Source organism: Monodelphis domestica, chromosome 7, assembly GCF_027887165.1.
Source record: "Monodelphis domestica isolate mMonDom1 chromosome 7, mMonDom1.pri, whole genome shotgun sequence".
Taxonomy (NCBI): Eukaryota; Metazoa; Chordata; class Mammalia; order Didelphimorphia; family Didelphidae; genus Monodelphis; species Monodelphis domestica.
Genome location: NC_077233.1, coordinates 215344480 through 215488658, shown reverse-complemented (window position 1 = coordinate 215488658; position 144179 = coordinate 215344480).

Genomic DNA, 144179 nt, shown 5'->3' with positions numbered 1-144179 from the left:
AAAAGAACTTGAAGCATCCAATAGAAGGGCAGACAAGGCTGAAAAGCAAAACCAGTCCCTAACGACCAGAATTAAGCAACTCGAAGAAAGCGAGATGATAAAACAGCAAGAATCAATAAAGCAAACCCCCAAAATTAATGAATTAGAAGAAAACATAAAATATCTCACTGAGAAGGTCACAGATCTCAAAAACAGAGGGAGATGAGAAAATCTTTGAATTATCGGTCTCCCAGAAAAACCAGAGATAAACAATAAACTCGATATTATTCTACAGGAGATTATAAAAGAAAATTGCCCTCACGTTCTGGAGCAAGGGGGCAAAATAGAAATAGAAAGGATTCATAGAACACCTTCTATACTAAATCCCCAAAAGACAACCCCTAGGAATGTAATTGCCAAATTCAAGAGCTTCCAAGAAAAGGAGAAAATCCTACAAGAAGCCAAGAAGAGGAGCTTCAGATATAAGGGGGCTCCCATAAGGATCACACACGACTTAGCGGCTAACACACTAAGAGACCACAAAGCATGGAACACGATATTTAGAAAGGCAAGAGAGCTGGGTCTCCAACCAAGAATCAACTACCCAGCAAAACTGACTATATACTTCCAGGGGAAAGTATGGGCATTCAACAAAATAGAAGATTTCCAAGCATTTGCTAAGAAAAGACCAGAGCTCTGTGGAAAGTTCGATATCCAAGCACAGAAAGCAAGAGAAACATGAAAAGGTAAATATGAAAGAAAGGGAAAAGGAGATAAATCTTATCTTTTTCTTTAAGTCAAACTCTCTTCTATAAGGACTACATTTACATCAAATTATATATATTAATATGTGGGGAAAATGTTTTGTGTAACTCTCATAAATTGTAGCATCATAAGAGTAGTTAGAAGAAACATGCATAGGGAAAGATTGGGGCATTAAGAAGATTTGGGGAAAGTGAGGGCAAAGAAAGGAAAAGGGAGGGGGGAACCATCGATAATACTAAGATTAACTTCAAGAAATGGGGGGGACTCAATAGAATAATCTTTCCCATATAAAGATACACATGTGAAGGGGAGGGGAAGAACTCTCATATGAGAAGGAGAGGAAGAGAGCGTGAAGTGGAATTACTTAAACCTTACTCTCAGTGAAAGCAAATCTGAGAGGGAAGAACATCTAGATCCAGTGGGATCCTGAATTCTATTTTATACATTAGGGCAAGAAAGAAAGGAAAATTAAGGAGGGGGAGTGGGGAGGGAGTATAAAAAGGGAGGGAAGGAGAGGGGGAGGGGAAGGGAGCATAAAAAGGGAGGGGCTAGAAAGGGAAGCATCTCAAGGGAGGGGACTAGGGGGACTGACCTAAAGTAAATCACTGGTTCAAAAGGAGAAAGCTAAAGAAGAAAGGTCAGAACTAGGGGAAGATATCAAAATGCCAGCGAATCCACAAATGACAATCATAACTTTGAACGTGAATGGGATGAACTCACCCATAAAACGTAGACAAATAGCAGATTGGATTAGAACCCAAAACCCTACCATATGTTGTCTTCAAGAAACACATATGAGACGAGTTGACACTCACAAGGTTAGAATTAAAGGTTGGAGTAAGACCTTTTGGGCCTCAACCGATAGAAAGAAGGCAGGAGTTGCAATCATGATATCTGACAAAGCCAAAGCACAAATAGACCTGATCAAAAGGGATAGGGAAGGTAAATATATTCTGCTAAAAGGGAGTATAGACAATGAGGAAATATCACTAATCAATATGTATGCACCAAATGGTATAGCATCCAAATGTTTAATAGAGAAACTAGGAGAATTGAAGGAGGAAATAGACAGTAAAACCATATTAGTGGGAGACTTGAACCAACCACTATCAAATTTAGATAAATCAAACCAAAAAATAAACAAGAAAGAGGTAAAAGAGGTGAATGAAATCTTAGAAAAATTAGAGTTAATAGACATATGGAGAAAAATAAATAGGGACAAAAAAGAATACACCTTCTTTTCAGTACCACATGGCACATTCACAAAAATAGATCATACACTAGGTCATAGAAACATGGCACTCAAATGCAGAAAAGCAGAAATAATAACTGCAGCCTTTTCAGATCACAAGGCAATAAAAATATTGATCAGCAAGGGTACATGGAGACCCAAATCAAAAATTAATTGGAAATTAAATAACATGATACTCCAAAATAGGTTAGTTAGAGAAGAAATCATAGAAACAATTAACAATTTCGTTGAAGAAAATGACAATGGCGAAACATCCTTTCAAACCTTATGGGATGCAGCCAAGGCAGTACTAAGAGGAAAATTCATATCCCTGAGTGCATATATTAACAAATTAGGGAGGGCAGAGATCAATGAATTGGAAATGCAAATGAAAAAACTTGAGAATGAACAAATTAAAAACCCCCAGAAGAAAACCATACTAGAGATCCTAAAAATTAAGGGAGAAATTAATAAAATCAAAAGTGACAGAACTATTAAGCTAATAAACAAGACTAGAAGCTGGTACTTTGAAAAAACAGACAAAATAGACAAAGTACTGGTTAATCTAATTAAAAAAAGGAAAGAAGAAAGGCAAATTAATAGCATCAAGGATGAAAAGGGGAACCTCACCTCCAATGAAGAGGAAATTAAGGCAATCATTAAAAACTACTTTGCCCAACTATATGGCAATAAATATACCAACCTAGGTGATATGGATGAATATTTACAAAAATATAAATTGCCTAGACTAACAGAAGAAGAAATAGTTTTCTTAAATAACCCCATATCAGAAAAAGAAATCCAACAGGCCATCAAAGAACTTCCTAAGGAAAAATCCCCAGGGCCTGATGGATTCACCAGTGAATTCTATCAAACATTCAGAGAACAGTTAATCCCAATACTATACAAACTATTTGACATAATAAGCAAAGAGGGACTTCTACCAAACTCCTTTTATGACACAAACATGGTACTGATTTCAAAACCAGGCAGGTCAAAAACAGAGAAAGAAAACTATAGGCCAATCTCCCTAATGAATATAGATGCAAAAATCTTAAATAGGATACTAGCAAAAAGACTCCAGCAAGTGATCAGAAGGGTCATCCACCATGATCAAGTAGGATTTATACCAGGGATGCAGGGCTGGTTCAACATTAGGAAAACTATCCACATAATTGACCACATCAACAAGCAAACCAACAAGAACCACATGATTATCTCAATAGACGCAGAAAAAGCCTTTGATAAAATACAACACCCATTCCTACTAAAAACACTAGAAAGCATAGGAATAGAAGGATCATTCCTAAAAATAATAAACAGTATATATCTAAAACCATCAGCTAATATCATCTGCAATGGGGATAAACTAAATCCATTCCCATTAAGATCAGGAGTGAAACAAGGATGCCCATTATCACCTCTATTATTTGACATTGTACTAGAAACACTAACAGTAGCAATTAGAGAAGAAAAAGAAATTGAAGGCATCAAAATAGGCAAGGAGGAGACCAAATTATCGCTTTTTGCAGATGACATGATGGTCTACTTAAAGAATCCTAGAGATTCAACCAAAAAGCTAATCGAAATAATCAACAACTTTAGCAAAGTTGCAGGATACAAAATAAACCCACATAAGTCATCAGCATTTCTATATATGTCCCACACAGCTCAGCAGCAAGAACTAGAAAGAGAAATCCCATTCAAAATCACCTTAGACAAAATAAAATACCTAGGAATCTATCTCCTGAGACAAACACAGGAACTATATGAACACAACTACAAAACACTCTCCACACAACTAAAACTAGACTTGAGCAATTGGAAAAACATTAACTGCTCATGGGTAGGACGAGCCAATATAATAAAAATGACCATCCTACCCACACTCATCTATCTATTTAGTGCCATACCCATGGAACTTCCAAAAATTTTTTTTACTGATTTAGAAAAAAACATAACAAAGTTCATTTGGAAGAACAAAAGATCAAGGATATCCAGGGAAATAATGAAAAAAAATACAAAGGAAGGGGGTCTTGCAGTCCCAGATCTCAGACTATATTATAAAGCAGCGGTCATCAAAACAATTTGGTACTGGCTAAGAGACAGAAAGGAGGATCAGTGGAATAGACTGGGGGCAAGCAACCTCAGCAAGACAGTATATGACAAACCCAAAGATTCCAGCTTTTGGGACAAAAATTCACTATTTCATAAAAACTGCTGGGAAAATTGGAGGACAGTGTAGGAAAGATTAAGCTTAGATCAACACCTCGCACCCTACACCAAGATAAATTCAAAATGGGTGAATGACTTGAACATAAAGAAGGAAACTATAAGAAAATTAGGCGAACACAGAATAGTATACATGTCAGACCTTTGGGAAGGGAAATACTTCAAAACCAAGCAAGACTTAGAAAGAGTTACAAAATGCAAAATAAATAATCTGGATTACATCAAATTAAAAAGTTTTTGTACAAACAAAACCAATGTAACCAAAATCAGAAGGGTAGCAACAAATTGGGAAACAATCTTCATAAAAACCTCTGACAAAGGTTTAATTACTCAAATTTATAAAGAACTAAATCAATTGTACAAAAAAATCAAGCCATTCTCCAATTGACAAATGGGCAAGGGACATGAACAGGCAGTTTGCAGCCAAAGAAATCAAAACTATTAATAAGCACATGAAAAAGTGCTCTACATCTCTTATAATCAGAGAGATGCAAATCAAAACAACTCTGAGGTATCACCTCACACCTAGCAGATTGGCAAACATGACAGCTATGGAAAGTAATGAATGCTGGAGGGGATGTGGCAAAGTGGGGACATTAATTCATTGCTGGTGGAGTTGTGAATTGATCCAACCATTCTGGAGGGCAATTTGGAACTATGCCCAAAGGGCGATAAAAGAATGTCTGCCCTTTGATCCAGCCATAGCACTGCTGGGTCTGTACCCCAAAGAGAAAATGGACAAAAAGACTTGTACAAAAATATTCATAGCTGTGCTCTTTGTGGTGGCCAAAAATTGGAAAATGAGGGGATGCCCTTCAATTGGAGAATGGCTGAACAAATTGTGGTATATGTTGGTGATGGAATACTATTGTGCCAAAAGGAATAATAAAGTGGAGGAATTCCATGGAGACTGGAACAACCTCCAGGAAGTGATGCAGAGCGAAAGGAGCAGAACCAGGAAAACATTGTACACAGAGACTGATACATTGTGGTACAATCGAAGGTGATGGACTTCTCCATTAGTATCAATGCTATGCCCCTGCAGGGATCTAAAAAATACTACCCACAAGCAGAGGATAAACTGTGGGAGTAAAAACACCAATGAAAAGCAACTGCTTGACTACAGGGTTGGAGGAGATAAGACTGAGGAGAGACTCTAAATGAACACTATATTGCAAATTCCAACAACAGGGAAATGGGTTCGAGTCAAGAACACACGTGATAACCAGTGGAATCATGCGTGGGCTATGGGAGAGGGAAAGGCAGGGGGGGGAGGGGAGGAAAAGAAAATGATCTTTGTTTCCAGTGAATAATGTATGAAAACGACCAAATAAAATAATGTTTAAAAATTAAAAAAAAAATTATGATGTGGTGGAAAAACTGCTGGACTTGGAAACAGAAGATCTAAGATCAGAGCTTTAGAACTGGAAGGAATCTCAGAGGCTATTGAATCTAATGACTTCATTTTACAGATGAGTAAATTGAGGCAAAGCGAGATGAAGAGATCTGCCCAACATCAACTTGGTTTATATATGACAGAGGAGGTCTTCTGACCCCAAAGCACTGGTGCTCTAACTACTCTGGGTTTGGATCTAGACTCTATCTGATACTTATTACCTGTTTGATCAAGACAAGTCTCTTCCTCTCTGTGGGTTTCATTGAGTTTATTCCTTAAAATAAGTTATAATTGGACTAGATTAATGATGTCAAACTTAGAAATGGGGGCACCTACATTCTACATAGAGATCCCTGTGGGCTGTGTATTGATTTAGAAAATTGAACAGGTTTGCATGTTTCTTTTTTTTAATATAATGACTACATCAACATATTAAAATCAGATAGGAAGTATATTTTAATCTCGTTTGGGCAGCACTTGGGAGTGTTGTGGGTCCCATGTGTCTGATACTTTTAGACTGGATGATCCCTAAAGAGTTTCCCAGGTCCAAATTTGAAGACCCTATGACTTGATTGACCCTCTTAAAGGTCCTTGAGATGAAGGGGTATGTGGACTTGCTAAAGCAAGTGTTCTTAGCCTGGGTCCATGAACTTAAAATTTTTTTGATAATTTTATTTCAACAAAATTAGTTCCCTTCATGCTTATATATTTTCTGAATTCATTATATGATTCTTAAAAATTTTATTCATTAGAAAAGATTATTCTCAGAAGAGGTCTGTAAGCTTCACCAGCCTGATCAAGGAATCCATGACACAAAACAAGTTAAGAATTTCTAAGAATTCTAATTTTTATTACTATATTAAGGTCATAGTAAGGCCCTTTCTGTGTGCTTTTAAAAAAAGATTAGATCTGCTTCTTTATTCAGAATCCTGATAACCATAAATGTAATATTTTGTCTCAAACAGAAAGGTTAATTGCTGTTAATATTATTTCTTTCCTATCATCCTCATAGGTTTGTTCCAGTGTCAATATTAAGTGCCAGTGTCATTTCTCCAATATTCTAACAATATTCTAATGGATCTATTATCTCATTGTTAAGATGAAAATTCTCTAGAGACTACGTATCAATTTTTAATTATTTATTAAATGGTGACAAGTGGATCAGAGAAAGAGAAAACATGGCTGGTCTCACACCTTCTTCTTAGCTAACTTGAGCTCATAATCTAGCATCTCTGTTCACTCCCACTACTTGGCCAGAAAAATCTGTGAGCTTCATTGATCCATAACTTATATCCCCAATGACATTACTTTTTCTGGGTCTCCCTGATTAGACAGACTTGACCTCAGGAGTCACAGGGGACAAGAGACAAATATTGGTTCTAAGGCAAAAGAGCAGTATGGCATGGGTCTCCCTTATACAGATAAGCCTTTGGCCTTATTCTTAATCCAATCAAAGGGTGGGGGTGAGATTGAAATGAATTTTCTAATTTAAAATAAAACTTTCCTTTTAAAAAGGAAAGAGGGGTAGAGATAAATGTTAAATTCTCATCCTCTTAATGTGGATATTCCTTCAAGTAATTCAGGTCATGATCTATCAGTTTCTTCTGTTCATTCTGTAGAACTTTTGTCCATGTCTTTCCATAAAGTCAATACAGGGAAGTCCACTCAATGTTCTGGTGAACTTTTCTTGAATTCTTCATCTATTTTGTAGATACCAATAAAGCATGGAACCTTCCATTAGTTGCTATGTGAAAGGCTTATATATATATATATTTTTCTGGTTATATATTTCTTATTTCCATTCCTCCTCCTACATTATTTCTTACTTATACTGCCTTGAAGACAGCCTATGCTTACAATGCACCTCTCTATTGCCCTTTAGTTGATAATTAATTTCAAATCTTCTCAGACCATAGAATTCCATGGTGTAAGGTCATGCCACATTCCAATTATTTTACATTTTATTATTATTTTTACTTGTATCTGTGATTTCATTGGGATATGGAACTCTAGATGAGGAAACTTAACAACACAAATTTATAATGCATGGGGTACACACTATATTCCAGTGTGACTCAGATTGAAATCTAATTGAGAAAAATTTGACAAAATAAAAATACAAAAAAATAATGATGGTATCAGTATGTAATGTTCTAAGTCAATATACAGTGTTTTGGTAGTATTTAAAGACTGCTGTTTCTGAAAATTTTGATAATACTGATTTACAGTCTTAAAGAATTGACTATTAATAGGAAAAATGTCTTACATACATGATCACACATGTAAAATATATATGAGATTGCTTATTTTCTTGGGAGAGGGAGAGAGAGAAATTAAGACTCAAAATTCTTTTTTAAATGTTGGAAACTTTTTACATGTAATTGGGAAAAATTAAAACTAAAAATATTTACCTTGAGGGTACTGAGAAGTTCAATGACTTGTCTGGGATCACATAGCTAGATTGTGTCTTTCTCAAACCCCTCTTAATTCCAGTGCTTTCCCTCTATTAATTATTTCCTATTTTTCCTGTATGTAGCTTTATTTGTATATATTTGTTTGCCTGTTGTCTTTTCCATTAGATTGTAAACTCCTTGAGGGCAGGGACTATTGTTTGCCTCTCTTTGACTCCTCAGCACTTAGTCCAGTGCCTGGCACATAGTAGCTGCTTAATCAATATTTACTGATTGAATGCTTTGCCAGAAGTAAGACTTCAGCCCAGGTCTTCCTAACATGGAAGCCATCTCTTGATTTGCTCAGCAACATTGTCTAGAACCAGAAGAATATTGTTTTTAAAAATGGACTGATATTTTAGGGAGAAGTTTATTGTCATTAGAAGCACAGAATAATTTCCCAAAGACAATCAATCTCATGTGCCCTCTTCCTTCTATTCAATTCTGGACATAGCTTATCATCCATTTGCAAACCCTATCATAGCTAAATATGTAGATGGATGAGCTCTTTAGTTCATCTGTTCAACTAGGTGTCATAATCTGGGCAAAAGGTATTTTTCATCCATTTACTTTTTCCTGTGTGGATTTTGGTTATGAATTATTATTATATTCATATATCTTCAGGAGAATCAGACTCAGATATTCAGCTCTTTTTTATTTATTCTGCTTTACTGATTAAACAAACATTTAGGTTCCAGTCATGTGTAAAGCACCATATTTGTCATTGTAGATATAAACACTGAAATTAAATGGATCTGGCCCTTGAGGGAGCTTTCAGTGTGACAGGAGGGAAAAGGCCAATGTAAAAATATATATAGTACAAAGAAGAATATGGTAGGGTCACAGAAAAGATCTCAGAGGCTCTAAGAAAATTTGAGGTGTGAGCGACAACTTTTGGCTGGGAGTATCAGGGAAGGTTTCATGAAGAAAGTGGCAATTCACCTGGGTCTTGAAGAAAGAGGTCTTTTGAAGGCAAGGATAGGGAGGGAAATGTTTTCTAGAAATGGGGGAAGACCTTGTAAATGTATGATTATAGGGCACATTAAGTTCCACTTTGGTTGGAATATAAGTATATGAATAGAAATATGTGAAATAAGGCTGGAAAGATATACTGGAACCTGACTGTGGAGATACTAAAAATGTCAGGCTATAGATTTTGTATATAATTCTTTAAGTCGGGACCCTGGCCGACTCTGGCCCAGAGACTATCCTTATATGGCCAGGTGAGCTAAGAATTTTTTTTTTACATTTCAAAGTAAAATAATATTTTATTTAAAAATACAAAAACAAGAATTAGTTGATTGAGACCCAGGCTCTCAATGTGGCTTCAGATACTTCCTAGCTGTGTGACCCTGGGCAAGTCACTTAATTTTTATTGCTATTCCTTACTGCTCTTCTGCCGTAGAATCAATATATGATATTAATATAAGACAGGAAGTAAGATTTAAAAATAAAATTAAAATCCACCCCTACTCCCAGGCTATAGTTTGTCAACCCCTATGTAAGCAATTGGGAGTCACTGAAGGTTTTGGAGATGAGGGTTGAGTGTTACTTGTTCAGACACATGCATTGGGAAGATTTTGGCAGCTTGTAAAAAGATGATCAGAGTGTATAGTTAGGAGGCTATATAATAGCCCAAACAAAAGATGATAAGCACCTGAAGTAGAGTGGTGATGGTAAAAGTGGAGGGGGAAATGCCAGTATAAGGGATACTGTGTCCAGAGAAAGAACTGTGAAGGGTTGTCTTCCACATCAATGTAGCTTTGGTTTGGGGTTATATATGACTTTGCTCTTACAACAATGATCCACCAACATGGGAGTATGTTTTGCATAACAATAAAAATGAGAAAATAAAAAAATAAAAATAAATTTTAAAAAGGAGATAAAATCCTTTGGACTTCACTGACTGGAAATGGTTGGGGAAGCAGGAGGAGCCTTCGTGGAGAGTGACAGCTGATTCCACAGTTTTGAGCCTAAATGTTTGGGATGATGATAATGCCATCAGTGGAAACAGGGAAATTAGAAGGAAGAGCAAGCTTTTTGGAGAAGCTGGATTAAGGCATCCACGCTGGGTTTGAGGTGCGGCAAGATATGCAGAAGGTATCCATTGAGCATTTAAGGACGTGGAACTGGAATTCAGGGATTGTAGGTTCATAGGATCATAGGCATAGAGCTGAAAGGGTGCTTCATTTTACAAATGAGATATCCGAGACAAAGAGAGATTAAGTGACTTTCCTAAAATCAAATAGCCAGTGAGTGGCGGGCATGAACTCAATTTTTCTGACTCGAGACAGGGCTTTATTCACTGCACTATACAGATTCCAAGAATCTCTCCGGGGGAGAGAGTCATAATTAAAATGGTCACAGGCTCATCGAGGATCTAATCTCCGTCTCCCTCTATCCTTTGGTGGCTTTGAATTTTCCCAGTCATCCACACCTAGTCCTAGGTGTGAAAAATACCTAAGTAACCCCTGCAGGGCTGGGAACTCCAAAGCATGAGTGGAAAATTGGATTTCAGTCCTAGCCATCAAGGGATGCTCAAAATACTTTAACTTATGCAGGCCAACCTAGCCTTGGTGGGCAGAGAATTGTTGCATGGAATTATAGCATATTCTTTGTATTAGAACCTTTTTCTGAGGTGGCACGACTGGTAAGCCACTTTGGTCAGGCTCACAGCTAGCCCTCCAGGTAGCCGTCTTAGAGTCTTCCAGAGGGTGGGATATGGCAGGGAAATAGCCCATCACTGATTTGTGGGCTTGGTCTATTTTCAGCTACTCCTTCAGTTTCTCGACCTTACAAGCAGAAATAAAATGTGCATTATGGGTAGCTGCCTGCCTAATGTAGTTCTTGTCCTTTATAAAGCACAGCCAAGGAACAACTTGTGTGCTCTTCATACTAATCGTGAGGATTGAATCTCATGCTGACACCTCCCTCTCGGTTTGCCCTCTTCCCTCCCCTTGCTTCCTGGATAATCAGTCTGTGGGGCCATCAACGCATAAATATGCTGCCGTACAGATTGCTGCCCTGGTGGGAGAAGAGCTGTGCTTTCTGATGATGGGGGTCATGCAGACCTATCCCACGGCACCATGCCGGGTGAGAGCTGCCTCACTCCATGCACACGCAGAAAGGTGTGTTTGTATTTGCTGCCGAATATGGAAATTCAATAAAAAGAAAGTTAATTTAAAAAGAACAGGCTGTTTGCCTGGGGGCAACAAAATGGAACTGCTTATTGGGAGACTGCCTTTACGATGCGAGGGGATTATCGCTTTCCCCCCTTTTCATCGGAAAGAGAATGCGCTAGTTTTAGGGTCTGGGTATGGCTGATTCCTAGGACAGGGTAGGTGCCATAAAAGCATCACCACCTATCCCCTCCAGTCAAAAGCGGCTTTCCATTTAGCAAGAAGGTTTGAACTGGAAAAGAGATACATTAAGAAGTGATTATTCAGATTAGAGAAGAATTCTTCAGAGGATTCCTTACTGGGTTCCTTTGAATAAGTCAGTGCCTTTGGACTCACCATCTCCCATGTGTGAAATGTACTCTTTCCTTATATCCACCTCTTGAACCCCTATTTTTCTTTAAAGCACAACACAAATACTATCTTCAATGTAAGTCTTTTCCTCACCTCCCCCTTCTAGAGACTAGTGGACCGTCATCCCAAAATTAGCTCATATTTTCACACCCTCTCAGGCACTCCCCCAACTTGAACTCACCCTGCTCTGTTAAGGTCCCAAAGAATTGACTACTATGTCAGGTTCTGAGGGATATCCTATGACTTCCTAATCCTAATACTATAACTCACAAGCCCCCACCAGTGTGCTTCTAACAAATCCTATAGATGTGATTAGCTGTTAGGAAAGGCATTTTTAAAGATTGCTTAGTAAGAATAGTAACTGCAAAACATCCTTCAAGAAACCTGGAGATCACTTTTACACAAATACACAGCATCCTTGAGAAAAGTGGACTTAATCTGAGTACAATGCCTGAGAGGCACAATATATGTCCAAGGCTCCTCACTTTTCCTATGTTCTTTCTCCCCCCCCCCCTCTCCCCCCTTACCTTTCATTTTTGAATCAATACTTTGTATTGGTTCCAAGGCAGAAGATTGGTAAGGGCTGGGCAATGGGGTTTAAGTGACTTGCCCAGGATCACACAGCTAGGAAATGTCTGAGGTCAAATTTGAACCCAGGACCTCACATCTATAGGTCTGGTTCTCCATCCAGTGAGCTATCCAGCTGCCCCCTCCCCCCCCCCCCATGTTCTTTATTTCTTTATAGCCTACAAGGAAGCTTACCTTTGAGTGCATCTGGTGGGGGAGTGGGAAATGAAGGGATTACCTGCTGAGTGCATTGCTCATTTCATTTCCTTGGGGTTGCTTATTTCAACTATGAATGTGTATGGGCACATAAAATCTACTGTCTCCCCTATACTTATTTGTGTACATATTGTTTCCCAAGTTCTTTCTGGGCAGAGAGTAATTTTTTTCTTTGCATTCTCAGGGTTTAACATAGACCCAGACACATAATAGGGGCTTAATAAATGCATAATGATTAATTGGTATGTTTACATGATCATTTGCAGATAGAACAAACCATCTCTTTTTTTCCTTGTGCCATGAGGGTGGAGTAAGGAGATGGAGAGGGAGACAGAAAAATATGAAGCTCAATATATATTAATAAATAATGAATCAATCATAATTTATTGATTTATAATACACCAAAAACTATTTGTTGACTTATAATAAACCAATAACTATGTATTAATTTATGAGTCAATAAATCTTTATTATAAATCAATATTCATTTATTATTTATTATAATTCTCTCTATTAATTTATTATAAATCAACAACTATTAAATTATAAACCAACAACTGTTTGTTATCATATATAACTATTGATTTATTATAATCAATAACTTAATTTATTATAAATCAGTCTCTTTATTAATTTATTATACATACATAACTATGAGTTAATTGCCTACCATGTGCCAACACTGTGCTAGACAAAGGGGGATACAAAGGCAAAAAAAAAAATAGTTCCTGCTTGAGTTTATATTCCATTGACAAAGGCCTTAGTTTTCAAAACCAATTGAAGATTAATTAAGAATGAAGATGAAAACTTGAAATTGTGGCTGTATCAATGGCAAAGTAGAATTCATTTCACTGAGAGTCTACAGATATATATGCCGTTGTTTTTTGTTGTTGTTGTTTTTTCTGGGACACATTTGCATTTAAGGCTAGGTATGCCTGTCAATATTAAATAACATCAATAATAACTGATTTGATCCAAGCAGTCCAAAGGCTGCTTTGTATGCATGCCGGACCAGCTCAGAGAGTGGGTCTATCAGTCCAGCCCCCTTCCCCTCCCTCCACCCCCAGCTCTCCTCACCTGAGCCCTGACCTCACCTCCTCTCCACACAGAGGTCGCTAACCTTTCTGAGTACAATGCTCATCTCTCTCTCTCTCGCCTTGGCAGCTCCGTTCCATTTGGGCCGAGCCACGGAGAAGGGGGAGATTTATTTACAAGGAATGAAAAGGTTTGCATTTCTAATGGGCTGGGAAACATTAAGCGGATGCCATCTTCACTCCTGCCTGCCAGGGATGTGAGTGAGACAGATGGTAAAACTGTGACCAGCTTTTGAAGCTAAAACAAACGACCACCCAAATCCTGTAAAGGCACCAGCAGACGCACTCCCTGGGGGGTCCTAAAGCTAACAGTGCTTTGGTTTATGGCTTTATTTGAACCTGGCTTTGTCCAGCAAGATGTTTCCGAACGGCCTTGAAATATGGGAGTACATTCCTTGAACACTTGTAATTTAGTTCCAATTGCTACTTACTGGTGGAACACTGCACATGAAAATAAACAAGATTCATACTTATTTTCAAGCGTGTTGCAATATGAGCAAAATTAACTTTGGTAAATAAGACCCCACTGAAAAGCGTGAGTTTGCAGAAACCACTCTGTAGACTGAAAACTAATTCGAAGACTGAAAGGACCCAGTAATCAAGACAAGAATAGCAATTTTCGAGATTTTAATACGGCGGGCGCAGAAGAGGGGGCGGCGGGGAGGGAGCGCTCTCCCAGGAGTACAATACAATGCAATGTAATTTATTTTTCTATAGCATCTTTCACACAGAAGTTTAACAAAATGCTTCACAGCTAATTACGGCTTTTCTGTGCAAACACAAGAGAGCGACTGGTTCACCATTCATCATTCAGATAGGATCAGCCGACATGGAAGGGCAGGAGCCGGCGGATTCGCCGGGGCAGAGGTTCCGTGGGCTTCGGGGGGAACTGTTTGATGGTTTCATTAGACAGGTAGGTAACAGGCTAGAGTAGGGGAAAGGGAAGAGCAGTCAGAGCGAATCTGGAGATTACTCAGGAATTTGAGCATCAACAGTGATTAGATAGAGCAGAGTTCCCCAGAGAGAATTAGGAAAACATGAATCAGGCATCTAATTAGCATAGGGAATTAATTACAGTCATGCTTGGGGAGGTGTGGGGATCGGGGCAATTCCTTTAGGGGGAGATTTTATATTAAATTCTGAATTAAACAAGAAGTGAATGGTTAGTGGGATTAATAGACTCCAGAATCTGGCTGAAGAGAAGATAGGCAGCTGAAGAAGTCTTCCTGTTGAGCCACGGAGCAGAATTAGAAGAATTATAAGGAGAGGAGAGGGGAAAAAAAATTGGAAAAGAGGAGAGATCAAATTGGTATTAGATAGAGCTGAAGTTTTGAAGGAAAAGGAAGGTGGGGCTACCTTTTTATCTATTTTTTTTACCCATTTGCCAAAATTAAAGAACTGAGTCGAGTGGGAGGCAAGACTCAAATCCGAGGTTCCGGACAATAGGGGAAAATGCAAAATTGAAAAAGAGGAAGAGAGATTGAGCTGAGAGAGTTTCAGTTGACAACATTCTCATTACATTTCAGTAGGTTATATAGTCAGGAAAATGGTGGTTGGAGTATGAACAACTTCCAAGATGAATTTAAGAGATTTGAGAAACTAATGACAAATTACTTGTTTTTAAAAGCCTTTACTTTCTATCTTAGAATTGATATCTTGGTTCCAAGTTAGAACAGCAGTGTGGGTTAGGCGATTGGGGGTAAGTGACTTGCTCAGGGTCACACAGCTAGGAGGTGTCTGAGGCTAGATTTGAACCCAGAACCTCCCATTTCCAGACTTTGTGCTCTATCTACATACATTCATGCATAAATCATAATTTTAAATAATATGTAATTACATGCACAAATAACATTTAAAAAACTGAGTTTCAAATTCCCTCCCTCCTCCTGATGAGATGATACACAATCTGATGTAGATTTTACATCTGCAATCAGCATACATAATAATTTGGCAAGGATTTATTAAGAGCTAACTGACACAGTAGATAGAGTGTTGGTCTTGGGAGTCTAACACTTGACCTGAATTTGAAGTCCATATTTGTTAAGTTTTTTACTAGGTGTCAAGAAATGTGCTAAATGCTGAGGATATAAAAAAATAAATTTAATTTAATTTTTAAAAAAGCTAAGAAACCTCCCTAGCCCCAAAGGGCTCACATTCTTAATCTCCTCCAATCTCATTTCTCCTCTGTAAAATGGTATAGTAGAATTTACCTTTTTTTGAGTTATTATGGGGATCAAATGATTTATAACATTGGTAAAGGGCTTTGTAAACCTTAAAGTTCTATATAAATGCTAACTTTTTAAGAGCTTAATGTGTTCCCAGCCCCATTTGACTTGACGATCACATCAGCTCCCCAAAATTCAATGGTCATCTCTATGGAGACAATTCTCAGCTCTTCTTGTCCAACACCAACCTCTTGTCATGTTTTCAATGACTTTTAAAAATAACCCTTTTAAAAACAACTTTTTAATAATAATAACTTTAATAACTTATTTTATAATAATAAAATATAATAAAATAAATATTATAATAATAAAATAACTTATTTTATAATAACTTTAATATCTTTTAAAAATAATCCTTACTTTTTGTCTTAGACTCAAGTATTGATTCTAGGGCAGAAGAAGAGGGATAAGGGCTAGGTTAAGTGATTTGCCCACAGTCACACATCTAGGAAATATTTGATATCAGATTTGAATTCAGGTCCTCCTGACTCCAAATTTGTCACTCCAACTTCTATGCTACCTAACTACCTATTCTAATGACTTTTTAGACTTCTAGACCCAGCTATCCCATATCTTAAACTCAAGATCTAAAACTGACATGAAGGAACTTATATTCTATTAGTAGGAGACAATATATAGAAAGATGATGTATGGAATGAAGGGGACGAGAGAGATGAGAACAGTCTGGGGAAATAGGAGGAGAAAGAAAAGCACTAATAACTGAGGGGAGGAATTTGGGAAGATTTCACAGAAAAGATAGAACCTAAACTGGACCTTGTAGTGAGAAAAGAAATTTATAAGCACAGTTGAGAAGGAATCACATCTCCTTATCCAACTGACCTTAAATCTCACAATTCTCTCTGTTTACTGGACATCTTGAACTGGATGTACCACAGACACCTTTAACATGTCTAAATGCGAATTCATTATCTTTCCTCCAAAACCTTCTCTTCTTCCTAACTCCTCTATTCTTCCTGGGGACACTAGAATCTTTCTGGTCAAGCAGACTAGCCACTTAGGTGTTTTTCTCAACTTTCTAATCTCATTGAGTGCTCCCCACTATTGCCAACAAGTTACCTTCATAATATCTCTCGATATCCATTTCTCAACTATAATACTACCACTTTCCTGATTTAGGTTCTTAATACCTCGTGCCTCAACTGTTTAAACAATTAATTAATTAATTTGTTACCTTAAAATTCCTAGTTATCTCTCACCACCCCTTCCCTTCCCATACTAGAGGAAGCAATATTTAACAAGAAGACGTATCTATATATGCAACTATGTCCTGCTATGCTTCTATTATATCCGTTCTTTCTCTGGAGGTTGACACAAGCAAGTCATTTTTCAAAAATACTTCTGTTGCTATATATAGTGTTCTCTTGGTTCTTTCTGCTAATTTCATTTTCCTGTACATCTTTCCATGTTAAAAAAAATTAACCTGTTCCTTGTTTCTTATAGTGCTGTAGTATTCCAACACAATTACATGCTACGTGTTCAGTCATTCTCCAATGGACAGGCATCCCCTCCATCTCCAGTTCTTTGCTACGACAAAGAGAGCTGATATAAATATTTGGGACCCTATGGGTTCTTTTCCTCTTTCCCCAGAGCATCTTAGGAAGTAACCTAATAGTGGTAGGTTAAAAGACATACACAGTTTTAGAACTCTTTGAGCATAATTCCTTGATACAATATTATTTTATTTTAATTTTTTCCCTATAATCTAAATTGTCTACCATCTGAAGGTGAGAGAAGAAGGAAGGAGGGAGAGAATTTGGATTGCAGAATATCTGTGAACAAATGTTAAAAATTGTTTCTACATGTAATTGCAGGAAAATACAACACAATATTACTGAGAAAAAAAATTGTTTTGCTCTAAAACCTGCAGCAGACTCTTTGAGCATAATTCCAGATTGCTCTCCAAAATGGTTAGATCAGTTTGCAGTTCTACCAACAGCGTATTAGAGTATGGACTGTTGCAATAGCCTGCTGGTCTCTAACACAAGACTCTCCCCCCGCAGACTGTGAGATCATTGTGAGCTGGGCTTGTCTTTTGCCTTTCTTTAGATACTCAACTCTTGGTATAGTGCCTGGCATATAGTAGGTGTTTAATAAATGTTTATTTACTGACAAAATGTGTTCCAGGCACTAAACTCTGAGGATACCCTGAAAAATGAAAAATGGTACCTGCCCACAAGAAGCTTATGTTGTTCTGGACCCACATAGGGTTTCCTGATATCTGTAAATATGAGATAATTTGAGGAGGGAGTTAGACTGTTACACTCTTCTAGGTAATGAGCACTTGAATGTGTTTTAAAACTATGTGTAAGTATATGCACGCACATATATATATATTCACACACAAATGTACACATGTATGTATATATGTACATGATGAATCTTTGTATGTATAGATGTATAGTCACATGTATATTCACATATATTTATTCTATATGTGCAAAATCTAAATTACATTGCATTTATATGTGAATAGATAAGATATTCATTCTAGTAGAATATAAGCTCTGTGTGGACAGTTATTATTGTAAACCATTACCTTGCATTTTATTTTATTTTTTAAATTAAATTTAATTTTTTAAACCCATACCTTCCTTCTTAGAATCAATATTAAGTATTGGTTCCAAGACAGAAGGGCGGTAAGGGCTAGGCAATGGAGGTTAAGTGACTTGTCCAGGGTCACATAACTAGGAAGTGTCTGAGGCCAAATTTGAACCTAGGACCTCCTGTCTCTAGGTCTGACTCTCAATCCACTGAGCTACCCAACTGCCCCCTCCCTTCCATGTTAGAATCTATACTATGTATTGGTTCTAAGGCAGAAAAACAGTAAGGGCTAGGTAATTGGAATTTAGTGACTTGCCCGGGGTCACCCAACTAGGATGTGTCTGAGACCAGATCTGAACCCTGGATTTACTTCTCCAGTCCTGGATCTCAATCCACTAAGCTACCTGCCTGCCTCCAGTTATTATTTTTATTTTTTGTATTGGTATCGCCAGTCATCAAAACAATACTCCACACATAATAATTAATTTGTTAATGTTTGTTGAATTGAATTGAATTATATCAACAAAACTGAAATAGATTGATGCAAAACAATGGATAAACCAGTTATTTTGTCCCCATTCACAAAAGATTGAGGATACTCATCTACAAAAGGAACTTGTTCTGATTAGCTAATGAAAAGAAATGATTTTTTGTTGATCCATAGCCAGGAGGACTTGAGACAAAAATCTTGACTTATAATAGCAGAAAATACTATATTAACATAAAGAATTACAATTATACCGATGTTATGCCAGAAACCAAAGATGAGACCCAGTAGAACGCAAGCCAGTTGAGACCAAGAACTGGTTTTTCTCTCTGTCTTTGTTACCTCAGTGCCTGATATAGAATATGTGTTTAAGAAAAGCTCATTGAATTTGATTCAATTACCCAAGAGGTGAAGAAGGAAGCTTTCAGCATTATTGGGTTACTTTGCCATTTGAAAGCCACCTTCTGACGAAATGGCCAGAGAGACTAAAGTAAAAAAAAAAATTTAAGAGTGAAGGTCAGAACTCAGATCACATCCTGGTGACAATGCTTTCCTCCTTCATAAAGACAAGAATTACGACGCCCTTTTCCCTGGTGTGCTCAGATGATGGCCATAGAAGAGAGACCATTTTTACTATTTTCTTCTTATAGAGGGACAATAATAAACCCAAATACATGTTTAAAAAAAGAACTTTATCTTTTGAGACCATAAGTTTGGATGCTGGACTCAGAAAAGAGCTTACGACTTGACTTTTTTTGCAACAACTAGAGATATTCCAACTTTGGGGGGAATTTGGTGTTGTGACTGCAAAATGCCCAGACTAGAAACAAGGACATTGTGCACTTAGAATTAGTTGTGATATATTAACAAGGCAAGAAAGTGAGAAGCACTAGAAGATAATGACAGAGCTTTCTGCAGGGCTCCTTATTTGCTGAGTTTAGTCCAGAATGACAGGGTTGCCTAGAGGCTATGCAGCAAGCATTCCGAGAGAGTTTCAGGAGGGAATCTTGCTTTTATATTTTGCTGAGTTGAAGAGTGTCATTTTTCATTCTGCTCTTTTAGAGGCTCATGTCTGTGCCTGATCGTTGGCCTTAGCTGTCCTTTTCTTGGTGAAAGGTAATGGAATTTTGGATTGCAGTAGCCATGAGGTTTAGCAACCTGAAGTTTAGTATTTGGCCCATAGAAATGATCATGAGTTTATCTGCAGTGTGTGTGTGTGTGTGTGTGTGTGTGTGTGTGTGTGTGTGATAAGATGGGTTTATGCAGTAAGAGATGACCATTTTGATAATAAAATGGAAAATCACTACTTATGGGACACTGGGCAAATCATTTAGCATCTCTAGGTCTCCGTTTTCTCATCAGGAAAATGAGGGTGTTAGATCAGAGGCAAGAGTCCCAATGATTCAAAAACTAGATTAAAATGTTATTAGGAGGGTAGGTAGGTAACTCAGTAGATGGAGAGTCTTAGGTTCAAATCTGGCTTCAGACACTTCCTAGTTGTGTGTCCCTGGGCAAGTCATTTAACTCCCATTGCCTAGCCTTTCCTCTCCTCTGCCTTAGAATCAATACACAGTATTACCTCTAAGAAGAATCTAAAAAAAAGTAATTGAGAAATATTTAACAAAATAAATAAAAATAAAATAGGACACAGATAATGGCAATAACTGTTTGTTTGTTTTTTTTGAGTCAAATGTGCCCTCAGTGCCTTCTGTACAATTTAGCGACTCTCCTTCTAGTTGAGTTTGGCACCAGTGCTTTAGATGCCCTATAAATTCCCTTCTAGCTCTAAACCTATGATCCCATGATGCAGTGTAGTAGTTATTTTGTCCAGTTATTTTCAATTATGCCTGACTCTTTGTGATCTCATTCGAAGTTTTCTTGGCAGAGATACTGGGTTGGTCACTTCCTTCTCCAGTTCATTTGACAGATGAGGAAACTGAGGCAAACAGGGTTGAGAGACTTACCCAGAGACATGAAGCTAATAAGTGTCTGAAGCCAGATTTAAACTTGGGAAGTTCTGATGAGTCTTTCTGACTCCAGATCCAGGACTCTCTCTACTGTACCACTTATCAAACACTTAAATGGGAGGAGCCAGATAGGTTCTCATCTCATTTCTGGAATCAATGACATGATCTCAGCTAGACTGCTTTTAGTCTCTAAATTGCAATTTCCTCAGGTACAAAATTAGGGGGAGAAAGGAACACTTTTTAAGGCCCTTCTCTGGTTTATTTGCCAGGCAGACCTGGACAACACCTTTCTCATTGCTAACAAGGAGATAAAATTTTCTTGGAGGTTAGGAAAAATAAGGGGGAGCTGGAATGATTCTTGTCCAACTCCCATCCTCCTCTATCCTATTTATACTATTTTCCCCTTCTTCCAAACCCCAGATCATCTTCCCGTTATCTTTTTTTTAAACCTTTACCTTCCTTCTTAGAATCAATACTGTGAATAAAGACCAAGGACTGGTCAAAGAAAGAGTAAGTATGCTTTTGTGACCCTTTGGCCATGGTTCCAAATGCTCTCCAGAATTGTTGAGTCAGTTCATAGAACACCAACAGTACAGTAATGTTCCAGTTTTCCCATATCCTATCCAATATTTACCATTTTCCTTTTTTGTTTGTGTGAGGAGGACCTCAGAGCTGTTTTACTTTTTATTTCTTTAATTAAAAGTGATTTTTATATAATTTTTTCATTTCCTCATCTGAGAAATGCCTATTCATATCTTTTGACCACTTATCAACTGGGTAATCACTTATATTCTTATAAATTTTAAAAAGTGCTCTGTATATTTGAGAAGTGAGGCCTTTGTAGAGACACTTACTATATATATTTTTGCAGTTTGTTGTTTCCCTTCTAATTTTGGTTGCATTTGTTTTCTTTGTGCAAAACTTAAAAAAAATTTTTTTAAACCCTTACCTTCCGTCTTGGAGTCAATACTGTGTATTGGCTCCAAGGCAGAAGAGTGGTAAGGGCTAGGCAATGGGGGTCAAGTGACTTTCCCAGGGTCACACAGCTGGGAAGTGTCTAAGGCCAGATTTGAACCAAGGACCTCCCATCTCTAGGCCTGGCTCTTAATCCACTGAGCCACCCAGCTGCCCCCCCCCTTTTTTATTTTAATGTGGTAAAAGTTAACTATTTTACATCTAAAAAAAATGCTGTGTATTGGGTTCAAGGCAGAAGAGGGGTAAGGACTAGGCAATGGGGGTTAAGTGACTTGCCCAGGGTCACACAGCTAGGGAGTACCTGATGCCAATTTTGAACCCAGGACCTCCCATCTCTAGACCTGGGTCTCCATCTACTGAGCCACCCAGCTGTCCCTTCCCATTATCTTTTCACACAGGACAAAAAAATAAAAGCACGAAAGAAATCCAAATTTGGAGAGAGAATGGAAAGATCTTTGGAAGGTAATTTGCAGAATTGACTGATATGTTTCCTTTTTTACATAACAGATCCTTCTCAGCAAACACACAAATGAGCCTGCTTGGTCCGGTGGGAACTATGCTGGATTTGAAATCAAGGTACCTCTATGACCTTGGACAAATCACTCAGCCTCTCTTGGCCTTAGTATCCTCAACTGAGATGATTGGAGGTACACACTGTAAACCTCAAAATTTCTTAGACTTATAAATGTTGGAAATTTCACCATTGGGAAATTTCATACTTGAAAAATTTCCTATTGATAGTGGGTCTTGGCTATTGGAATGTGAACCCCATTGGCATGGGAGGTTCCTCCTCCTCCCTTCTTAAGATTACTTTAGGACAGAAACCTTTTGCTGAACAATGGAAAGGACTTTGACCTGTGCTTAAGCATAGAACAGGAATTTCTTTGAGTCATGATTGATTTTAGAATTGATACAATGGAGATACTTGGAATCAATCTCCACCCTACTCACTCCTAACAGGATTGAGGAAGGGCTGCAGCCTAGATCAAAATTTAATTACTCCAATCTCTACCCTACTCAGGTTAACAGGATTTAAGAAGGGCTGTAGCAAAGGATCAAAGATTTAATTATTTGAAAATATGACCTTCAACAGACATGTGCAAAGCCAGAGACCTCTGGGCGGTCCTGGGTTAAGCTAGAGCCTCCATTGGCACAGGGAAATTGATGGACGGTGATTGGTAGATGTGAGAACTGAGGGGAGGCAACTTGGATGGTTTCCTTAAAGAGAGAGGGGTCTGAAGACTAAAGGGGGGGTTTTAGGAGTTGGTCGGAGTGGTTGCAGTGGGCTCTGAGAAGCTTGCTCTGAAGGAAGCTGAAGGTGGGGGCTCTGAGACTGTTTCTCCATTTTTGTCATGTGAGTAATAGGGACTGATCTCCTTTCTTTGCCCCAGCTATCTAAGGGCTTGGGCCTTTTGGCCCAGCCTAAACAGAAGGGGTATTTAAGCCCTATTCCCTTCTCTCCCCTTTCTCTCTACCTCTATCTCTCTATCTCTAATTCTTTTCTTCCTCTTGTTTGTAATTAAAACTCCATAAAAGGTTGATGGCTGACTTGAGTTTCATTTAGGAATTACATAGCTGAATTCCTTGGCGACCTTAAATTAATATATATCAGTCTTTTAAAAGTGATTTCCTTGTCACAACACACATACACACACACACACACACACACACACACACACACACACACACACACACACTGGACTGTCATCAGAAAGGAAGAATGTTCCATTTAACACTAGCAGTAAAGAATGAAAACCAAGTGCAGTAATTGAGCCATTCTGTTGCCTTTCCATGTTGACTTTATCTACATTGTTGTCATTACTGTGCCTATTGTTCTTTTGGCTCTACTTTCCTCCTCCTGCATTATTTCTTAGCAAGTCTAGGGAAAAAACTGTGGTGTGGCTTTTGTCCAATGGGAAGAAATGCAAGTCCTCCAGAAAAGGATGGGACGCCCGCATTTCTGTGTCCGCCTCCTGGCTTAGGCCCTGGACCACTGCTAACAGCACGTGCCTCCCCCTAGCCCAGGGGACAAGCCTCCTTTCATCCCAGATGCTTCGTCAAGAAATTGCTCTTGGAGGAGGCCCTGGCCAGACCACCTGGAGGCAGGTGCCTCTCCTTGCTCCAAATGTTCTGCCAATGGTACACAAAACCTGCAGGCCCACTTAATGGCAATGATGGATGGTTTTCTCTGCTGGGGGAAAGTGCTCTGGTCATGCACTGCTGATGTGTTAGGAAAGAATTTACTGCATAACATTTACTTTTCAGCAGGATGCTGGGAACAGAAGGGCATGTGAGGCGTGGGGTGTTTTGTCTCACTGTCAGATGGATTTTAGCTTGACCTGCCATTCAGTCCTTGGATGCAGAGGAAACACTGGTGGGGGGAGTGGAGGGAAGTTCAGGGCCGTCGCTCTTCCTCCCCTTTGATTCAGCAACTGTGTTCAAACCTGGAACTGGGGAAAGAGAAAGACTTTACCTGGCTCAATTATGATCAGAGCCCTCAAGTGAGAGCAAGTCTCTTTCCTTCCCCAAAAGGGCAATTTTTTTTCTTTGTCATGGCGAGCTAGCATCTAGGTATGAAAAAAGAAAAGAAATGGGTAATTGATACATTGTGCAATTGAACTCTCCTGGGTCTCTTGCCGAGGCAATGAGATACAGGGCTTGATTCACGCAGGAATTCTGAATAGTGTTCCTGGCCCCTTCCAGCTGGCTTACAGAAAAATAAGCATTTATTTCCATGCTCAGAGAACTAAATGGCAACTTAGCCACCCCTCTGAAAATATCGCCACTTATAGTCTTGCTCCCCCCTGACCTTTTCCCATCTCATGCTTATTAGCCTTCCCAATTTCCAGACTACAGTCGTCTTCTCACTGCTTCTTCCACAAAAACAGTGACAAAAAGGCACAAGCAAGATGCAGGTGAAAGAGAAGAGAGAAGGTCCGAGGATGTGTATTTTTTAAAAAAATTAATGAAGGGGGCGGCTGGGTGCCCAGAGGCCTAGAGACCGGATGTCCTGGGTCCAAATCTAACTCTTCCTAGCTGTGTGACCCAAGCCACTTGACCCTTATTGCCTGGTTCTTACCGCTCTTCTGCCCAAGAACTGATTCTAAGACAGAAGGTAAGGGCTTTTTAAAAAATGATGAATGGGGGCAGCTGGGTAGCTCAGTGGATTGAGAGCCAGGCCTAGAGACAGGAGGTCCTAGGTTCAAATCTGGCCTCAGACACTTCCCAGCTGTGTGACCCTGGGAAAGTCACTTGACCCCCATTGCCTAGCCCTTACCACTCTTCTGCCTTGGAGCCAATACACAGTAATTTTAAAAAAGTAAAAAATAAAAAAATAAAAAATGATGAAGATATTTTGTTTTGGTAAAACAGATACCTCCTAACACCCCTAGAGACTTCCTTACAATGTCTAAAGAACAAAACAGTAATAGAGGTGATGGGAGAGAAGAATTAGAAATAACAGGAATAAAAGGATCTAGAATTCTTTTCTTATTTGTCTCTTTAGAAAATGAAAGAAATACTAAAGTTATAGATCACGTAGAGATAATCTGGTTCATTGTCCTAATTTTAGAACTATGGAAAATGAGGCCCAGAGAATTTTTTTGCCTAATTAAGCCACCAAGTTAGTATGGGCAATAGTTTTTCTTGGTAACTTGATCTATGTCTGAAATACTGTTGTTCTATAAGAAATGACAAGCCAGCTGTTCAGCTAGGTAGCTCAGTGGTTAGAAAGCCAGGCCTAAAGATGGGAGGCCTTAAATATTTCTTAGCTGTATGACTCTGGGCAAGTCACTTAACCCCCATTGCCTAGTCCTTACTGCTCTTCTGCCTTGGAACCAATACATAGTATTGACTCTAAGACAGAAGGTAAAGGTTAAAAAAAAAGAAATGACAAGCAGGATGATTTCATAAAAATATGGAGACTTACATGAACTGATGCAAAGTGAAGTGAGTAGAACCAGAAAAACATTGTAGATAGGGCTAGCAATATTTCTTGATGAACAGCTATGAATGACTTACTTATTCTTGGCAATGCAGTGATCCAAGACAATCCTAGAGACTCATGAAAAATGTCATCTGCCCTCTAAGAAAGAAATGATGGAGTCTGAACACAGGATGAAAAATATATTTTGTTTTCTTTTCTTCTCCTTTTCAAAATCTGAGATCTTTTCTACACAATGACTAATATGGGAAAATGTTTTGCATGATTGCACATGTAATATCTATAACAGACTGCTTCTTATCTCAGGTAATGGGGAGAGCAGGGAGGGAGGGAGGATCAGAAGAAGGGAGAGCATTTAGAATTCAAAACTTTAAAAATGTTTTTAAAATAAATTAATTAAAAGTAAAATTTAAAAAATTTAAAAAATGAAGAAAAATGCTAAAAATTGTTTTTACATGTAATAGGGGAAAAAATACATAAAAAAGAACAAATGACCTAGGGCCATAATTAGTTGCCAGCAATAAGCAGGCAATTGTTACAGTTAAAAGAGTGGTTGCCTTATACTGTGACCGCAAAAATATGGTTTCTAGACAGTGTCTTGATTTTATATTGAAAATAAAGTGGTCACCATGGGAAAAATTCCCAAATATGAAATAACCAAGTCAGTTGGGTTTTATGGAGATTTTAATTAATACAAATAAAGGAATTAAGGAAAGGGAGAGAGATTAAGAGGAAATAGCTTTAAGAGAGACCAGTCAGTCTTTAATCCACTCACCACAAGATTTGTCCCAAGCAAGATTCTAGTGTTCAGAGAGACCCAGCTACTCCAACTAGTCCGAGCTACAACTCAGCTACCAAAGCTGAATTCCCTTTCAGCCACAGAGAGACCAGCCTCCAATTCAGCTCCATAGCTGAATTAAGTTCGGAGGCCTTTCTGACCTCCTTTTAAAAAGAATTTTCTCCTATGTCACCTCCCCTAAGTTTTCACATCTACCAGTCACAGTAGACATTTTTCACAGGACTGACCATTCTTAATTCACACCTGAGTAGACAAAAAATTTTTGAGTAATTCACACCTGAGTAGACTAAAACCTCACACCTCTTGCTAAGCTTGCTTGAACTTTTAGTGAATAATTTGACCTTCATAGGTACTTAGTACCTTTTTGTATTAGATCCAAAATAGACCCAGCTTAAGGGTTTTAGCTTCACTTTAAGTATGGGTTAAGTACTTTTCACTGTTCAGTAAGGAGTTTACAACTTTATCTTCCCCTAAGGTATGCCTAAGTATGGGTGGAATAATTTTAAAGTTCTTACATACATTCCTGACTAAGTACCCTTCATTGAAAAATAAGGGGACAGCAGCCTTAACCAAAAATGTTCTAAAGTAGAGTCTGAGAATTTTTAAGATTCACAAGTCTGAGAAATTTTAAGATTCACACAATCCTGGGAAAAGACCTTGTGCCTAGCATTTGAGGAAAAGATCCAGAGGCAGAATAACAGAGGCAGAATCATAGAATCTCAAAAGCTAGAAGGGTTTTCAGAGTTCATTCAGTCTACCTACTCCCTAAAACATGAAGGTGATCATCCAGGCTCCCCTTGAAGAGTTTCAGTGATGCAGACCTTCTCTTCCTAGCTAGAGAGGTCCTTCTATTTATGCAGGAAATGGAATTGAAATCTATTTTGTTATTGCTTTCATTGAACACTTGGTTCTTCCTTCTGGGCCAAGCACAATAAGTCTAATCTGTTCTCTATGACCTTCAAAACTTAGAGGGAAAAAGATCACATCTTCCTTAAATTTTTACTTCTTCCCTTTAGACACCCCAGTCCTTTTTTTCAAGCCTTTTATGGCCTAGTTTGCAGCCTTTATCATCTACCCAATGCCCATCAGTGCCTCTGTCTGGACTTACTGAAGATTTTCTTTGCTATTCTGCCTCAGGCCAGAACCTATGAGTGAGTCAATTATTCCCTGGATGAAGCTTCCATGCTTGATTACATGAACTATCCATCCTGTGGATTATAAAATGATAGAATGATAGATTTAGAAGGAACCTTTGAGGATGTCTAGTCCAAATCATTTTAGAGTTGAGGAAATTGAAGCCAAGAGAGGCTAGGTTGCTTGCCCAACACAGGGAGTGACAGAGGTAAAATTTGAACCTAAGTCCTCTGACTCTAATTCACCAAGCTGTAATCCACAGTCAAGTTTAAATCTTCCACCACCTTGCATTGTTTATTAGATACTTAGAGAAAACCCACCTTGTTTAAGATTGCTCTAAAATAAAGATATTTTTTCTCCTATTACATTATTGGTATGTGATCAATAAAAAAACAAATTTCCACATTGGCCATGTCCTAGAAATATTTGTTTCTGCATTCTGCATCCATCACTTCTTTATCAGATGGCAGATAGCATGTAAAGCAAAGATAATTTTTAAATGCTTACCTTCTGTCTTAGAACCAATACTGAGTATCAATGATTAGGGCTAGACAATTGAGATTAGGTGACTTGCCCAGGGTCACCCAGCTAGGAAATGTCTGAGGCCAAATCTGAACCCAGGACCTCACCTGTCCAGGCCTGGTACTTTAGCTACCCCCAAAGCAAAGATAATTAAATCTGCTGAAAAGATTTACCAGGCATGCCAAAGACAAACGTAAGCTATTATTTGGATGTGTTGCTGTTTTTTGTTGGCCCAGATCACAGTTCCTATTCATTGACTGAGAGAGAAGAGAACTTGGAAATGGAAGTTCCTTGAGGACAGTGACCATTTAATTTTTTAATTTTAATTTCTTGCTGTGCTCAATGTTTAATACAGTGCCTTCCACACAATATTCATTTAATAAATACATGTTGAGTAAAAGAATGAAGGGATGTTCTTGCTTTTGAGAGATAATATTCTTTTTCACTCTAATTGGGGGCAATTTAGACAATTATGACCTTTCTGCTGCTCATTAAATTAACTTGTGGGATGGACAATCTTTCTTAACTATCTGAAATCTCTCTTTATTAGTACATGCAAATAAATCACAGGTTTCCTGTGGAGTCCTCAGTCATGGAGAATCCCAGCACTGATCAATGACAATATTTGTTTGATTGAATTTCATCTTCATTCAGGGCAAGGGTAAAGATAATAAAATATCTGAGTAAAGAGGACAAGGGTGATGTTGGAGCTTAAGAATCTTCTACTACTGAAGGAAGAAGGGGGTGGGGAAGCCTCACCCACAGGGCCCTGAGGAAGTTAGCCCACATGAGACTAACTCTGGGGTGCATTTCCTGCATGAGTTTTTCACTCTGTGCAATCTGTGTGTGAACATCAGCTCACTGGTCCAAAGATGCTGGAACAGGAATCTATAAGACTGACAATCCAGCTACTGTAAATGCTGTAAATGTCAGATGCAAACACACAGAAAAAGCACACACCCATGTGCAACCGCATCCACACCCATCATATTCTGGCTCATTTTAGACATACATGTCATGGGAAAAGAAGGGATATTGTTGCAAATGAGAAAGAAGTTGAATCAAAGATTTTTCATGCTGGGTGTCTAACTGAATTTTTTTTTACATCAACTCAAAGACAAATTTCTATGGGTTTAAAAAATACTATTATAGAGCTTATATTATCTCCCTGTTGGGACAGGGAACATTCCTTTTTTTAATATTCTTGAGGTTTAGCAAAAGAAACTTCACTTTTGGAATGTGATAAGGGTTTTAAAAGAGGTTGATTTAATTGCAAAGATATGAGGTGAGTCTTAAAAGATGTGAATATTAATTTAAAGCAAATGTGTATTGGGAAAATGTTAAAAGGTAGCATGATATTAATTTTTATGAAAAATCAATTGATTTAATCCTCATACATTTTTCTTCCTCCTTTCGGCTTCTGCATTCTATTTAAATTTTAGAGACTGGCCTTCACAGACCAGCTTCTTCTCTTGTTTAGGAATGGCATAAATTTTTGACATCACAATTATTTCTCTGGCAATACATTGTGATTTCATGCATATAGGATTATGATTTCACTGAAGCAAGAGAAGCACCCCGTTAGAAATTTGATGCTATTCATTATAATCACAAATTGATTTATGTTATCTTTCAGAAAAAGCTAAGGTATCATACCCCTTGCAAAAAGAATGTGTCCATTAGTGACGACTATGAAACAGAAATACTTGGTTTTGAATATTGGGCAGAACTCAGGAGATCACAGTCTCTAAGAGGCAGAATATTTTGGAAGTCAGAAACTAATGGAGAAAGTTGATTAATTGCCTTTTGGTTGCAACCATTCCCTCAAAGTAAGAAGCATATGATCACCTTTCATTCATTCTATCCAGCCTACCATGGGCACAATGAGCTACAGGTATCATTTTGGTATTTGGAGATGAATTTAGAGAATTGCCATGGTGCCCACTGTCTGAAGACTTGCTAGTTCTACCTCAGGAAAGGTCATCAAGCAAAGGGTAGAGGACCATTTGGACCTGTTTTTGTAGGGATTCTTTTGCAAATGTGGGTTGAGCTAAATGACTGCTGAGGACCCTTTCAACTCTAAAATTCTTTAATTCCATAACTTTGGTAAGCACAAACCTTAATAGCTTAATTCCAATTTTTGTGAAATAGATGACCGGCAAAGTTCTTTCAGATAATGCAATGACACAACTATAAAGAGAGAAAGGGGGAGGGAGGACTCAGACATGAGGTTCCATTCCATTTGCAACCAATTTAAATCTCTCCATGGAAAGAACAAGAAGGACTGCAATGAGGCCATTAAAATAATCCAGTGTGAGAGAACAGTGATGCATCTGATAGAGTCATCTTTCCTTTTTCTAATTTGAGAAATAAGAGTTGATAATGAACCCTTGTTAGGGAACTAATATAGGATGAAAATGGGACAAGTGAGTGTCAAGAATAACACCCAGATTCCATAGTGAAGGTACAAAGTCCAGTCAAAGTAAATTAATTTCTAAGAGACCTGGTGATGGATTAGAGATGATAATTCCCAATTAGTGAAAGCTCAGCCTGGTTTTTGTTTAATGTCAGAGAGTTAAGAGGTATTCAGGCAGATGGCTGTTAGAGACTCAGAATCGCTCTGTCTAACCTCATTAGAAGAATATCAGGGAAACACCAGAGATGCTTTTATGTTTTCAACAAAAAGGAGGTGGTGAAATCTGTGTCTCAATCAACAGCCCAAGGAGAGAAAGATGTAATGAAAAGCACAAAGGGGCTATGATATTCCCCAGGGACCACTGATACTTTCAGAACAAGAACAAAAATGTGTTCAATAAAAAAATGAACAGGAAAATCATGTCTTTAATCAAGCGAATGCCCAATAATATAAGGTGATTAATCAAAACCAAATCAAACCAAAGAATCACTGTTTTGTCATCCAAAGATTATGAGATGTTCTTAGCAGGGCCATCCATTAGATTGACTTTGTAATATGTAAGCTAGTTAGTATGATTTGAGGATACCAAGCTGACTACTTTGGGGTGCTACCTAACACCCCAGAATGGCTGCTATGTCAAGTGCCTGAAATTTTACCATTAGAAACACATTCCTTTACACCTAAGAGGTTTTCCCTCTTCATGAATCAATCAATGAACAAATATTTATTAAGCATCTTCAATGTGCCAAGAGCTGTGCTAAGTTAATATAAGCTCAAAGAATAAAACAATTCTTACTCACAAAGGATTTACATTCTTATGGGGAGATAAGATGTATTTATGTACATAAGCATATATGTATATATGTATAAAAAGTACATATAAATTTATACAAAATATGAGGTGAATAAATACAAATATGTGCAAAAAAGCTAAAGATTGGATAGTGTCCCCTATCCAATTTCAGATATACCTCGAAAGAATAACACTTTAGTGAAAGTTAGTTGAGAGTTAAAAGAGAACAAGGCACGTTGAGGATGAGAAATAGGTTAGATGGGCTTCTAGAGAGTGAGATATGAAGAGGAGGGAGAGAGACAAAGAAAAGATAAGTAGTAAAACTTCAGAAAAATTTTCCCTATTTCACATTTTTTTTTGTTCAGGCTAAACCAGGAGATGGTAGCGGCATAATTTAGTAGACAGAGCGATGTACTGGGAATCAAAAGACCTGAGTTTGAGTATTACCTCAGATCCTTGCAAGCTATGTGAGCTTGAGCAAGTCGCTTTGTCATCATATTGAACACAATTCTCTCATCTGTAAAATGGGGATAATATTTCTACTACTTGTTCTCAGGGCTGTTGTTAAGAAAGGATTCTTCATAACAGAGCTACTATTATTTGTCAGCCATTGGATGAATCTTTGTCCAATAATTAATTAATACAAAACTAATATCCAACACTTGAGGGTTAGCTTATAGTCCATAATGACAATGAGGTGCTTTGTGATGATACTTTGGTTGTATTACAATATCCTGGGGCTTATTTTCTAGTTAGTAGCTGTCTGACTACCAATCCATTCATTCAAAACATGTGCTAGGTTCAGAAGAAGAGAAGTTACTTGTGATAGTGGTAGAGGGTGAGTCTTAAGGAGTATTCTGATTCTCCCTCCGCAGCTAGTGAGTTGGGAGTATGAGCAAATGTGCAGCACTACTAGAGAAGGTAGACAGGGATGCAATTTCACCAGGTAATATACTAAATCTTCCCCTCTCCTACCCCAGTATATCCTCTGCCTCTCCTTTTCCATTCCTCTTAAAAATTCTCAAAACATAACAGAATCACTCCCAGACCCTCTGCCTAATGAAACTCTTTCAATGACCCCTGATGATCACAGTGTTCTGAGAAGATGCATATATCATCTCCTTATTTTAGAATGGAAGCACTTTATCCTTGTTTTATCTTTTGTGATTGCTTGCTTATGTTTACCTTTTTAAATGTTGCTCTACGTTCCTGTTTGTATTTCAAATTTTCTACTCATTTATGGTTTTTTTTTCCATCAAGAAGTCATCAATTTCTTTAAAGATCTCTCCCCTCCCCACTCCCAAGCACTATACTCAGTTTTGCTGGGTAGGCTATTCTTGATGCTAATCCTAGATCTTTTTCCTTCTGGCATGTGGTATTATAGGTTCTCTGGTTCTTTAGAGAAATGGCTGCTAAATCTTGGGAAATATTGACTGTGACTCTTTAGTACTTAAATTCTTTCTGTCTGGCTTCTTGCAATATGTGTGTGTGTATGTGTGTATGTATGTATGTATGTATGTATATATATATATATATATAATACTTGGGAGTTCTGGTTTCTGACTATGATGTTCCTGGGAGTTTTAATTTTGGTGTTTCATTCAGGATGACTGGATTTTTTCTAATTCTGCTTTCTTTTATCACTCTCATTTCTTTTCCCATTTTTTTTGTTCTAGTAATCTCACTTGATTTTTAAAAAATCATTTTTAGCTGGTTTTAAAATTCTTGATTCATTTCTTCCAGAAATTCTGGTTGGATTTATGCCCAACCCATGTCTTATTTTGAGATTTTGTCTGTAGATATTTTGGGGTCATTCTTTGGGTTTGTATCTTTGACATCCTTGTCACCAAAATAGCTCTTTATGGAGAAATTCTTTTTTATCTTTGCTCATCCTTCCAGCCTACTGCTCGATGTTGGATTTTAAAATAGTGTGGGTCTTAGCGTAATTTTCAGGGTGAGGAGGGGAAGAGGGAGAGATATCTTGGCTGAGCATTTGCACTTTTGGATATTTATGCTGCTTTCTTGTGGTTATTGAATATTATGTTGTTCCAGAAAAACAGGGACCAGTAAGCTGTCACTTTTCCCAAAATGATCCAGGGCAGAGTTTGATTACAGACTTCCTTCCTGGTTCAAGCTCAGCAAGTTCTTTATCTTGGTTTCGGTCTGAACAATACTCCTGTGTGCCTGGCTCTGGTTGGAAGTTTTAGGAGACTGCTACTAGACTCAACTGTGATCAGTCATCTAAAAATTCTTTGGTTTTAAGATGATAGAACTACATGCTCTCCTTTCATCTGGCATTTCTCCTCAGGTTCATTCCTCTTGCTTGGAGGTTGGAATGGAGACACTATTCTGTTCTTGGGGTCAGAGCATTCAGCCGTTGCTGGACTCTAAATGTGCTTCTTTCTTGGTGCACTATCCTGGATCTCCTTACCTGGGAATGCCACCCCTGGGCACAGATCCCCTTCTCAGTTCACACTGGATCTGTGGGTGCCAAACCTATTGGTTGGTATCTTTTCCTGCACTTTGCATAGGTTACCCTAATTGCACAGTCTCTGCCTGTGTGCCAGAAGTGTGATCCTGGGCAGATCCTGTCCCTAGCATCTGCAGACCTCCTTGTCTATCTCCCTGTGCTGACCCACACTGGACAAATGATTCACTTTGACTTTTCTGGATTTCCCTTTTAGGATTCTGTCTAGTGCATTTTCTGGTTCTTTTTGGAAGAGTTTTTGTTTTGTTTTGGAGGAATCTGGTTATACTTCTTCCTACCACTCAGCAATATTTCCTGCACTACTTCTCACTTTGGAAATATTCTTTCCCTTTGAAACATCATGTTTGATTATCTGGTCCCTCTCAGAACCTCCAACTTAAGTTATATAAATGTCATCTATTTATGATTATTATTGCTGTATTAATATCTCCATGAGAGAAATAGGTCATAATTAGTCCCATTTTATAGGTGTGAGATTAAATAATTTGGGGAGACATAATGGAGCAATTCATGGAGGCAAAACAGGAATCAAGGTGTTCTACTTCAGAGTTTCACTCCCTAGACCAGTGATTCTCAAAATGTGATTTGCAAACCTTTTGCGTCATAGGATCCTAGAATCATAGTATTAAGAAAGGATTTTAATTATCAGTTGGTCAAAACTTGTCATTCAACAGATGAGGAAATTGAGGTTAGGTAAGTATTTTCTAGCTGTCCTATAGGCCAATCTTTCCTGGAATTAATATTTGGCATCAGAATAAGGAATAGACTTGTGATTTCACTGAGACTCCTGGGAAGGGTACTTCCTCCAACAATGTATGCTGATGACTGTTCTACAAATTATAGTCTTAATGAGTTACCTACAGTACTGAGAGAGTATGTGATTTTCCAGGAGTCACACAGCCAGTATATATTAGAAATGCAATTTGAACTCAGACCTCCCTAGATCCAAGACTGGTTCTAAGGGAATTTCTTTATGATTAGAGGAGTTGTTTTGTTGTTTAATAAAGAGGTTCCCTGTCCCACTCCATTAAATTTTCACTGCCTTGTTTATATTCTGGTCATCTCTTTCCATTTCCCAGAGCAGAGATCAGATCTGGAGGACCTAATTTCTTTCAACTCTAGAACTCCTCCCTTGAGATCCATGCTGTTGTGACAGATGAAAGCCTCCCATGGCACAATATATCTAGTTGATCCATCCATGTTTAACTTCACATATAGCCATTTGTTCTGTTATCCCATGGATCTGTCGCTCTTCTCCCTTTCTAGTTCTGGACCCATGATTAAATTGATATTGTCACAGATACTGAAAAAAAAAATGTGTTAGTTACACTCCATGTCTGTTCTCTCCTTGTGGCTTCCTAAAAAAATATCCTTCTCTGATTACCATTTCTCTATGTGTTGTTGTCCCTTTCTTAAAAGGTAAAATAAGCTCCCAGAAGGCAGAACCTCTTTGCTTTTTGTGTTCATATGCCCACAGCTTAGCATAACACGGCATATGATAAACAGAGTAAATCTAATAATTACATAATAAAATCCAAATATAGTAAATGTCTTATAAGTACTTTTAACTCTCTCATTCTCTCACCTTGTCTCTCCTTTAAAGGGCTTTGCCTTGGGCAAGGGAAAGATGGTAATTTCCTGAGATGTTCCCTCTTCTCAGTTGGAGAAGTATATATTGGGAAGATCTTTTCCCTTAAAAGAATACAATACTTTAAACTTTCCCACACTATGATAAATTTTCTACCCTTTGGTAATTCACCAAACAAACTTTGTCCCATCCACATTGTGACATTTTTGGAATTGTTGGTTGGGGCCTGGTTATAAAGGTCTTTGAATGAAAATTGAGGAATTTGTACTCTTAATTTAATCCATAGCAGATTATAGAAACTTTGTTTGCTTCCTTAAAGCTATTTCTTAAACCAAAAAAAAACAACTTCTAAAAATTCAAAAAGGGCAAATTACACCAAACATCACTGGATAACTGATTGGTTGTCTTCTGGTGGTAGTTGGTCTTTTGTTTGCTTTTATTAAGAGGACACACTTCCCTTTTCTTCAGAAAGCTTAAAGAAAATCCACTAAGGAGAAGTCAAAGATGGAAACTGGAAAATGCTAATGGACTGTGAAAAAAAAATATACTTATTTTAGTATTTTAGTTTCATTTTCTTTTTGTTTTTATCTCTTGGAAACTGGGTTACCTTATCTTCTTTGGACTGGAAGTGGGGTGGCCTCTCACAGACCTGATCTCAATGCTAATCTGGGAAGCTTTAATATGTTCAACTTTTCTGACCTGGGCTATTTTGCCTCTCCTCACTTTAACCTGGTGGTCCTCCTCTCTTGGCCACTTGCTTTTATTGGAACTAGACTTAGTTCTACTTTAGCCCTACTACGGGTCAGAACTCTTGAAGTCAAACAAATCCGAGAGAGAGAGAGAGAGAGAGAGAGAGAGAGAGAGAGAGAGAGAGAGAGAGAGAGAGAGACAGACAGACAGACAGACAGACAGACAGACAGACAGACAGAGACAGAGACAGAGACAGAGACAGAGACAGAGACAGAGAGACAGAGACAGAGAGAAGAAAGACAGAAAAAGAAAGAAAGGAGGAAGCAAGGAAGGAAGGAAGGAAAGAAGGAAGGAAGGAAGGAAAGGAAAAGCAAGAGAAAGAAACAAAGAAATAGAGAGAGGAAGAAAGAGAGAGAAAGGGTGGGAAAAAAGAAAGGAGAACATACAAAGAAAATCAAAATATTGTTTTTTTAAGTTGAATCTCCCAACAATTCAATAAAAGTGTCCCAGATTTTAAATTGGATTAATTTATTCTAATATTTGAACATAGGATTATCAGCCCTTTTCCAGTTATTCTCTCTTTTCCATACAGTACCTGCTGAGAGTCAGAGCTTCAGTAATTCAGCCTCCCTTACCTTCAGCCTCTTGAGGATATATGGCAACATAAAATTGAAATAAAAGTAGCACAGGATTTTTAAAAAGGAGAATTCAAAACTTATTTCTCTCTTAGCCCTGAGACCTAACTTGGGGAACTAGATTATAGATGCTGTTTATGTGTCAGGTATCCTATAAATATTTCAACTTCAAGGATCTATGATATCTGAGAAGGAAGCAGATGCTTGTGCTCTGAGGAATGATGATGGAGATCTACAGGTACCATCCAGAGAGTGACAGAGACAGAGAGAGAAAGAGATAATTCATAGGAAGGAGTAATGAGTGGGTGGGAGTGGTTGGCGACTCCTTACCTAGTGGTGCTGATACCTAACATTAATAACTGAGAAGTCTTTGTCTTCCTAAGCCATTTATCTAAGACCTTATGGAGACCCTTTCAAAACTCTTCAGACCCATTGACTACTGCCTGCTTCTGATCATTAAATAGATACAAATGATCTTAACAGGAAGAACCTAAAATGCAATAAAGTTTATAATGATTCAAAAAAAGATTTGTAAAGATTTTTGACCTTTGAGTCACAGGTGCTGTTTTCATCATTGATGCTGATCTAAGGAAAGAGCTTCAGAAGAGTAAGATTATTTGGGGAAGTCAACATGCTTTTTAAGGACATGGTGTCTTATAATGGGTTTGGGATTTCTGGAGTAGATGTTCCTTTAAATTTCTTTGTGTTGCCTGTGACAAAGAAAAAATAATGTTCATACCAAATTATAGGTTAATAGGTTCAAATCTGCCAGAAATAATTGTATTTATCTTATCATTAATTTCTAATGTTCAATCTTTTCTTCCTTAGAGAAAGAGATGTCCAAAAAGAGATAGTCCTCTATGGCTTCCAACACGACTCTCTTCCCCAAGACAAATCTAGGTCACATTTATAGGAATCTTGAACAAGGAAAATACATATGTTTAAATATAGTCTGGATTAATATTCAAGAATAGCTGAGTAACCAAGTCACTGTCTTATTCCTTCTAGAACATTCCCCTTAAAAATCAATTGATCTTTTTCTAAAAGCCTAGACTTAAATGTAAATTGGATAGGGTGCTTCCTTTTCGGTGGTTAGAGGATTCTTCCCTAAAGAGGGGAAAGCAATAAATTATCTAAACAAGAGTTAAATTTAGTTATCACCCTTTAATCATTTCTCTAAGAAAGTCCTTGGCTCTTGTTCTACCTACTTCCTTAAAAGGAAGAGTATGGAAAGGGTTGTAGGCTAAAGGGATATTATTTTTTAATACTGCTAGAAAAAATAAAAAAGAGATTTTAAAAATATATTTCCACAATTGCTTCTTGTCACAGCTCCTTGGTCTTAGGTACCAATTACTCTCCCTTGGTTTAGACTTTTTTCATACTCTCTAAGGAGTATTGCATTGAAAAGCACATCTCTGAAGGCTCTCACTGTTATTTTGGTCATAATATGAATTTCCTCTTTATATGTGTATTTCATACCTTTCTTCATCCCATTAGGGCAAAGGGAAACCACATGATTCAAGTTCCACAAACAGCTCTGGATTTTGCTTAATTCTTTATGGTAAATATGTAGCTCAGAGTCATTATTAAAATTAGTTTTGCATATGTCTATGGCACACAGGGCCATGATGTCACTGAGAGAGAAATGGTAGGTCCTTTCCAAACATCTCGTTCCAAGGGAGTTATACTCTCTAGATCATAGCTTTAGAGTTAGAAGCAACTTTAGAGGTCATATAACCCAGTCCTCTAATTTGTTTTTTGTTTTGTCTGGATGATTCCCAAAGCTTGGTTCCATTAGAATCAATCCTCTAACTTCTGAAGGGTAACAACAACAATAATAATAACTAAGATTTATATAAAGCTTACTATGTGCCAGGTACTTTACAATTATTATTTCATTTGATATTTTCAACAACTTTGGGAGGTAAATGCTAGTATTATCCCTATTTTACAGATGAGGAAACTGAGGCAAATAGATTAAATGACTTACCCAGAGCGATACAACTAGGATGTATCTGATGACAGATTTGAACTCAGTTCTTCCTGACTCCAAGCCCAGCACTGTATCTTCTGTGTCACCTGGACTTTGTTGCTTGTCTTCAGTTGTCATTTTGGTTGTCACTCTCTGTAACTTTCTATGATCAATACAAAGTTTGCTATTGATTTCCTTAAAATGTATTATTTCTAAAGTTCCTTCTATTGTCAAGTTGACAATAAGGTACAACATATAAAGTATGTGTGTGTATGAGTGAATTTAATTTTTCATTCATAATTTTGGTACTCGCTAATGTGACTCTAAGTCATATAGGCTCTTTTAGCCTCAGTTTCTCCATCTGTAAATGAAGGAATTAGAATGTATGGTCTCTAATGTCCCTTATGTCTATTCTTGCCATCTAAGATCTTGTAACCATTACTGAAAAGGACAGACTCTTGGCTAGGGATACAATTCACCAAAGAAAGGCTAATAAAATGCTATATATCTGGAGTCTTGAAAATCTAATCAAAAAGGCTTTAAACTGAAAAGGGAGAGAGACAGAAAAATATCTATCAAGTTAGCTGCCATAGAGAAAAATTACTCTATAACATCAGTGGAAGAAGAATAGCAGTGGAGACTCCCAGAAATTGACTGGAGGCACAATCCAGGAAAAGAGACAGCAACAAAACCCTATGGTCTCATATCTATACACAAATAAACAAAGTTTGGTGGCAAGAAATTAGAACTGTATGGTCAGAGGCAGCTAGATAGCATAGTGAATAAAGCACATGGCCTTGAGTAGGCAGGATCTGAATTCAAATATGACTTCAGATGCTTTCTAGTTGTATGACCCTGGGCAAGTTCCTTAACCCAGATTACCTAGTCCTTGATACTCTTCTGCTTTAGAATTGATACTAAGGCAGAAGGAAGGAAGGAAGGAAGGAAGGAAGGAAGGAAGGAAGGAAGGAAGGAAGGAAGGAAGGAAGGAAGGAAGGAAGGAAGGAAGAAGAAAGGAAGGAAGGAAGGAAGGAAGGAGGGATGGAAGGAAGGAGGGATGGAAGGATGAAGGAAAGAAAGAAAGAAAGAAAGAAAGAAAGAAAGAAAGAAAGAAAGAAAGAAAGAAAGAAAGAAAGAAAGAAAGAAAGAAAGAAAGGAAGGAAGGAAGGAAGGAAGGAAGGAAGGAAGGAAGGAAGGAAGGAAGGAAGGAAGGAGGGATGGAAGGATGAAGGAAAGAAAGAAAGAAAGAAAGAAAGAAAGAAAGAAAGAAAGAAAGAAAGAAAGAAAGAAAGAAAGAAAGGAAGGAAGGAAGGAAGGAAGGAAGGAAGGAAGGAAGGAAGGAAGGAAGGAAGGAAGGAAGGAAGGAAGGAAGGAAGGAAAAAGAAAAAGAGAGAGGGGGAGAGGGAGGGAGGAAGAAAGAAACAAAGAAAAAAGAAGGAAAGAAAGAAAAAGAAAAAGAGGGAGGGAGGAGAGAGAGAGAGAGAGAGAGAGAGAGAGAGAGAGAGAGAGAGAGAGAGAGAGAGAGAAGGAGAGAGAGAGAGAGAGAGAGAGAGAGAAGGAGAGAGAAACAAAGAAACAAAGAAGGAAAGAAAGGAAGAAAGAACTGATCTAGTTGTTAGATCTAGTGATTGCTTTACTTCTGAGGAAGTGAATTTGACCTCAAAGGTATCATTGTGATTTGGGATGATGAGAACCATGACTGGAATATAGACCCAGAAATATATGCCTTATTCAAAAACAATAGGCAAAAAGAAGTGGGTAGTGGTGTCTATTAAGAAGATATATAAGGAACAGCTAAGCAGCTCAGTGGATAGAGAGCCAGAAGGAAAGTAAAGAAGCATTTAATGACCTCTTCAACAATGAGGTGCTGAATTATGGACACGGGGATAAACTTGCAGCCAGCCTTGTCCTTTTCCTTACTGCTACCCCCTCTAGACTCCTGGGTGTGCCACTCTCTTTGCCATTGTTGCCTTTGACCTTCTGGGCCTTTCCATCTTCTCTATAATGGAATCTCCTTACGTGTATAGTTCCTTCCCATTGGAATGTAAGATCCCTGAAAACAGATTTCTTGCTTTTCTTTTTGTATATCATGCTTTTGGTACCCAGAAAGCCCTTAATAAATACTTCATTAATTCATTAAATCATTAAGGCAACCCAAAAAAATCATGAGCTGCTCTGATTTTATCAGAGATAGTTCCAGCAGATGTCCAGATAATTACAATCCCCCATCACTCCTATATCATGCCTTCATGCCAGGCATATGACATTTCCAGAATTCCTCATCTATTTCCTTCTCTCCATGCAGACAGTAGTATACTTCACTGACAATATGTCTTCTCTTTTCTGCCTCATTGATCTTTGTCCAAATGCTCTATAGCAGGTTTTCTCCTGTTTTTTTTTAGTTTCCTCACATTTTCTTTTTTTTAACCTGTGTGGTTGAATTAGTTTAAAGAATTCTCAGATGAGGAAACTCCCTCTATCAATGCAGGTCAGTCAGTCAACAAGCATTTGTTGAGTCTGTACTACATGCTAGGCACTGCGCTAAACCCTGAGGATATAAAGAAAGCCCAAAGACAATCCAGGCCCTCCAGTGACCCAGTCTAATGAGGGAGACAACATGCAAACAAATTATATACACGGTATATATCAGCACCAGCTCTCTATCCACTGTCATGAGAGCTTCTCTATATCTTCATTTTTAAACCCTTACCTTCTGTTTTAGAATCAGTACTATGTATAAGTTCTAAGATAGAAGAGCAGTAAAGACTGGGCAATGGGGGTTAAGTGACTTGCCCAAGGTCATGTATCTAAGGCCAGATTTGAACCCAGGACCTCCTGTCTCTAGGTCTGGATCTCTATTCACTGAGCTACTTAGCTTCCCGTTCTATATCTTCTTAACAGACACCCACTTCCTTTTGCCTATTGCTTTTGAATAAGGCATATATTTCTGAGTCTATATTCCAGCTATGGTTCCCATCATCCCAAGTCACAATGATACCTTTGAGGTCAAATTCACTTCCTCAGATGTAAAGTAATCTCTAGATCTGACAGATGAGGAGGAAGAGTGCTCACAGCAGAGGATGAAGTAGCTGCCATGATGTTGCCATTGACTGAGACTGCTAAGAATTGTGATTCAGGTCTGGGCTAAACCTTCTGCTCCTGCCATCACTGAAGTCATTCCCCAGCTCTAGTTGGAAGGAGGACTGGCTGATGCCATTCCCCTCAGTGGCTATCCTGAAGAAACCTTCAGACTTCCAAAATATGGAGAGAACAGTGGGAACTGCTCTCCTGGGTATGATTCCTTCTCATCAAAGAGGAACTAGTATTGAGAAGAAAATAATGAAAGTGTTGGGAGTGATCACTATCTTAGAATTAAATAAAGAATGAGAAAAAAGTCAGGTGTCATCTGACATATAGCTTAGAGTATTGAAGAGCAGATTTCAAAGTATTCAGAGAAAGAATAGTAGAAGTCCATAGCCTAAAATTCTACAAAAGAAGTCAGTTTAAGAGATCATAGATAAAAGAAAAGGGCTTAGGTGTACAAAAATATTTATAGCAGTTCTCTTTGTGATGGCAAAAAAAATGGAAACTGATGATTTCATCAGTTTCCAATTTTTGTCCATCAGTTGGAGAATGGCCATATAGAAATATTATTATGCCATAAGAAATGGTAAACAGGATAATTTCAGAAAAACTTGGAAAGGCTTGTATGAACTGATGCAAAGTGAAGTGAGTGAGCAGAACCAGGAGAACTTTGTATGCAGTAACAGAAATATTGTTCAATGTTCAACTATGGAGGATTAAACTACTATCCACAGTGTAAGGATCTAAGACAATACCAAAAACCTTATGATGAAGAATGCTATCCACAGTCATAGAGGGAATTGTCAGAGTATGAATGCAGATTGAACCTTATGAATTCTTGCTTTATTTCCTTCATGAGTTCTTTCTCACATGTATGTCGTGTCTTCTTTCATGACATGAGGAATAACCTATATCAGATTGCATATTACTAGGTAGGGAGAAGGGGAAGGAGGGAGAAATCATTTAAATTGCAAAAGGTCAGAAAGCAATTGTTAAAAAAAGTTGTTTCTACATGTAGTTGAAAAGAAAATAATAGAAAGTGGGAAAAGACAAATTATTAAAAAAAAAACCCACAGCATTGTCCTTTAAGCAGGAGCATGAAAGAATGGGCTCAAAATCATGTATATGAAGGTCAATGTCTTTTCCTGCCTATGCATCCCCAGTTCCTCCAACCAATTTTCATATAGCATGATTTCAAGGCCCTTCTCCAACCTAGTTGCCCTCCTCTTAATACCCTCCAGTTCCTTAAAGTCCTTCCTCAAATGTCACACCTAGAACAGAATGTGATTCCTCAGATATGAGCTTAATCAAGAGAGTACAGTGAGAACATCACCTCCATATTACTGGAAGTTCTGCCTATCTGAATGCAACCCTGGATCAGGGTAGCTTTTTTGGCTGTCATGTCAATATTCACTCAAATTCCACTAAACTTCTCCAGAGCTTTTGACTGAGTTTCTAGTTAGCAGGTGTTCAATAGAATGGAATATCCTTTTGTAGGGGAGAAATTGAGGCTCAGAAAGGCTGAATCAATCACTCTTGGTCTACAATGAGGCTGATAAAGAGGCAAAGTGCTGGTAAAGGGTTTGGATGTAAGACCAGATCTGTAAATCTGTTTCCTTTCCTCACAGAGTATTTATTTCCAGTAGTACACCTAGTGAGCCAAATTAAGTTTAGGACTCCATTACTTGCCAATGCCCCATTTCTTTGTGCTGCATGGAAAATCAGTAGAATTGTATCATATTAAAAAAATAATAGAAGTGTAACTTGGAAAAAATAAAACAAGCTGGAAAACGTCCAGACACATCTATTTTGTCAGCTTTAACATTACAAAGAGAATTAATCAAAGCATTTAAGAGACATCTACAGGCCTTTCTCCTATGGGTTTTTCCACTATGAGCATTCCTTATCTTTAAAGAATCTCATAACTGGAGCAATTCAGTACCTTATTGGACATAATTTATCCTTCTCTAATTTATTAGATTATGTCTATAGACTGCTGTTCTTATTTTAACAAAAAGGGTTTTAAACAAATAGAACTAAATGTAGATTTAATTTATTTCACCAGGCAAAGAATTCTCAAGAAAATCAATTTTCATTTACACAGGTATTCTGCCAGCCAGGAACCCCCATTATTACACTCCTGTTCCTTCTACAACCAAGTTTATGTGACATATGGCATCATTTCTCCTTCATGATTCTATTACTTGAAGAAAAATATGTTGAAAGAACATTAAAGGGCTAACTGAAACTGACAAAAGTTAAGAAATGCCAAGGGAAGGGTGACACTGTCTTTAACTCACTCTGGTGAATGGGACACTTTTTCAGTGGGAGGGAATCAAGGTATGTGTCAGTTTTCATTTCCCAGTCCCCAAATTTTATAAATTTATAAAAGATATTTAATGTCACCTAAATGCAAAGATGGTTTTCAGCAATTACAGATCTAATAATGTATTTTTCACTCCCCCCTCCCCCAATTCTCACCTCATGTAGAACAGTGTATCTGGGATACTCACTAAAAAGGCATGAAGAGATTTGGGGTTTTGGTTTTAAAAGATTACTCTATTACAAAAATGAATAATATGGAAGTAGGATTTGACTGATAGCATATGTATAACCCAGAAAAGAAAAGAAAAGAAAAATAAATAAAGAAATAAAAAAGGCGTGAAGGCAAGTAGATCTTAAGTCTGGAATTTCTAATTTAGTACTCTACATTTTTCTGATGGATAGAAACATGGACTCATGAAGTTCTTGAATTAGAAAGAACCTTAGAGATTATTTAATCCAAACTTTCATTTTATAGAGGATTAAAATGATAAATATAAACAGGGAAGATGAATTGTTTAAGGTTACAGATAGAGTTGCAAAGCTGGGACTAGAAACTCCGGCCCCTTTTCACTCTAATTCTATCAATCACTTTCAGCAACAAAATGAAGAACTATATCTCCCTTCATCTGGAATGAGGTAGAGAGGGAAGGGACAGTAACCAACAATAGTTTCAAGATAATAGGACATGTTTTGGTTTTTAGTTTCCATTTTTCCTTGGAGCTACATTCTTAGGAGACTATGCATGAGTTTTTAGCTTCCAGAACTTCTAAGCACAAGAAGGTTTTGAAAGATATTGGAGAAATCTAGTGGAGAATAAGATAAAAATTTAGGGAAAAAATAAGAATTATTTTGAGAAATGGAGAAAAGGGTAGCTATGACCAGAGTTTGGCCATTCTGTTCAGACCTTGATGGTTGATGATGATGGCAAAAGTCATGGCCTAAGGTTTTAGTGATCATTTAGTTCCTGTAAAAAGAAACCACATTCTCAAGATTGCCTGTACATTTCTGTGATTATTCAGGTATCATCCCAAGAGTGACTGGTTTGTCCTTCCTGCCTTGTCAAAGAGGTAGAATAGTGAATTAAATACAAAGAACTGAAAAAGAACTGTTAATTGAGGCTAAATAAGTTATTGTGATGGAATACTAATGCACTTTAAGAAATGATGAGCAGTTTAATTTTTTAAAAAACATGGACAAACCAACAGGAAATGATTGAGCAAAATGAGCAGAACCAAGAGAGCATTCTATATAGCAAATGAAATCTCATTTGAAGCCTAACTTGTATATGTCTTTCTCCAAAGAAAATAACCTAATAAATAGAAAAAAGCAAAACATATCTTTAAATATACATACACATTTTGGGGTCAAATGATGCCTTCATTAGTGTGGGGAGGGGAGGGAGAGAGGGAGATGCCCGGAGATTTTAATATAACAAATAAACAAAAAGTTTTAAAAATGTCAGTCTAGACTAGCATTTCCAAGAGACATATGGAGGGGATGGCAGCCATTTGGGAGCAGGTGCCAACAGATTTAATATCTGATTTAACTGATACTGCTTTGTTATTCTGTTTTGTTAGATGTTTTTGCTTTGAATTCGTGGTCATTGGTTGGATCTAATAAAAGAAGCAACAATGGGAACTGGTGGGCTTTGGGTTTGAATAGGCAATTATTCCAAAGTACTATTGACCTGGGTGTAACTGAATGGGAGCCACAAAGAGTAGACCCTGGGTGGTACATAATAATAAAATAACTCATCTTTGTATAGTAATTTAAAGCTTGCAAAGCACTTCCCTTACCGTGGCCCAGTGAGAAAGATAATGTAGAGGGCATGACCAGAAGAATTCTGAAATGCACATCTTACTATCTCAATTTTGTACATACTGAAATTGAAGGTTAGGGAGGGAAGTGACTTCCCCAGGGTTATAGAGCTTGTTGTTGTTTAGTCCTTTTAATTGTGCCCAACTCTTTGGGACACCATTTGTTCTTTCCTTGGCAAAGATACTGGAATGGTTTGCAGTCTCCTTTTCTGGTTCATTTGACAGATGAGGAAACTGAGGCCAACTGGGTTAAATGACTTGCCTAGGATCACACAGCTGATTGTCTAAGGGTGAATTTGAACTCAGGTCTTCTTGACTCCAGGTCCAGCATTCTATCCACTGCACCAACTAATTGTCTCACATTATAGAGCTAGTAAGTATAAAAATTAGGACTCGAACCCAAGTATCCTAGTTTCCAGCTCAGTAACTTCCTCACTACAGAAGACTAATTTAAATAATGAAAATTTGTTCTATCCTGACTTCATTTTCTATCATTTATATCTAGCACATATATCTAGATCTGTATCTGTCATATCATATGATGCCTTTCTATCATTTCACACTATTTATTTCCTGTGTTATGCTCAATGTCACTTCCCTTTCCTGTACCCCTCCTACCTTAGTAAGTTGCAATGGCTCTCTAATGCCTTTAGGATAATATATTAAATCTTCGGATATTCAAAGTCCTGCCCTCACCTTTCCAGTCTTCTTACAATTTACTCCATTACAGAAATTCTTTAGTCCAGTGACACTGGCCTCCTAGGGGCTCCTCACACAAGACAGTCCATCTCTAGGCTCTGGACATTTTCACTGACCATCCCCTGTGCCTGGAACAATTTTACCCTCCTCGTCTCCACTGCCTGCTTCCTCTGGCTTCCTTTTAGTCCAGCTAAAATTCTGCCTTCCATAGAAAGTCTTTCCTGACTCACCTTTATGCTAGTGCCTTCCCTCTGTTGATTATTTCTACTTTATCCATTATATAGCTTTTTGTATATATTCCTTTGCATTGTGTCCCTCCCATTAGACTGTGAAATTCTTGTAAGGGGAGACTTTATTTTGTCTTTCTTTGTAATCTCAGTGGCTTGTATAATAACTGGCACATAGTAGGTGCTTAATGAATGTTTATTGATTGACTGACTGCCTAACTAGGGTAAAATGTGCAGGGCATTTCTTAAGGGAACTGACATCACTTTCAGTCTTTGAGTAGCTTAGAAGCAACAGAGTTTAGTACTTAATAATGGTTCATTAAACTAGGGAACTACCAGATGGGGAATGGAATTAGTCCATCTTGTAGTCCACCTCTTACCTGCTTTTGATTTCCTCATGATCTTCCCAGCAGCAGCAGCAGCCTTGTGCTAGTGTATTTATCAAGGAGTGGTGTCCCGCTCTCCCTCTCCCTCTCCCTCTCCCTCTCCCTCTCCCTCTCCCTCTCCCTCTCCCTCTCCCTCTCCCTCTCCCTCTCTCCCTCTCTTTCTCTCTCTCTCTCTCTCTCTCTCTCTCTCTCTCTCTCTCTCTCTCTCTCTCTCTCTCTCCCTCTCCCTCTCCCTCTCCCTCTCCCTCTCCCTCTCTCCCTCTCTCTCTCTCTCTCTCTCTCTCTCTCCTCTCTCTCTCCTCTCTTCTTCTGTTCTCTCTTTACACACACACACACACACACACAATTTGGTTGCACTTTTTTGAGTTCTTGTGGATCTCATTTTGGAAGCTTAGCAATGTTCTGGGTCTTGATGTCCTCTGCAAATAATGTCATAATGTCCTCTGCAAATAAGAGTAACTGAAGGAACAATATTAATTCAGATGAATGGCTTCTTGCTCTGCAATAATGATGGTAATAATACTTCTGTATAAACCCCTTGACATAGGTACATCTGGTCAACTAGGTGATGAAGTGTATAGAACACTGGTTCTGGAGTCAAGAAGACCTGAGTTCCTGTCAAGCCTCAAATACCTATTAGTTATGTGTCCCTAGACAAGTCACTTAACTTCTATTTGCCTCAGTTTCTTCATTGGTAAAGTGAAGATAATAATAGCACTCGATTCTCAGAGTTGTTGTGAAGTTCAAGTGAAATAACTTTTTTAAGTGTTTTGCTAACTTTAAAGTGTTATGTATTGGTTATTATCATCATCATTGTTATTATTTCTCCATTCATTCAAATTGCAGCTCATTCTTGCAGTCTTATTCTATGAACTTCTTGCCTCTGGGTTTTTTAGTTTGTTTGATTTTTTTTGTGACTCTTCCACAGAGGTTTGAAGGACCCTCTATAGCAGTTCGTCCAGCAGTTGCTATATAATTTTTCTTTGTGGGGTATAACTTGAGAAGGAGGAAGGAGCCTGAGGAAGATGAGCGATAAATAAAGACTCAAAGACAAGTTAATTAATTGATATGGGGAGCGGCGCTGGCCCCTGATGATATTTTCCTTAGAAAATTAATTAAAGGAAAATATGAGAAATAAGAGAACACATGGAAGTAAGAATTCCTAGATTGAAAGCACATGGCCAAGAGTGGTGTGGTGCTGGGAAAGATAAAGAGAGATAGAAGGAAGAGCTCCAAGGTTGCAGGAATCAAGAGGAAGAGCAGGGCCCCTCACTCATATTTATTGAGATGTGGATTGGGAGGTCTTCAATGAATATGTAACAAAGCATAGTTGATTGACATTGGTTGCAATGATAATGACGACAACCTAGAGGCCTGGGTAAATCAAACACCCCCCCCTCCCCCACTTTTTTTTTGCAATGGCTCCTCACCTTTGCTCTGAACAAAGGCAGCATGGCCAAGTCAAGAGCCTAGCTCAGGAATCATACACTGACTATCAAGAGGCCTGGTAATACAATATTATTACATCAATCATACTTTCATGCCTGGTATGTTACACCCTCATAGACAACATCCTTTATGATATTTCTCACAAATAAGCAGAACCAGGAAAACATTATACATAGTAACTGCAATATTGTGGAATGATCAAATCTGACAGATTTAGCTATTATCGGCAATACAATGATCCAGGACAATTCTGAGGGACTTAGGACATAGAATGCCATCCACCTCCAGAGAAAGAACTGCTGGAGTAGAAATGTGGATGAAAACATAGGATTTATCATCTGTTTATTTGAGTATATATTTTGGGATTTTTGGTTCTTTAAGATTATTTGCTTACAAAAATGAATAATATGGACATATGTTTTGGGTGATAATACATATATAATCCAGATTGAATTAATTGATTGTTGGCTCTGGGAGGGGAGAAAGAAGAGGGGAAGGAGACAATATAGATCATATAACTCTGGAAAACTTATGTGGAAATTCGTTATTAAAAATATACTGTTTATCACACATGAAGCATTATTGATAACTGAGAAGAATAGGCCCTAGCTGACAGAGTTATTCTACTGATTGATCTGCTGTGTACCCAACAAATTTCTGTGTAGCCAATAAATGACTTGATTGGCTACATTTAGGGTTAGGAAATACAAGGTTAGCAAGCTATTGTGTTTGCAAATTTCATCTAATCCAGGGGTGTCAATTTAACAAAAGCTTTATTAATCATAGAGTCCTTGTGGCTGGTAAGGGGAATCTCAATCCAGACTACCCAGTGATTGTCTCCTTCCTAATCAGTCCCTTAGAAACTGCCCAGCAATCAAAATCAAATATAAGGGCAGAGATCTATGAAATCAGGGTTTTTGATCGAGGTACCAGCTACCTGTATGCCTGAATTCCATTGTGTACCCATGGATCTGAAGGGCAGGGGAGCCACATGTTTTTATACACCTGTGAATAATCAACAGTCTTCCTCGTGAACCTTTGAGTCCTTAGGATCCTTTCTGGTATCTAAACACACTAATTTACTCATGGGATAGATTTCTTAAGCTTACCATTCTCCTCTCCTTTGCTCTTTGGGTCATTTACAATTGGGATTTTTCAAGGGATTGTATGCCATAATTTGTCATTTTATAACATCACCCATATAAGAATGGTTTTAGAGGGAAGCATTTTAGCAGCATTCTCCATGCTTAGGAGCTTAGGAACCATTGGAAATTCTGAATGATTTCTTAAATATAGTCTGACAAAATCCCTTTCTCTTCCATTCTAAAGCTACCTCTCCAAGATATACCAAAAGACTTGCTTGATGGGTAGCTTTGTCCAACTCCACAATGTAATCTGGACAATTTCTTTATTCATTTTGTTTTTCTTGTGTGAATGGTATAAGCTATCTGGCTTATAAAGTCTGTGGTCTTGATGCAATCAACACAATGCTATCTGCAAACAGTAGTATTTGTAGAACTACTCTGTCGATAAGGAATCTTCTCAATTTGGACTTTGTATCTTGTGACACTGGAAAATCCCTCTGGTTTGCCAATTAGCTTCCTTAAAATTATCCCATTAGAAAGGTGGTGAAAGTATTATTATCACCATTTTATAGATGAGGAAACAAAGGTACAGCAAATTGAAATAATTAGCCTAAAGTCACATAGGTGGAATGTGAAAAGTAGTTTGAACTTGAATCCTGGTTCCTCTTACTAACGGCCAACTATTCTCTCCATTTGTAATACAAAAAATCAGTCCTTTCACAGAGGTCGATGAATTGGGCATGCAAATTAAAAAACTAGAAAGTGAACAAATTAAAACTCCTCAGATGAAGACTAAATTAGAAATCCTAAAAAATCAAAGGAGAAATTAATAAAATTGAAAGTCAAAGAACTATTGATTTAATAAATAAGACTAGAAGCTGGTATTTTGAAAAAACAAATAAAATTAACAAAGTACTAGTCAGTCTAATTAAAAAAAGGAAAGAAAAAAACCAAATTGACAGTATCCAAGATGAAAAGGGAGACCTCACCTCTAATGAAAAGGAAATCAAGGCAATCATTAAAAAACTACTATGCCCAATTATATGGCAAAAAATATGGCAATCTAAGTTATATGGATGAATACTTACAAAAATATAAATTGCCTAGACTAAAAGGAGAAATAAATTACCTAAACAACCCCATATCAGAAAAAGAAATTGAACAAGCCATCAAAGAACTCCCTAAGAAAAATTCCCCAGGTCCAGACGGATTCACAAATGAATTCTATCAAATATTCAAAGAACAGCTAACCCCAATACTATACAAACTATTTGACAGAATAAGCCAAGAAGGGGTTCTACCAAAATTCTTTTTATGACACAAACATGGTACTGATCCCAAAGCCAGGCAGGTTAAAAACAGAGAAAGAAAACTATAGGCCAATCTCCCTAATGAATATAGATAACAAAAATCTTAAATAGGATACTAGCAAAAAGACTCCAGCAAGTCATCACAAGGGTCATCCACTATGACCAGGCAGGATTCATACCAGGAATGCAAGGATGGTTCAATATTAGGAAAACCATCCACATAATTGACCATATAAACAAGCAAACCGACAAAAATCACATGATTATCTCGATAGATGCAGAAAAAGCCTTTGACAAAATACAACACCCATTCCTATTGAAAACACTAGAAAGTATAGGAATAGAAGGGCCTTTCCTAAAAATAATAAACAGTATATACCTAAAACCCTCAGCAAACATCATCTGTAATGGGAAAAAACTCAAAGCCTTCCCAATAAGATCAGGAGTCAAACAAAGATGCCCATTATCACCTTTATTATTTAATATTGTACTAGAAACACTATCAGTAGCAATTAAAGAAAAAAAAGAAATTGAAGGTATTAAAATTGGCAATGAGGAGACCAAGCTGTCACTCTTTGCGGATGATATGATGATTTACTTAAAGAATCCTAGGGAATCAACCAAAAAGCTAATCGAAATAATCAACAACTTTAGCAAAGTTGCAGGATACAAAATAGACCCACAGAAGTCATCAGCATTTCTATAAATTTCCAACACAGTTCAGCAGCAAGAATTAGAAAGAGAAATTCCATTTAAAGTCACCTGAGACAATATAAAATACTTAGGAATCTATCTGCCAAGACAAACGCAGGAACTATATGAACACAACTACAAAACACTCTCCACACAATTAAAACTAGATCTAAACAACTGGAAAAACATTGATTGCTCATGGGTGGGACGAGCTAACATAATAAAAATGACCATCCTACCCAAACTTATCTATCTATTTAGTGCCATACCCATTGAACTACCAAAAAACTATTTTACTGAATTAGAGAAAACCATAACAAAGTTCATTTAGAAGAACAAAGAATCAAGGATATTCAGGGAAATAATGAAAAAAATACAAAGGAAGATGGCTTTGCAGTCCCAGATCTCAAACTATATTACAAAGCAGTGGTCATCAAAACAATTTTGTACTGGCTAAGAGACAGAAAGGAGGATCAGTGGAATAGACTTGGGGTAAGTGACCTCAGCAAGACAGTCTATGACAAACCCAAAGACCCCAGCTTTTGGGACAAAAATCCCCTATTTGATAAAAACTGCTGGGAAAATTGGAAGACAGTGTGGGAGAGATTAGGTTTGGATCAACACCTCACACCCTACACCAAGATAAACTCAGAATGGGTTAATGACTTGAATATAAAGAAGGAAACCATAAGTAAATTAGGTGAACACAGAATAGTACACATGTCAGACCTTTGGGAAGGGAAAGATTTTAAAACCAAGCAAGACTTAGAAAGAGTCACAAAATGCAAAATAAATAATTGTGACTACATCAAATTAAAAAGGTTTTGTACAAACAAAACCAATGTAACTAAAATTAGAAGGGAAGCAACAAATTGGGAAACAATCTTCATAACAAAAACCTCTGACAAAGGTCTAATTACTCAAATTTATAAAGAGCTAAACCAGTTGTACAAAAAATCAAGCCATTCTCCAATTGAAAAATGGGCAAGGGACATGAATAGGCAATTTTCAGTTAAAGAAATCAAAACTATTAATAAGCACATGAAAAAGTGTTCTACATCTCTTATAATCAGAGAGATGCAAATCAAAACAACTCTGAGGTATCACCTCACACCTAGCAGATTGGTCAACATGACAGCAAAGGAAAGTAATGAATGCTGGAGGGGATGTGGCAAAGTAGGGACATTAATGCATTGCTGGTGGAGTTGTGAATTGACCCAACCATTCTGGAGGGCAATTTGGAACTATGACCAAAGGGCGATAAAATACTGTCTGCCCTTTGATCCAGAGGTTTGTACCCCAAAGAAATAATAAGGAAAAAGACTTGTACAAGAATATTCATAGCTGCACTCTTTGTGGTGGCCAAAAATTGGAAAATGAGGGGATGCCCTTCAATTGGAGAATGGCTAAACAAATTGTGGTATATGTAGGAATACTATTGTGCTAAAAGGAATAATAAAGTGGAGGAATTCCATGGAGACTGTAACAACCTCCAGGAAGTGATGCAGAGTGAGAGGAGCAGAACCAAGAGAACATTGTACACAGAGACTGACACATTGTGGTACAAGAGAACGTAATGGACTTCTCCATTAATGGCTTTACAATGTCCCTGAAAAATCTGCAGCGATCTACGAGAAAAAACAAACAAACTATCCTCAAGCAGAGGACAAACTGAGGGAGTAAAAACACCAAGGAAAAGCACCTGCTTGACTACAGAGGTTGAGGGGATATGATTAAGGAGAGATGCTAAATGAGCACCCTAATGCAAATACCAACAAGGAAATGGGTTCAGAGCAAGGACACATGTGATACCTAGGCGAATTGTGCGTGGGCTAGGGAAGGGGGGGGGGGAGGAAAAGAAAATGATCTGTTTCCAATGAATAATGTATGAAAATGACCAAATAAAATAATGTTTTAAAAACTAAAAAAAAAAATCAGTCCTTTCATTTTTCATTTCCATATGGAGAAAATCTTTGAGGATTTATTCAGAGCCATGATTCATTGATTCTATTTATACATAAGACTTTTTCAACTTTGGATTCTGACTTAAATTGTGTACTTGTCCTTATTTTCTTTTAATGGAATAGCTATTTAGTAGATTATATTATTTCTTCAGAATAGAAAGCAATGAGCAATTGTAGCAAAAGCCTGAGTCAGGCCCCTCTCTAGTTCATGATAACATCCACTTTCCATGTCACTCCAAACAATTTGTATTTTTTTTTTGTGCCTCGATTTCTCTCTTTCAAAAATGAAGGTAGTAACTTAGCTTTGCAAAAGTCCTTGACCTTCTTGGATGGAAGGTAAATGCAAAGTGTGGTTGTAATTATGAGATATTAATCTCTCTAGATAAGGAAGCCAAGCAGGATACTATATAGTCTGTATGCACACCAATGGGTTTTCCCCCCTTAAGTTTCTACTGAAAACTATTCACAAAGGTATAATAACTACCAGCCCTATGACTCCATAAAAGATAACAAGAAGACGATAGAGCAAGGAACACGAGCAAGGCAACATAAATAAAATTGGTTAATAAATCCATCTATAGCCCTTCACCAAATGCTGAAGTTAAATTTCATTTCAGGATGCTTTGCATAATAAGAGTTACAAGGAAAGGCTGCCTCTGAGAGCTACTGAACTTGAAATTACCACCAAATATTTCTGCTTTCAGTGGCTTATGAGGAATGACTTTTTGAACTCCAGTTGGGGAACATAGCAACTTTTACCGGCTTCAAATGGATTTTAACTAATTATTTGCTTTTGCAAGGTCCCCCATTTCATTTTAATGTGGCTGTAAAGTACCTGGAGATTGCCCGGTGTGATAAAATGCTATAAAAGTTTAAGTTGGTAGCTACAATATTGAGTTGACTGATGAATAAACCAAAGCTTGGTGTGTGGGATTAGTTTGGCTCCCTCCTTCCCATAATCCTCTGCTGAGAATGCCCTTGTATAACAAGTGATCTGTTGTATCCTGCTGAATCTAAAAAGGGGGTGGGGGAGAAAAGTTTTGTGCAAATAGCAAATAACAAATGCTGGTAAATTATAGCATTATAATTTCATTGAAGCGTTTTTTGATAATATGAACCCCAAGAGAGCAGTTGAAGTGTTCTGTGCAATCAGCAGACTGCAAATAGGAGTTGGAAACCCTCGAATTCCAATCAGTTCCTTTTTATTGCATAGAATACCTGGGGCCAAAGTCTCCGATGCCTCCTGCCCCCCCCCCCTTACTTCCTTCTCTTTCCCACCTGCGATCAGAGCCAGTACGGGCAGGATGCTCGAGGACACCGAGCTTTCCTTTCATGGTACTCTCTTCATCCCCTCCATCCCTGGATCCAAGAAGAAGAACACTGGCTTCACTCCTACATCTTCTAACCTGGGATGCTGTTGAAGATAATTGCTTTCCATCCTGCCCAGTGCTTCCTGTGATTCAAGCTCTTAATATCAACTTAGAATGCGAGTGCTGTGGGTTGTATTCATTTACTTTATTTTATTGTGTATACCAAGAGCTGAAGCCTTGGTATATGAACTCAATAGATACATTTATGCAAAACAGCATGCCAATTAATTTGTATTCTGGACCAAAATTCCCAACAGTGTTTAAAAGCAAGGTTGTGGCACAGATCATCCTGAACTGTTCCCAAGCCACCTTCCTGTTTCCTTCCCCTGAAATTCTATCCATTTCATCCTTAGCTACTGTCTATTTAAGAGATTCAAAGATTATCAGACAGTATTGACTCTTTTCATTCATATCTTTTTCAAAGTACTTCAGTGGACTTCACTAGTACTTGAGTATTTATCAGACTTTGTTATCATAGCAGCCTGGCTTGAAGTCAAGAAGGCTCATTTTTCTGGGTTCAAATCTAGCCTCAGACACTTATTCATTGGGTGATCCTGGGCAAGTTACTTAACTTTGTTTGCCTTAGTTTCCTCACCTGTAAAAATGCTCTGGAGAAGGAAATGGCAAACGACATCAGTAACTTTACCAAGAAAACCCCAAATTGGGTCATGAAGATTCCCAAAGAGTGAGGCACGACTCAACGACAACAAAGAATATATAAAAATTTAAATACATGTATAGATAAAACCTTATCTTCTGTCTTAGAATCAATGTGGCATACTGGTTCCAAGGCAGAAGAGAGGAAAGGGCTAGGAAGTGTCTCATGTCCCAGACCAGATTTGATCTGTAGATTTGGCTCTTGGTCCACTGAACTACCTACTGCCCCCAACAACTTCTCTAATAATGACACTGTCATATAGAAACAAGAATTTCTTTTTTAAATTTTTATTTAATTGATTAAGAAAAATTTTGCATGATTACAAGATTTATGTTCTTTCTCTCCCTTCTTCCCATCTCCCTCCTGTAGCCAATGCACAAATGTATTATTTAGAATGTGTGCCCTGAACTATATTCTAAATAATACAACTGGGAGAAACAAGAATTTCTAGCTAAGAACACCATTGTATAAGTCACTTCCAGCTTCCTTATCTGTAAAAATGAGAGCAATGCACTAGAGAGAATCTAAGGTTCCTTCCAGTTTTAAACCTATATATGATGGGGCAGCTAGATAGCCCAGTGGATAGAGGACCAGGCCTGGAATTGGGAGGTCCTGAGTTCAAATTTGACCTCAGATACTTCCTAGCTGGGTGACCCTGGTTAAGTCACTGAACCTCAGTTGCCTAGCCCTGACCACTCTTCTGTCTTAGAATTGGTTCTAAGAAAGAGGGTAAGGGTTTAAAAGGGAGGAAATGTATATATGATATGGAAAGCAGTGATGATGACAATAATGAATGAAGGTGATGCTGATAGAAGGGCAATGTAATATAGTGAATAGTGAATAAAGAGTTGTCTTTAGAGTTCAGAAGACCTGGGTTCTAGTCCTGACTCTGAAACAAGCTGACTATCTGATCCTGGGTAAGTCACTTAATTTTTCAGTGCCAATTCTTTAATATTATAAGTTGCAGGGATAAGCACTTGGAATAGGAATTTCCTCACAGACAGCTCCCTCTGCCAATGAAATCATAGGTCCAAACTAATAATGGCAATCAATGATAACAATAATAATAACAACAATAACAATAATAATGCATCATTTAGAAGATAAGAGCTGGCCTTTGAATCAAGAAGACTTGGGGTTGAATCTTGCCTCTGGCACACAGTGGCTGTTTTTCCATTGGTAAGCCATTTACCTTCTTGGTGCACAAGACTATTCTCTGAGATGATTAAACTACAGTATGTGGGTTGGAGGAAATTTCCACTTTGGGAGATCCCTACAGTGATGGAATCGTTGTTGTTCAGTCACTTCAGTCATATTTAACTCTTCATAACCCTATTTGGAATTTTCTTGACAAATATAATAGAGTGGTTTGCCATTTCCTTCTCCAGCTCATTTGACAGATGAGGAAACTGAGGCAAAAGGGTGAAATAACTTCCTCAGGGTCACACAGGTGTTATGTGTCCCAGGTCAAGATTTGAACTTAGGCTTTCCTGACTCCACACCTAGTATTCTATTCACATAGGTGCCTATAGGTCTAGGCAAAAAAAATAAAAATAAAAACTATGATACTAATAATAACTGACATATTGTGCTTTGATATTTGTAAAGCATTTTGTTTACTTCATGTCACTAGATCCTCTCAACAATCCTATAAAGTAGTTCTTATAGGAATTAATCTACCTATTTTACAGATAAGAAAATTGAGATGCAGAAAGATTAGGTTGACTTGTCCATGGTCACAGAACTGCCAGAAAGCAGAATTTGAACCCAAATGTTTCCAGACATGGAAGTATAGAATTTTATCAACTGTCTCTCCTAGATGGATATTCAGAGGTTAGAAGTTAATTGTCCTAATCTCCTTTTCAGTGACCTTCACCTAACAATTTAGAGAAGGGCCAACATACACTGAGAGATTTGGGTTCACTGCTTTAGAGATGGGAAAACATCAAGTGTTATCCCAGGTAATAGGTGCCCCCAAGTGGCTTTGTTTTTGTTTTCTTCTTCCCTGACTAATAAGAAGTCTTCTCTATTTACTATGCCACATTGGCTTCTCTATCATCACTTATCATCATCACCACTACTGTCATATCATGTTATATGTACTTTTAAAGCTAGAAGAAAACTTCAAGGTCTTTCTAGTCCAATACCCTTATTTTTACAGATAGGGAAACTGTGATTCATGTAAGTTAAGTGACTTGAACAAGGTCATGAAAGTAGGTGTAGTGGAAAGGGGTAGCTGAGCATGGTAAAAAGATATCTGGAGGGACTTCTGGTCAAGATGGCAGCTTAGAGAAAGCTAAAGTTCAGAGCTCCAGAAGCCCTTCCTTACCGATCTCAAATTGAATGCTCCTAGGGCACCGGAATTCAAAACAAACAACAGAATAGACCCCAGGAACACTCCTCCTGGACCTGGATCAAAAGGTATGGCCCCCTAAAAGTCAGAACCCAAGATCACTCAGATCTAAGGGGTAGGCAAAAGGAAGGTCCCAGGACCCATCCCCCCAACCCAGAGTGCTGAATCCGAAGCAGCAGCAGGAACCTCAGGGCAGGCAAAAGGGCCTTGGGAGCCGGCTATTCTGAAGACCGCATCCTAAAAACAATCTGACCCAGTCAAGAGGGCACCCAGACAGCAGGGAAACAGAGAGAGACGGGGGGAGCCTGTAGCCCCCTGACCAGATCCTCCCATCTGAGTCTCACCGAAGGTACCTGCCTCAGGGCATACTCAGTCTGAGGTTAATCCTATCACCAGCCCTTGGAGCTCCAGGAAGCCATGGCCCCTCCCCCTCAGAGTGCAGGCTCCTCTGGCCAGCAAAGGCATAGAAATACATCTGAGAGTGTCAAGCCAGGCACAGAGCATAGAAGTAAGGCAACAAAGAAGCATTGGAAGGGAACTGAGGAGGGTAGTAACACCGAAACACCTAAACACCAGCAATTCCTGGCTTCCTGGGGAAGACAGACAATTTGCCTGGGGCTAAAGCCACTGAACACCAGACAGATAACAGAAGAGCCAGCCCCCCTCACACAGATAGAGATGGCAAACAGCACAGAAGCAAAAAAGCCTCAAAACAACAGGAAAAACAAGAAGGGGGCAACTTTGGACACATTTTATGGAGCAAAAATACAAAATACAGAGGAGATAGAAGAGGAAACACAAGCAAATGCACTGAAACCTTCCAAAGGAAATGGAAACTCTCCACAAACTTTTGAAGAATTTGAATCAAAAATGATCAAAAAGATGGAAGCCTTCTGGCAGGAAAAGTGGGAATTAATGCAAAAGAATTTCACGCAACTACAAAACTGATTTGACCAAACTGAAAAGGAAAACCAGGCTTTAAAGGTCAGAATTAGGCAACTGGAAGACAACGAGCAGGTAAAAGAGCAAGAATCAATAAAGAAAAGGCAAAAGATCAAGAAAATAGAAGAGAACATAAAATATCTCACTGACAAGGTGACAGACTTAGAAAATAGAGGAAGAAGAGATAATTTAAGAATAATTGGACTACCAGAAAATCCAGAAATAAACAGCAAACTCGACATCGTAATACAAGATATAATCATAGAAAATTGCCCAGAAATGCTAGAACAAGGGGGCAATACAGCCACTGAAAGAGCTCACAGAACACCCTCTACACTAAATCCCCAAAAGACAACTCCCAGGAATGTAATTGCCAAATTCCAAAGCTTTCAAGCAAAAGAAAAAATCTTACAAGAAGCCAGAAAAAGACAATTTAGATATAAAGGAATGCCAATCAGGGTCACACAAGACCTTGCAAGTTCCACTCTGAATGATTGTAAGGAATGGAACATGATTTTCAGAAAGGCAAGAGAGCTGGGTCTTCAACCAAGAATCAGCTATCCAGCAAAACTGACTATATACTTCCAAGGGAAAGTATGGGCATTCAACAAAATAGAAGATTTCCAACTTTTTGCAAAGAAAAGACCAGAGCTCTGTGGAAAGTTCGATATCAAAAAACAAAGAGCATGGAATACCTGAAAAGGTAAATATGATGGAAGGAGAAAAGGAGAAAATTGTTATCTTTTCATTTATTCAAACTCTCTTCTATAAGGAGTACATTTATATCAATCTATGTATGTATGTATGTAATCTATATGTATGTATGTAATTTATATATGGAAAATGTAATGTGTAAATAGGGGGAAAAGAAAAATCAAATAGAATGATCTTTCTCACACAAAGATTCACACGGGAAGGGGAGGGGAAGAAAACTCCTATAAGAAGGAGAGGAAGAGAGTTTTTACTTAAACCTTACTCTCAGGGAAATCAACTCTGAGAGGGAAAAACATCCAGATCCATTGGGATCTTGAATTCTATCTTACCCAACAAGGGTAGGGAGAAGGGAAAACCAAGGGGGGAGGGGGAAGGGGAAACAAAAGGGGACGGAAGGAGAGTGGGGAGGAGGAGGGAACAAAAAGGGAGGGGCTAGAAAGGGAAACATATCAAGAGAGGGGACAAGGGGGACTAATTTAAAGTAAATCACTGGATTAAAAGGTTAGAGCTAAAGAAGAAAGGTTAGAATTAGGGAAGGATATCAAAATACCAGAGAATTCACAAGTCACAATCATAACTTTGAACATGAATGGGATGAACTCACCCATAAAACGTAGACGAATCGCACAATGGGTTAGAATCCAAAACCCTACCATATGTTGTCTTCAAGAAACACACATGAGGTGGGTAGACACTCACAAGGTCAGAATTAAAGGATGGAGTAAGACCTTCTGGGCCTCAACTGATAGAAAGAAGGCAGGAGTTGCAATCATGATATCTGATAAAGCCAAAGCAAAAATAGACCTGATTAAAAGGGATAGGGAAGGTAATTATATTTTGTTAAAAGGGACTTTAGATAATGAGGAAATATCAACTAATCAACATATATGCACCAAATAATATAACACCCAAATTTCTAATGGAGAAACTAGGAGAATTGAAGGAAGAAATAGACAGTAAAACAATATTAGTGGGAGATTTGATCCAACCATTATCAAATTTAGATAAATCAAGTCAAAAAATAAATAAAAAAGAGGTAAAAGAGGTGAATGAAATCTTAGAAAAATTAGAGTTAATAGACATATGGAGAAAAATAAATAGGGACAAAAAGGAATACACCTTCTTCTCAGCACCACATGGCACATTCACAAAGATTGACCATACACTAGGTCACAGAAACATGGCATACAAATGCAGAAAAGCAGAAATAATAAATGCAACCTTTTCAGATCACAAGGCAATAAAAATAATGATCAGTGACGATATGTGGAAAACCAAACCAAAAACTAATTGGAAATTAAACAATATGATACTCCAAAATCGTTTAGTCAGAGAAGAAATCAGAGAAACAATTAATAATTTCATCGAGGAAAATGATAATGGCGAGACATCCTTTCAAACCTTTTGGGATGCAGCCAAAGTGGTAATCAGAGGTAAATTCATATCCCTGAGTGCATATATTAACAAACTAGGGAGAGCAGAGATCAATCAATTGAAAATGCAAATAAAAAAACTCGAAAGTGACCAAATTAAAAACCCCCAGCAGAAAACCAAACTAGAAATCCTAAAAATTAAGGGAGAAATTAATAAAATCAAAAGTGATAGAACTATTGATTTAATAAATAGGACAAGAAGCTGGTACTTTGAAAAAACAAACAAAATAGACAAAGTACTGGTAAATCTAATTTAAAAAAGGAAGGAAGAAAAGCAAATTAACAGCATCAAAGATGAAAAGGGGGACATCACCTCCGATGAAGAGGAAATTAAGGCAATCATTAGAAATTACTTTGCCCAATTATATGGCAATAAACACACCAATTTAGGGGATATGGATGAATATATACAAAAATATAAACTGCCTAGACTAACAGAAGATGAAATAGAATTCTTAAATAATCCCATATCAGAAAATGAAATCCAACAAGGCATCAAAGAACTCCCTAAGAAAAAATCCCCAGGGCCGATGGATTCACCAGTGAATTCTATCAAACATTCAGAGAACAGTTAATCCCAATACTATACAAACTATTTGATATAATAAGCAAAGAGGAAGTTCTACCAAACTCCTTTTATGACACAAACATGGTACTGATTTCAAAACCAGGCAGGTCAAAAACAGAGAAAGAAAACTATAGACCAATCTCCCTAATGAATATAGATGCAAAAATCTTAAATAGGATACTAGCAAAAAGACTCCAGCAAGTGATCAGAAGGGTCATCCACCATGATCAAGTACGATTTATACCAGGGATGCAGGGCTGGTTCAATATTAGGAAAACCATCCACATAATTGACCACATCAACAAGCAAACCAGCAAGAACCACATGATTATCTCAATAGATGCAGAAAAAGCCTTTGATAAAATACAACACCCATTCCTATTAAAAACACTAGAAAGCATAGGAATAGAAGGGTAGTTCCTAAAAATAATAAACAGTATATATCTAAAACCGTCAGCTAATATCATCTGCAACGGGGATAAACTATATGCATTCCCAATAAGATCAGGAGTGAAACAAGGATGCCCATTATCACCTCTACTATTTGACATTGTACTAGAAACACTAGCAGTAGCAATTAGAGAAGAAAAAGAAATTGAAGGCATCAAAATAGGCGAGGAGGAGACCAAGTTATCACTCTTTGCAGATGACATGATGGTCTACTTAAAGAATCCTAGAGATTCAACCAAAAAGCTAATGGAAATAATCAACAACTTTAGCAAAGTTGCAAGATAAACCCACATAAGTCATCAGCATTTCTATATATCTCCAACACAGCTCAGCAGCAAAAACTAGAAAGAGAAATCCCATTCAAAATCACCTTAGGCAAAATAAAATACCTAGGAATCTATCTCCCGAGACAAACACAGGAACTATATGAACACAACTACAAAACACTCGCCACACAACTAGAACTAGACTTGAGCAATCGGAAAAACATTAACTGCTCATGGATAGGACGAGCCAATATAATAAAAATGACCAAACTTATTTATCTATTTAGTGCCATACCCATGGAATTCCCAAAAAATTTCTTTACTGATTTAGAAAAAACCATAACAAAGTTCATTTGAAATAACAAAAGATCAAGGATATCCACGGAAATAATGAAAAAAAAACACAAATTAGGGGGGCCTTGCAGTCCCAGACCTCAAACTATATTACAAAGCAGCAGTCATCAAAACAATTTGGTACTGGCTAAGAGATAGAAAGGAGGATCAGTGGAATAGACTGTGGGCAAGCGACCTCAGCAAGACAGTATACAATAAACCCAAAGATCCCAGCTTTTGGGTCAAAAATCCCCTATTTGATAAAAACTTCTGGGAAAAGTGGAAGTTAGTGTGGGAAAAATTAGGATTAGATCAACACCTCACACCCTACACCAAGATAAATTCAAAATGGGTGACTGACATGAACATAAAGAAGGAAACTATAAGAAAATTAGGTGAACACAGAATAGTATACATGTCAGACCTTTGGGAAGGGAAAGACTTTAAAACTAAGCAAGACAGAAAGAGTCACAAAATGTAAAATAAATAATTTTGACTACATCAAATTAAAAAGCTTTTGTACAAATAAAACCAATATAACTAAAATCAGAAGGAAAGCAACAAATTGGGAAGCAATCTTCATAAAAACTTCTGACAAAGGTTTAATTACTGAAATTTACAAAGAGCTAAACCACTTGTACAAAAAATCAAGTCATTCTCCAATTGATAAATGGGCAAGAGACATGGATAGGCAGTTCTCAGATAAAGAAATCAAAACTATTAATAAGCACATGAAAAAGTGCTCTACATCTCTTATAATCAGAGAGATGCAAATCAAAACAACTCTGAGGTATCACCTCACACTTAGCAGATTGGCTAACATGACAGCTATGGAAAGTAATGAATGCTGGAGGGGATGTGGCAAAGTAGGGACATTAATTCATTGCTGATGGAGTTGTGAACTGATCCAACCATTCTGGAGGGCAATTTGGAACTATGCCCAAAGGGTGATAAAATACTGTCTGCCCTTTGATCCAGCCATAGCACTGCTGGGTTTGTACCCCAAAGAGATAATAAGGAAAAAGACTTATACAAGAATATTCATAGCTGTGCTCTTTGTGGTGGCCAAAAATTGAAAAATGAGGGGATGCCCTTCAATTGGGGAATGGCTGAACAAATTGTGGTATATGTTGGTGATGGAATACTATTGTGCTAAAAGGAATAATAAAGTGGAGGAATTCCATGGAGACTGGAACAACCTCCAGGAAGTGATACAGAGGGAAAGGAGCAGATCCAGGAAAACATTGTACACAGAGACTCATACACTGTGGTACAATCGAAGGCAATGGACTCCTCCACTAGGGACAATGCAATGTCTCTGAACAATCTGCAGGGATCTAAAAAACACTATCCACAAGCAGAGGATAAACTGTGGGAGTAAAAACACCGATGAAAATCAACTGCTTGACTACAGGGGCTGAGAGGAAATGACTGAGGAAAGACTCTAAATGAACACTTTTGTGCAAATACCAACAACATGGAAATGGGTTCAAACCAAGAACACATCTGAAACCCAGTGGAATTTTGCGCCGGCTATGGGAGAAGTGATGGGAGGGGGTCGGGGGGAGGAAAAGATAATGATCATTGTTTCCAATGAATAATGTTTTAAATAACCAAATAAAATAATGTTTAAAAAGTAAAAAAAAAATAGTAACTTGTGAGCTCTAGCTTACAGTGGAAACTCTGAGTGCCTTCTTGACTCCTGTGTTTGCATTTCAAAGTTTATCTTCAGCTTTGGTCTTTTCATCAGGAATGAATAAAAGTCCTCAGTTCCATTAAAAAAAAAAAAGATATCTGGAGTCAGAGTACCTAAGTTTGAATCCTATTTCTACTACTTACCTATCTATGTGACCTTGGAGAAGTAATTTCTTCCCTAGTCAATGTTTCCTCCTTTCTAAAAGAAAAGAGTTGGAAAAGAGTCTTTTGAAATTCCCTTCCAGCTATAAATCCTACAAACAACATTTTCAGGTTTATATAGCTCCCTTCTTTGGACTTCAAATGGTACTTTGGGGTTTAGTTGGGTTGGATAAACAGCTAGAGAGCACTGCTTATTGCTAGCCCTCTCTTATTGTTCTCCTGAGCCAGCTTGGGAGTTTGCCCAGAAGTGCAACTCTGGCCCCTTAATTTTCCTGGTCTTCAGTTTGCTCTTTGCCTTTCTCAGTCCAAATAGCCACCTCCAAAATTGGGCCTCCTGAGTTGGTTGTTTGGTCTGAACGTGCAGCAGGGTCCACTGTAAGACTGCTTTACAGTTTGGGGGCAAGAATTTACATTACATTTCTATTGGCTGGGGTTGAATACAAGGAGCCCCCCTTAGTGAAGTCCTTGGTATTTCCCAGAATTCCCTATAATCTCACCTGAGTCTCCACCTTGGTGAGATCACAATTGGTATTTAACTGGCAGTAAAGCCTACCTCACCCTCTTCTATGCTCTCTGCTCTTCCATTGCAATGACATAGTAAGTAAGCTAAGCGTGGGGGTTCTGAATTGCCTAATCAGCCATGGGCACATGAGTTATTATTTTGTATCTTCTTTATTCCTTGATTTCTAATAATCCTTAATAAACCTCATAAAATATGATAATTTTATTACTAGAGACTAATTTAAATTTTATACCATGTACTCCTTATATGAACTGGGAAAAGTCACTTCATTTTCCAGGTTTCTGTTTCCTCAACTGATCTGCAATAGGAAAAGACTTATTAGTCTTTTAACTAGATGTACCTTATAGTTCTGAATCTGCGCTCTGATGTGCATCATCTGTAAAATGGAATTAGACATTCTGGGTGACGGATGGGACCTTTACAATTCTATCTCTCATAAACAGAATTCTCTTCTTTTTCCTTTGGCCATGTCCTTCTAGTATCCCACATGTCATACGTTATACTTTATACTTGTTCTCCATTGTAGCAATCCTGAAATGACTGAGGTACAAAGTGGTGGCTGTGGAGCTCCTTCTCTGATGCTGCTGACTGTCTGTCAAATGGGAGAAATGAAGGCAAAAGAGAGGCATTATTATTCTCATGCACAGTCATTAGATTAATCATAAGCCCCAGCAATGCCACTACCTAGGCAAGAATCAATGGAAATAGCAGAGGCTAGGCAGTCTCCAGATAAAATCACAATTTCTTAAGCTTGCGTACTATTTATAGCTCACATGTGTTCATTGAAGCCCCTTTCCTCTTCCCTTAAGGCTCTCTGCCCTATCATCGGGCAGCTATCAGCCATCAAACTACGTAAGCAACAAAACCCACAATTACCACCTTGATTTATCTCCAATTCCATCTTCTTCCTCCTACTGCCCACCAGAAACATTAAATAAAACTGTGTGACTGGATGCCACATTTTTCATGACTCTTCCAAACTTGATCTTGCCACAACTGATCATTTCTCTTTCCTATAATTTTGAGCAAATGAACTATATATCTATAACTATATTTTGTTGTTGTTCCATCATTTCAGTTGTCTGATTCTTTGTGACCCCATCTGAGATTTTATTGGCAAAGATAATGTAGAGGTTTGCCATTTCCTTTCTCAAGTCCAATTAAAAAATGAGGAAACTGAGGCCAAAAGAGTCTTGCCCAGAGCCACACAGCTAGTGTAAATCTTGAAATTTCTCAGACTTATGAATGTTAAAAATTTCCACATTGAGGAATCCTCCATTGGAACAAATTCCCTACTGGAAACATTCCCCATTTTGATGTGAGAAAACTCCTTGCTATGGGAGGACCTCTACTCCACCCATACTTAAGACTGCTTTAGGGGAGAAAACTCCTTGCTAAACAATGAAAGTACTTGGGCCCATGCTTATAATAAGGCAAGGAGTTCTTTGAGCCATGCCTGTTTTTAGAATTGATACAATGGGATGCTAGGTACCTATAAAGGTCAGGCAAGTTTTCTCTTAATGAGATTAGTCGACTCAGCTGCGTTTTCTCTGGTTCAGACTTACTGAGGAGATTAGTCGACTTAGCAAGAATTCAGATGGGCTGTCCTTTAGGAAACATCTACGGTGATTGGTAGATGGAAGAACTTAGGGGAGGTGACATAGGAAAAAACCCCTTATATAAGAAAAGGTATCTCTTGAGTGAGAAAGGCTTGGAGATAGATTCCTTGGAGATAGATCCTTTTGGAGGAGGCCCTTTGAAGATCTCTTGAGAAGAAGTCCCTTGGGAGGCTGACTCTGGCCTCCCAAATCAGACTCCCTCTGGGGAGACTCTGTTCCCCAGACATCCTTGCTTAAGACAAATCTTGTGGTGAGTGATAAAAGACTGACTGACTGATCTCTCTCTCTCTTAAGATTCAGGTCTAGGCCATGTTGGCTTAAGGCCCTTCATACTTATTTCCTTTTTCTCTCTTTCCTTTAATTGCTCATTGTATTTTTAATTAAAATCTCTATAAAACCCAATTGATTTGGATATATTCATAATTGGGAATATATTCCCTGGCGACCACCTTATATTTTGATTTAAACAAGACACTGTAGTGAAACATATTTTCAGCGGTCAAATTTACTCACCCTCTCTTATATCTATCACAAATTATATCTTCCACCATTTTAACTCACTACAGTTTACAAACATCAACCATTTTAATTATTACACTAGTACGTGTCTGAGGCTGGATTTGAACTCAGGAAAATGAGTCTCCTTGACCTTAGACCCAGCAGCCAATCCATTATACCACCACCTAGCTGCCATATCTATATCTATAGGTATCGATATCTATTTAGGTATCTATCGATGTCTGTCAATATCTATTTATATATTGATTGATATCTATCAACATATAGATATTGATGTATATAGAGATATATATTTAGATAAAGAAAATATAGATATCTAGATGTAAATTTTAGAGATTTTTAGAATTTAGAAATTTTAGAGATTTTCTTGTGACATATATGTATAGATACATACGTGAGTATATGTGTAGACATAGATCATTTGTATAGTTTATATAGATATATACATATCTATAGAAAGAGAAAGAAGTTAGAAATAATCTCAAAAGATTCATTTTCTCCTTATTCAGTTACACTTCAGTCCCTAGCCTCTTATATCCCAGTTCCATATCAAATGGACACATTTTGCTGTTTTTAGTTGGAGCTTCTAGATAGATTTAGAGATTACAATGTTATGGCTAGGGTGGGGTGGGAATCAGGCATGAAGGAAATGCTTTCTGAATCCAAGGAGAGGGTTTTCTGAAGTTCTGAATTAGAGTGAGTTGGAAAAGGGCAATGGGTGGTAGTGTTAGTCAAGTGGGAGGTGCATTAGTTGGCAAGTGGCTAAGAAATTAAGTGCAACATGAAATTGGGAATAGATGAAGAGAGGAGACTGATTGACGAAATGGTCAGACTGTAAATGGAGTATAAAAAGTAGATACAGGAAAGGCTGAGGGCAGAGACCCATGCTGGGTCAGAGGGAGACTCAAAGGACATTCTAGGAGAACAGAGAGCTAAACAACTCCATATGGTTGAGCCCGTTTAGACTTCTCTCTCTTATTTTCCCTCCTACGATATGTCTCTTGTTACTATCATAATCACAGGACTACAGATCTAGAAGGGACTTTAGAGATCTAGTCCACCTTCTTTATTTTACAAGTAAGGAAACTGAAGCCTGGAGAAGTGAAGGATTTACTCCAAATCACACAGATGGTAATTGATGGATCCCAGATTTGAACCTCAGTCTTCTGACTCTGAATACAGTGCTCTTTTTTTGTTTTTGTTATGCTTGGTTTTTTAATTGAAAAGTTTGATTTCATTAATTAATTGAGAATATTTGCCCATGGTTACATGATTCATATTCTCCACCCCCCCATAGCCAATGCAATTCCACTGGGTTTTACTTGTGTCTCCAATGCTCTTTTCATTGTGCCAGTCAACAAATGTCATTAAGCACATACAATGCTCCAATTACTCTGATAGTATGGGGCCTGTCATGGTTCTGGTTCTGCGATTTCATTGGTGAGGAAACAATCAGTAGCTGTACGGCAACTTGTAATTTTAGAGATTTTCTTGTGACATTGTGAAGCGCTGTGACTTTTTCCAGGTCATCCAGATGGTCATGACTTGAATCCAGGTCTCCTCATTCAGTCAAAATAGGCTCCGGACTCACTATGCCATTTTGCTGCTCTGTCTCAAGAAATAGGAGAGAGCTTTACACATAGCAGGTGTTCAATAAATGTATCCTAATTGATTGATTACAATCTCTGACCTTGAGGAATTTACATTTTAATGGAGGAAACAGCCAGTACATACATGAGAAAAGAAAGTATTTACAAAATAAATGTAAAGTGATCCAGGGAGTGGAGTGGGGGAGTGTTAGTCCTAGCTCCAGTAATATGGGTGGAACTTGAACTGAAACTGGGGATTCCAAGATTTATCTATCCATCTATCTATCTATCTATCTATCTATCTATCTATCTATCTATCTATCTATCTATCTATCTATCTGTCTGTCTGTCTGTCTGTCTGTCTATCCATCTATGTATTTGCTTATTTATTTATTCATCTATTTATTTGCTTATTTATTTATATTTTTTAAGCCCTCACCTTCCATCTTAGAATCAATACTGTGTATTGGTTCTAAGACAGAAGAATGGTAAGGGCTAGGCAATGGGGGTTAAGTGAATTGCCCAGAGTCACACAGCTAGGAAGTATCTGAGGCTGGATTTGAACCCAGGGCCTCCCATCTCTGGGTCTGACTCTCAATCCACTGAGTTACCCAGTTGCTCCTGGATTCTAAAATTTAAAAGAGAAGAGAAAATGCATTCCAGTCCTAGCAATGGGCAAACGTGCCAAGCTGAGAGATGGATCAGCATTTGTGAGGAAAACCAAATGGGCTAGTTTGGCTACAAGATAAATTGTGTGTAAAGTGGAATATTATTTATTCAACCTGGAAAGCTAGGCTGGAGCCAAATAGTGAAGGATTTTAAATGTCCCAAAAAAGGGATTTAGAGTTAATTCTCAATGCAGTAGGGAGCCAGTGGAATTTTCTGGACAGGGCGCTGATGTCATCATATCTCTATCCTAGAAATGTCTCTTTGGTGAACACGTGGAGTTGTATGGAGACTAGTGCCAGGAGGCTATTATAATAGTCAAGGTGGTGCAATGAATAGAGTTCCGGGTCCCAAGCCAGGAAGACTCATCTTCCTGAGTTCAAATCTGGCCTCACTTACTAGTGACCAGGATGAGTCACTTACTCTGTTTGACACTTAACCTGGTTCCTAGTTTGTAAAATGAGCTGGAGAGAGAAATGGCCAACCACTCCAGTATTTGTGCCAAGGAAACCCCAAAGGGGGTCACAAAGAGTCAGATCCCAGTGAAATGACTGAACAACAACAAAAAAGATAAGGGTCTCAGCTAGGGTGGTAGTTGTTTAAATGGTGAAAAGGGGGCAAATATAAGACTCTCCAGGGAGGGACAATCAAAGAAACTTGGTGACTGATTAGATTAGGAAAGAAGGGAGGAGTAAAGGAAAGAGTTGATGTTAACTCCCCAATTGTAATCCTAGAGAACTAGAAGAAAATTGAATTCTGTTTTAAACATGTTGAATATGATATGCCTAGGGGACATCCATTTTGAAACATTTACTTGACAGTTGGTGATATAAGATTTTAATTTAAGAGAGAAGGACTAGGGGGCAGCTGGGTGACTCAGTGGATAGAGAGTCACTCCTGGAGATAGGAATCCTGGGTTCAAATCTGGCCTCAGACATGTCCTAGCTGTGTGACCCTAGTCAAGTCACTTAACCTCAATTGCCTAGCTCTTATCACTCTTTTACCTTGGAACCAATATTTAGTCTACATTCTAAAAAAAAAAAAAAGGTAAGTGTGTGTGTGTGTGTGTGTGTGTGTGTGTGTGAGAGAGAGAGAGAGAGAGAGAGAGAGAGAGAGAGAGAGAGAGAGAGAAAGAGAGAGAGAGAGAGAAGAGAGACAGACAGACAGACAGACAGAGTGGGAGGCTAGAATATAGATCTAGGAGTCATCTTCATAAGGATGATAACTGAAGGAAAGAGAATTGATAAGATCATTGAAAAAGAAGTAGAGAGAAGATAAGAGGACTCGGGCCACACCTATAGTTAAGCAATGGGACATGGATTATGATACAGCTAAGGCATATCTGAGGAGCAGACAAAGAGTTAGGAGGAAGACCTGGAGAAGTATATTTCAGATTGTTCTAAAAGATTTGCTATGGAGCGAAGGAAAGATATTGGGTGACATCTTGAGGGGATAGTAAGATCAAGTTAAAAATGTAAAAGGTAGAGATAGGGAGACCTAAACATTTTAATAGGCATCCAGGAAGTCTGTAGTAGATAGATAGAAACTGATGATCATAGAGAAAGCTAATTAAGGGGGTAGCAGAAGTAGAAGTGAAAGGGTTGGCTTTGATAAGGAGAAAGGCTACCTCTACTGAGGGTTTCAAGATGGGGGAGAAGAAGAGAGAATAGGGGAAAACAGGAACTCATCACAGATCATCTTTATTTTCTCAATACAATAGGGCAAGGTTTTCTGCTGAAATGGAGTCAGAAGGGAATGATAAAGATCTGAGATAAGAGAAGGTTTGGAATAGTGTAGAATCACTTGGGGAAGAATAAAAGGGCTGCCTAACATCAGTGAGTGCCCAGTTGAAATGAGCTATGCTTCTAATGGATTCAGTCAGAATGATGGACTTTCCTCACCTCTATGTAAGTAGGAACAGAAGATGTGGGTCATCCAAGATTGGGGGTTTGGCAAGACATAAGTAAGATAGACTGAGGTTGGGAATGTTCAAGAATAGAGGACAAAGATAAAAGTGTAGAAGACACTATCAAGTTGAAATGATTACTTATAGTGTCCAGAGAGGGAAGGGGGTGAAACTGAAAGGAAGGAAGGAAATAAGCATTCATTAGGTATTTACCATATACCAGATTTTATTATTTTAATTTTAATTTATTATATTATTACAATATTATGTTTATTATAAATACAAGTATTTATATTTTATTATTTTTTATTAAATGCTTTACAAATATTTTCTCATCTTATATTTACAACAATCCTGGGATGTAGGAGCTATTATCATCCCCATTTTACTGGGGGAAATGAGGCAAACATAGGTTAAGTGACTTGTCCATTGTCGCACATCTATAAGTATATGAGATTGGATTTGAACCCAGGACCTCCCATCTCTAGACCTGACTCTTAATCTACTCAATTGCCCCTCTATTTAACATTATATAATAATGGTTTAAGGAAGATTATTGTAACTCTTTTAATCAAAAATTTATTTTTCTTTCATTTTAGGAAGAAAAAATCCTTATGTCTAAATTGTATGAAATTCAAAGGATACTAAGTATTGGTTCCAAGGCAGAAGAGAAGTAAGGGCTAGGCAACTGGGGTTGAGTGACTTGCCCAGGGTCACCCAGCTAGGTCAGATTTGAAACCAGGTCTTCCCAACTCCAAGCCTGGCTCTCTATCCACTGAGGCATCTAGCTGCCCCTGTTTCCCCCTTCTTGAAAAGACTAGAAATGAGGAAAATTTCCAGTTATTTTTTTAAACTATATAGACCTACAGCTAAAGAGAATTCGGGACATTTGGGAGATATGAATGTCATACTTAAGAATAGGAGAGATTTGAGCAGAGACTAAAGAAACAGGACAGTTATTTCCCCTCTCTGGGCTTCAGTTACCTCATCTATAAAAGGCAGGAAGTTGGTCTGGATGATGCCCAAGGTTTTTTCTGTCTCTAATGATCTATGTGCTTCTGTGACTAAGAAGATGATGTAACTAATGATTACATCAATCAATCAATCAATGAGCATATAGTGGCTCAGTGGATAGAGCCCTGGGCCTGGAGTTGGGAGATTCTGGGTTCAAATTTGACTGTTGACACTTCCTAGGTGTGTAACCCTGGGCAAGCTGCTTAACCTCATTTGCCTAATCCTTGCCCTTTTGTCCTAGAGTTGTTACTAAGACAGAAAGCAAGGTTTAAAAAATTTTTAATTAAAAAAAAAGAAAAGACACTACAAAAAAGAGAGCTTGGTGTTCTCATAAACAAGACAATCAAGGAAGGGAGTGGGGAAACTTGTAGTATAAACATATTATTTAGAGAATTGAAAAGCATTTCCAAAAGGCTGGGGAATGAAATGCAGAGTTGCAAAAGGAGGTGTGTGGTTACCTTGGATTTGATTAGGTGCTCAAATGGAAGAGAAGATCCAGAAATGCAAGACTGAAACAAGTCAGAATAGATAGTGACAAGAAGGAAGACACTGTGAAAGAAATCGGAAGCAATAAAATGAAGACAGGCAGGGCAGTATACCCACTGCAGAATCATAAAATGAAGTGAAAGCCTGATAAAATTCCAGAATGTCAGAGCTGGAAGGGGTCCTAGAGAACATCTTGTCATAAGATGTAGGAGGGACCTCAGAAGCCCCATTTTATAGATGAGGAAACTGAGCTTCAAGAATGCTTGATGACAGTTAGTATTCAGCCAGGAGTGAAAGTGGGATACATTTCTTCCCTGGTTCAGCCTCAGGGTTCACTGTCTGACTTGATAAAGGGTCCATTCTCCTGTTGGCAATCTTCTTCACAAACCCTCAAGTGTCACCCCATGTCCCAGCAGGATTGAACCCAAAGCCAGGCTGTCTTCTGTATCCTTGCTGTCTTTCCTACCCTCCCTCTCCAACAGTCCCCTATGCTCTTGCTATCTTGACACTGATAAAAGAATTCCAAATTTTACTTCTGGAGCTAAAAAAATCTATCCCAGATGTTCTGACTTCGTTTAAGGTGAGGATAGGGTGGAATGTGGAAAGAAGAGATGAGGGATCAAAGCACAAAGAATGCAATGTATAAAGGGAAAACAATATAATAGGGAGTAACAGTCTGAATGTGTCATAATAGGGGACAGCTAGGTGGCTCAGTGGATTGAGAGACAGAGAGAGGAGTTCTTGGGTTCAAAACTGGTCTCAGATCTGGTATGTGATCCTGGACAAGTCACCTAACCCCCATTGCTTAATTCTTAACATTCTTCTGCCTTGGAACTCATACACAGTATTTATTCTAAGATAGAAGTTGAGGGTTTAAAAAAAAATGGATCAAGACATCCAACATAGGCATATCAGTGATGCCTAGACACGGTTATGTTGGGTATATCTAAAATGGCTGCTCCAGCTGCTTTGGAAAATGCTTTATTCCACTGAAGATAATCGCTGTGGTCATAGCCTTTGCTCTGCACCCCAGCTCTGCTTTTCATTCCCGCCTTCTTCTCCCATGTCCCAGCTTAAATGACTGCTTGCCAGGAATACCCCTCTTGTATCTCACATCTGCACCCACTGCAGGGATGAGCAAGAGATGCAGGAACTGGGATGCTGCTTGGCTCCTGGTCTTCGAATTAGAGCCTGGACTTTTAAATGTCATAGGAGTTAGAAGCACAGCACCAGCAATGGAGCAGCAGTAATGGAGGAAAGGGAAAACCGCTAAACAGAGAGAAAAAGGGGTTCCATGTCCCTGGGACTGAACTATTTCCTGATTGCATACATTAACATTCAAGAATTCCTTAAACTATTCAGAGTGTCAAAAAGGCCCTGGTTTTTGGACGTGCCCTTCTTTTTCCTAAAGGGAAAATGTCATCGTGGGTCTCTCTGGATACCTTCAGAGCTCACCACTATCCTGCCCTGAGGTAACTAAGATAGCTCAATTAGGCTAAAGGGCTTACACATCTTCCTAACTTCTAATCTCTCATTTGTTATCACTGGTCATGTTGTGGTGTGACAGGCTTCAAGTCACTCCATTAGACATTGATTGCCTTGTTTTTAAAGTCTCAAGAGAAGGGGTGAACCGGAAATCATTTCCTGCCCAATTAGGCGGAAAGAGCCAGATTGGGACTCAGAGGACCTGGGTGTTAATTTAGACTGTCACTTTTAAGCTATGTGATGTAGAGCAAATGATTTTACCTTTCTCATACCTTTATTTCCTGATCTGGAAAGTGGGAGAGTATGATTGGGTAAGCTCGAAGGTCCCCTCCAGCTTGGAATCAATGAGGCTACCATCCAGTGATAGATAGGCAAGGAGAAGACAATGAAAGTGAATGGAAGAAAAATAAGAAAGGAGGAGAACTGTGGGCAAAACAGAGAAGAGAGAGCAATGTGAGAAAAGATAAAATGCACATATGGATGGTATAGTGGATAGAGAGTTGGGCTTGAAGTCAGGAAAATCTGAGTTCTAATTTGACCTCAGATACTAGTTGCATGGCTTTGGACAAGTCACTTAACCGCTGTCTGCCTCAGTTTCCTCAACTGTAAAATGGGGATAATAACACCCATTTCCCAGAGTTATTATGAGGATAAAATGGAAAAATTCTTATAAAACATTTGGCCCAGTGCCTAGCACAAGGTAGTTGCTCACTAAATGGTTATTCTCTTCCTCTTCAGCCATTTCATAGTCAGTGGTGTTTATAACTCAGGTTATCTCAAAAGAAAAAGTCACTTAAGGAGAAATCACCATTATTCTTTTTTTCTCCATTTATTTATTTTTTTTGAAAATTTTATTTAATCATATGTTTTAGAATATTTTTCTTATGGTTACAAGATTCATGTCCTTTCTCTCTCCTCCTCTCACCCTCCTCCCATATCTGATGTGCAATTCCACTGGGTTTTACATGTGTCATTGATCAATACCTATTTCCATATTATTAATATTTGTACCAGGGTGATTATTTAGTCAACATCCTCAATCATGTGATCAAGCAATTGTTTTTCTCCTGTGTTTTTTTTCCCATAGTTCTTCCTCTGAATGTGGATAGTGATCTTTCTCATAAGTCCTTCAGAATTGTCCTGGATCATTGCATTGCTGCTAATAGAGAAGTCTGTTACATTCAATTGTGCCACAGTGTATCCATCTCTGTGTATAAGGTTCTTCTGGTTCTGCTCCTCTCACTCTGCATCACTTCCTGGAGGTTGTTCCAATCGCCATGGAATTCCTCCACTTTATTATTCCTTTTAGCACAATAATAGTCCGTCACCAACATATACCACAATTTGTTCAGCCATTTTCCAATTGAAGGGCATCCCCTCAGTTTCCAATTTTTTGCCACCACAAAGAGTTCAGCTATGAATATTCTTGTACATGTCCTTTTACTTATTATCTCTTTGGGGTACAAACCCAGCAGTGCTATGGCTGGGTCAAAGGGCAGTCAGTCTTTTAATGCCCTTTAGGCATAGTTCCAAATTGCCTTCCAGAATGGTTGGATCAATTCACAACTCCACCAGCAGCATATTAGTGTCCCAATTTTGCCACATCCCTTCCAACATTTATTACTTTCCTTTGCTGTCATGTTAGCCAATCTGCTAGGTGTGAGGTGATACCTGAGTTGCTTTAGTTCGCATTTCTCTGATTATAGGAGATTTAGAATGCTTTTTCATGTGCTTATCAATAGTTTTTATTTCTTTAACTGAAAACTGCCTATCCATTTCCCTTGCCCATTTATCAATTGGGGAATGGCTTGATTTTGTTCTACAATTGATTTAGCTCCTTATAAATTTTAGTGATTTTGTCAGAAGTTGTTATGAAGAGTTTTTCCCAATTTGTTGCTTCCCTTCTAATTTGGATTGCATTGGTTTTGTTTGTACAATAACTTTTTAATTTAATGTAATCAAAATTATTTACTTTGCATTTTGTAATTTTTTTATAACTCTTGCTTGGTCTTAAAGTTTTATGTTTCCCAAAGATCTGACATGTATACTATTCTGTGTTTGCCTAATTTACTTATAGTTTCCTTCTTTATGTTTAAGTCATTCACCCATTCTGAGTTTATCTTGGTGTAGGGTATGAGATGTTGATCTAAATCTAATCTTTCCCATACTGTCTTCCAATTTTTCTAAAAGTTCATAAAACTCTGAAAATCATAATAATGGAGAGCTAAAGAAGAAGGGCAAGGGGAAGGTCAGTGTCATAAGTCCATTGAAATGGATGGACCTATGAGATCTTTTTGAAGACACAGAAAAGGGGAATGGTTAGTACTGAGATCAACCAGAGCACTTGGTGTTTCTATTGACCTTATCCCAGCTGACATTTTCTCTGGCAATATCTTTCTCTTTCCACCATTGAGTCTTCCATATTTTTTCTCCCTTTAAGGAAGGAATACAGCCTTTAAATCTATGCAACCTCTTTGGACACCTTCTCTGAGGCTGCCTTTATACCTGCCTTTGACACCCAGACCAAGCTGTTTCATTTCTAATTATTCCTTTTCCTAGAAACCCATGCATGCGGGCTGGCATTCTCTGAATTTTTATTTTATGTGGCCTGATGATCTGGTTTCTAATTAGACTTTTCTGCTGGCCACCTCTGCTGAAAGTTACACCCAGGAGGAAAGATCTAAAGTAAGAGTGTTGAAGGTTACAGAAGCATTTATACAGTGAGTGAAGACTTGCTTAACAATTGGTTTAAAAAAAGGAAAAAGAAAAAAGTATGTGCCTCAAGCTGCCATCCTCAGTGATATTAGTTGTAAGAAGTGGCATATAAGTTTCTGTTTTCTGGAAGGAAGATAAGTTGCAGCCAATAAGCAAGGGGTCACATTCCATCTCTATTTGCATACAAATTAACCACTCTTTTTACTCTTCTTTCTAATGGGGAGAAAAAAGTTGATGCCTCATTGAGGATGCTGAAAATGTTACCAATTAGATAAGCACAAGAGTAATTCTGACCTCTGGGTATCTCCACACCACCACTTTGACTTGGTTACCACATCTTGAGTCCCCATCTTTTTTTCATAATATTGTCCCTCCCTCGATCCTATAACTGGTTTGGTGACCCTTAATTCTGAATTCTGAGTCTACTCTTCCTTAGTTTGCCTAAACCCTACTATTAGATGGAATTGGTGTATCTCTGGTATCCTATTTGTAGTACTCCTTTCCCCCAATCTTTCCCATTCTTTGCTGTTTCTCTTTCACACATGACATTAGCTGAACCCATTTTGCTAATCTAGTCTGTGACTGGATGATGTAATGGATAGACTACTGAACTTGGAGGCAAGAAATCAATCAGGAGCTAATAGTCAACAAGCATTTAATAGTTGCCAAATTTTTGCCAGGCACTGTGCTAAGCACTGAGTATACAAACAAAAGCTAAGCCATCCCAGTCCTCAAATAACTCATTTTAATGGAATTGAAGAAGATGAGTTCAATTCCCACCCCCAGGATATCCTAGCTAGTTGACTTAAGGCAAGACATATTCTTGGTTCCAGACAACTCTTCTCATTTGGGAGTTCTATTCTATAAGATATCCAAACCCTTACTGGAAATGATTTAGATGATATCATTTTTGGTTTCTTGTGAGCCACTCTTTTTTATAAATATAATTTAATTTTTATTATCATGTAAAACACGCTTCTATATTGGTCATTGTTGTAAGATCACCCACTATACAAAAACAAGACCCCAAAATAAAACCCTAATTACACTGATGTAAAAGATATCCTGGTTTTATGATTTGGTGCAAGACACTTCCACAAGCAGGTTCTCAGTTTCCCCAGCTGTAAAATGAAGGGGTAGACCTAATCATCTCTAATACCCCTTCCATAACTGAAGAATCATTTGCTTTGCTAGAAATGGAATTCATATTATTGTATAATATACCCCTCCATCTAGCCACAACAAACTTGTTCAAATATGGCTAACATTCTTTAAAAAATGAGGATAAAATTTTTTCTCTTTCTCCTCTTCCTCCTTGATCTCCTCATCTTCCTCTTCTTCATTTTCCTTCTCCTCTCTTCTCTTCCTCCTCCTCCCCCTTTCCTTCCTCCTTCTCCTTTTTTCCCATTTCCTCCTCATCTTTCTCTTCCTCCTCTTTCTCTTCTTCTTCCTACTCCCCTTTCTCTTTCTCCTCTGTCTGCTCCTCCGCCTCCTCCTTTTCATCTCAATTTTATTTCTTTGGGATATTAGAACTGACAGTGATACTTCTTTGTTAAAAAGGCATACACAGTTTACTCACTTTCTGGCACAGTTTCAAATTGCTTTCCAAAATGACTGGCCCAATAATAGTACCTTAGTGATAGTATTTTCCCACATTTCCTCCAACAATTATTATTTTCTTTTTTTGTTATCTTTGTCAATCTGATGGATTTAAGGTGGATTTGCTCTCATTTGATATCTCTTATTGTTAGTGTTTGAGACCATTTTTAAAATTTGGTGGTTGATAGTTCTGGTTTTCTTTCTTTGAAAAAGTCCTGTTCATATCTTTGGACTACTGTGACTTGGAGAGTGATTCTTATTTTTATAAATTTAAGTCAGTGCCTTATATACTTTATATATGAGACCTTTATTAGGACAACTTGCCGCAAATTTTATCTGTTTCTATTTTTAATTTGAACTGAATTGGCTTATTTGAGTAAGCTAGCATCCTTTTTGCTCAGGATAGGAAATCATATCCAGCCAATGCTATTCTTTCACAAAGAGTGTAGGATAAGAAATGGTTTCATTTATTTATTTATTTTTAATCCTCAGTGCCTAGTACAGTGGCGTGAGCATACCAGGTATTTAATAAATCTTTAAATTGAGGGACTGTAAAAGGAGTAATTTTATAGAATCCTAGGATTTAGGGATGGAAGGAATTTTAGAGGTCTTCTAGTCATATGCTTTTAAATTGGGTTCTGTAAACTTTTAAAAGATATTTTAATATCAGTATAAGATGCCTAAAAAACTCAGAGTAGCTTATATTGCTCTGAGTTTTTGGTGACACCTGATCTTTCAATAAAATTAGTTTGCTTTGTAATTCGGTGTATTTTCTTTTTTGCATTTAACCATTATTTGGTCACCAAAGGGATACGAAAAAGGTTAATAACCTCTGATCTAGTCAACTTTCTCATCTGAGGGCTGAAAACAGAAAGAGGCAAATAAGGGATTTGCCCAAAGTCAAAATCCTGGACACCAACCCTTTGTTGTGATGCCTTTCTTTAAAGGAAGATACTCATGCTAAAAGGAGGAGGTTATTAAAAGCCATCATGAAGCACCCAGGTTCATGTTTATTGAACCTTTCCTTTGTTCAGCCTGCAGTTATTTCTGCAGTTCATCAGTGAGACCGCTATAGTTGAGAGGCGCACTGCCAGCAGCTTTTATGTAGCTTGCCACTGAAAGTATCTTTGGATGTTACCAGATAAAAGCCTCATTTCCTAGACAAGATTCTTTAAAAATGAATTCTAATGTTTCAAATACTTATTACATTTTTTAAAATCCATAGATTTTGGAAAAATAAAAAAAGAACATGAGGGAGGGGAAGTCAAACCCCAACCAATGAGAAGCAGAGCCAAGTCATTTATATGTTTATCATTTATTTCCATTCCCCACCTGGGTTCCCCACCAGTCTCTGGAGATGTGGGCTCTCATTTCCCAGAAAATCTAAAGACAGAAAATAGGACTCACGTTAAATAATCTTCACACGACACCTGCTCAAACTACCTGCAAGACACTAGTCATTTGTTCCTGTGCACAAACATCAATCCAGGGAACATGAAATTTTAAATATCAATAAATATTCCAGCATCCACACATGCAGAGCATCTAATTCCAGCATCAAAAAACAGATAGGCATGAATATATATTTGGATTTATGGCCAAAAAGGAATAGCCTTTGGATCCATCTCAAGGAAAGAGCTGAAGGGGGTGTAGTATGAGATTTTTTTCAAGCATTGTCTGCCTCCCTATACACAACCCAGCTAGGCTGGTCCTGTAATCCAAGACCAATATTTTTTTCATTAGTAGAAAAGGTTTGCAGGTGTTTTTTAAGGTATTTTACATCATGCATTAAAACAACGTGGCAGGGGTGGGCAGGTGGGAGTGGGAGGTATTACCTATACCGCTCATAAAAATGCTCTGAAAAATATATCATCAGAAAAGAGTGATTTATTGCTATTCAACATGTCTAGAAAGGGAGAAACCTCAGAAGATGAGAAAATTGATGTTGGTTGATGCCAACATCTGTAACAGATTTGGTACTGCAGCCAAACTCAATTTGCTCTCTTATTTTTCTCATCCTTTCAACGATCATAGAAGTTTCTTTCCCTTAATCACTTTCCCTCCCACATCTATTCTCACATGGGTGGGCACTCGATAAATATTTGTGGAATTGAATCAAGACTGCTTCTACCTTTGGAGCTCAGAATTGTGAGAAATCGTCATTAGTATGGCCAACTGCCCATCCTAGCTGTTGATATAAGAAGAGCTTAGGATTCTGTCCACTTCCTACATGATAGAGAAAATGAGGTTATCCCAAGAATGAGATACTTCAGAGGAACACTTGAGATGATTTCAATGGACTCTGGCTAGGGATACTTTTCTCCCCATTTCGGTGTTCCAAAACTCAGGTTTCCTAAAATAAGATTCTTTAGTTCACAGGATTGCCCTCTCCTCAAGTATCTAATTGGTTGTGGATTAATGAGAGAAACATTGATTTCAGAGGATCGTGTAATTAGAACTGGAAGGGACTTCAGGGGTCAGCTAGTTCTCATATACATCCCCCTACTTTATAAGTGAAGAAACTGAGTCTCAGATATATGATGACTTGCCTGAGATCCCATAACTAATGAGTGGTATGCCAATCCATACTTTCTTATTTCAAATTCAGCAGTCTTTCTAGGGAGTCCCTTAAGGAACTTTTAAGTATAACAAACTGCTGTTCTGAGACAGACTTTCTTGTAGTTGAATTACCCTCCTCTATATTTTGGTGATGCTGAAAAGTGGCATGGTGGCAGCTAGAACACTGATCATGGAATCACAAGACCTGGGTTTGAATCCCAGCTCTGATACATTAGATATAGATCCTTGGCCCAAAGTCATTTAACCTTGTTCTGCCTCAGTCTCTTTAAAAGAATATTTTATTTGAAATTTTAGAAATCATCTCTCCCTCCTACTGCTTAACTTGCACTTGAAGAATGACAATGAAAATAATAGTCAAATAGAATAATAATAATAGCCTCATAAGAACTATACATAGTCCAAAAAAAAAAAAAGGAAATCTTTACACTGTGGCTGTCTGAAAATGTATTTCTCATTCTAAATTTTAAGCCCATCATTTCCTGGGTGGTGTGGTTCCTCTTCAAGTGTCTATCCTTGTGGGCTATCATTGCATCAGAGTTTTAGAGTCTTTCAAAGCTGTTTTTCTCTATAATGTCATTTTCATGAAAATTGTTCTCCTAATTCTTCTCACTTCACTCTGCATCGGTTCATAGAAGTCTTTCCAATTGCTTCCAAAACTGAACATTTCCTCATTTCTTAGAGCATAATCATATTCCATTACACTCAAAAACTACAATTTGTTTAGCCATTTCCCAAGTTGCCTATCTAGATACCCTCCTTAGTTTTCAATTTTGAACTGCTATGAAAAGAGTTATTATAAATATTTTTGTACATGGAGTCTTTTTTCTTTTTCTTAAATCTGTTTGGAGATATAAGTGCCTCAGTTTCTTCATCTTCAAAATGGATATTTCAAAAACTTTCCATTCCTAATGATTATGGGTAAAGTACCGCATGAATACAAGTTGTTCATCTTTCCTTGGTGTGTTCTTTAGAACTTCCAGATAGTATAGAACCTCACAGCAGGAACAGATCTCCAAGACCACCTAGCCCAACCCATACCCAAGCAGGAATTCCCTCTACTCTTCTGCTTCCCCAACAAGTGATCATCCAGCAGGGAAAAAGAAGGAATACACATCTAATTGCACAGACTTTATATAGAATAGCTAGCTAGAGGGCAGTATGGTACAATGCAAAGTGGATTTAAAGTCAAACAGACTGGGTTTGAATCCTGACTTTACCATTTTTTTAAATTAAATTTTCTTCCCCCTCGCAATTAAGAAAGATCATTTTTCTCTTCCTTTCACCTCCCTATCCCACCATTAAAAAAAAGCAAAAAAAAACCTTGTAACAAATATTCATAATCAAGCAGAACAAATTCCAGAATTGTTATTCTGCCACCTAACTCTATCCCCTCTCTGTCAGGGGGTGGGCAGCATGGTTCATCAATGGATTCCGGGAATCACAATGAGTACTCATGTTGTTCAGGGTTCCTAAGTATTCTGAAGTTAGTTGTTTTTTTTTTTCAGTATTGTTAGTGTAGAAATTGTTTTTTTTTTTTAAACCCTTACCTTCCGTCTTGGAGTCAAGTGGTAAGGGCTAGGCAATGGGGGTCAAGTGACTTGCTCAGGTTCACAACAGCTGGGAAGTGTCTGAGGCCAGATTTGAACCTAGGACCTCCCGTCTCTAGGCCTAGCTCTCAATCCACTGAGCTACCCAGCTGCCCCCATTGTTCTCTTGACTCTGTCCCCTTCACTTTGAATCAGTTCACATTTCCCTGGATTTCACTGAAATTGTAACTTTTATAATTGTTTTTTGTATAATAGTATTCTGTTCTATTCATATACTATTCTTTACTCCTCCATTGCCCAACTGATGGATGCCTTTTTAATTTTCAGTTTTTTGCTTCCACAACATGTTACTATCAATATTTGTTTGACTCTGACTTATGACCTATGTAGTCTTGGGCAGTTATTTAACCTCTCTGGGTCTCAGTCCTTCATCTGCAAAATGAGTCAGGGTTGGACCAGATGGACTCTGAGGTGCCTTTGAGTTCTAAATCTAAGATCCTATGAATTCCAACCAGCTAATTCAGTTAATAGTGACAGGTTTGGTGTGAAAAGAGATGGAAACTTGGCTAACGTCAGGGCTTGATTTGCCAGTGGATTTAATGTACATTCTATCCATATGCCCTGTTAGCACGGATAATTAAGAATTGACTGCACACATGGCAGCATTCAGGAAAATTTTTTTTCTTTCATCCATTGTGGGCAATATTGATTAACATGTGCAGAGACACTAATGGGGATGAGAAGAAAAAGAAAAATCAATAAATAAATGCATTTTCTCCCTTCCTGACCTTAGATGATTGTCTGCTCCTTAAGGATGCTGTCAACCATTTCTAAAAACTGGTCTTAATATGAATCCTAATTTCTTTGGCTTTGCTACAAGAGCAGTCGAATTATTTCTTGCCCATAGGTCCCTTTTTCAAATTCAGTTTGACTCTTCACAGGCTTCCCAACCCCCATCCTGTGTTTCTAATGAAATTGAAATGAACACGGCAGGTCCCTTTCCTTTACCAGTTTAGCACTGCCACAGACAGGACAATTATGAAAGTAGAATTCATTGTAGGAGGAGGCAGAGTCCATAATGGTATTTTGGATTTTAGACATCATTTCTTGGCAAGAAATTAAAAATAGCTCCCTTGCTCACTTCCTTTCTCTGTTTTTGAAACTTAGATTTAAAATCTGGAGAACCTCAATGGGTCACTTACTATTTCTGAATTTTCCTGTAGCTCTGAATATTTGCAATGTGCCCAAGAATCATTTTTCTCTTTTAAAAAAAAACTATTCTTTACAACATGTTGGTGAGGTAGGTTTATGGTATTAGTCCAATTTTAAATGCAAGGTGACAGGGGTAGAAAGAGAACAATATGCCCACAGACAACGTGGTGATTTCATGACATCAAGAAATCTATGAGCCTTTCCTACCATCAGAATGTGAGAATTATAAGAGAAAAGGATTTCAGTCTAAGTTTCCTTTCCATGCTGCTTCTGACTTCACTTAGTTCTCCCACATTAAAAAATGAAAGAATTTTGGAGCTAGGAGGAACCAGAGAGATGAGAGTCCAATACTTAATCTATTTCAATAAATCTGGGAACTTTTCTCTCCCCTGCTTCTGTTCCCACTGATTTATCGACTACGATAAATCAGGATCTCACTACTTCTTACTTAGATCATAGACTTAGATGTGAAAGGAACCTTAAGGGTCACTTAGCAACACAATCTTCCCTACTTTATATTTTAGGAAAGCAAGGCCCCCAAAGATCATGGGATCATTTTAGATTTAGAACTGGAAAGGACTTTCTAGTCCAACCACCTCATTTTACAGATGAGGAATTTGTTGTTATTGTTTGTGTTGTTGACTCTTTATGACTCCATGGGAGGCTTTCTTGGCAGAGATACTGAAGTGGTTTTTCATTTCCTTCTCTAGTTCATTTTACAGATGAAGAAACTGAGGTAGAGTTGAATGACTTGCCCAAGGTCTCCTAGCTAGTGTCTGAGGCCAGATTTGATTTCAAGAAGATGTCTTCCTGACTCCAAGCTAAGCACTCTATCCACAGTGCCATCCAGATGCCCCCTCAATATATGTATTCATTATTAATATTATTATGACTAAAGTTTTTCTTTGGTTTTGCTGCTTGAGGCAATGAGGTGATCTTGGATTCAGTTCAAATCTTGCCTTAGTCTCTTTACTCATTGTGTGACCAGGGGTAAGTCATTTTGTTGCTCTGTCCTTCATCTGTAAGATGTTCCTTCATCTGTAAAATGTGGGAGTTGGACTCAATGGCTTCTAAAACCCCTTCCAGCTCTAAATCTTTGGTCCTATGATCTTTGTAAGCTACAAGGGGTACAATCCATCACCTGTTGTCTTGGCCCCACAAATTATTTCATAGCTCACCTGTGTACAAGCAATAGCCCAATAATGCCACCTTATGGTCTGAAAGCAAAGTCAAGTAAGAGAAGCGTCCCCTCAAAGTGAGGGAGGAGTGAAATTCTCTGTTGTGGATTTCATTTACCTTTTTAGGAAGAGTGCTCAGTCTCATTAGTAATATTAAAGGGAGCCCTTGTGCAAAGAATTCCTTGGTGGCCCCTTCTGCCATTTGATAAACAAGCATTTTAAATGTGATAATAAAGGTTACTCCCATCCAGAATTGTATGATAATTAGCGTTGCTGGAAGAGACTCTAAACTTTGATGTTCAAGTTGCTTTTGTGAATGCATTTTCCAGTGTACTGTATTTATCTCACCAGATGATGCTTGACCTGCTTGGTTAACTGGTTATTATTTGTCTCTTTGTTATGAGCTCTTGGGTGGGGTGGCTCAGATTAGAGAATGTCACCTCTTTTGCCCTGGATCATTATGTTGAAGATAAAAAGGTGTAATGGAAATCCATATATTCAGGGTCCAGGGGAATGACATTAGAAACTATGTTATAACTCAGAAACTACAAGAGAAAATAATAATTACAATGGAGAAGACATATCACAGTAGCCTACACTAATGCACTTAACTGTCAAACAAAAGGGATCTTTAAGATGATGGAACATCCAAAATGCAGGAGAGAAATGAGAAGGGTAAATAGTGTTACAATTTATTTTATGGGACGTCTTTTATACAGGGGATCACAATCCACTTTATAATCATTTGCCAAGGGAGCCTTTGTAAATTGGGAGAGGGGGGAGGAGGGAAGAGCTTCAGTTATGAAAATCAATTTGTGATTTGTGTGGATCAGAGTCCAAAATCATTTGTATGAGGAGGACATAGAAAGGTAGGTTTACATACTTTAAAAGGAATATCAATTCAAACCTACTCTGGAGTGGGAAATACAATTTACAATTAAAAGAATAAGGCTAAAAGGAGAATACGGCATGGAGAGGGTCTGAGCCTTAATGTAGCAAACTGGGAAATTGTTACCCTAAGAGGAGGTTTAGGCCAAAATATAAATGAATTCAAGAGGGCTTTTGATAAATTCATGGAAAATTGATCCATTATAGGCTATGAAAGTAATATTAGATGTTTTCAAAGTACTTTGAATTTAGTGTTAAAGGGGAATTCACAGTTCAGAAATTAAGTAGTTTGACCAATAGATTCGAGATTCCAACCTGAGGAACCTGACTCCCAATCTAGCATTATTTCTCTTATATTATTTATGCCACTTTTCTTCAAGTGCTGCTGACATTTTAAAAAAGCACTTCTATAGACCTTCTGTTTTACATCACTTACATTTGCCAATATACTCATCTCTCCTCCCAAATAACTGTCCCTCCTAAGGAGGAATAAAAAAGGCAGTTGGGGTGGTGGGAAACCTAGTTTTGTGAAACTAACATAGTGAGAAAAACCTGAAATTATATGCACTGTTCCTTACTCAAAGTCCCCCCACATATAGAAAGAGGCAGAGGCAATGTCTTCTCATATCTCTTTTTTGGAGTCAAGCTTGATCATTGTAATTTCAGAGCACTCAGTTTTAATTATTTTGTGGGTGTTCTCACCTTCTGCATTGTTGAGATATGTTCTTTTCCTGATTCTGTGTACTGACCATCAGTTTATATATATTCTTAGGATTCTCTGTTTTTATCATATTCATCATGTTTTTTTCAAATATTTATTTGCCATCTGCTTAAAATAATTCAGTGTCCAAATTCTCTCTCTCTCTCTCCCACTGAAAAGGTAAGCAATAGATCAATTATACATGTGACGTCATTAAAAACATATTTACATATTAGTCATGTTGTAAAAAAAAAAGCAAGAAACAAAGTTTAAAAAATGCTTCAATTGCATTTAGAGTTTCTGGGCAGGGGAAACATCTTTGGAACTGTCTTAGATTATATTTTAAGTCTTTTATAGTTGATCATCATCATCATTACATAGTTGATATAGCTGTTACCTGCATACAATGTTTTTCTGGTTCTGCTCACTCTACTTTGCATCAGTTCATACATAAGTCTTCCCAGATTTTTCTAAAGGCATATTGCTCATCATTACTTTATTTTTGCTATTTATTTTATTTTGCTTATTTTTAATATATTTTATTTCCCCCAATTACATATAATAAGAATTCTTATCATTAATTTCCCAAAATTTAGAGTTCTAAATTCTCTTCCCCCCTTCTTTCTCTCCCTCCTTCCTGAGACTGCTTAATACAGATTAGACATGTGTAATTGTGCAAAACATATCTCCACCTTGGTCATGCTGTGGAAGAAGACTCATATAAAGCAAAACAAAACACACACACATAAATAAAATGAAAAGTAACTTGATTCCATCAAGTTCTTTCTCAGGAGGTATAGATAGCACTTTTCATCATGAGGTCTTCAGAATTGTCTTGGATGATTGCACTGCTAAGCTCTTCATAGTTGATCATTGTGCAATATTGTTGTTATTATGGTCAACGTTTTCCTAATTTGCTTACTTTGCTTTGCAGCAGTACATGTAGATCATTCTAGGTTTTCCTGAAATCCTGCTCATCATTCCTTTTTTGACAATTCTTACCTGTCTTAATATTAGTTCCAAAAAGAGTAGCAAAGACTAAACAATTGGGGTTAAATGACTTTTCCAGACTCACACTATCCACTGTTACCCCTTCATCATTTCTTATAGCACAATCATATTCCATCACAATCATAGATACCTTGTTCAGGTATTCCCCCAACTGATGAGCATCCCTTAATTTTTAATTTTTTATCACCACAAAAAGATCTGCTTTAAATACTTTTGTACTTATAAGTCCTGTCCCCTTTGATTTCTTTGGGATAAAGACCCACTAATGCTATTGCTAGGTCAAAGGTATGTACAGTTTTGTAGCTCTTCAGGCATAGTTCCAAATTGTTCTCATGGAGGCATAAATTCTTTTCTTATCAATAGATCTGACAGGCAAATTTTTTCCATACTCCACCAATTTACTTATGACATTTCCCTTTGTGTCTAAATCATTTACCCATTTTGACCATATTTTGACATACAACGAGGGATATTGATTTATGCCTAGTTTCTGCCAAACTGCTCTCCAGTTTTCCAGATAATTTTTGTCAGCTGGTTAGGGGTTTGTCCCCAAAGCTTGAATCTTTGGATTTACCAGTCATTTACTATAGTCATTTACTACTGTATATTGTATACCTAATCTATTCCACCAATCTATCATTTTATTTCTTAACTTGTGCCAGATTGTTTTGATGATTAGAATTTTTTTTTAATGTAGTTTGAAATCTGGCCACTTTCCTTTACTTTTTTTTTCATTTATTTACTTGATATTTTTGACCTTTTGTTCTTCCAGATGAATTTTGTTACATCTTTTTCTAACTCTATAAAATAATTATTTGATTGTTTGGTTGGTATGTTTCCAAATAAGTAAATTAATTTAGATGAATTGTCATTTTTATTCTGTTGGCTCAGCCTACCCATAAGCAATGAATTTTTCTCCAGTTGTTCAAATTTATCCTTATTTGGTTGAAAAGTGTTTTATAATTGTCTTCATATAATCTCTGGGTTTGTCTTGGCAGGTAGACTCCCAAACATTTTATGTCTACAGTTACTTTAAAGGGAATATCCCTTTCTGCCTCTTCTTGCCATATTTTTTCTTATATATAGAAATGTTGTTGATTTATGTGAGTTTGTTTTATATCCCACAATTCCATTAAAGTTAATTGTTTCAACTCATTTTCTATTTGATTCTCTAGAGCTCCCTAAGTATATTTTTTGCAAAAAGTGATAGTTTTGTGTCCTCATTGCTTATTTTTATTCCTTCAATTTCTTTTACTTGTCTTATTGCTATAGCTAGCATTTCTAAAACAATATTGAATAATAGGGGTGATAATGAACATCCTTGGTTCACCCTTGATTTTATTGGGAAGATTTCTAATTTATCTTTTTTATAGGTAATGCTTGCCCTTGGTTTTAGGTAGATACTATTTTTTTTTTTATCATTTTAAGGAAGGCTCCTTTTATTTCTATGTTTTCCAGTATTTTTTAAAAGGAATAGGTGCTGTATTTTGTCAAGTTTTTTCTTCATGTATTGATAAAATTCAATGATTTTAGTTCTTTTTAATTGAGATGCTCAATTATGATTATAGTTTTCCTAATATTGAACCGGTCCTACATTTCTGGTTTAAAACCCCCTTGGTATGTGATCTTTGTTATATATAGCTATAATTTCTTTGCTAGTATTTAAAAATTTTTGTTTCAATAGGCAAAAGGGAAATTGACCTATAGATTGCTTTCACTGTTTTTGCTCTTCCTGATTTAAGTATTAAAACCACATCTCTATCAACAAAGGATTTTGTTAGGACTTCTGCTTTACCTGTTTCCCCCCAATAGTTTATATAGTATGAGGATTAATTGTTCCTTAGATGTTTGGTGGATTCACTTGTAAATCTATCTGGTCCCAGGGATGCCTTATTTAATTTTTTTCCAAGATAGGGTTATTTAAATATACAATTTTTCTTCTGTTAATCTAGATGATTTACATTTTAATAAACATTCATCTATTTCACTTAGTTTTACTATATATGTTGGGCAAAATAACTCCTAATAATTGCTTTATTTTCATCTTTATTGATGTTGAACTCACACTTTTCATTTTGATACTAGTAACATACTTTTCTTCTTTTCAATAAAATTGACCAATGGTTTGCTTATTTTATTGTCACTCCTCCACCTAAAGCTAGCTCCTACTTTTATTTATTAGTTGATTCTTTTTTACTATCGATTTTTTGATTTTCAGAATTTCTATTTTGGTATTTGAGTATTTTTAATTTGTTTTTTTTTCCTAGTTTTTTTAATTGCATGTCCAATTCATTGATTTTTTCTTTTTTCTCTTTTATTGGTGTATGTGTTTAGAGATTAAAAAAAAAAAGTACCTCAGCTACATCCCACAAATTTTCATATATTGCCTGATTGTTTTCTTTCTCTTTAAGGAAATTCTTGTTTCCATGATTTGCTTTTTGACCAATTCATTCTTTAAAATGATTATTTAGTTTCTAATTAATTTTTAATCTATGCTTCCACATCTTTTTGTTCAATGTAATTTTTATTTCATCATGGCCTAAAAGTGGTGCATTTAATATTTCAGCTTTTCTGCATTTGATTGTGAAGTCTTTATGCCTTAATATATGATCAAATTTTATGAAGGTGCCACATACCACTAGCAAAAAAGAATATTCCTTTCTATTCCCATTCAGTTTTCTCCAGAGGTCTGTAATATCTGACTTTTCTAAAATGATATTTATCTCTTTAATTCTTTTCATATTTATTTTATAGTTAGACTTATGTAGCTCTGAGAGGGGAAATTTGGAGTCTCTAACTAGTATAGTTTTACTATCCATACAGTAGAAAACTGTAACTGATTTAATTTTTTCTCTCAGAATTTGGATATTATGCCATTTGCTACATTTATATTTTGTATTAATATTACTTCATTGTTTATCATAACTTTTATCAAGATGTAGTTTTCCTGCTTATCTCTTTTAACTAAGTCTATTTTTCCTTTTGTTTTGTTTGAGATCATGATTGCCAACCCTGCCTTTTTTACTTTAATTGAAGCATAATAATTCTACTTCAGCTCCTTATTTTAACCCTATGTATCTCTGTTTCAAATAGGTTTCTTTTTTTTTTTAAACCCTTACCTTCTGTCTTGGAGTCAATATTATATATTGGCTCCAAGGCAGAAGAGTGGTAAGGGCTAGGCAATGGGGGTCAAGTGACTTGCCCAAGGTCACACAGCTAGGAAGTGGCTGAGGCCAGATTTGAACCTAGGACCTCCCATCTCTAGGCCTGGCTCTCAATACACTGAGCTACCCAGCTGCCCCCCAAATATGTTTCTTATAAATAACATAATATTGGATTTTTGTTTCTAATCTATTATGCCACCACTTTGCTTTATGGGTGAATTCATCTCATTCATATTAATGGTTATAATTATTATCTGTGCATTTCCCTCCATCCCATTTTCTTCCATTTTTTTCTTTTTTTTCTCTTTTTATCCTATCCCTCCTCTAAAGTCATGTCTGCTTGGCTTTTTGTTACTACCTTCCATAATCTGCCCTCCCTTTCATATTCCCTTTTTTCTTATCCTCTTTCCCTCCTACTCCCTGTTGCATAAGCTAGATTTCTATATCTGTGTGTGTGTGTGTGTGTGTGTGTGTGTGTGTGTGTGTGTGTGTGTGCACTTCCCTTTTTGGACTAATTCAGATGAGAGTGAGGTTCAAGCATTGCCTGCCACCCCCTCCCTCCATTTTCTCTTCTATTATAAAAGCTTACATGCTTTTTTAATGGGAGGTAATTTCCCCCATTCTTCCATTCTCTTCCCCCTTCTTGTAATGTATCCCTCTTTCTCACCCATCCATTTATTTTTTAAATCATTCCCACATAATTGACTCATTCCCATCACCTCTATCTATGTAGATTCTTTCTAACTGCCCTAATAATGATAAAGTTCTTAGGAGGTACATATATTGTTTTTCCATAGAAGAGTGTAAACAGTTTGAGCTTATCTAGTTCCTTACAATTTCTCTTTCATATTTTTCTTTTCTTTTAAGTCTTGTATTTGAAAGTCATTTTTTAAAATTCAACTCTGGTCTTTTCATTAGGAATACTTGAAAGTCTTCTATTTCACCAAATATCAATTTCCCTCCCTGAAGGACTTTACTTAGTTTTTCTGAGGTTATTCTTTATTGCAATCCTAGCTCCCTTATCATCTAGAATATCATATTCCAAGCCCTCTTCTCCTTTATCATGGGTAGCTGCTAAATATGGATTGATCCTGACTGTAGTATTTGAATGGTTTCTTTCTGACTCCTTGAAGTATTTTCTCTTTGACCAACAAGCTTTAGAATGTGACTATAATATTTCTGGAAGTTTTCATTTTGATATCTCTTTCAAGAAGTGATTGATGGTCCCATTTCTATTTTACCCGCAGATTCTAACATGTCATAGAAGTTTTCTTGATAATTTCTTGAAATATGACATCTCAGCTCTTTTTTTTTTATCATGACTTTCAGGTAGTCTAATAATTCTTAAATGATCTGTCCTCGATCTATTTTCTAGGCAAGTTATTTTTTTAATGAGTTATTTCACATTTTCTTCTATTTCATTTCATTATTTTCATTTTGTTTTATTGTTTCTTGACATCTCGTGAAGTCATTAGTTTCTGGCTGCCCATATCTAACTTTTAAAAAGTTATTTTCTTCAGTTGGTTTTTGTGCTTCAATTTGGCTTAATCTGTTTTTTAAGGAGCTAGTTTCATCAGTGAACCTCTTTTTCTGCTTCACCAATTCTGTTTTTTAAGATGTTTTCTTAAGTATTTTTAAGCCTCTTTCATCAAGCTATTAGTTGTCCTTTAATAATTTTCTTAGATCGGGACTTCCGGGTAAACATGGCTGCAATCTAGACGTGAACTGCTTCCTCTCCCCCGGCACTGAACAGAATAGACTATCTCAAAAGAGCATAAAAAAAATCTTTGGAAGAATGGAGGGACATTCCAGTAGGCCACAGCAATGAAGGTACATGGAGTTTGAGCATTTCCACACTATAAGAGGGAGAGAAAGCTTGCACTCAAATGTGAGCTGAACTACCCTCCCCCACCTCACCTATGGAACTAGAGGCCGGTGCATAGGGACCAGTGCTATGAGGGGGCATACCAGGGTCCTTGGGATCTAATGAGGACTGGCAGGGAACTACCCCCTCAGAGTGGTTTCACAGGAAACCCCTGTACACTGGAGAGTGCGCAGACCGCGGGGGCTCTTGCAAACTGCGAATGCCGGGAAACTCTAGAAACTGCCTGAGGCCAAAGCTCCACTCCTTGCTATAGTGAGGGGGGGGGGGCCACGCCAGGGTCCTTGGGAACTGACAAGGTCAACCAGGGAACTACCCTTCAGAGCAGTTTCACAGGAGAAGCCTGCACATGGGAGAGAAGAGACCACAGACCTCGTGGGTGGGCTTACCAACAAACTTCGGAGGCTGGAAAGAACCAGCCTGAGGCAAAAGCATTGCCACTTAAATCCACAGAAAACTGGCCCATCTCATTCAGACCTCTGACTAAAAAGGAAAGGGAAAACCACCAAAGGGATGGCTCATACTGCCCAAGATCAACCCTCCAAGAAGAAAGGGAAAAAGGTGACTATTGAAAACTTCTAAGGAGGGAAAACCCAGGCTACAGAGGAAAAAGAGGATGAAATTCAAATAAAATCAGAACATGCCCCCGAAAATAGAAATTATCCACAAGCTCTGGAAGAACTCAAAATGGAGCTTATCCAAAATATGGAAACCTTCTGGCAAGAAAAATGGGAAAAAATTCAGAAAGAGGTCAATAGCCTGACAGACAAAAACTCCCAAATGGAGAAACAGCTGAAAGCCTCAAACAGAAGGGCAGACCAAACTGAAAAGCAAAACCAGGCCTTAAAGACCTTAAAAAATTAAGCAACTGGAAGACATTGACCTTGCAAAACAGCAAGAATAAATCAAAGTCAAAAAATTAATGGATTAGAAGAAAATATAAAATATCTCACAGACCAGGAATACAGAGGAAGGAGAGACAATTTGAGAATCATTGGTCTACCTGAAAAAACAGAGATTAACAAAAATCTTGATGCCATACTACAAGAAATCATCGAAGAGAAGTGCCCTGGTGTTCTCAAACAAGGGGGCAAAATAGAAATCAAAAGAGTTCATAGAGCACCCTCTATACTAAATCCCCAAAAGACAACCCCCAGGAATGTAATCGCCAAATTCAAGAGCTTCCAATTTAAGGAGAAAATCTTATAAGAAGCTAAGAAGAGAAACTTTGGATACAGAGGAGCCCCAAAAAGGATCACACAAGACCTAGCAGCAGCCACACTAAGAGACCACAAATCCTGGAACACGATATCCAGAAAGGCAAAAGAACTGGGTCTTCAACCAAGAATCAGCTATCCATAAAAACTAACTATATACTTCCAGGAGAAAGTATGGGCATTCAACAAAATAGAAGATTTCCAAATATTTGTAAAGAAAAGACCAGAACTCAGTGGAAAGTTTGACATCCAAACACAAAGAGCAAGAGAAACATGAAAAGGTAAATATGAAAGAAAGGGAAAAGGAGAAGGGTGCTTTTTTTTTATTCAACCTCTCTTCTATAAGGGCCACAATTAGATCAAATTATATATACTAACACATGGGGGAAATGTTATGTGTAACTTTCCAAAATTGTATGCATTAATAGAATAATCAGAAGAATCACTCATAGGGAAAGATCGGGGGATTAATATGATTTGGAGGGGGGGAAACAAAAAGAAAGAAAAAGGGAGAGGAGAATCAATGATGGTACTAAGATATACTTAGAACACAAAGATACACACAGGAAGTGGAGGGGAGGAAGACTCTTATAAGAAGGAGAGGAAAAGAGTGCTAATTGGTATTACTTAAACCTTACTCTCAGTGAAATCAATTCGGAGAGGGAAGAGCATCTAGATCCATTGGGATCATGAATTCTATTTATCCAACAGGGTAAGGAGAGGGGAAAACTAAGGGGGGGCTGGGGAGGGAGGGAACATAAAAAGGGAGGGAAGGAGACGGGGGAAAACAAAAAGGGAGGGGACAGAAAGGAAGCATAACAAGGGAGGGGACTGGGGGGATTGATTTAAAGTAAATCACTGGTTTAAAAGGTTATAGCAAAAGAAGAAAGGTCAGAATTAGGGGAGGATATCAAAATGCTGGGGAATTTACAAATGACAATCATAACATTGAACGTGAATGGGATGAACTCACCCATAAAACATAGACAAATAGCATAATGGATTAGAATCCAAAACCCTACCATATGTTGTCTTCAGGAAACACACATGAGGTGGGTAGACACTCACAAGGTCAGAATTAAAGGTTGGAGTAAGACATATTGGACCTCAATTGACAGAAAGAGGGCAGGAGTTGCAATCATGATATCTGAAAGAGCCAAAGCAAAAACAGACCTGATTAAAAGGGATAGGGAAGGTAAATACATCCTGATAAAAGGGAGTATAGACAATTAGAAATATCACTAATCAACATGTATGCACCAAATGGAATAGCACCCAAATTTCTAATGGAGAAACTTGGAGAATTGAAGGAGGAAATAGATAATAAAACTATACTAGTGGGAAATCTGAACCAACCACTATCAAATTTAGACAAATCAAGACAAAAAATAAATAAAAAAGAGGTAAAAAAGGTGAATGAAATCTTGGAAAAATTAGAGTTGATAGATATATGGAGAAAAATAAATAGGGACAAAAAGGAACACACCTTCTTTTTAGCAGCACATGGCACATTCACAAAGATTGACCATACACTAGGTCACAGAAACATGGCATACAAATGCAGAAAAGCAGAAATAATTAATGCAAACTTTTCAGATCATAAGGCAATAAAAATAATGATCAGTAAAAGGGTACATGGAGAGCAAAATCAAAAATCAATTGGAAATCAAATAATATGATGCTCCAAGATTGGTTAGTTAGAGAACAAATCATAGAAACAATTAATAATTTCATTGAAGAAAATGACAATGGTGAGACATCCTTTCAAACCTTATGGGATGCAGCCAAAGCAGTAATCAGAGGAAAATTCATATCCCTGAGTGCATATATTAACAAATTAGGGAGGGCAGAATTGGAAATGCAAATCAAAAAACTTGAAAGCAAACAAATTAAAACCCCCCAGAAGAAAACCAAATTAGAAATCCTAAAAATTAAGGGAGAAATTAATAAAATTGAAAGTGATACAACTATTGAACAAATAAATAAGACAAGAAGCTGGTACTTTGAAAAAAAAACAAACAAAATAGACAAAGTACTGGTTAATCTAATTTAAAAAAGGAGAGAAGAAAATCAAATTAACAGTATTATAGATGAAAAGGGGGACCTTACCTCCGATGAAGAGGAAATTAAGGCAATCATCAAAAACTTCGTTGCCCAACTATATGGCAATAAATATGCCAATCTAGGAGATATGGGTGAATATTTACAAAAATATAAATTGCCTAGACTAACAGAAGAAGAAATAGAATTCTTAAATAATCCCATATCAGAAAAAGAAATCCAACAGGCCATCAAAGAACTGCCTAAGAAAAAATCCCCAGGGCCTGATGGATTCACAAGTGAATTCTATCAAACATTCAAAGAACAGCTAATCCCAATACTATGCAAACTATTTGACAGAATAAGCAAAGAGGGAGTTTTCCCAAACTCCTTTTACGACACAAACATGGTACTGATTCCAAAGCCAGGCAGGTCAAAAATGGAGAAAGAAAACTACAGACCAATCTCCCTAATGAACATAGATGCAAAAATCTTAAACAGGATACTAGCAAAAAGACTTCAGCAAGTGATCAGGAGGGTCATTCACTATGATCAAGTAGGGTTCATGCTAGGAATACAGGGCTGGTTCAATATTAGGAAAACCATCCACATAATTGACCATATCAACAAGCAAACCAATAAAAATCACATGATTATCTCAATAGATGCAGAAAAGGCCTTTGACAAAATAAAACACCCATTCCTACTAAAAACACTAGAAAGCATAGGAATAGAAGGATCTTTCATAAAAATAATAAACAGTATATATCTAAAACCATCAACTAACATCATCTGCAATGGGGATAAACTAGATGCATTCCCAATAAGATCAGGAGTGAAACAAGGATGCCCATTATCACTTCTATTATTTAACATTGTACTAGAAACACTAGCAGTAGCAATTAGAGAAGAAAAAGAAATTGAAGGCATCAAAATAAGCAATGAAGAGACCACGTTATCACTCTGTGTGGATGATATGATGGTCTATTTAAAGAACCCTAGAGAATCAACAAAAAAGCTAGTCAAAATAATCAACAACTTTAGCAAAGTTGCAGTATACAAAATAAACCCACATAAGTCATCATCATTTCTATACATTTCTAACACAGCTCAGCAGCAAGAACTAGAAAGAGAAACCCCATTCAAAATCACCTTAGACAAAATAAAATACCTAGGAATCTATCTCTTGAGACAAACACAGGAACTATATGAACACAACTACAAAATACTCTCCACACATCTAAAACTAGACTTGAGCAATTGGAAAAACATTAACTGCTCACGGGTAGGACAAGCCAATATAATAAAAATTACCCTCCTACCCAACTTATCTAGTGTCATACACATTGAATATCCAAAAAAAATTTTTTTTACTGAATTAGAAAAACCCATAACAAAGTCCATTCGGAAGAACAAAGGATCAAGGTTAGCCAGGGAAATAATGAAAAAAAAATACAAAGGAAGGTGGCCTTGTAGTCCCAGATATCAAACTATACTACAAAGCAGTGGTCATCAAAACAATTTGGTATTGGCTAAGAGACAGAAAGGAGGATCAGTGGAATAGACTTGGGGTAAATGACCTCAGCAAGACGGTCTATGACAAACCCAAAGACCTCAGCTTTTGGGACAAAAATCCACTATTTGACAAAAACTGCTGGTAAAACTGGAAGACAGTGTGGGAGAGATTAGGTTTGGATCAACACCTCACACCCTATACCAAGATAAACTCAGAATGGGTGAATAACTTGAACATAAAGAATGAAACTATAAATTAGGTGAACACAGAATAGTATACATGTCAGACCTTTGGGAAGGGAAAGACTTTAAAACCAAGCAAGACATGGAAAGAGTCACAAAATGTAAAATTAATAATTTTGATTACATCAAATTAAAAAGTTTTTGTATAAACAAAACCAATGTAACTAAAATTAGAAGGAAAACAACAAATTGGGAAACAATCTTCATAACAAAAACCTCTGACAAAAGTCTAATTACTCAAATTTATACAGAACTTAATCAATGTACAAAAAATCAAGCCATTCTCCAATTGATAAATGGGCTTAGGGACATGAATAGGCAGTTTTCAGCCAAAGAAATCAAAACTATTAACAAACACATGAAAAAGTGTTCTAAATCTCTGATAATCAGAGAGATGTAAATCAAAACAACTCTGAGGTATCACCTCACACCTAGCAGATTGGCTAACATGACAGCAAAGGAAAGTAATGAATGCTGGAGACGATGTGGGACAATAATGCATTGCTGGGGAAGTTGTGAATTGATCCAACCATTCTGGAGGGCAATTTGGAACTATGCCCAAAGGGTGATAAAAGACTCTCTGCCCTTTGATCCAGCCATAGCACTGCTGGGTTTGTACCCCAAAGAGATAAGTAAAAGGACATGTACAAGAATATTCATAGCTGCACTCTTTGTGGTGGCAAAAAACTGGAAAATGAGGGGATGCCCTTCAATTGGGGAATGGCTGAAAAAACTATGGTATATGTTGGTGATGGAATACTATTGTGCTAAAAGGAATAATAAAGTGGGGAAATTCCATGGAGACTGGAACGACCTCCAGGAAGTGATGCAGAGTGAGAGGAGCAGAGCCAGGAGAACATTGTACAATCGAATGTAATGGGCTTCTCCATTAGTGTCAATGCAATGTCCATGAACAACCTGCAGGGACCAAGGAGAAAAAACCACTACCTTTAAGCAGAGGACAAAAGGTGGGAGTAAAAACACCGAGGAAAGGCAACAGCTTGACTACAGGGATGGAGGGGATATGATTGAGGAGAGACTCTGAATGAACACCCTAATGCAATAACCAATAACACGGAAATGAGTTTGGATCGAGGACATGTGATACTCAGAGAAATCATGCATCGCCAATGGGAGGGAAGGGGGGAGGGTGGGGAAAAAGAAAATGATCTTTGTTTCTAATGAATAATGTTTGAAAATGACCAAATAAAATGTTAAAAAAAAGAATCTTAAAAAACAAAACAATACATATCATTATAATACATGTGCTTATCCATGAGAAAAAATTTTCACATTAGCTATGTCCAAAAAACTATATCTTCTTTTGTTTTGTTTTTCCCCTCTCTCCTACCCTTTCCCCCCTCCTCAAAAATGCAGGTAGTATAATATAGATTGGACATATAATATAATACATATTTCTCATTTCATTGTTTTGTGAATTAAGACACATTTCTAAGAATAGAGAAAAGTTCATGGATAAAATAAAATGAAAAGTGGTATGTTTCAATCTAAAAAAAAATAATAATTTTCTTATATCACTCTCATTTCTTCTCTGGACCCATTGCCTTTCACTCTGCTTAGAGTCAGGACCAACACTATTCCAAAGTAGGACTATGGTGGAAGAGGAATTTCTTAGTCAGGAGACATTCCAACATTCTATCTCTTTCCTATTCTGTACCAGGGATGGTCATAATCCTGAAGGTTCTAAGAATGCTCTACAAATGGACACTTGTTTGAAGTGGAAGAAAAGTCCAAGAGGAGTGAAAAACAAGCATTCTTCTTCGTCGGTGGATAGGATGCTGGACTTGCAAACCAGAAAGACCTGAGTTCAAATCCCATCTCAGACACTTACAGTGGGCTACAGGGCAAATCAGTTAACCTCTCTGCCTCAGTTTTCACATCTTTAAAATAGGGAGTTGGACTCAATGGTGTTTAAGAGTTCCTTCCTGCTCTCTATCTTTGATCCAATAACCAGTTAGGACCAATGTCATGATGTGAAAATTGAGCATCCTCATTGCTAGATTGTTCTGGCTCACTCTTCTTATAAATCTTCCCACGTGCTAGGAGAGAGAATGAACATTTCCAGCCCTGGTGTTGTGCAACTCCTGCATTTCGCTATCAGCTAGAAGGCGCATTTGTTACTTCACTAATTAGAACAGAAATTAAGTGAAATGCTTGGTTTTTAGTAGAGAGCAATTTCCGCTGCAGGTGTCAGTAATTAGCAGAGAATGAGTCATTTGATGTTTGTCGACACAGACTTCCCAACTTTCTGCTCAGAAATAAACTTCCTGGACACATTGTTTGAAAAAGCTCCGGCTAATGCATGTGTATATATTAGCGCCGTAATCCACTATGAATGCTTTAAACAAATCAACTGAAGTTTCCTCCAGTGACATGCCATAAACGAAATTTGCTGCTTAAAAAAAATGAAATAAAATCGTTTTAGGGATAACTGGCGAAAGGGGCAAGAGAGCTTGGAAATGCTCTTTTCTCTTTCTGCTCTGGTTTCCTAACCTGTAAATAACACACTTCCCATAACCCCCTCCCCCTCTCCTGAGTGGAGAACAAACAAATTAAATCAGCAGAATGATGTGCAGATATCTGTGGATCCTGGAAATGGAGGCAGCCATTCTACTTCAACTAGACATTCACTCATTAGTCAAGCATCTCTCCATTTTGCAGCAGCCACAGTCCAGGGAGGGCCTGAGGGAGACTCAGCAAAGAAGGGAAATTGGCCTGTAGATAAGGCTCTGCTTAAGAGAGTGGCTCTGCTGGCCAATGCAAACTCCAGACTGATCAGGGGAGCATCTGTATTGTCAGGAGGTGGGGAACAGGGATCTGGAAATGATAATTCCCTGGGCACCAAGTTGCTTATTTGTGTGTGTGTGTGGGGGGGCGGGGTTTCCCCTCAAAGTGCTAAATCAGTGACTGGATGAAATGCAGGCCATTCCCCAAAGCAAAGGGATGAGTCAGGCTTCTTGCCATGAGCCCCAAAAGGTGCCCAGTCCTTCCCATAAGCCAGCTGTGCTCCAAAGCTTTCTCAACATACTCCAACTTGGTCTATGAATAATCCATTTGGAGCTCAGTGATCCCAGGATTTACAATTTTAGGAAGCTGCCATAAACTGTTCCCTGCAGCCTGTTGGATACCACCCATAGCCTTGGTTTGTGGGGTTTGTGGGTTTGTTTTCTTTTCCTGTCCATCCAGAAGGGTCGTGCCACAGAGGGCATTTAAGTGGTGTGGAGGAGACTGGCTTCAACAGCTCCATTGCTAGGAGCTGCTTATTTCACTGGCTAGGGCTGACTTTGGGAATCACAGCCCAGTACTGGGATTTTTTCCCCTAAAAGACAAATCAACGCCTATGTGAACTTGCTCCATTGTTAGGGCTCATTAGTGACCAAGGAGAAGGCTGAGTATATCTAGAAGAGATGCAGGCAGGGGTGATTGAAACTTCAGTTACCCTGCCTGATCTCTGCAATCCATAGGAAGCATTTTGATTTAGTGGGAGATGAAACATCCTTCAGAAGGTAGAAAATGGGCAAAGAGGAGAGACGGAAAGTTGGAAGAAAGGAACTGAACTGAATTAATAAGAGCAGAAAATGAATCTCCTTAGGAAAGGAATTGTCTTTTTTTTTTTTTTTTTGCTGGGGGGATAAAATCAATGTTAGGAATTTTCAACCAATCTAAATGACCATAGATCAAAAGAGGGAAAACTTTGGTAATTACACTGGACTCAAATCTTGGGAAAGGTCTCTGAAGTATACAGTGAAGTTTGAAAGCTTAGAAGAACCCTAGAGATTACCTATAAGCAAATCCACTATTTTACAGGGCTAATCAATGAATCCTTGACACCCAGTCCTGGGTTCTTTCCATCAAATTCCATCAAACTTTTCCATCTAGAAAACTGAATTTAAATATCACTGAACTGAGAGTCAAAAGGTTGGGGTTCTGTGTCCTAGTTCTGGTACTAACTAGCTAGTTGACCTTTGTCAAGTAATTTGTTATTTCTGAATCTCAGTTTCCTCCTCTGTAAAATGGATATAATATTTGTAACATTATTCTTATTCCCTGTCATTCCAACATGCTGGGGTTGCTGTGAAGATGAAACATAGGTAAAGGCACTTTGAAAAGCATAAAGGGAATCCATCGTTGCATGAAGGGATCATAAGGCTTTTGTTCCAAGGCAGCAAAATGTAACACTGGCTACCAAAGAACGTGAGTATCGAAATTGTTACAGGTAAAAATCTCTTTTACAAAGAATTTCCTGGGGAGAATTCAGGGCTGCTTTCCAGTGAATAAATTCAGTTTCATCCCTGGGCTTTTGCTCCCTTTGTTTTCCTCTGACCCAAATTCAGTAATGGTATAAGAGCCAGCCTGGCTCACCCTCTTCTTGGAACCTCCTAGGCTCTGCATGCTTTCATCACCATCCCTCTGAGCCTAATCCTGGCTTTCCCCTAATGACTTCATTTCCACAAATGGTCCAGAGCCCCTGTATTTCCCGAATGGAACCTCCAAAGGCTTGACATGCAAAGCCCCTGGCCAGACTCCCTGCCAAGACCCCAAGTTATGGGTTGCCATGCTGATGAAGAGCTTGTAAGAGCTTGGAGAGGGGCTGGTTGGAGATGACAATCATTACAGCTGGAGCTCAGGCCTGACTGAGATGGAAGACTAGGGCATTAAATAAGTACTCACTTAGTCCTGCTGTGGGGAGATAATTCCCCAAACACACACACTCTGTCTCTCTTTTTCTGTCTATCTGTCTGTCTGTCTGTCTCTTTCTCTCTGTCTCTATTTCTGTCTCCGTCTCTGTCTTTGTCTGTTTTTCTGTCTCTCTGTCTGTCTCTCTCTGTCTGTCTGCCTATTTCTGTCTTTGTCTCTGTCTGTCTGTCTGTTTTTCTGTCTGTCTGTCTGCCTCTCTAGGAAGTCAGAGTAGATGGTAGACTTACCTCAAATACCAAAGTGATTCCCCCTTGAGAAAAAAAAAAAGATCAGTGGGGGAAAACCCCAGCCCTAAACAAAGAATATTAGCAGTCTCTAGACAATCTGGTAGCTAAACTAGTGGTCTTTTCCACTCAGTGGCTAGACCTCAGGAAAACCTTCAAAGATCAAACCTTCAAAGAGCAGAGTTCCCTTCCAAATAAGGATGACTTCGAAAGTAAAAGGGGGAAAGGTGTCTTTGTTAGGGTGGAACTAAGTCTGTTGGGGGAAAGAATGTAGTTTGTGCTCAGGAAAGTTTTGTGTGGAGGAATATTGGATCTGGGTCTTGACTTCATGCTGTAGCGAATGATACATTTTAATGGAAACAGTATAGTGTACTGAAGAGTACAGGATTTGAAATCAAGAAACCATCAATCAGATCGCAGTCTTACTTATAGGGTTAGAAGGGACATCAGAGGCCATCCAGTGCAAACTCCTCTTTGGACAAATAAGGAAAAGTTAAATGCAGGTAATAACTTTTGAGGCTGTTATTGTTCAGTTGTGACCCCATTTGGGGTTTTCTTGTCAAAGATCCTAAAGTGGTTTGCCATTTCCTTCTCCAGCTCCTTATACAGATGGGGAAACTGAGGCAAAGAGGGTGAAGGGACTTGCTCAGGGTCACACAGCTAGTAAATATCTGAGGACAGATTTTAACTCAGAAAGAGGAGTCCTGCTGATTCCAGGCTTGGCACTCTATTCCGTTGAGCCACCTTCCCAAGGCTATATAGACTATAAGAGTCAAGGTATGATTTGAGCCCATCGAGGGCTCCCTTTGCCCTATACCTGGTGTTTTGTTCATACTGCTACACTGATCATAGGATCTGTGTAGCTTTGAATAAGTTCCTTCTCCATTCTAGGCTTCAGTTTCTTCATCTGCAAAATGAGTTCACACTAGATAATGTCAATGGCCTTTTTGAATTCTAAATATTATTTATGAAGGAAAGATGAAAGAAACCTGCCCAAGACAGGCATGATTTTCTTGTATGCAGATTTTAATTTCTTCCAATATTCTAATGAGATATTTTTTTTTAAGTGTAGCTGCCTATGTTTCTGGAGCCACTCACTATTTCCTGGGTTTAGGGTTCTATTTGAGTATTTAAATAATTAACTCCTACTGATCACTGTTGACATATACCCTATGAATAAAGTGTTTAATCAATCCAAAAAAGTATTTAATCAATATGTAAAGCAAGGTAAATAACATGGGAAGTGAATCAGATAGCTGGTCCATGAAAGGCACCCACACTCAGATGGCTATTGTTCCTCTATGTCCCCATGGTGACTGGTGAATTATGGTCCCACAAAAGCCTCAGACATCCTGACTCCTAGGGAGAAGGATGCAGTTCAGCTAAGTAGGACACTGAGTTCAAATCTAGCCTCATACACTAATTAGCTTTATGATCCTGGGCAAGTCCCTTCACTTCATTACATCATATATTATACATATATATATGTATATATATATAATAGTATGGAGATATTAACAGAATCTACTTACCAGTTAATTGTGAAGATCAAATGACATAATTTTCATAAAGCATTTATAGTAGTAACTTGCACATAGTAGGTGGTTACAATTAGATTTACACACACTTTCTTCCTGCCACTAAACTTCTCTTTTGGCATCTTCTCTCCCATATCTCACCATCTCCATAACTTCTGCAGAGTAATTTCTGTATGCTTTTAAAATGGATGTACAATTATATGTAATTGAAAAATATCTATATTTAAAAATAAATAAATAAAATAAAGTGGGTGTACAAAAAGTGGCTGAGCTAACGCAGGCACCTGGGGGATGTTGTTTCAAAAGTAAACATGGTCTGTGCTTCTCTGGACCCATCTCTTTACATAATTAGAATTTAAGAATGTGGTTCAGGTAGAGGTTAAATACTCTTATATTATCTGATTTTTCAACAGGTCATTGGGAGGCAATTAAGCCTACCCCACAGCCATGGAATTCTGTTTATCCCAGAGAAGAGTGCAGATGAGGAAATATGTGAATGAGGTAAATCATTCAATACAATATACCTCAAGGAAGGTCTGGCCATCACAAAACCTCTGAGCAAATGATACTTCTGAGCCTCTCCTTAGCCCCCACAGCTGTAACCAAGAGCTCAGTGGCAGCCAATGTGCCTTTGACTTCCTCCTTGGAAGCAAGCCAGTTTCTGAGGGAGCGGCGGCTGGGGGAACAATCTATAAGCTTCCGTCATTGGCTGCCTGCCTACATTCAGTACCTGAAGCAGTTTCTGATTCTAAAGCAGGTCTGTGACCATTGAGCTACAATAACAGCTTGGACTGAAGGGCCCAACTTAGAAATGCAGCATGAACAGTGCTTCCCAGTGTAGGGAAAAGAATGATAGATATCAGGAGAGGGAGACACACACACACACACACACACACACACACACACACACACAGAGGGAAAGAGAAAGAGACATAGAGAAAGAGAGAGAAGGGAAAAGAGACAGAGAGACAGAGAGATAGAGAGAGACTGAGAGGGAGAGAGAGAGAGAGAGAGAGAGAGAGAGAGAGAGAGAGAGAGAGAGAGAGAGAGAGAGAGAGAGATTGCTCTAGAATATCTAAAAACTATAATTTTTACTTAGACCCTTTGGGATGTGGCTTGTCTTCAGGGAAGATTGTGATCATGTTAGGTTGTTCTTTTCTCTTCATCCCAACCCTCTAATTCTGCTAACATACTCAACAAATAGTAAATGTTCTTCTATTGAGATGATCATATAATTTAAAATTAGGGCCATTTGTCTGGGTCATTATATGAGTTTATTTTATAGGGTGGGGCAGAGGAGCAGAGTCATAAGTAAAAAATGTCTACAACTAGGGCAAAATGGCTTGGGGAGTGGGGATTGGAGGACAGTAAGAATATAAGTGTAATTGTTCTGGGAGTTGGGCCACTCTGGCCTTCCTTTCACTAATTCCCCACCATTGGGGTTGATGGGAAAAGTGTTCCTAGGGAGAGAGGAATATCATAACAACAGGTCCCTTTAAGGGTTTAGGAATATTTGAGACTTCCGGTCAAGATGGCGGCTTAGAGAAAGCTAAAGTTCAGATCTCCGGAAAACCCTTCCCGACCGATCTCAAACTATAAGCTCCTAAGGCGCCGAAATTCAAAATGATCAACAGCATAGACCCTGGGAATCCTCCTCCTGGACCTGGACCTGGATCAAAAGGTAAGGCCCCCCTCAAAAGCCAGAACCCGAGATCACTTGGACCTAAGGGGTAGGAGTGCAGAGTCCAAGGCTCCGGGAAGCCGCAGCCCCACCCCCTCAGAGAGCAGGGTCGTCTGAAACAACAGCAACCCTCAGGGCCGACAAAACAGCCTCACGGCCAGCTATTCTGAAGGCAACTTCCAGAAAGCAACCCAACCCAGTGGAGGGGGCACCTTAGCAGCAGGGAAACAGAGAGAACGGGGGAGAGTGTGGCCCCCTGGTCCGACCCTGCCATTCCAGTTCCAGTGAAAGTCATTGCCTGAAGGCATACTCAGTTTAACCCAGGGAAAGCTCATAGAACTGACAATCTGCCCAGGACTAAAGCCTCTGAACACCAGACAGAGATAAGAAAAGCTAATCCTCCCCATTCAGAGATGGCAAACTCCACAGAAGCACAGAAGCCCCAAAATACCAAGAAAAATAAGAAGAAAGGGGCGACTTTGGACACATTCTACGGAGCCAAAATACAAAATACAGAGGAGATAGAAGAAGATATACAAGAAAATGCTCCAAAACCTTCCAAAGGAAATGGAAACTCTCCACAAACCCATGAAGAATTTGAATCAGAAATGACCAAAAAGATGGAAGCTTTCTGGGAGGAAAAGTGGGAAATAATGCAAAAGAAATTCATGCATCTACAAAACCAGTTTGACCAAACTGAAAAGGAAAACCAGGCTTTAAAGGCCAGAATCAGGCAGCTGGAAGGCAACGATCGTGTAAAAGAGCAAGAATTAATAAAGCAAAGCCAAAATACCAAGAAATTAGAAGAGAACATAAAATATCTCACCGACAAGGTGACAGATCTGGAAAATAGAGGGAGAAGAGATAATTTAAGAATAATTGGACTTCCAGAAAAGCCAGAAATAAACACCAAACTCGACATCGTGATACAAGATATAATCAAAGAAAATTGCCCAGAGATTCTAGAACAAGGGGGCAATACAGCCACTGACAGAGCTCACAGAACACCTTCTACACTAAACCCCCAAAAGACAACTCCCAGGAATGTAATTGCCAAATTCCAAAGCTCTCAAACAAAAGAAAAAATCCTACAGGAAGCCAGAAAAAGACAATTTAGATATAAAGGAATGCCAATCAGGGTCACACAAGACCTTGCAAGTTCTACTCTGAATGATCGTAAGGCATGGAACATGATCTTCAGAAAGGCAAGAGAGCTGGGTCTTCAACCAAGAATCAGCTACCCAGCAAAACTGACTATATACTTCCAAGGAATATTTGAGCCACCATATTCCAAAATCAAGATGGATACATGATTTAGAAAAAAAAAGAGGGGGCAACATAAACAAGTTAAGAGGAGCAGAGAATAGTTTACCCGTCAGATCTGTGGATAAGGGAAGAATTTATGTCTAAACGATACATAGAGTACATTATGAGATGTAAAATAGACAACTTTTACTATATTAAATTAAAAAGGGGTTGCAAGAACAAAACCAATGTAATCAAGATTAAAAGGGAAATGACAAACTTGAAAAAATGTATAGCAAGCATCTCTGACAAAGGTTTCATTTCTCAAATACATACAGAACTGAGTTAAATATATAAAAATAAAAAGCATTTTCCAAGTGACAAGTGGTCAGTGGCTATAAACAGGCAATTCTCAGCTAAAGAAATTAAAAATATCATTAGTCACATAAAAAAATGCTCCAAATCACTATTAATTAGAGAAATACAAATGAACACAATTCTTAGGGATCACCTCATGTCTACCAGAAGGTTAATATGACAAAAACAGAAAATGATAAATGTTGGAAGGGATGTGGAAAAATTGGAACCCTAATATGTTGTTAATGGAGCTGTGAACTGATACAACCATTATGGAACCAAGCCCATAGGGCCATCACACTGTGCATACCCTTTGACCCAGAAATACCACAACTAGGTCTATATCCCAAAGAGATCAAAAATAGAGGGAAAATATTTATAGCAGCTCTTTTTGTGGTAGCAAAGAACTAGAAACTGAGATGTCCATGATTTGGGCGATGGCTGAATATTATTATAATGGAATACTATTGAGCCATGAAAAATGACAAATGAGATGATTAAAAAAAACAACTCTGAAAAGATTTATATGAAGTGATGAAAAATGCAGTGAGCAGAACCAGGAGGATGTTATATATAGTAATAGCAAGAAAATATGGCGATCAACTGTGAATGACAGTTATTATCAGCAATGCAAGGATCCAGGACAACTCCAAGGGATTCATGATAAAAAAAGACTATCCCCTGCTATAGGAGGGACTTACCAAGTATGAATGCAGATTGAAGCATTCCATTCTTCACTTTATTTCCTCCAAGAATTTTTCTCCAGTATAAGCAATATGTCTTCTTTTACAACATGATAAACAAGGAAATATATATTGTATGATAACACAAGTATAAGATTTTTCACATTACCTGCCATCTTGGGGAAAAGGGAATGGTGGGAGGGAGAGAATGAATCACAAAATATCAGAAAATAATTATTGAAAAATTGTATCAACAGGTTGGAGAAGGAGGAGAAGGAAACAACAACAACAACAATAAAAGGAACGCCTAAATCATGTGATTCAAGGTGTGAGGATCCTCATTGGGAAGAAACACACTTCCTGGGGCAACTGGTTGGATCAGTGGATAGAGATAGATCATTGGATAGAGTGGATAGAGACTTAGTTCAAAGTCCTTGGTTCAAATCTGATCTCAGACACTTCTTAGCTGTGTGACCATGGGCAAGTCACTTAACTCCAATTGTCTAGCCCTTACCAATCTTTAATATTGATTCTCAGTCAAAGGTAAGGTTTATTAAAAAAAAAAATAGAAGCACATTTCCTCTTGCCCTTCCCACTTTATTTCTTCTTACATCAGCATCCTAAGACAAAGCCTTATTTACATTATTCTAGGTACAGCTCTACAGAGAAATAAATATTATCTTGTGTTACTCCTTTGTTTGTTGGCCATCGCTCTGAACACCTTCATGAACAGATCTCTCCATCTCCCACAAGAACCCTCAAAAGCAACAATGAAGTGGTATATAGAACGCTGGACTTGGAAGTCAAGAAGACCCAAGTTCAAATCCAGCCTCAGACACTTACTGGTCTGTACAACCCTGGGTAAATAATTTAACCTCTGCCTGCCTTAGTTTCCTCATCTATAAAAATAGAAATAATACTAGCACCTAATTCTGGGGTTATTATGAAGTCAAAATGAAATTATCTTTGTAAAGTGTTTTGTAAGCTTTAAAACACTATATAAATTCTAGCTATTGTCATTGTTGTTGCTATTGTTAATAGATGATTGATCTCCTCTGATCAATCACTTCCTCTTAGAATGTCCATTTTAAGGAGCATGCCTAGGTCAGCCATGTTCACTCCTTCATTCATCTCTAGGTTCCCCTTCTGACTGAATGGACTTTTTGCTCCCTCCTCTCCTTCTCATTTCCCCCTTCCTAAACCCCATCCCCACCCCAACCCCAGGCCATTGCTTTTTAAATTTCTTTTAGGGGTTGTCTTCCCCCATTAGAATGGAATACAACAGTTGTACTTTTATTTTTATTTTTAAATAAACCCTTACCTTCTGCCTTAAATTAGATGCTAAGTATTGGTTCCAAGGCAGAAGAGCTCCAAGGGCTTGGCAACTGGGGTTAAGCAACGTGCCCAGGACCAAATAGCTAGGAAGTGTCTGAGGTCAAATTTGAATCCAGGATCTCCTGTCTCTAGGCCTGGATTTCTAGCCATTGAACTTTGTCGATTCTAGAAGAGAGAATGAGACTGATGACTATATAACTCTGTCTCACTTAAATCCAATTCACATACAAGTCAGGGCATCACCTCAGGATGCTATTGGTCTTCTTTGAAAATGAAGTATGTGGCCAGCTAGGTGGCTCAAGTGGATTGAAAACCAGGCCTAGAGATGGGAGATCCTGGGACAAATGTGAATTCAGATATTTCTTAGCTGTTTGGCTGGCCTAGTCACTTAATCCTAATTGCCTAGTCCTTGCATGATTTCTACCTTGGAGCTGATACTTAGTATTGATTCTAAGACAGAAGTTAAAGAGTTTTGAAAGAAAGAAAAAGAAAGGAAGAAGAGAAGGAAGGGAAAGGAAGAAAGGGAAAGAAAGAGAAAGGAAGGAAGAGAGAAAGAGAGAAAGGAAAGAAGGAAGGAAGGAAGGGAGAAAGGAAGGAACGGAGAAAGAAAGGAAGAAAGGAAGGAAGGAAGGAAGGAAGGAAGAGATAGAAGAGTAGATGAGGCTAAAACCATGAAACTCAGTATGGAAAATGTAAAACCTGCTGGAATAGGGTTAAATTTGGTGGTCTGTTATTCTGGGGCCAGCTGGGAAAACCAGAATTTGGTGGTTTGACTCTTCTGAAAACTACTCTATGACCTGGCCTTCTCTATGGAGAGTATCCATCCCCCAGAAGGAGGGGGGAGTCTGAGTCAGCGGTGTTGCCATAGTAGGAACCCCTGGCTTGTTTTTACTTCACTCCTCTCTTCTAGACCCAGAAGAAGCAGAGAAAGATTGATGACATGGCTGATTAGAATGGGCAGAGGAATTTTGCAGCAACTCTGTCCCTTTCCTCCTCTACCTGGGCCACCAGTTGCATTCTACCCCTCACTCGTATATCGCTCCAGCTGCTTTAAGGGCAGCTCCATAGCGCAGTGGCTCAGCTCTATAACTCAGCCATTATTCCATTGCAGCCCTGTTACTTCCCAGGGCACAAATCCTGTTCCTTTGCGCTACGGCTTCCCATAAAACTCCAGCCATTCAGTCAGACAAAACCAAGCATTACCCTGGATCTCGGATATAGCTGAGTGGTGACTGCTCTCTCTCTCTCTCTCTCTCTCTCTCTCTCTCTCTCTCTCAAATAGTAAATAAAAGGAAAGGTTAAACCATGCATGTAGTTAGATGAGATCAAAAGATTGTACACTCTTGCTACTCTGTAACAAACAGATCAGGTTAATAGCTGTAGATGCCATTTTCAAATATAACCATACATCATTATATGTCGTTAATGCTGACATCTGTATATTTCTCCTGCACTCTATCTATAACATGGCTCAATAATAGCAGTTTTGTACAATAAGTTGCCTCAAATGTTTTGTATACTCAATTTTTTATGCATGTTCTCTCATAGGATTTTCGTAATTACAGTATTTAACAAGGAAGTCCTCTTCTCCACCCCATCCCTTTAATCCCTTCTGCAGAAAGCTCTGTTAATGTGCAGGATTTGCCTAAGGGCTCTCAGATTCTCTACAAGGGAGCCATTAAAAGATTTATTTATGACTAGAATGAAGGGTAGCCTCCCCAAAGTGACCCCCATCCACTTGACAGGAGCTAGAGGGAAATGACAAAGAAATGCCCTAGGTTCTCTCATCTCCCAGTCTACCCTTTTCCTCTGGGTTCTGCTGCTCTTTCTGTCTATCCGGTGTCCTTACCTGCTGACCTTTCATCTGGATATGTTCCATCTCTCTGACCCCATTCACTTCTCTCTAGGAGATGCTCAAGCATTTGGAAAGACTACAGTGAGACCAGGATTCAGGAGGATTTTTAATGTGAATTGTATGGGCAATATGGAAAAGTACTTCAGTGGTTTGGTTCTGATCCAGTCCTGAGATATGTGTAAGTTTCTATAAAATGTGGGCCTGGGGCTTCTGGCCCCAATCTAAAAAGCTCTGGGCAGAGCCATCCCAAGAGGATGATAATAATAATGGTAGTAGTAAATAATATTTATACAGCACTTTGAAATTGGCAAAGCACTTTCTATATATGATCTCGTGATCCTCACAACAACCCTGTCAAGTAGGAGCTACTGTTATTCCCATTTTACAGATGAGAAAACCAGAATACAGAGAAACTAAGGGACTTTCCTAGGGACCCACAGTTAATTAGTGTCTGAGTCAGAATTTGAATTTAGGATTTCCTGACTTTCCTAGTTGTTCTAAACTGATGCACAGACTAGCAATCTCTCCTGGCTTTATACTTTTTTTCCAGTCCCCCCATCCCTAGAAATAGACCCTATAACTATGAGGATTAATGACTATGCAAATATGGTGCCAGCTGAGTTGAAGGGCAGAGCTCTGTAACTGACCCTAAAATATGATCCACATATATTCATCTTGTCATTATCCTTGTTGTTAGTCCTTCAAGAGAACCAATGATATCTTGTTTTGCATGTGAAATGCATTTAAGGGAGACAGAGATGCACAAAGTCATTAGCCTCACTGTCTCTTCCAGGCATCCAAGACCAGTGGCAAGACAAAAGTCAAGATGACTGTAGTGGATGCAGTGGATGACTGTGGTGTCTTCAGTGTCTGACCAAGCTCTAAGTGCTCCACTTTGATGGCCATTGGAACAAATTGTTCTCATCTCTCCATTCCACCAGAGGAAGTCTTCACATATTTGGGGTAAACAGCCCCCTCACTCACTGACAAGACTGTGCCTCATTGGTTACCCTGACTCTGGTTTAGCCTGTCTGCTGAGATGGTTTTTCTTCAGGAATGCTGTTACAGTTTCTTGCTAGAATTCCTTGGATGGAGCCTCAGGTGAATGGTGGGTGACAAGTGGGCACCAATAGTGGATGAGCAGCTCTGAAAAGGGCTCAACAAGTCCTTACAATAGAAGTCCTAGTCCTCTCTGAGTACCTCATATACCCTTCATTTTCTTGTAAATGCTGTAAGACTTCCAATGCAAAGGAAAGGGGACTACATTTCTACCTTTTTGTACATACCCCTCAGCCTCTGTCCCTTGGAGTTTGGGGGGGGGGACTTCTTACTTCAAGACTGTTATTGAATTTCATTTTAATACATTAATTCCAGGATATAAAAATTCAAGGTAGGGCAAAAGTATGATTTCCACCTATCTTTGAATTCGCTTAGGGATGGACTACGTTTTGGATCTTCTTTGGATCCTAAGGCAGGCTGGGATATGTCTGTACTGAAGAGCTATCACGATTAGGGCTTTGATCTAGAATCCATGGCTAGGGTGGTTATTACAGAGGTGGTTACTCTGGCTCACTGTCTCTTCACCACATGGTCCTCTGACAGCTCTGTGGACTCAGTGCCATGAGAATCCCATCCCTGTTTATCTTCACTGTGGTACTCCCTAATTCTTCCACAATTGAATTTGCCCTGGACATCAGAACTCCTAGTTAAAACTCTGCTGTGCTGCACAATACAAATTTGCCCCAAGGTCATGCTCTTGCCCATAAGTTTGTAGGATTCAGTAATTGGTCCCAGGGAAGCCATGGTGATTTGGGTTTATCCTAGAGCAGACAGGACAAAAAGCCCTGGGCTCACTGAAACCCCTCAATATGATTTGGAGTAGAAATGAATTATTAGCTATCCCCAGAACCGGTCAGGAATGTCTGGGTTGTGAGCCAATACTATAAGGAAACCTTTGACCCTGCCTGAGTTTGGAAATAGGAGCCTGAGGCCAGTCCAGGAGTCACCATGCCTCAAGTCTTTCCTCACTCCAATCCATCCTACACATTGCTGCCAAACTAACTTTCTTAACCACAGATTTGACCATGTGAGTTCCCTAACTCAGTCGACTCCAGTGGCTTCCAATCCCTATTCCAGTGGCATCCTATGTCTAGGATGAAATAAAAACTCTCATTTAGCTTTTTAAAAGTCTATACAATTGAATGTAATGGACTTCTCTACTAGCAGCAATGCAACAATCCAGGAAAATTCTGAAGGTCCTATGAGAAAGAACGTTATCCACATCCAGAGAAAGAACTGTGGGAGTAGAAACAGAGAAGAAAAACAACTGCTTGATCACATGGTTCAATGGGGATATGATTAGGGATGTTGACTCTAAATGATCACCCTAGTGTAAATGTTAATAATATGGAAACAGATCTTGATCAATGACACAGGTAAAACCCAGTGGAATTGCATGTCAGCTATGGGAGGCAGGGTGGGAGAAGGGGAGGAAAAGAACATGAATCACATAACCATGGAAAAATATTCTAAATTAAGTAATTAAATGAATAAACTTAAAAAATAAATAAGTCTATAAAACCTGTCCCCAACCTATCTTTTTTTTCATCATTGGCCATAACTTCGCTCCTAAGCTCTGGGATTCAACCAAACTGGCCTTCTCTCTTTTCCTCACAACCAACATTTTATTTCCCATCCTCATGCCTGTGCATTGGCTGTTTCACTTGCCTTCAACATACTCCTTCCTTACCTTGACCCTCTAGAATCTCTTTTCCTTTAAGATGCAATTTAAACACCACCTTCTACATGAAGAATTTCCTGATCCCCTCACCTGCTAATTAGTGCCTTCCTTCCCGATCTGCCTTTTCTTTAACTGCTTTGTTATATGTTTATGTTCATTTACTTTATATTTATACTGTTATACTGTGTGTGTACATAATATGTATTTATATATATATATATATATATATATGTGTGTGTGTGTGTGTGTGTGTGTGTGTGTACTTGTTATCTTTTCCATTAGAATGCAAACTCCGTGAGGGCAAGGGATTGTTTTTTTTTTTTGTCTTTGGATCTTCATTGCCTTATTAAGTGCCTAGCATACCAGATGATTAATATATTCTTGTTGATTGATAGTTTACTAGGGTTGAACAAGAAGGGAGAGAAAGGAACAATGTGTCAAGAATGCCCCTGTATTATTCATCCAATATATGCCAAACTGCTGAACAGACAACTTTCTTCATTTTATTATCTGCCAACATTACTGTATCTGAGGTGTATGAGGTGTTCATAAATGACAGGAACCTCTGATGTGAGGGCTTGTGAGCCCTTTTCAGGGCTGCTCATCCACCTTCGGTGACTACTTCTCTCCTAGCTCTCACCTGTGGTAAACTCCTTGAGGGCAAGGGATTGTTTCTTTTCTTTTCTCTCATGCCTGCAATACTTTCCCCAGGACTTCTCTGACCTACTTTAAGTCCCAACTAAAATGACACCTTCTATAGAAAGCTTTCCCTAACCCCTCTTAATTCTAGTTCCTCCTCTCTGTTAATTATTTCCTATTTATCTTGTCCAAACCTTATTTTGTGTATATTTGACTACCTCATTAGACTATAAGCTCCTTGAGGTCAGGACTGTCTTTTACTTTTTTGTATTCCCAATGCGTAGCACAGTGCCTGACTCATAGTAGGTACTTAATAAATGTTTATTAAGGGGGCTAGGAGGTGGCTCAGTGGATTGAGAATCTGGACTAGAAGCAGGAGATCCTGGTTCAAATCTGACCTTCCTAGACACTTCCTAACTGTGTGACCTGGTCAAATTACTTAACTCCCATTGCCCAACCCTTACCACTCTTCTGCAATGCTCAACATTGATTCCAAGACAGAAGGTAAGGGATGAAAAAAAATAAATGTTTGTTGATTGATTGATATAGGGCTGCAACTAATCCTGAATTTACAGTCTTTAAGAATTGAATGGGTGTGTGTGTGTGTGTGTGTGTGAGAGAGAGAGAGAGAGAGAGAGAGAGAGAGAGAGAGAGAGAGAGAGAGAGAGAGAGAGAAAGAGAGAGAGAGAGATGATGATGTGGTTAAGGGATCCCAAAGCAGACTTGGGATCACTGGCAAATTCTTTCTGTATCAGAGACAGAACTGGAAACAGGCCTTCTAAGGTGATCCTTTCACGCACCCTGCCAGGCTGCTTTTCTTGATCCTCTGATATTTGCTATAAATCCTCTGGCACTCAGGCAAAAGAATGTACCTGGAGGCCCCAGTGAAGGTGTCTTAAGTTTCAGAGTTTTCAACTATCTCTATGAATGAGATCTTGTGCTCGCTTCAAAGGAAGGGGTAAGATTTTGGATTCCTTTGTAAAAACAGAACCACATTCTCTCCCTCTCTCACTCTCTATCCCTTCTATACAAAGGCAACTTACAAAGACTCTCCTGGCTTCCTGTGTACCTCTTGCAGCATACTAATTAAATGTTTCAAATGGTTTTTATCCATGGTTAAGCGAAGATAAAATTTTAATGATTTAATTAGCAATCTCTAGGAAAAAAAAATCATAATGAAGAAAGGCGTTTGCAACTGTCCTGGGCTTTAAGTGTTCCTGGCTAATGTTGCATTAGAATTGCAGGAGGATGCGGCAGTGGGAAGCTCTGCAGTAGAGACCCCAACTTGGCCCCCCAGGGAGAGAATGCTGTCGTGAGTTATGCCAGCTCTCAGCTGTGTCAAGGAGGGCATCTCCCAAGAGCAGGGAGGCGGCTTTCCTGAAAGGGAAAACAAATCAGCTCTCATTTGGCCCATTAGCCCTGAAATCAAGTGGAAATGCCTGATACTATTTTCCAACGAATAAACTGAAAACTGGTTCATTTTTAACACCTCCTCATGACTCCCCCCACCCCCATTTTCATTTTGGCGTGTTATTATTATTATTATTATTTAGCGTGGTTGACTGCTTTGCTTCCTTGGACCTTAATATCTGGAGTTTATTAAAGAAAACTCTCATTGAGTCATGGGGTAGATCATGAGGGGGAAAGAAACCCAATTAATTGCTCCATTTGAATGGTTTGGGCTTTTCCACTATGGATTCTCTTGTTGTTCAAGTTAGATTTTCATATAAAAATAACTGTGGAATAAGTCTCTGCTTTACAGAGTGTACCCTGCAAAAGGATTCTGAGAGTCCAGCCTTCGCTGTCCCCTTTTCCTGCCTCACCCCCTGACTTCCTAGCCTCAGTGCTGTCCATTATGAAAGCACAAATACTCTGTTCATTACACACCCTGGCCTTCCTATGCATATTCCATGAATTGCCCCAGAGAACCCTGGAGGAGGCAGGGGGTGTATTGTTCATTGAGTAGAAAAACATCATGTCCTCAGAAGTCACTAAAATCTTACCAGCCCAACTCACTGTCAAAGGAATCAATAACATGCACTCTACCAGCTGCTCCCAGAATTAGGAACAAGATTCGACCACTGAAGCATCTCTTTATCTTCTTCCACAATTATTATTTTTGGGACCAAAGTCAATCTCTTCCTCCACCTAACACTTAGAGCAATTATCATCTCTACCACTCATCTCAGACTTGGTGCTTCTCACACATGGCCTTGTGGGGATAGACATGTATCTGTGTGTCCTAGTTTCCCAGGGAGACAGTCCCAGGGAGGGTATGAACCAAATCTGATGCCCCCGAGGTGTTTAGGGCTGGCAGAACTGTGAGCAAACAAAGCTGAGTCTTTAGCAGGAAGTCCTTGGCCTCAAAGAGCTTCCACTCTAAGGCAGATGCTGGATGGTACCCAAAGGCCATTGTTGTTGAATGAAGTTTTTCTCCCTTTTGTTTTTCTTTGGCTCCCTTTCTCTATTCCTGTCTTTGAGGGAGTGTGGGAGAAGGGAGAAGGATGGGGGGGGGGGGAGTGAGTCATTTGCGTAAAGCAGCTTTTTCCTGTCATTAATATGTTAACGAATGCTGTCAAATAATGGTCATAGTTGGCAAAATTTGCCGCTGGCAACAACTGCATTCTGCCAGACAAGGTTGTGACTGTTCCACAAAGGACCAGGCTTCGTTCAACACTAAATCTTGGCACCAGGGGTCATTGAGGCACACAATGGAACCCTATCCTATGTAGAATGACAATATCTCATGTATGAATAATTCATTTGCAAATACTTTATGCATTCATTCCTGTAAACTAGACAGTGGAGACTCCAGAAGGAAGGGAAACACTGGCCAAGAATTATTAGACAAGGAGAAATGGAGGATGGAACCAGGAAGAGAAATAGTGGTGGGAGGGTTAGTGATAGAGGGAGGTATACAAGGGGATGGGAATGAATACAGGAAGATCCAGTCGAAATAGAAGAAGTGATTGGGTCATTTTTGTGGGTCCAAAAGAGATGGCAAAAAAGATTTGAGGTGAAGAGGTAGATTGGGAATCAATGGTGATATAGAAGGATCTTGGGAGATCAATATAAGAACAGCAAGAGGAGAAGAATTGCACATGGGTAGAGCAGAAGGGGAGAGAGCAATCAATGTGTGTCAGATAGGGGAATATGGAATCCATATGAATGTAGGCAAAAGGGGGAAATTGATGGCAGAATGGGAAAGTGGAGAAATTCAAACTGTCATGAGGGAAGAAGGAGGGATCAATAGGGAATGGTTCTTAAATTCAATGAGATCTCACAAGAGCAGAGATTAGCATGGAAAAATGTGCCCTTGACTGACATAAAGTAGGAGGGGGTAGATCTGGTGCTTCCTTTCTCCCTTCCCTTCTCCCATTAACTTGTTTTTGAACCTTTAGATTTTAAGCTTCTCCAAGGCAGGGACCAGCTTTACCAAGCCATGTGATTTTCTATAGCAATGTAGCCTCTTGTAATGGACACACCATAAAGGTTTGCAAAATATTAAATAAATGTTCCCCAGAGGAAATCTCTGGGGAACATTTATTTAATATTTTGCTTATTTCTGTTTGTTGAGCACTGACTGAGCACATCCTGCCTCACTTGGCATCCTGGGCCAACAATAGGACACAGAGTGGTACATTATATTTATTGTTCAGGCTTCTGATTTCCAATAGCCAGGCACAGAGAGGGGTTGGGAGATGTATGCATGAAATGACACCCTGTTTTCTGAGCATCATTTGGAAGATTTTCACGCCGCTTCCAATCTGTTCACCACTTGCTTTTCTGTCCCATTCTGCTCCCCAGTGGGAAATTGACTAGGAGAAGTAAGTCAATAAATCAAGAATTGTGCAAAACATTTTTGTTTGCTCCACTTTAACTGATATTTACTGGTGAGCCCGCCCCCCCCCCCATCTCTACCCAAATGCTTATTTTAAAATATCAGTTAAACTGAGCAAAATACTTAGGATCCTTATTGTGCAATAGAATAATTGGATAGAGCAGAAGGGAACATTTCCCAAAGCAAACCTCCTCAGTCCATTACATATTTCATCGATCGGACCCAGGGGTTCTCTACATCTCTGTCAGAGTCCTGAAGAGACTCTCATTTTTCCTGTTTTTATTCCCTGTTTCCCCCACCCCCAAATCCAAGTTATCATCTTTTAGTTTAGCAAGCCAATGCGTGACTTGCATAAGGTGTCAACACCCTTGTTTTCTACAAGAAGGAGTGGTATTGATGAATGATACATGGTCATTCTCCTATCCTAATAACTACTCTATCTCTGTATAATTTTTTGCCCGTTAGTGGGTAATGAATGAAAATTGAGAAACAGATAGGAAGAGATGCTGAGAGAATCAAAACTGTTCTCCCTGGTCTCAGGAGGTCACTGGGCTGGACTTATGCAATTGATCTTTCTGACAGATTATAGTTTTGGACTCATGGAGATTTTGCCTGGATTCTTAGGCACCCCTATGATTTCAGTTTGCCAGCTCCTGAAGAGGAAAAGAAGGGGGACTAGAATTTTCACCTTTTCCTCCCAAAATCTAGTCTACATTCTCAAAATCTTTCTGGGCCATTGTTAGTTTGACAGTACTATCATTGGGTTATCCAATAGTGTGTACTCTACTTTACTGAAGTTGGATGTTCTAGCTCTTTAGAATGGACAAATTCCCATTTTGGGGAATTTTGGAAATCCTTGCAAATGTCTAGGTTCTAAGGGAACTCAGCCACCAAAGATACAGGCTATAATGACTACTGTGGAATGATTGCTGACTTATAGAGCATGGAAGGGATCTGTTGCCTTTAAAGATCAGTAATATCTTATAAAACAGCTAGCAGAGGTTTATGTGATGGTGCAGTAGTAACAGGCCTATTAGAATTTCTATTATTAGCCTTGTTAAACTCAGCTATAAAAAATACCTAGAAGCCAAAGTTGGAAGTATAATTCTTAGGCCATAGTCTAATTTTCAGCTTTCACATTTTGAAAATAAATATATTTGATGATGGTTAGGTAAGAAGAGAAGAAAATAATTTTCTACAGGTTAATCAGCTTCTGTGAAGTTATATGCTTGTCATTTTCCTTGCTGGTTTGTTTTACTTGAAATTTTTTTAAAATTTGCATTCTTCTGCGATGAAGCATCTTTCATCTCACTTACCCAGCTCCCCCAAAACTGAGTATTTAGAGCTACAACTTCCTTGTACTCTAATATCCAAGAAACTGTGATTTTTATTTGGTTTCTTTTAATTGTGCGATGCTGCCAAAGTACAGAGTTAGGTAGTGCTATGGACAGAATGTTAGACCTAAAGTCAGGATGATGCATTCAAATCTAGCCTCAGACACTGAATCAATAAACTGCTGTTTGCCTCAGTTTCCTCACCTATAAAATGGAGGCAATAATAACATCTACCTCTCAGAGTTGTTGTGAAAATCAAATGATATATTTGTAAAGTTCTTGGCGTAGGTTCTGACACACAATAGATGCTTAATATTGTTTTCTTCCTTTCTCCCAAAGTCTGGTCATCAGGGTGACCATGCTTTCTTTTTCCAGGTCTCAGAGGAAGAAGGTAAGTGGACCTCCTCCAAGGACTTCCACCAACAATGTGGATTGGGGATGTCGATGAGGACAAAGGACAGGGAAGTACTGAGTTTTATGATATGCTTAGATTGTATTGAGATAGAATTTTTACTTTTGAAGCACTTTGAGATCCTCATATGTTAGGCAATGTCTATAAAATGGAAAATATGGGTCCTGTTTTATAGTAAGAGAACAGAGGTTCGGTGTGGCTAAGGGTTGTGGTTGAGAGGAATAGCATCGCAGTCTCCTGGCTTCTAACCTTAACTAGAACCCTGGAAAGGATTGGATCAGATTTCATTCACTTCTAGATAAAAATAAGGACTAGTTCTCAAATGTACTTGCCTCCAGAGAATTCTGTTTCTCTGTAAGAGAATCAACTCGGGGCCTCATTATAGTGCTTTGTATCTTGAGGTACTAAATACATGTTTATTGATCATGATTCTCAATTATTCTCCCCTTCCACACTACTTAAGAAATCTGAGCACATGACTATATCTCTACAATACAATTCTGTCTCTCCTCTGTCTCCTTGGGCAATTTCTTAACCTCTTTTTCTATTTGTAACCCAAGGACAATTATACCTTCCTCATTCTGTCATGAGACTTAATCAGGTCCTTTTTAAACACTTCAAAGGCAAAAAATGCTGAGTGCTGTCAGTTTGAGGAACGTGAGCAAATTCCCAGGTTTTATGCCAAGGCATCCCCCTGCCATTCCCACCCCCCCAAACCCCTTCCAGCTCCAATGTGTTCAGCCTACAGAAATAGACAAGCAAACCCCAGAGGAGAGCCACCATCTTGATTTGATGACTTGCCCAAGTTGTGTCAGGAATTTGGCCCCAGAGGAGGGTGACCATCTTGCTTTGATGACCCCCTGCCCTGAGTCAGAAGCCCAGTCTAGAGACATGGACAGAAGAGATGGCAAAGATGGATAAGGTCATCTCTAGCCTCCTCACAGGATTTTTAACGACCATTTATTTTTCTGTGCTTGGTGCCAATGTACAGACACATGCCAGATGCCCACTTATTTCTGAAGATGCTGAGATTCTAGACATATAGCCCAAATTCACACGGATAGGGAAGTGTGATAATCCCTGACACATGGCACATGCCTATGTGCTAGAAAGTGCCGCGATCTTTCCTGGCCACGTCAAATCCTCACACATGGTGTTGAAGATGTCACAATTCCAGACGTATAGCATATGTCCTTGAAGCAGACAAGTGACTAAATTAATTCTAAACACCCGTTGTACGTTTCTTGTTGAAATGCTCTCACATCATATAAATAGCTTTTCTGTTCCACATTTCCCATGGCAGCCTCCTCAGAAGCCCTGGCTGGATCCATGGCCCCTGCTTTATTTTAACGGCACTGGGCGCTCTTCAAAATAGCCCCATCTCCATAAAGGGAAATTGGAAAAAATGATGAAATGCCAAGTGAAGGGACATTTACTGGGCTTAATTTTGAGTTTTCTCTCTGAGCTGTTTTATCAGGAGACATTTCTGGCCACCAGAATGAGTATATGACAATTCTTCCTGTGGGGAATCTTTCATTTCTTTCTTCTTTTTTATTTTCTGTTTCCCACCTTGCTTTTCATCTTCCTTTAGGTGATGCTATGAATTAAGAGGGGAGATATTTTAAAGGGGAAAATTGGACTCCCATATCTGGTGACTATGTCTTGCTTTTTGACAGACCCTGGTTTCCCATGGAGCCAGTTGTGAGAAAATTATCCATGAAGTATAAAGTGTTATATTAATACCAGCCATTATTATCATTGTTGAGTGAATAATTGAAGTCATTTCTTCAAATGTGTAGTCATTTATTGACTTGGGGACAGTTAGGATTTTTGGTTAGAAGAAATTAAAATATTGAGCCAAGAGGAGCAAAAAAATGGAACAGAAAAGGGAACTTCTTTTGCCTACTGTCCCAGGCCATTTTAGGATCTCTGTATAGAAAGCAGAGGGAAGTATGGAGATTGTGCATATTGGGCAGTTAGGCCAAATAGAAGCATCATGTTCTCAAGACACTTACAAAAACCAGTTGAACTTCTTATCTCCACTTTAACTTGGAAATTTCCTAATTTAACTTGGTATTTCCTAACTCAGAATAGGTTGTAGATTGTTTTGAACAAATATAAGAAAGTTGCACAAATGGTAAGAGAACCTCCTACTCCAATTCATCATCTCTCTCATAGGTCCAAGGGACTAGTCAGTGGGACTGCTCACATTCAGGACTAAAAAGTGGGTTTAAATAAATCCACAGTTTCTTTCCTATAGCAAGTGTTTATTGAAAGAAATATAAAGAGACTCTCACTGCTTTGATCTCCAGGGCCATCCTAAGACTAATTTCCTGGGCACTTTTATTCAAATGTATACAAAATGGGAACCAGATCTAATGGTAGAAAGGTACCAGCCTAGTATACGGGAAAGACTTGGATTCAGATTTTATGGTATTTTAGCTCCAAAGGTAGAAAGGACCTCAGAGTTCATCTAGGCCAACTACCTCTCTCTCTTTTTTTTTTTAATAGATGGGAAAATTGAGACCCAGGGGGCATGAAATGAATTAAGAATACACAGGTAGTAAATCTGAGCAATAAGATTTGAACCCAGATCATTCTACTATAAATCCATGTTTCTTTCCAAGGCACTATGCTATTTTCCAGATTTGGGGTTCAAATGTTACCTAGGATACTCACTAGCTATGTAGCCATGCCTGGCAAGTCTTTTAACCTTTCTGAGTCACGATTTCCTGATTGATAAAACTGAGATAGCACTAGTCCATATTTTACAGGGTTGTCATGAGGATCAAATGAGATAATGAATACTTCATAAACCCTACAGCTCTACCTACTCTCTCTCTCTCTCTCTCTGTGTCTCTCTCTGTCCATCTGTCTGTCTGCCTGTCCATCAGTCCATTTGTCTGTCTCTCTATCCATCTCTCTCTATCTATTATCTGTCTCTGTCTACCTATCTATCCATCTGTCTATCTATCTCTCTATCTAGCTATCTATCCATCCATCTATCTATCCATCTATCCATCTATCTATCATCTATCTATCTATCTATCTATCATCTATCTATCTATCTATCCATCTATCCATCTATCTGTCTATTCATCTATCTCTCTAGCCATCTATCTATCTGTCTGTCTGTCTATTCATCTATCTATCTTTCTGTCTGTCTCTATCTATCTATGCATCTACTTGTCTATCTGAGATTCCCATCTATCTTTCTACCATGTGGAAAATAGTATTAGATTTATTTCTGCTTGATCCCAGAGGACCAAACTAGGAACAAATAGCTAGAACTGTAAAGAAAGAAATTTAGTTAGTATAGAAAAAACAAAATTAGAATTAGTAGCTTAATGAATTCTAGACTTGGAGTCAAAGGTCCTAGGGCCCTGCCACTTACTATCTCGGTGACCTCAGGTGGGTCACTGAGCCCGGGGCTCAGCTTTCTCATCTGTAAAATCAGAGTGTTGGACCAGATCAATCCATCAGCAAGCACTAGTTCTGAGCTAGATGCTAGAATTTAAAGAAAAAAAAAAGTCTAGTACTTGTCTTCAGGAAGTTTACATTCCAGCAGGGAAAGAGTATAACCCATAGACACATAACTTCTTTACACATAAAATAATGTCCACTGGGATACACTGAGCATCTTGAGGAGATAGGACTGGAAGACTGAGGGGATATAAAGGACTTGCATTCAGGGTCAGGAGTGAAACATAATGAAGGGAGGAAGTAAGGAAGTCCTGGATGCCTTCATCTCTTCAGCCTGGACCTATACAATGTAAGATGGTCTTCAAAGCTGGCAGGCACTGATGAAAAGAAGGGAAAATTTATGTGGGGAGCCGGGGGCCTCTAGAAAGGGATAAAATAACAACTAGGCAATTTTCCAGCCTTGCTGCAGTAAAAAGAGGGAACTGGCTCTGTTGTATAGCTGATCTGACTAGAACCTTTTCATCTATCAGGGCAGCTGGCTTACAAGCTGGGTACACAGCTTAGTGAATAATGCAGACTCTCCCTTTTATCTGTATAGAATCAAATAATGAACAAACAAGCCAGAACGTTCCAGTGATTGCAATTTGCAAAAGGTATAAGGATCGTCAGCTCCTTCCCTCCACTGATGTTACAGTTACAGGAGCTGGTTATCATGGCAATCCTTTTTTATTTTTAAGTGCTGATTGTCCAATTTCAGCATTGCTAGTGTTTTAGGGCCAGGTAAAACTCAAATTATCCTTTTAAGGACAGAACCAGACTTCTTCCTCCTTTGATTTTCTTGCCCACTGGAAAAATGTCCTTGGGTTTGGTGGTTGGGGCCTGGAGACTCAGCTGAGCTAGAAAAGATGAGGATTGTCCTTTAGACAATAAGAACTTTCCAACCTTTCCAAATTAATACAGAAACCTGGTGTGTGAATTTTCATTGCTTTGGGACCTGATATTGTCTTGAGTTGCTCTCTCCCTCCCCAAATCTTGCCTTCATTCCCTAACAGTGCCAATTCCCGTTGGAGCAGAGGGACAGTAGTAACAGTGACAAAACACTTGCCCAAGGCAGTTTGGGAAAGGGGTTATTGTTTTCCTGACCTTTAAAAGGCTGAAAAATCTATTGTAATGAAGCAGTCAACCATGAAACATTTGGGAAGGCTGCAGGTAGCATGCAACCACTCATGCTTTTCTGCTGGAGTCTTGGGATAAAAGGTGATTTAGATTGTACTTGTATAGGAAAGTAAATTTTCTATTTTAAAAAAATAAAATGAGGGGATGGTGGAAGGGAGAAGCAGCCATATGGCCGTCTCTCAAAGTCCAGTTGGAGCCAACATCATTTTTCCTTGACCTGTCAGGGATCAGAGATTTAGGGTAGGAAGGAACATTAGAGGTCATTTAGTCTAAGCCTCTCCTTTCACAGAGTAGGACAGGAGAAGGAAAGTAAATTGCTGAAGGTCTCCCAGGGGGCAGAGTGAAGATCTGAACTTTAGACTCTGTAACTCTAAATTCTTGGTTCTTTCTGCTATTCTTCAGTACCACACAACACTCCAAAGGAAAGTTGGTTTAAATAGAAGGCAATAATTAGCAGAGTGCCTTGTGCATGGTGGACCTTCAATTAGTGGTGATTGATTGAATGAGCCCAGAGCTCTCCAGTGATGGTTATATAAATACCGAGATCTGCCCAAATCAATGATTTGGTTTGCAAGCTGAGAGAAGGAAATTCCTTCCTAACACAATCAAGGCCTAATACTGTCTTGCCTCCTCCCCTCACTGCCCAGGTGTTTCTATTGGCCTAAGGCTCTCACTGACAGCAGGAATAGAATAAATCAGATGTCTTTGCTCCATTTATCACCTGCATCTCAAACTGCCACCTAGCTCTCTTCCTGTCTCCAATGAAGGCATATGACAGCTGTTTCTTCAGAGCTCTTGAACACATTGGGCTTTTTTTTCTTTTAAACTTGTACTTGGACACATTGTGCTTTCTGTTTTTTACTTCTCCTCCCATGATGGATCAGACACATAAGTTATCTGAAGTGAGAGTGATGGGCAACTTTATAAATGAAGACAAAAAATTTTTACCAGCTCAGACAACTTCTTTTCATTTTATCCTCAGTTCACTCTCCTCCAAAGAATGGCATTTACAGCAAAATGAATGACATGAGATATATTTTCTTTTCATCGAATATAAGTTGGTGGTCAACTTTAGATGATAAGGTGGCTACTTCCACAATGTCGGTGATGGGTCAGGAGGGAAGGGGAGAAGAGAAGGGAGTTATTATGCCTACCAGGTACCATACTAAGGACTTTACAAATATTATCTCCCTTAAAGGAGAGAGGCTCACTACCCTAGAAGTCAACTGAGAAGTAGCAACCTTGATTCTTGGGTCAAGCCTCAACTAATCCAATTCTAATTCTCCATCTTGTCTTTGACTTTTCTTTGACCCTCCTACCAAGCTCCCTTTTGTCCTCAAGGCAGTTGTTGTGATCATCATATCTGGAGTCAGAAGACATATTTCAAATCCCAGCATGGCCACTAACTATATGATCACAAGTATCCCTTCCACATTGGAACTTTCTCCATCCTGATTTCAATATATCATGAGTTAGCATAAGAAATTAAATAGGAATAGATGACACATTAAGACCAGCAAACAACACAGAAAAAGTTTAGAAATTCAGAAATGCATAAAATACATGAAAGTATTATATGATAACAACATATTGACCAAATTCTTAAACCAAATTTTACAACAAGGTAACATAAACACCCTATAAAAGAAAAATAACAAAATTTAGACTTTTCTAGTACAAAGGGAGTGCCAAAAAATTGTATGTGGATTTTCTGGATTGTGCCCCTAGTCCCTGAGATGTGAAGGGGATACCTGTACATGGAAGGCATTTAACCTTCAAACTTCATTTTTCTTATCTGTAAATTTGGTATAATAATATTTGAACTATATGAGATAACACTTTAAATACTTGGTAAGACTTAAAGTTCTTTATAAATGTCTCCTATCATATACTCATTCATTCTTTTCTAGAGAGGAAGAGGAGATGATGTTATATAATCTTAATATGATATAATATTAATAGTAATATTATAATCTATTCACAGTACGGGTTAACCCCAGGGGAGAAAGAAATTAGTATTATTGAATAATTTGTCAGTATAGCAGAGCTATAACTGTTACTGTTTAGTTTGTTATTTATATATATTTAGTTATAGTTTAGAATATTATTTTTCAGTTATATCCAACATTTTGTGACCTCATTTGTGGTTTTATTGGTTCAGATACTGGAGTGGTTTGTCATTTCCTTCTTTAGCTCATTTTACAGATGAGGAAACTGAGACAAATAGGATTAAATACTTTGCCCAAGGTCACTTGGCTAGTGAGTATCTGAGGTTGGATTTGAATTCAGAAAGTTGAGTCTTCCTAACTCCAAGCCTAGCACTCTATTCCTGTGCCTTCTAGCTTCTCCCTGAGCTATAACGAGCATGGATCTTTGTTCCAAGGGATCCACTTGGGATTGAGGGTAGGGGTACTGTGTGTGTATGAAGAATGGCACACTTATCCTTTGTCACAATTGCTATTCCTATGCCCTTCCTCAAAGACCCTTGCCAGCCAGTGCCACCTCAGTGTGTGACTGTTCCTTGATATCTTCCTAGAGGAGTCCTGGCTTAAGGAGTCTTGTCTCCTCTTTTGACCCTTATTTCTCAGCACTATAGCACTTCTCATACAACTGTCATCTGTCCTACCAGGGATTGCTACCACCCCTTCTCAAATGTTTTTGCCCTAGTGGGGAGGGGAAGAGATTCCTAATAACAGCTCAATAGCATACTATAGTGCCAAGAAGACTAGATCAAGAGCCAGGGGTTTAGGGATTTATTCCCAATTCTGCCTCCACTTAGCCCGGTGACCCATAGCAAGTTACTTCTAGACCTAATCTCTAAAGTGAGGAAGCTGGAGTAGATCATCTTTATGATGTATTTCAGATCCAAGATTCTGTGATCCTATGAGATATTTCCATTACTTTGGTTTTGTTGGAAAGCCCCATCCTATAATTGAAAACCATGTTTAATTTTTCCTTTTCAGCCACATAAAACAGCTGCAGAAAATATTTTAGAAATTCCATCCAAAGAACTCTTGAACAGGAAAGGGGACTGGCTGACCATCACAAAGTAGCCTCAAAGCACTCCCCCTCTAAAGCTGCTTTGCTCTGTTACTAGAGACCCTGAAGTAAGCCCAGGGTTTCAGCCAGCTCTTTCTCCAGTTCTGCAGTTAATCTCACTCAGAACCTTAATGCCATAGCATTTTTATGGCCTAATCAGTCCTCATGCTTGAACTTTTTCCCCCCATTTCTGCTTTGTTAACATTAAGCTACAATATTTTTCGTGACAAACTGGGACACATGATGGTACAGGAGTACTCTGAAATCATGTAATGTCAGAATCGTTAAGCCAAATGTATATTTATCTCAGAATGGATACTTATTCTATTAAATCTCAAGGTTACAAGTAATATAAATGGCTTGGAAACATGCACATACATATATACATTCTCTCTCTCTCTCTCACTCTCTATCTCCTTCTGTGTGTATGCATTGTCTCTGTCACTGTTTCTTTGTCTCTCTCTCTGTCGTCTTTCCCTCTTCTGTGAATCTCTGAAATTTAAAATTGGAAGGGACTTTGTTGAGGCATTGATACCTGATAAATGACCCTAAATCTACTCAAGGCATGAGAATGGGAGCCTATTTCTTGTGACAACACATGGTTTCCACACTCTGTCTTGCCTTTGTTTTTCATTCTTTGAAAAGCTGAAAATTTCTCCTGGCTTCTAAATCTGGAAGTTGATATCTAGCTCCAAAGAAAGTTTGTCAAGGTCTGACCTAGATCACAAATGTATAGTGGAAAGAAAACACATTTGAAGTTAAGAGTGCTGGTTTCAAATTTCTTCTCTATAACTTATTTTCTGTGTAACTTTGGAAAGTCACTGGAGTTTTCTGTGCCTTCAAGTCCCTATATATAAAATTAAGTGGTTGGATCAGATAATTTCTAAATTCCTTTCTGGGTCCCAGTCTCTAATTCTAGACTCCTCTGATATGTAGAATTATAGGATTCTGAGTTAGAAGTCACATGAACTACTATGTTACAATGAGGAGACTGCCTTTCCAGTGTCCCCTCTCAGCCAGTCAGTTAACTCAGTACCTCTTGTCAAGGAGATAAGATCTGATCAACTCATTGGATCTAAGATGAATGTATAATATCTATGAGCTATGTATGAATCTTTTTCTGTATACCATGTGCTATTTGTAGCACAATAGTAATATACATAGTCCAAATTGGTTCATGTGCTGCCTTCCTTAAAGTCTAGAAAAAGGCAGTATGTCACAATACCAATTATCCAGCCAGGGAATACCATATATAATTTATTCACCAAATGGTAATCTCTTTGAGACACCATTCCATTAATTACCTTCCAATACATTTCTAGTACAAGTATCCCCAAAAGATGCAGGGGTCCTCATTGGCCACCAGAGGATCCTCAGGAGACAAATGTCTGGATTTCACCACTACCATCAAGACACAATGCTTCAAAAATAAATATTATCTGGGTTCAAATTTTTAAACTAGGAAAAATCATGAAATATTTCTCATAATGAATAAAAATGGAAAGTCTATGACTCATAAGTCTCCAGCCTATGACTAGAATTTCCTTTCTCAGTCAACAAACTTCATAGTCTCAGATTAAGGCACTGTGACTTGAATTTACTATGGCTATGTTGTTTATGGCACACAGAGAAAATAAAAGGAAAAAAATTAAGCATTCTTACATGCGGATCTTCAACTCCAACTATCTCTTCAAATGTCTCCCATTTACTTTACTAGATCTTTGGGGTGTTGGAGATGGCTGTACTCTTCTGAACAACCACTGACTCCCCAAAGTCATGGAAATGATTAAGGAAGGTATTCTATTTCTAGGACTCCTTTCATGGGTAAGGAATAGAAGAAAGTAAAGCAACTTCAGTGGGAGACACCTGTCTTCCCTTTTGTCTCACCAGCCAATAGGATTTTATTATTTTTTAAACCCTTGCCTTTCCCCTTAGAATCAATACTATGTATTGCTTCCAAGGCAGAAGAGTGGTAAGGACTAGGCAATGGGGATTAAGTGACTTGCCCAGGGTCACACAGCTAGGAAGTGTCTGAGGTCAAATTTGAACCTAGGACTTCCCATCTCTAGGCTTATCTCTCAATCCACTGAGCCACCCAGATGCCTCCTTCAATAGGATTTTAAATAGCTGCCCATGTCTGCTTCTCTGAACTGTCCTCTGCTGTACTATCCTTGGTGCTTTGAGTTTCTCCTGGATTAGGGAAGTGGTGGTTGTGCCTTCCTGGCTCTAACCTCTGGAAGACTAAGTCTTGTTCTAGGGAGTCCCTGTAGTCAATCTCAATGACAAAGCTGGCTATTGCTTATCCCCAAAGTGAACAGCAATTCTGTCTCCAAAAGCTGCTGCCAAGCATCCCCAGTGATCAGTCTTCCTGAATCTCAATAACTCAACTCAATGTTTCTTGATCCTGACTCACTCATTTGGTGATTCTTTGATTTTTCTTTCAAAGATTATCTTGTATTCTTAACCTCAGCACTTAGCACAGTGCTTGGCACAGAATAAGCAATTAATACTTTTTTTCATTCATTAATGTATTCAATAGCCTCACATCTTAGCTTTTCCCCAAGCTACCGTTGGATGACCTCTTTTGGCAAAGATGTTTCTATGGGTCTGACTTTCTAGCTCTCCTTGGCAATATCACAATTATTCATTGATAATATAACACCCTGTCTCTCTTTAGGCCCTCTAGAACAACAGATATTGAGGAAAGGGGACAGGAATGAGCAATAGGATTTGATTGAGGAAACAGCTTTCTGTTGTTAATATAGTTAGACCTTCTTGATTTAAAACTGTCCTTTTCCTCAAATGGGTGCCCCTACTCAAATTTTGTTTAGATATCCAAATGTAAAAGGGATTAATGTTCCCCTTCCATTCAGTGGAATGCCAGACTCTACAGAGACTTCAGCAAGAGCAAAGGTGATTAGTTTAAAGTGATCTCAGAGAATATGTTGGCCCTGTACAGATAATGGTATAAGTAAGGTGATCCTAGACCAGAAACTAGGACATCATATCATAGGCTGAACATGGCAAGTAGTCACACATCAATTGAGAATACAATTTAGTTCAAGGCTAAGATCCTTAAGGGCACTGCTCTGGGTAGCAGCCACTGGAGAAAGTCAGGAACAACAGTTCACATAGCAAAGGGAGGAGAGAGTATTTGGACGAAACAGATCATTAACTATGCCAAATGGTTTAGATGAGAAAGATGAGAAAAAGTAACAACAATAATAATGGCTGGCATTTTTATAACACTTTAAGGTTTGCAAAGTGCTTTGCAAATACTAACTATTTTGCTACTCAGCCCAGCCCTGGGAGGTGGGTAATATTATTATCCTCCTTTTATAGATGAGGAAACCAAGGAAGACAAAGATTAAGTAGGAAGGAAACAAGCATTTATTAAGCACCGATTGTGTGTCAGGTACTACACACTTAAAAAATATTGTCTCCTTGAGAAGACATTGATGTGTTTGTAGGTAGCATGGAAGTAAGGGAGAGACTGAAGATCATCAGTAAGAGATTAGGAATGACAGAGAAAGCAATCTGCTAGAAAAGACCCAACAGAATGAGGTCACTTAAACATATTGAGGTGTTTGCCATGGCAAGGGAAAGGGATGTGTCTATCTCTTCATGTCACTAAAGGGGGAGAAAATGAGGAAGGCATCTGAGTGATGTGAGATGAAGAAGATGAAATGGTAAGTGCTACGTAAATCTCAATTACTATCACCATAGAAATATTGTCTCATTTAATTTTAACAACCCCAGGAGGTAAATACTTTTTATTTTCCCCAATTAGTTGAGGAAACTGAGTAAGAGCTTAAGTGACTCTCTCAGGATCACACAGCTAGTAAGTATCTGAGATCAGATTAGAACTCCCTCACTCCAAGTCCAATGCTCTATCCACTATATCACTTAGCTGCCTCAGGAATGGCTGAAAACGTATGTCCATACTCCCTATCAAAATTAGCTTTTAGGGTTCCAGTCAGAGGACAAATCTGACAAAAATAGGTCAGAGAGACTTATAGAAATTGGGCTCCATCCAGTCTACAGAAGAATTCCCATCCTACTCCATTTCCAACATACTTAGGGGTTAGACCTCAACCATTCCAAATAGACATGGGATATTTTTTTGTGGATAAGGACACAGGAGGCTTCAGGACCTGCTATGAAAAGATTGGACCTTTTAGGGCCTAGGACATGGGTCCCCAAACTATGGCCCACGGGCCACATGTGGCCCTCTGAGGCCATTTATCCAGCCCCCACCATACTTTTGGAACTTGTTACAGCTAGCAGTGACAAATATGGAACCGGACAGTGACCATCTCATTAGCCAAAAGCTGGCCCATAGTTCCCACTGAAATACTGGTAAGTTTGTTGATCTAAATTTACTTGTTCTTTATTTTAAATATTGCATTTATTCCTGTTTTGTTTTGTTTTTTACTTTAAAATAAGATATATGCAATGTGCATAGGGATTTGTTCATAATTTTTCTATAGTCTAGTCCTCCAGCACTCTAAGGGACCTGGCCTAGAAGAATCTCCCTGAATTATACTCAAAATTAGTATATAGTCAGATGCAAATTTTCTTTGAAGTAGGGGCACCAATTGGAAATTATCTCTTGTGCTAGGTCCTTGTGCCAAACTTTTATTTTGTTTGATTTTCTGGCCCTCACTTTTGCTTTCTAACCCAAGACTTAGCTTCCTGTTAATCTGATATTTTGCTACCCTGCTCCCATTTCTTAGCTTTAGTTTTACCAGTTACTTTCCCCTGGTTTTGTTACCTACTCTTCTGATCAGATCTCTTGCTTAAATCTTGCTGGTATCACCTCAATTCTAATGAAGACCTTCTATTAGACCCTCTCTTCTATCCAATCCTCTACCCACCTAACTCATATCTGAAGCAATCAATTAATCTATCAATCAACATTTGTTAAGTGCCTAATATGTACCAGACAATGTTCTAAATTCTGAGGATGCAAAAGGAGGATGAGGGTCTTAGATTTCACAATTAGAAGGTTATTGATGACTTAAGAAGGAATAATTTCAGACATATGCTGGGAGAGAGGCAGCATAGTACAGTGGTTAGAGAGCTATAAATTGAAATCCCATCCCTGACAAATGCTGGCTATATCATGACCCCAGGCAAATTACCTGATCTCTCAACGTCCTGAGCAATTTTTAAAAACTCTAAATTGCTGAACAGGGACAGAAGGAATTTCTTCCCTGGGAGTTCTCTATCCTGGTAATTGGTTTAAATAAAACTTTATCATAATAAAAAATGTAAACACTGTTCTTAGCTCACAGACTTAGCTTAGTTGTCTAGCCAGAGTTTGCTGAACCTTAAATGATATCAGAAGATGGTTTAAAAAAAATAGCATTCATAGAATCAAAGGGTAGGCTGCAGAGAATTAAAGTGAATGAATACTAAGAATGGATAGAAAAAGAGTTAGACTTCTTCCAGAAGCTGAAGTGAGATAGAGTACTAGCTATTAAAAGCAGCAAGATCAAAGAAAGGTTTATTTTATGCTAGTGAATATTTGGCTTTAAAAATTTTTGGCACATAGAGCCAAAGGAAAAGGAGGAAATGAAGATGATGGATAAACAGTCCTTAGAAAAGGTGGTTATTATTATTATTGTTCATCCTTCATTTTCAACCAAGACCAATGATATCATGGGGTGATGTCTTGACTTGTTGGTGAATTAGATTTAAGTGAGGCAGAGTTGCACAAAGTCATCAACTGCACTCTCTTTTCCAGTCATCCAAGTCCTGTGGCAACACAAAAGTCAGGATGTCCAATGGGTTGCAGGGGATGAACTTGGCATCTTTGATGTCTGGCTCTAAGTGTTCCACAGTGTCCACTTCAAACATTTTCATGGCTATTGGAATGAATTGGTTCTCCATTGTCCATTCCAGAGGAAGACATCTTGACGAAACCCCCCTAACTCCCTGATGGTTGTGAGGCCTGTGGACTACCCTTGACCTTGTCTATCAAGATGGTTTTATTGCGGGTGTATGGCCACTGTGCACACTACAGCTTCTTGGACTCCCAGTTGAGAGCTGGGGAGCAGGAGAACACCAAAGGTGGATGAGTAACAGGGCTCTAGAAATCCTCACACCAGAGGTGCTAGTCTTCCCTGAACACTCCAACACCTCAGTAAAGATACTAAATAATAATTGTTCTGTGCACATGGTAGAACAGAGAGAGACCTCTTAAGGATCCCTCTCACTGTCTCTGACTTGACTTTAGGCTTGAGCTTTGATTCTTGCACAATCAAGAAAAACCAAAGAAGTCAGATGGGATAAGGGGAGAGTCAGCTTCCATTAAGACTTCTGGACATCTGTGGCTAAGGAGAAACCCTTGCTAAATGTGCTCAGCTTTGTCTTTATGGCCACTGTAACTCATCAGACACCCTGGACTAGTCTGAGTAGGAGGATAGGAGCCAGTGACTTAAAGAAAAGAGGCTAACTTCATCCTACTTATATCTCCTTTTTATTTTTCCTTTTCTTCAAAACTCAAAATTTACTAGTGTTTTTTGAAACTAGAGGCTGACATCAAGAGCCAAATGAAATTTTGTCAAGTCCTGATCTAAATTACATCTTTTTTTTTTTTCAGTTGTTTTTTAGTCATGTCTGACTCTTCATGATTCCATTTGGGGTTTTCTTGGCAAAGAAAGATACTAGAATGGTTTGCCATTTCATTCTTCAGCTCATTTTATAGATGAGGAAATTGAAGCAAACAGGGTGAAGTGACTTGCCCAAGATCATGCAGCCAGTAAGTGCCTGAGGCCATATTTGAACTCAAGGAGATGAGTTTTCCAGGATGACTCTATCCACTGTGCCATCCAGCTGTCCCCAAATCATATCTATGCATCAGGAAAAGCACTAGGTTTGGAGTCAGCAGGTCTAGCTAGGTTCAAATCACTTCTCAACAGCTTACTACTTATGTGACCATAGGCACCATCCTGCATTTCTCTAGGCCTCAGATTTGTCAGATAGAACATTTTTGTGCCCTGGATCCCTTTGGCTATAGAGGGAAGCCTATGGGTCCCTTCTCTAAAAAAAAAAATGCTCGTAAATGCATAAAATAAAATACATTGCAAGTGATTACAAAGGAAACCAATTATATTGAAACCAGAATGTATTTTTTTCCCATCCAACTTTACCTGAAATCTATTCCAGGTTAATAACCCCTAGATTAGATTATCTCAAAATTTCCATCAAGCTGTAAATCCACGATTCTCTAATCCTATAAAAATAGGAAAGTTAGAAAGACCCCAGGGATCATTTGAACCACTGGGGTATTGAATAGAGATATTGCCTAGGAATCTGAACATTTCTTCTAACTCTACCATAGAGCTTATAATCACATATCATAGATTAAAAGTTTTTAGTGACTTCAAAAGTCATCCGATCCAAACTCTCCATTTTACAGTTCAGGAAACCGAGGTCCAGGAAAGTCAGATAACTTGCCAAAGTCACAAAGGTTCTAGTTGGTTGAATCAGAATTGGAATTGGTCCTTCTACTCTGAAACCTATTACTAAATTATCAGGGCTGGAATAGGCCTTAGAGATCATTTAGCCTAAACCAAGGTTCTGAGAGATTAAGAATGAGCCCATCCAACTAAGTAGTAGTCTGAACCCTTTTGTTATTCATTTGTTTCAGTCATGTCCCACTCTTTGTGACTCCATTTGTGGTTTTCTTGGCAAATACACTGGACTAGTTGGCCACTTCCTTCTCCAATTCATTTTACAGGTAAGGAACCAAGACAAAGTTAAATAACTTGCCCAGGTTACATAGCTAATAAGTGTCTGAGGCCAGATTTGAACTCAAACAGTGGAATCATTCTGACTCTAACCCCAGTCTCTATCCACTGTACCAACTAGCTAGCCTTTCAAACAAACAAACAAACAAACAAACAAAAACTCTTACCTTCCATCCTAGAATCAATAATGTGTATAGGATCCAAGGCAGAAGTAAGGGCTAGGCAGTGGGGGTTAAGTGACTTGCCCAGGGTCACCCAGCTAGGAAGTGTCTGAAGACATATTTGAACCCAGGACCTCCCCTCTCTAGGCCTGGCTCTCAATCCACTGAGCTACCCAGCTGCCCCCTATCCCACAATTACCCTTATTTTACAAATGAGGAAACCAAGGTCTTGAGAGGCTAAGGACCACACAACTTGTTAATAAGAAATCTAGATCCCATAAATAATAGATTTTCACTCTATAGCAAAAATGAATAATATGGAAATAGGTGTCAAGTGATAACATTTGTACAACCCAATGGAATTGCTTGTCAGCTGGTGGGAGGGGGAAGGGAAGAGGAGAGGGAAAGAAAATAAAGCTGGTAAACATGGAAAAAATATTTTAAAATAAAATGAATTTAAAAAATAATAGATTTAAACTTGGGAAAAAACCATAAGAGCCATCTCATCCAATCCCCTTGTTTTATAAAAGAGGTCCACTTGGGCCAGGAGATCATAGTTATAGAGCTGGAAGGGACTGAGAGATCACTGAGTCTGGCCCTGACGTTTTATAGAAAAGCAAAAGAAGGCCCAGAGAAGCTTCTTTCTTGCCCAGGATCATAGAGCAAGTTAAGTAACCAAAGAGGGATTTGGCCTCAGATCTTCTGGACTTCCCAGTCCAGCCAGCATTCTCTCCATTACTCTCCCTCATTCCGCGCGAGGCTCCTCTTTTCAGACCTCCTTTTTCACACAATAAACTGCCCCTCCTTCCCCAAAGAATAAACCCTGGGAACCAAAGACTCCCTGCAGATACTCATCTTTCTCCACGTGGAAAATAACAATAGCCTGTCTCCTAAGGACAGAGGCTACGCTTTAATCATAGGCTCCCTCTGCCATTTAAGCCCTGCTCTAGTTTGTATGGTCTTTGCATAAGCCGTTCTTTTGAAAGGCGGACTGATATTCCAGGGGGCCCCGTGTTCTGTTTTAAATGCACGCCGGCAATCACAGCGGTATCCATGTGAGCCTTAACCCACGGGGAACACGTTCTTTCTGGTCAGACCTGCTGGTTTGACTCGACAGGAAAGCGAGCTGTTTCCTAGAAAATAAGAGGGAGCTACCTTCAGCTTAAGGACAAAGGCACAGACAAGACACCGGGAGCCCCACATGCAATGTATCTCAGATCAAAAGTCACCTTTCTTTTATAGAAATTGAATGATTTTTGTCCTTTGTTCTCAGAGAAAGGCAGGCCGGCCTTCCACTGGGGATTGGTTTACATTCACTAACAGGAGCACAGAACCTTTTCTAGGTACAGGTTTTGTGTTGTGGGTTTTTTCCTTTTCTTTAAAAAAAAAAAATTGAAACTCTCTATTTTTTCAAGCAACTTAATCTTGCTGCTGGAGAAGGAGCAAGATAGTCACGATGTCCCCCCTGGGAATGGGAAGACAGCAAAGGGCTGTGCAGTTCTCTAACAGGAGAGGTTAGAGAGTCCATTTCAGCCCGGAAGCCATAAATCCCGAGAGAATTGCCAGTGTTGATACCAGTCCAGTCTAGGAGGGTGGTGAGACAGAGCCTCTACCGGAGTTGGGGGTAATTTTGCTCCCCGTTCCCACCCTCAGACAGATTCCTGACTAACAAATGATCCCAAGTGAACATTTTGTCAAGCAAGTAACAAGCTTTTGGAAATATGTCAGATCCTAACGCTGCCAAGACCTCAAGGACTTTGCCTTTTTCTCAAAATGAAAAACAAGTCATTTGATTTCTATAAAAGAAAGGTGACTTTTGATCTAAGATATATTGTAGTCAGGGCTCCAAGGGGCTCTGATGTTCCTTAAACTAAGCCCTTGGCAATACAGCATGGAGATACAAAGTCAAAAAGAACAATCCCTGCTCTCAAGTAGCTTATATTCCATGGAGAAGACAAATGTATCTACATAAGAATACAAAAAATATGTAGAAGAAATGCAGAATTTGCCCAGATGTCTTGAGTCTGGGGCATACTTTAGCCTCTTCCCAAAGTGAATCAATGTTTATATCTATACATATATTTTATTATTGTTCCTCAGTCCTTTTAATCTTGTCTGACTCTTTGCAACTCCATTAGGGGTTTTCTTGGCAAAGAGTGTTTTGCCATTTCCTTTTCCAGCTCATTTTACAGATGAGGAAACTGAGGCAAACACATTTAAGTGACTTCTGAAGCCAGATTTGAGATCAGGAAGATCCAATTCTGGCTCTTTATCAAATGTGCCACCTCGTGGTCCTGTCTTCAAGTATACCTTCATTTGCCTTTATCTAAATCTATTTCTTTATCTATATCCACCTATATCTATAGCTAAATCTCTAATTGTATACACATATACTCTGTTGGTTATTTCCAATTAATATTGTATATAGCTCGTTTGTACAGAGTTATTTTCAGGTCTTCTTCCCCATTAGACTGGCCTTGAGGGCATGAACTATCTTTTCCCTTTCTTTGTAGCCCTGGAACTTAACATAGCTCCTGGCACATAGCAGGTATTTAATAAATGCTTGTTTGTTTGTTCATTTTTTTTTTTTTTGCATTTTCTACCCCCCCCCCCCAATTAAATGTAGAAACAATGTTTAACAATTGCTTTCTGATCTTTTGTAATTGAAATTCTCTCTCTCCTCCCCAATCAGAAACAATATAGGTTATGTGTTGTCATACAATACAAATTCCTTATTCTTTATGTTATGAAAGAAGACATATATCACGTGTATGAGAAAAAACTCATGAAGGAAATGGTAAGAAATGGTATGGTTCCATTTGTATACATACTCTGATGGTTCCTTGTATAGCTACGGACAGCATTTTTCATCAAGAATCCCCTGGATTGTCTTGTGTCCTTGCAATGCTGCTAATAGTTTAGTCCTTCACAAATGGTCCTTGTACAATATTTCTGTTACCATATACAATGTTCTCCTGGTGCTACTCATTTCACTTTCCATCAGTTCATACAAATTATTCCAAGTTTTTTTTTTTTTCTGAAATCATTCCATTTGTGCTGGCTTATGGTACAATAGTTTCCCATTACAACCATATACCACAACTTGTTCAGCCATTCTCCATTTGATGGACATCCCTTCAGTTTCCAAATTTTTGCCACCATAAAGAAAGTTACCAAAAATTTTTTGGATATATTTGTAGGTACTGTGTAATTAGAAAAAATCTTGTACCTTTGGACTCCATCTCCCAGAATTCTTTTTCATCTCCCAGCATCCCTTTCCCCCCTCCACCATGTTGAGTGGTCACATTTGTACAGAAGTTTTTGAAACTCCTCCCTCTCACTCTCTTTTTTTCCCCAAGTGCAAGGCTAGGGAAAGTAGGTTTTCTTTACTGAGAGTTTTCTTCCCTTGCTTCAAGTTTTATTATTAATAAATCCTATAAATATAATACTTGGAGTATTAGATATTAATTTAAAAATCTATAGTACTTTTCCTTTTTCTCTGATCTCTTTGGGATAAGATCTAGTAGTGGTATTGCTGAGTCAAAGGGTATACACAGTTTTATAGCCTTTTGGGTAAAGCTCCAAATTGTTTTCCAAAATGGTTGTACTCGTTCACAGCTTGTGGGGATCCAGGCATGAACAAACCATGGAAATATAGATATATCCAAAGAGCTAACTCTTATGAACAACATGCTCATGTAATAGACTTATGAATATAATTCTTATATTTCACATGATTGATTTCTTGATCCTCATAACAAAGTGAAACTTTAATCTTATGGTATTCTGACCACTCCCTAAGCTTACAGTCCAAAGGGCAGACCTCTGGGCAGGGCACTGACTTCTAAATTGTCTTAGCCTCCATCTCTTTGATCTTGTGGTTGTCAACCAAGCCAATGTTAAAGTCTCTACCATGTCGCATGTTCATTAACTACCTCCCATTCCCCATTCCTTGATTCTGCTCTCTTTCCACCATCAGAGGAGCATGCAGACTGAATCCCATGCTGCTGAACCTTTTGTTCTCATGTCTTTCTTCCTCATGTTCTTTCTCTCTTACCCGCTTCACCCATTTCCCCGCAGTTTTCAACTTCCCTTTTAGGTGTTCACCCATGATACCCACAATGTATTCGTATATCAATTTTTCCACATCCTCTCTAGCATTCATCATTTTCCTTTTTTACATATTAACCAATCTGATAGGTGTGAGGTAGTATCTCAGATTTTTTTAAATTTGCATTTCTCTACACAATAGTGATTTGGAAAATTTTTTCAGATGATTATCAATGTTTTAATTTCTTCATCTGAGAATGACCTGTTCATATTCTTATATCATTTATCAATTGGACCATGACTTGTATTCTTACAAATTTTCCATAGTTCTCTATGTATTTGAGAAATAAGGCCTTTGTCAGAGATACTTGTGATAAAATTTTTTTTCCCAGTTATTTGTTTTCCTTCTAATCTTGGTTGCATTGGTTTTGTTGATACAAAACCTTTTAAATTTAATGTAATCAAAATTACTGTTTTATCAACTGCTTGATCACATGGGTTGATAGGGATATTACTAGGAAAGTAGACTCTAAAAGATCACCCTAGTGCACATATTAATAATATGGAAATATATCTTGATCAATGACACGTTAGACCCAGTGGAATTGTGTGTCAGATACAGGAGGGGGGTGGGGGTGGGGAGGGAAAGAACATGTCTTGTAACCATGGAAAATATTCTAAATTCAAAAAAAATTACTGTTTTATTTCTCATAATGTTTTCTATGTCTTATTTGGTCATAAATTCTTTCCTTATCCATAGGTCTGACAGGTAAATTATTCTGTGTTCCCTAAATTTGTTTAGGTTATCACTCTTTAAGTTTCAAGATTGAGTATCCATTTTTATTTTTACTTGAATTATGGTGTGAAATGTTTGTCTATGCTTACTTTCTACCCTATTGTTTTCCAAATTTTCCCATCAGTTTTTGTCAAATGGTGAGTTCTTCCCTCAAAAGCTTGGATCTTTGGGATTATTGACTACTAGTCATTTACTGCTGTGTGTTTATTATCTAATCTATTCAATTTGCCCATCCCTCTATTTCTTAGTCATTACCAGATTGTTTTGATGATTACTACTTAATAGTACAGTTTGAGATCTAGTCAACTAGGCTTACATCTTTTGTATTTTTTCCATTAAATCCTTTAATGTTCTTTACCTTTTGTTCTTCTAAATAAATTTTGTTATTATTGTTTTTAACTGTGAAATAACTTTTGGGAAGTTGGGTAGGTATGGCACTGAATAGGTAAATTAATTTAGACAGAGTTTCCATTTTTATCATATTCACTTGGCCTACCCATGAGCAATTAATGTTTTTCCAGTTGTTTAGCTTTGACTTTTTTTGTACATAGAGTATTTTATAATTGTCTTCAAATGGTTGCTGGGTTTGTTTGGGTAAGTACTCGTCTAAGTATTTTATATTATCTTCAATTATTTTGAGTGGAATTTCTCTTTCTATCTCTACCTGTTGGACTTTGTTGGTGGTATATAGAACTGTTGATTATTTATGTGGGGTTATTTTATTTCCTGCAACTTTGCTTAAATTGTTGATTGTTTCAAATACTTTTTTGTTGATTCTATGGGATTCTCTTAGAAAACCATCATCTCATCTGCAAAAAGTGATAACTTTGTTTCCTCAATGCCTATTTTAATTCTTTCAATTTCTTTTTCTTCTCTTATTGTTATACCAAGCATTTCCAGTACAATATTGTATAGCAGAGGCAATAATGCTTCACCCATTCACCTTGTTTCACCCCTGATCTTATTGGGAAAGCTTCCAGCTTATCTCCATTACAGATAATGCTTGCTGATGGTTTGAGATAGATGTTGTTTATCATTTTTTTTAAAGCTCCATTTATTCTAACGTTCTCTAATGTTTTCATAAGGAATGGGTGTTGTATTTTGTCAAAGACTTTTTTTCTGCATTTGAGATAATCATATGGTTTCTGTTGGTTTTATTATTTAAATGGTCAATTATGCTCATTGTTTTTCTAATACTGAATCATCCCTGCATTCCTTGTAATAAAACCCACTTGGTCATAGGGTGTGATCCTTGTGATAGATTGCTTTAATCAACTTGTTAGTATTTTATTTAAGATTTTTGCATCATTATTCATTAGGGAGATTGGTCTATAGTTTTCTTTCTCTGCTTTTTTTTCTTCCTGATTTAGGTTATCAGCACCATATTTGTGTCATAAAAGGAATTTGGTAGCATTCCTTCTTCACCTATTTTTCCAAATAGTTCATATAGTATCAGAGTTAATTGTTCTTTAAATGTTTGGTCTAATTTACTTTGAATCCATCTGGCCCTGGAGATTTTTTCTTTGGAAATTCATAGATGAATTGTTCAATTTCTTTTTCTAAAATGCCATTGTTTAAGTATTTTATATTCTCTTCTGTTAATTTGGATACTTAATATTTCTTTCAATATTCATCTATTCCTCTCAGATTGTTAGATTTATTTGCATAGAGTTGGGCAAAGTAAACACAAAATACAAAGTTAGTTCAGTTCCTAGCATAGAGCTTAATGAATGTTCATTGATTGTTAATAGAGATTGAACAAAATAATAGGATTTAGAGTTGGAAAGACCCTTGGGGATCTTCTAGTCCAAAAATTCTTAACTTTTTATATGTCATGGATTTTTTTGGCACTCTAGTGAAACTTGTTTAGGAGAATTCCTCCAGTTCATTATTCCTTTCAGCACAATAGTATTCCATCACCATCAGATACCACAATTTATTCAGCCATTCCACAATTGATAGACACTCCCTCATTTTCTAGTTTTTTGTCAGTTCAAAGAGCATGGCTATAAATATTTTTGTACACGTATTCCTTATTATCTCTTTGGGGTACAAATGGTATGGCTAGATCAAAGGGTAGGCATACTTTTAAAGTCCTTTGGTAATAATTCCAAATTGCCCTCTAGAATGGTTGGACCAATTCACAACTCCACCAGTAATGTATTGGTGTCCCAATTTTGCCACATCCCCTCCAACATTTATCACTTTCCTTTGCTGCCATATTGTCCAGTCTGCTAGGTATGAGGTGGTTTTAATTTGCATTTTTCTAATCAGGAGGGATTTAGAACACTTTTTCATGAACACTGCCTATTCCTATCCCTTGACCATTTGTCAATTGTGGAATGGCTTGATTTTTTGTAAATTTGACTTAGTTCCTTATATATTTGAGAAATTAAACCTTTGTCAGAGAATTTCATTATAAAAAAAATTTTCCTCAGTTTGTTGCTTTCTTTCTAATTTTGGTTGCATTGGTTTTGTTTGTATAAAAGCTTTTAAATTTGAGATAATCAAAATCATTCATTTTACATTTTGTAATGTTCTCTATCTCTTGCTTTGTCTTAAATTCCTTCCTTTCCATAGATCTGACAGGTAAACCATTCTATATTCACCTAATTTAGTTATGATTTCATTCTTTATACTTAAGTCCTTTACCCATTTTGAATTTATCTTGGCATAGGACACAGTATTGATTCTAAGGTGGAAGGTAAGGGATTTTAAGAAATACATAGCATTATAAGGGAAATTAATTCTATTGGAATAGTTATCAATATATGTTTTAAATAACCAAGTTCATCAACTCCTGCTCTAAGCAACCATCTTAGCCTACAGATGAAGAAATTGAAGTCTAGAGAGATTAAACAATTTACCTAAAATCACACAGTCAGGGACTATCAGATCAAGGCAGGTCTCTAGACTCTAAAGCCAGTTCTCATTTTGCAATACTGTGCTACTGCTTTGTTGTTCCAGGGAAAAATCACCTTCTCTGGTAGTTCCAGTAAAAAAGTTGGAAGATCAAGGAGACTGAATGAAGTTAAGTCTCAAGTGAAGGTCTTTACCTTTTTGCTTTGTGTGTGTGTATATGTTTGGGGTATGTGTTTAAGTACAATGGGTGGTTTTATCCATTATCTTCTTACAGTAATTTTCCAGCAACTACTGCATGAAAAGGAACAACTAAAGGGATTATGATCTTTGAGAAGGAGAACTGAAGCTGGAGAGAGGGAGTTTAGAGAAACTGAG